Source organism: Aplidium turbinatum, chromosome 1 (assembly GCF_918807975.1).
Source record: "Aplidium turbinatum chromosome 1, kaAplTurb1.1, whole genome shotgun sequence".
NCBI lineage: Eukaryota > Metazoa > Chordata > Ascidiacea > Aplousobranchia > Polyclinidae > Aplidium > Aplidium turbinatum.
The window spans coordinates 26,068,138-26,212,316 of NC_137472.1; the positions used below are offsets into that span (position 1 = coordinate 26,068,138).

The window sequence follows — 144,179 nt, forward strand, 5'->3', positions numbered from 1 at the left end:
AATTTCATAACCTCAAAGTTGGACTGTAGCCTATAAATTTTGAGTTTGTGAAATTGTAAACGTTATCGATTTCACATTTCACCATGTTATAACATCAGGTAGGGCTACAGCAGGGCTACTCAACTAATGTTAGCAAAGGTCCATTTTGACAAGTTGAATATTTTTGCGGTCCGGTGAATATTTCATATGCAACCACGAAAAACAACCAGTAGCCTACGAGCACCGAAACACTTATCAGGTAGTATGTAGCACGACTTGGATTTTTGCCTGACACAAACAAAGAAATAAAAAAGGAAAAAATGTATTGTGTTTCTTTGTAGTGTACCGTAGCTGTGTGGATCGCACATTAGAGAAGACGTCAAAGCATTGGGGGGTCTGGGGGCGAAGCCCCCAGCTCCTTGGATAATCACAAAAAATTGCTTTTCCCTCATGAAAATCTGTTTAAAGAGACCCTAAAATGTGGCAATGAGGTTATTCTTCCAGAAGCCCGAAGTAAACCTTCAATACCCAGAAAGTCCGGATTCGGACCGCGATCCGCCAGTTGAGTAGCCCTGGTCTACAGTGAAAATTTTATCTTTGGCTATTACAAGAAATGAACTAAAAGAAATTTATATTTAGATTGTAAGTTTCTAATGATATGTATAGTAGGCCTATTGCATAGACTACAAAATATATGATTATTTTAGTTTTAAGTTATCAGCAGTTATAGTTCGTACCAATACAAATAACATGATTTAACACAGAGTAAAAATTACAGTATCAGTTTAATATCAATTTCTTACCCACAATAGACTTCAGCAGTGTTCAAATGCCACGAACTTTCTAATACGGTATAGTCGACAATCGCTATCCAGTCATAATTTGAACTTTCAACCTAAAACACACCGCTAATCAGGTCGGTAGCCTCATAGCCTAGAATAAACCTGCCCAGACAACCATAGCCTATTGTTTTACTGCACAGTATAGGCTATAGCAAGGATAACCTGTGGCACGCGAGCCAAATACGGTCCGGGAAGCTCGTAAAAATATTTGGCCCGCTGTAGGATTTGGTTTCTGGCCCGAGCCAAAAATACTCTGAAGCAAGGCCGTGTTAACCGCCCTCCGTGCCCCTCGGCCGGGGGGAAACGGCTGTTTAGGGACTCACTGATTTTGGTCTGTTAAATGTTTTTAACTGTTTAAAAGACAAAAAAGCTGCTACAAAATCTCGTTTATCAATAGCTTAAATCATGCAAGGTTGTATTTACTGATTCCTAAATCTCCGCTGGACCCCCGCTCCTGTCTATAGGGGCCCACGCATATATAGTTCGTGCAGCATTTTTCGGCTTGAAATTTCAAGTATTTAACATGTAAGTTTACTTCTCTTTTTGAAAAAAATTCTCGCTTGCTTTTCTCGCTCGACCACATTTTTTTCATCTAACCAGCAATATTGGGCATACATAATTTCAGGAAGTAAATTTCAAAAGAAGTAAAAAAAAATTATATCCCATAAAAACTCACGAAATAATCATAGGCCTAATATTACGAAGTAAAGACTACTCACTCTAATAGACTAGTTAATTAACAATTAAATTGATAAATTTCGGTGTTGATTGATTGAATCTTTTTGCTCGGACTGGAAAAGCTTTTTGCAGAGCTTGATCCCGGTAGTTTCGCATACTTGTAGAGGCTGCGAATCACTGACGCAGGCCCGGTCACCGAGATTGACAGAGTGAAGTTTCAGACTGTTGAAGTCTGGTTGCCTGGAATTATTCTATCCATTAGAAGCTGCTGTATGAAAAGCAGTCCTTAACTTGCGTTGCTCAAGTGCACAACCCGAGAGTTGAACCAGCGCCGCTTGATCTTGAAGCTTCTTCGTTCCAAAAGTCACGCGCTAACCAACTGAGCTATCGTTGTTGAGATAGATTATAAAGTGAAGCCTACTGTGAATATGCATGAGGTGAAGCAAGGTGAGGACACCTCAGATAGTCGAAGTGCTAGCCTGCTGAAAGGCTATCATGCTGGGCTATAAAAATTTTCAAGAAATAAATTATTGAAATTCTTTTGTGGTCATGATTGATGTTTTTTGAAATGGTAGGCTAACTTAAATTTTAAGCTAAACCTTCTACCTAAATTCAATTTTATTTCAATAAATTTTGTTACCCATAAAGCGACCTATTAATTACACACAAAGTACCTGTGCATTTTCATAAAAAAAAAAAACATTATTGCGCCACAAATGCCTAAAAAGTGACCAAAAAAGATTAGGGGAAGGCGGGGAAAGTTGAGCAGTTTTTTTTTAATCTATTTTTTATTCACTAACTTTTTCGAAGACTCAAGTATTGCATTTCAAAAACATGCTAATAAGCTAAGTTTTAAGACAAAAACTTGGTGGTTTTATTTATTATTTTGCACTGTATTCAAGTTTAAGTAACGATTGCATAACTTGCCTCGGATTATTTTTTCGGGGCAAGTTGTGCAGCACCATGGGGAAAGCTGTGTAGCACCATGGGGTAAGTTGAGCAACACTAGGGGCAAGTTGAGCAACATATTACGGCCAGCAAAAACACAGACAATTTAACAAATCAGCTATTTTTACATTCATTCACTATCTCCAGACTTTGAAACTATGTAAAAATGGCTAATAGGCTACAACATTTGTAAATTAACAAAGGCGGTTTACAGGAACAGTTGCACAACTTGCCCCGTCATCAATTGCACAACTTGCCCCATTCACACTTTTTTCAAAGAACAAAAAATTTCAAGAAAACTACAGTAACAAATGTACGAAAAATTTTGCCTGCGAAAATACAACTACACCTAATGTCTACTGACCCCTACTGCTAAAGTTTGACTAGTTTTACTTTGCATCCAAAAAATCAAAATTTCGTTTGCATCAGAATGTAGATCCTAAGACCTAAACACCTCATATCGTTGATTAAGCCTAACCTGCCAAAAAAACTGATAACTGCGATTCACGTGCTTCAAAGGCATTATAGGTAGGCTAACATATAATAATGGCGTTAAAGATCCATTACACTCTTTATTTCCTTTCAAACAGGGACTTGCACAACTTGCCCCGCCTTCCCCTATACTAGTAAAGATTTTCGGGGGCCAAGCCCTCACACCCATATAGTGCTTTACTTTTTCGGACAATGGGTTTTTTATTTTGCTTTGTTAAAACACTGGTCTTTTCCCAACTTTTTCCAGATCCTGCATTGTCGGCATTTTAACTTTTTGTCTAAAAAAATATTAAGGTAAGGTTGTTTACGGTTTGTAGAAATTATAAATTTGATTTTTTTCCATGCTCTGAAACATGCTCATCCAGAAAATGTTGATATTGTGACAATGTGTTGTTACATTATAAGTGGGAAACACTGCTTTATATCGTAAGCGCTGAACCGTGACTGTACTGGCATTCCTAATAATAGACATGAGCTGACAACTGTGCTTGTTAAACTTGTCATAAGAAATATCATACTAGATCATCAGATTAGTATATTACATGGCGTCGCCGCTCTAAACCTGTACAGAGATGGCACCAGCTAAGCTTGATTGGAGCTTGAAGAAAGTTTTCGTGAAGGAAGACTTGGATTTATCTGTCCACATGGGAGAAGCATTCTTGACATGGAAAAGACAGTTTGAAAATTTTATCAGAGAGGGAGGTTTTGAAGAGACAACCGTGAGTTGGGAAACTAAATGGGCTGCTTTAGAAGCCTCAGTGACATCATCTTCATTTGTTAGGATATCTGCGTTAAGATTGCAGTTATCTAATGATAAAAGAGAGAATCTGAAAGAGATCTTAAAATCATTATCTGATGTTGTTGGTATATCAGATGGAGTTTGGATTTGCAGGCATGCCTTTGAAGAGTGCAAGCAACGACCCAATCAATCATTCAAGCAATTTTATGCTGAAATTGTAAGTTTGGCTGCACCTTGCAAATTTGATTCAAAAGTCTGTGATGATGACAAACAAATTATCATTGATGAATTTTTGCTGTATAAGATAGTGTTTCATATACATAGTCCAGCTGCACAGAAAAAATTATTTGAAGCTGGTTCTGATTTAACTTTGGCAAAAGCAATCCAACTCATGGAAGCATTTGAAGCTGTCCAAAAGACTGAAGAAACATTTTCAACTGAAAGGTCAGTAAATCTTTTTCAAAAGCCATTCAAACCTACCTTATCAAAAGGCAATAAGGCTAAAGAATGTAAAAAATGTGGAGGGCATCATGGCCCTAAGTGTCCCGCTGGGGATAAAAAATGTAATTTCTGTGGCAAAATTGGCCATTTTGAACGTATGTGCTTTGCAAAGAAAAAGCAGCATAAACAATCAGGAGCTGTGGTCTCTCATATTGGTACTAAAACTGAAACTGTACGTGTTGGTGTTTACACTGCAGCAGGGGGTAGCCATGAAAAAGAATTTATGATTGACACTGGTTCTGACTGGACAGTGATCGGACCAAACAGCTTGCTGGATTTAGGCTTGACAAAAAATAGCCTAACTAAACCTACCAGAGACATGTGCAATACTGCAACTGCAACTGGAGAAACTATGTCATCCTTGGGTTTTGTTGAAGCCACATTTAAATTTGGACAGAAAGAAATTGAATCTAAATTGGTTGTGTTTGAAAGTGTCAAAACACCATTGCTTGCAATTGATGTGTCAAAATCCCTGGGTATTGTCAACATCACAACACAAGCTGATCGAAATCCGGAGCTACAAATTCAATCGAATGTTGTTGTTCCTTATGGGTTTGGTAGTGTGGTTTTAAATGATGTACCATTTGGTGTAAATACCACTGTAAATGACAGTGTTGAGCAAGCGAAACAGCAGTTGCTCTCCGAATTTAAGGACGTATTTGAAAGCCAACCACCAATGAAAGGGGAAAAGTTTAAGATTTCACTGGTAGAAGAAGCAGTTCCTTGTTGTATTACAAAAGCCAGAAGAATTCCGGTGGCATACGAAAATGCACTACAAGAGGAACTTAATGAGTTGCTAAAGGAAGGCATCATCACACCAGTGACCACCCCAACAGAATGGGTGAATCCAATTGTCATCCAGCCAAAGAAAAATCAAAATGGACAATTTAATGGGAAGGTACGTCTTTGTGTCGATTTTCGCCATTTAAATAAGTATTGTTTACGTGAACACTACACTACGCCGAGTGTGCTGGAAGTAGCACAAAGCATCAAAGTTGATCAAGCCAAAACTTTCTCCACATTCGATGCATGGAAAGGCTATCATCAAATTCAATTGGCTGAAGAAAGCAAGCCTCTTACAACCTTCATTACCCCTTTTGGTCGATATCGTTATGAAAGAGCACCTTTTGGGATAAACTCAATCAGCGAACACTACAATCGTAGAATGACTGAGGAGCTGTATGGATTGACCAACACTCACAAGGTAGTAGATGACAATGTTGTATATTCTTCGAATGACTTAATTGAGCATGTTAATCATGTCAAAAAATTTCTGCATAAATGTAGAGAAAGTGGTATTCGTCTGCATAAAGACAAATTTACTTTTGCTCAAAAGGAAGTAAAATTTGCTGGTATTGTGCTTAATGAGCATGGTTATAAGATGCAGGACAAAATTTTCAAAGCAATTTCTAATTTCAAACAACCACAATGCTTGACAGATTTGCAGTCATTTCAAGGTATGGCTAATCAACTGGCACCTTTTAATCGTGACTTAGCAAAAGCCATGCAACCTCTTCGCCCATTGTTGAAAAAATCAGATGAACCTTTCAAAATGAATGAATTTCATGTCCAAGCATTTAAAGAGGCTAAACAAATTTTGGCAAGTGAGAAAACCATTGGTTATTATAGACCAGGTGCACCATTGCAATTGTTTACTGATGCTAGCGTAAAAAATGGTCTCGGATTTTATTTAAAACAGGAGCAATCCGATAAATCCTGGAAGACCATTCAGACTGGTTCGAGAACTTTGCAACCAGCTGAAACACGATATGCTCCGATTGAACTAGAACTACAAGCCATTGTCTATGCGACAAAAAAGTGTAAAATTTTTCTGGCAGGCACAATGTTTAAAATTTTTACCGATCATCGACCGTTGGTCACTATTTGTAATAAACGTCGCCTTGATGAAGTAGACAACACCAGGATTTTGAGATGTCTGATAAAACTGATGGACTTTAACTTCGTTGTGGAGCATATACCAGGCTCACAGAATAAAGTTGCTGACAGTTTTTCCAGGCACCCTGTGTAGACCAACCTGACAAGAGTGACCAAATTGATCAAGACCTGCAACAGTTTAACATGAACACTATGAGAATTGCAAAAGCTCAAGAGGCTGAATGCTCTTTTCGCCTTGAGCGAGTTCGTGATGAAGCAAAAAATGACCTTGAATATCAGCTGTTAAAAAATCAAATTGTTCAAGGATTTCCTCAACAGAAGTTCAACCTACCCGAGAAGTTGCATCTTTACTGGAATGTTCGAAATGAACTACTGCTCAGTGACGATGACTTTATACTGAAGGGCACAAGATTGTTGATCCCGCAAAAGTTGCGTAAGTCTGTGCTTTCTGAATTGCATGCTGGCCATAGAGGTATTGAAGGCTCAAAGGCTCGAGCACGACTTGTTGTATATTGGCCTAATATTGACAATGATATTGAAAACACTTGCCGTAGTTGCAAGCAGTGTGAGAATGACCGCCCCAGTCATGCCAAGCAACCGCTGAGGCACCTTCCATCACCAAGTCAGCCTTTCGAAATTATCTCTGCTGATTGGTTTGATTTAAATGGTGACAAATTCTTAGTTATTGTTGACTGGTATTCCGGATATTTTGATGTTAAAGGGCCAGTTAAGCATCCAGATGCTAATTGTGTTATCGGTTTCCTCCGTGAATGGTTTGTCAACACAGCTGTGTGCGACTACTTTTGGAGCGATGGAGGACCACCGTTTGGCTCAGCTGAGTTGGAAGATTTCTTTTCGCGGTGGGGCGTGAAGTGGTCTCCGTCATCACCATGGTACCCACAAGGAAATTCTGTTGCTGAATCTGCTGTGAAGTGGGCTAAGGGCTTGCTTCGTAAATGCTGGAAGGGAAAAGGACAATCACTGCGAATGAATGATGAATGGGTGAAAGGCATGCTGCAATGGAAAAATACTCCACATAAATCCACCGGTTTATCTCCAGCAATCATGCTATATAATCACTCAGTGCAAGATTTGATTCCCTGCCACAAAAGTGTGTTACAAAGAAGTTGGCACGATGAAAAGCTCCGTGTCGATCGTGAGGCTGCCAAAAGAAAAGAGAGACTAGAAGACTATTACAACAAAAGTGTGAAACAATTGAAACCACTAAAAGTTGGTGATCCTGTATGTATACAGAATCATATCACTAAACGTTGGGACAGATACGGTATAATCTTGGAGTGCTATTATGATGCTCGCAGGTATCTAATCAAACTTGAATCAGGCTTGATTATCAGGCGCAATAGAATGCATTTGCGAAAAAGGTTTATTGATGTAACACTACCTGTTCAAACCAAACCTATTTCTGAAACAGTTAACTTACAGGACATAGATGAAACTGAGTACTGTCCCCCTGAGGACCGAGAACAAATGCCTGATACTCAGTTGAGAAGATCTAGCAGATCTCGTAAAATCCCTGATAAATTCAAGGATTATAAAATGTCGTAATTGTGTATTTTGTGTCCTGCGGGAAGATATAATTTTGTTACATGTGATTAGTCATTATTGGCTTAGATTGATGACTTTCCTGCAGAGTGACGTAAATATGTGTGCTGTGTATTTCATGGGTAATTCTTTCTTAAAAAGGGGGATGTGATATTGTGACAATGTGTTGTTACATTATAAGTGGGAAACACTGCTTTATATCGTAAGCGCTGAACCGTGACTGTACTGGCATTCCTAATAATAGACATGAGCTGACAACTGTGCTTGTTAAACTTGTCATAAGAAATATCATACTAGATCATCAGATTAGTATATTACAGAAAAATTGTCAAGCTTTTTAATCACAACGCTGTGATCTGTTTATGGCATTTTTGGATGATCTTCACTCTGTGGATCAAAAGACCTGGGACTAGAAGTCAAATATTTTTGAAAATTAAAAGGTAACCAGTTATTGAAATCGAAAGCGAAGACTGGCTGTGTTATCTAGTTTTCTGCCAAACAGTACACTTGCCAGCTAAACAAAACATTATAGCAAATCCACAAACCTCTAAAAATAAAAAATAAAGAAGACAGGACAGTGCACAGAGATAGATCCAAATTATCTCATGTTGCCAACATTTTCAGCACCAATTTCTCAAACAATATTCCCTAGAAGTATTACCAAACATTAAAAGTTTTGACAAGTGCCTATTTAAAAACTACTAAATTGTCAAAACGTTTTACATCTGTCAAATGAGGTGAATACCAGGGCTGTGGAGTCAGACGAAAAATATACGACTCCGACTCCTCGATTTATAACTCCATTCTGAGTAGGCCTACGACTCCACAGCCCTGGTAAAAACTGATTGATTTCTCGAACTTGGCTAGAAATCTGACAACCCTATTATAAACTGAAATGTGCTTTTTGTCAGGTAAATCATTACACATGACCAGAAAGAAAGAGAAGCATGAGCTTTAAGGAAAAAAAGTGTGGGTTACGAAAAGGTAAGCCATTACACATGACCATAAAATTAACACTGAAGAAAGAGAAACATTTGTAAAGCAAAATAGTGTGTGTTACAAAAACCAGAAATTAAAATTTCTTTTTTTGTTAATTGTATGATTACGTGTAGACTAGGTATCAGTGTTGTACGTTGACGCCGTCAATTTGACGGCGTCATTTGACGGTTATTGTAGTAGCCACAGTTATTGTAGTAGCCTACGGTAACCAGGCTGTGTCAGATATTAGGAATAAACAGATTTACTAGTGCACAGTTTTATTAAAAATATAGTTTCGGGAGAGAGTTTGCTTTCTTCTACCAAAGACAGGCAAGACACAACAATAGAACAGGGCTGAGCATTATAACAATATATTTTACATAGTTTACAAATAGTTTGACAGTCGAACGTTTTCAGCTTAACTTAAGCTGTCATCAGGCATCTGAAAATATTTATAAAAATGCAATAAATTTCAACTTCTTGAAGGTAGCCTAACTAGCTAACTGACTGTAAGCATCAAGAAATACCCAGCGATTAAAAGCAATAGTGTGAAAAACAAACAGACTGACGGAAAACAAATTACATTAGTAAAAGGCAACTACGTAGCCTAAATACAAAAGAATTTGCACCACAGGGTAGCCTATGTGATAGGCCTACGTCTAGTAAATGTTGAGGAGAATGGAGGCGCCTCCCGTAACTAATTGTTTGTTTAATTTGGGTTGTAGAGTTTGATTAACAGCGCTTCCTGGATTTTTGTGTCAAACAACCCTGTTGTATTGTTGCGTCTTGCCTGTCTTTTTATTGAAAAGCCGTAGCTGGTTTTGACCAACTTTAATGTGCATTATTTGAGCAAACACATTAAATATCATGGACTTTTGCATCTTTTTAATTAAAATGTCACATAATGTTAAATGTCAAATGTTACATGTCAAATGTTACATGTCAAATGTTACAGTTAGTCTACCACTGCCCGGAGTAGGCTATAAAGCTTAATGTATTTTTCTTCGTTTGTTTATTTAAACAAACAAAGATTTTTATTCTAGGTGTCTGTTTTGCCCCGATCGTTCAAAGCAAAATAGACATAAGGGAAGGCGGGGCAAGTTGTGCAACGGGGCAAGCTGTGCAAGTCCCCGTTTGAAAGGAAATAAAGAGCGTAATGAATCTTTATCGCCATTATTATATTCTGCCCATAATGCCTTTTAAAGCACGTGAATCGCAGTTATCAGTTTTTTGGGCAGGTTAGGCTTGATTAACAATATATAAGGTGTTTAGATCTTAGGATTTAAATTCGGATGCAAACGAAATTTCAATTTTTTGGATGCATAGTAGAACTAGTTAAACTTTAGTAGTAGGGGTCAGTAGACATAGGATGTAGTTGTATTTTCGCAGTTAACATTTTTTCGTACACTTGCTAGTTTTCTTGAAATTTTTTGTTCTTTGAAAAAAGTGTGAATGGGGCAAGTTGTGCAATTGATGACGGGGCAACATTATTTGTTTTTTATTGTACTAAAGTTGACGAATGGTTTCAGATCAGATTAGGCCTAGATATAATTTTTAACTTTCCGGAAGCTTCAACTAGGGGCTAGGATGATGGAGTGTTCACTCCCCACCCCCCCCACACACACACTTGAATTAGAGGGTGATTAATACAAAATTACATTCCCCACTAATTTGGCTTTTGACACATCGCTTGACTGAAAATCACCCTCTCCTAATTCAGAAAGTGATCCTAGGCCCCGGCTTCAACAACAACGTATTTACTTTTACCTATTTTTTTTTACAGAGAATTGAATTTTTGTGAATTTTTGAGTGCCTTAAATTTTTGTTTGATTTTGCTGAAAGTTCATGTAAACCGCCTTTGTTAATATCCTATTAGCCATTTTTACATAGTTTCAAAGTCTGGGAAAGTTTAATCAATGTAAAAATAGCTGAATTGTTACAATTGTCTGTGTTTTTGCTGGCCATAATATGTTGCTTAATTTTCCCCTAGTGTTGCTCAACTTACCCCATGGTGCTACACAACTTGCCCCATGGTGCTGCACAACTTGCCTCATTATGCTGCACAACTTGCCCCATGGTGCTGCACAACTTGCCCCATTGTGCTGCACAACTTGCCCCATTGTGCTGCACAACTTGCCCGGAAAAAATAATCCGGGGCATGTTGTGCAATCGTTACTTAAACTCGAATACAATGCAAAATAATAAATAAAACCAACCAGTTTTTGTCTTAGAACTAGGCTTATTAGCATGTTTTTGAAATGCAATACTTGAGTCTTCGAAAAAATTAGTGAAATAAAAAAAAATAGATTAATAAAAACCTACGGTACTCAACTTGCCCCGCCTTCCCCTACTGTAGTATGACCGCTTCGTCTTGTAGTTCATTTAGTTGTCAATATCAAGCGAATTTATGTGAACTTGTTAGAAGGAATATCCATACATCACAACAGTTAGGTTTAATAACAAGTAAATTTAATGTAAATTAAGCTTTCAGAAGATACAGTAAGAAGATACAAAAGTGTTATTTTAATCTGTTATTAGTTTTATTTTAATCTATTATTAATTTTTTTTTAAAACCAAGGTCTGTTTTTCCCCGCCTTTCCCAACGGAAGATTTTATGTTTTTCACTTTACAAATGCAAAATAGCAATTACAACAAATTTCGTTTTACAGTTTTAATTGTAAGATAAATGAATTTCATCTCAGGTCACCTTTGGGTAGCTGGATAACGTTGGCGTGAGTGGACTAACAGATATAGTAGGCTAATTGTGTTTACACCGTTTTCACCACAGTCCTATAAGCCTACTTTTATTTGATGAGGTAGAAATAGTATGGTTAATGATCAAATCTTGGAGAACTCTAAATTGCATTTGGACTTGCAAATGTATGAATTTGAACTCGATTTTACGAAATTCTATCTGAAAAATGACGACTCGTTATTTGAAGTCGAAAATTTCACTATTGAATGATTTTGCGTTTAAAAGTTGAACGAGTTTTCGTTTGCAACCAATTACCAGATTAACACATTATTAAGCAGAGACAAAAAACCTACACATACATTAGCCTATAGTTGTTTTTACCATGAAATCCATACACTTATAGAAATATGATCTTAAATCGGCTGTGTGGTATGCTTCTTGCTTTGTGTCTCTTCTTTCCCTTTCTTTTTCAGCTTGTCTAGAATTGTGGCAACCTACAGCATAATCAAGGACAATACATTCAAATCTAGGCTTACCCTTCTTGGAGAACTTCAACCTAAACCGTAATTTCATATTTTTAAACAAGTCTTAGTATAGCCTAGCCAACTAAGCACTTAACCCATGAGAAATTCCTAACCAACACATTTGAGGAATATTGAAGTAGGCTAAGCCATGAAGCAGCCTAGCTGATGCAATTTGATAAACTCCTATGTTGTTTTGTGGTCATGACCTGCAATAACGTTTGAATGTTAAGTAACCAAAATTTGCAAAAGCCATTCCTTTGATGCAAAAACAAAACATAAAGTTGAAGATTTCTTTAAAAATAGCATGGCTACAAACATAATTGTAGCGTTCAGTTCAAACAATAACACAGCACTTACCATCGGAGCGGGCGATCATCAGAAGCATCAGGTTCACAAGTAACATGCCTGACTGCTGCCATGTTGGGAACATTGCGAGCAACTACACGGGACGTTTTCTAAAGTTAATGGAAATTATATTCCACAATGTATTAACTTTACTTATGGCCTATGAACTATTTTGACCCTTTTTTTAAACAATAATTTGGTTTGTTAGTGTGAGAGCGTTATGCCGAAAGTAGGCTATTTAGAAACAACTTTTATGGCCTACAGCAAAATACAGAAAATTTCGTTTCGTGCCTTCAATCGCCTTGGCACTTGGCTAAAAATTTCCAACAGCAATATGTTCTTGTTTACTGAAACTGTTAATTGCAAGATATCTTTTGTAAAGCGAAGTGACAACACCAATCTTGCTTGAGGATGATTATTCGTTGGACTCGCTATAAGTGCGCAAAACAAGTGGCCTCGTTTAAAACACATTGTTAAAGAAGTCAAAAGTGTTGTTAAATGAGCTTGGCCTGGCAGTAGCGCTGTTCGACTAATTTTGTTGCTGCAGTATTTTAAGATAAATATTAGGCCAACAACATGTAACGCTGAATACTGGGTACGAAATCTGTTCTTTTCTGGCATAAGAGTCAACCTACCTAAAATTTTATTTGTGCGGCCCGCCACAGCTCTCCTTATCGCCAAAGTGGCCCGCATGCAAAAAATGTTGGTGACCCCTGGTCTAGCCTATTTGACAGGTATTTAGCTTTCTTGCATCAGTAGCCTAAGTGCCACACAAAAAAATTAACCTAGCTTGTTATCTACAATACGGAAGATCCAGCAACAGACCAACGAAAAAATAGAAATGATCTTATTCTCATATGTTTTCTAGTCTTCGTTAGGCTACTTCAATTTTTTTGCTTCTTAACACAAATCTAATGTTTCACCACGGAATGGAAGATAGGCTGCCCCATAGTTAGTTTTCAGCATTGAGGCGTCTTTGGTCATGCCTGTATCCTTGAAATAAATAAATCAACAGAAAAATAGGCTCGATAGGCATAACTGTGCATATGTCTATCGGTATGTGAATGGAATTAGGCTATCTAAAGTCCTAAAAATACGTCGTTGGAGGAGATTAACATTCAAACAATAGCCTACAGTAGTGTGAGTCGGAAATGGAAAAAACATTATCAGTCAAACTCCTCACGAGTTGAACTCAATGCTCCATGGGCCATTCCCCGATGTCATTGGACTAAAATCATAACCTTTCGTCAGTTTATGCATTATCGCAACGAATAACAATGACATCATAGCCTATGTTTACCTAACATTACTCAAAGCTGAACAGCGGGAAACGGATTTCACACAATTGGACTATCATTCCATCAAGGAATCGAAGGTCAGGAACTGAGTTAAGTCACGACGCAGTGTTTTTCAAACCTTCCCATTGTATTATCATCTCAGGATAAGTGACGCAATGGAACAGGTATTTTGAAAGGAAAAAATGACGTATTTGTAAGTGAATTAAATTACTTTTGAAAAGTTATGATGTGTAAACTTCTGTGACTTAGCCTATTAAAGTGTAGCCTACCTACCATGTTTTCATCTTCCAAAAAGACGTTTCGCAAGCAAGTAAAAAGCGAGTGGATTTTTACTTTTGAAATTTTTTTTACATCTTGGATAATTCTACTGTTGGCCTATGAAGTAAAAGTTATAGCTAAAAAATAATAGCCTACATGTATTTGTCGATCGGATTCAGCCCATGAGTATTTCGCTGTTTCTTTAACTTTTTGCAATGAGGAAGGATCCAGCTTTAACAAAATCATAAAATTGATTTACACAAGATATGATTGAAATTATACACAACCATTAATATGCTAGAAACGGACCCAACTAAAAGCTGTTGGCCCTTTTCGTGCACCATTGTTGCTGCGTCATAGAAAGAATGAGTTTTACGTTTGTATTATGAGCTATAGCTTATTGTAGACGGAGAATCGTGTGATTTTTAACAGTTGATTTCACTACAAATTTCGCAGTCGTCGTCGTCTGAGCTTCTGGGGCCGAGGGTCTATCCTTTTACCACCCCAGATTCACGATGTTCCCGGACTACACTGGAAGGCTGCTAGAGAGCAGCCAGTCTTTAGTTTCATTATCCATGACGCGCAGACCTTCCACTCCGTTAGGTGGCTTGAAGATGGTACAGTCATTGATGATGTGGTCAGCGGTCTGTTCCTCGTCACCACATTCACAGGAGGAGGAAGAAGCCATTCCCCATTGGTGCATGGTTGAGCGGAAAAGGCCGACGCCCGTACGGAGACGGTTGAGGCGCACCCATGCCTGTCTCTGTAGTGTCAGGCCGATTGGGCGTGTGTCGGCGTCGGGGATGAATGAATGGAGTCTGGTGGTGCTTGACCTCCATTCAGAATTCCATTTATGGTCCGCCCAAGTAGCCGCAGAGATGTCTTGTTCATCAGCTTCGTTGATCAGAAGCCGAGCGGCTGGCACGAATGGGTGTCTTGATTTCAGTCGGCGGGGGTGCCCGTTTGGGAAGGCAGAGATCTTGTGGTGGAGAAGATGATTAGGCTCCAGTGCCCGTCGACCGAGGGACAGAGTGGCTTCTTCGCGACGAAGCTCAGCAGGTTGGATGCCAGCGAGAATGGGGAGATTGTCCAATGGTGTGGGACGCAGGCATCCGGTCACTGTGCGCAGGGCGCTGTTTATGGCAGTGTCGATGTTGTGGCAGTGAGCACTGCGGCACCAGACAGGTGCACAGTACTCTGCTGAAGAGTAGACAAGGGCTAAGGCTGCTATTCGCAAAGTGTCAGCCCTCGCCCCCCAGCTAGAGCCTGCCAGGCGCTTCAGTAATGCAGCGCGGGATGTCAGTGTCTTGCGCAGTGACACCAAATGGTGGCGGTATGTGAGCGATCTGTCTAGTGTCACCCCAAGGTACCTTGGCTCGGGGCAGAAGGACAGAGGTTTTCCGTTGTTGTGGACATGTAGCTCACGATCAGCTTCCCGATTGTGTAGGTGGAAAGCTGCCGCCACAGTTTTGGTTTCGCTGAGTTTCAGTCGCCAGTTCTGGAGATAAGCTGAGATGGTTTGCATGTCCTGGCTTAAGGTGTCTTCTAGATTTTCCCACGACTTTGTGGAGTGGAGAATTGCCAGATCGTCCGCATAAGCGTATTTTGCGGAGACCGTGGTTGGCAGGTCGTGGGTGTAGATGTTGAAAAGAAGTGGAGCCAGGACCGATCCCTGTGGGACGCCGTTTTTCAGGCGTCTCAGTCTGCTTCGCCGTGGGTTGCCGGTGGTGAGGGTGAAGCTTCGATTCCTGACAAGTTCCATAATCATATAGACCATATGTCGGTCAGGAAGCAGGCGAAGCAGCTTGTAAGTAAGGCCGCGATGCCATACGGTATCGTAGGCAGCTGTGAGATCTAGAAAGACAGCGCCGGTCTTCTTTTTTGCCTCAAAGCAGTCCTCGATGTCTTGGGTCAACAGTGTGACCTGATCTACAGTGGATTTTCCGCGCCGAAACCCAGCTTGCTCTTTTGGAAGGAGCGGGTCGATGATTGGGTTGACGCGGGCATAGATCAGTCTTTCGAGGATCTTGAAAGGAACACAGAGGAGGGATATCGGACGATAACTCCTTGGGTCCTCTGGTGGCTTGTGAGGCTTAGGGATCGCAACTACTAAAGCTCTTCTCCAGATTTTTGGGATTGTGAGGTGGTGCAGGCAGGAAGAGAGGAATCTACGTAACCAGGACTTTAGGGCATGGCCAGCATGGAGCACAAGCTCAGGGCAGATCTTATCGGGCCCTGGAGACTTGTGTGGTTTCACTAGGCGGAGGGCGGTGGCGAATTCCTCTGGAGTGAAGTCTCCAGAGATTGTTTCTTCTGGTGGTGTTTCCACTCGCCATAGGGCAGACACTTCCTTGGCAACAAGGCGGGATGCCTTGCGGTCCTTTGTCTTGTACACCCCGTTCTGCACTAGCTGGGAAGCGATGGCATTAGCAGAAACGGGGCACTGACGAGGGGAGTTTGCTGAGCGCCCAGTGAGGTTGTTGATGATGCTCCATGCTTTGCGGCTTGAGTGTGAGAAGTCGATGGTTTGGACAGCTTCGTTCCACCGCTCAAGCTTCTTTGTGTCCAGCCGCTCAAGTAGTCTGGTGGCGGCGGTGTTTGAAGCAGCACCACTTGTGGCGGCTAGGTATGAGCGGTAGAGAGTTTCACACTCAGAGTCCCAGCATGGTTTATAGCTGGTTCGATGGCCACGTGGTATTGTGGCCTTTGCCGCAGTTATTATGGCATTGCAGAAGTCCTGGTATGCCTCGTCTGCGTTGCATGTTTCAGTCGGTGGTAACTTTGCAGCAGACTCATTGGTCAGGAGGCTGTATTGATTCCAATCGCCTTTTTTGAAGTTCCATCGCTTCACCGGTGAACTCGGGACAGGAGCCACAAGTTTTGGGGCGGTGATGAGGGACGGCCGGTGTTGGGACCGCGGGAACTTCTCAAGCACACGTATGTCTGGAAGAGAGCTGTCGACACTCGCGAAGGCCAAGTCAGGGTTTGTCCCTGTTCCCCAGCGGCCGGAGTGAAAACTGGCTGGTTCCTTTGGATTGAATAGGAGGGCAAGATGGTTTGTAGAGGCCCAGTCAGCCAGCAATTCTCCGTCGCTGCTTGTGTTGTTGTAGCCCCAGTCGATGTGCTGGCAGTTGAAGTCGCCAGCGTAGAGACTGGGGGAGGGGAACGTTGGAAGGGATGATGGCAACATTCGCGAGGGTGGGGGCTTGTAGATGTTGACGATGTTGTAGTCTGAGATACATATGCACACCCACTCAATCTCGGCATCAGTTGGAGATTGGTCGACAAACGTCCACTTCAGGCTCTCATGCACAAACGTGGCAATGCCGTGCTTCCTGCTTAAGGTAGACCCGGCTAGCGTGTAGTTGAGCTGCAGAATGGTGGGGCGTCTGAACTTGCTATCAATTGCCCCTTGCAGCTGTGCCGTCCGGGTGGAGGCTCTTTGTTGACAAATTTCGTTTCTCATCTGGTTGAAAGCAGATGGTACTCACAGGATGGGGCACGAGGAGCCATTTGTCGTCCATCCCAGTTATCATCCCGGTGGAATTTCGCAGTTATACAATGTTTGAAACAATCTGTTCATATTTCATGCGCCATTATTTAAAAAAGGCGAATGTTGGCTATCAGTTTTAGGGCGCGTTTGCACAGGTTTGATGTAGATCGAGCAGTTTAGCACAAGGGAGTCCAAAGTCTGGCCGGCGATACGTTTTTGCATGGCTAGCGCCTGTTGCTTCACACTGTGTTATTTCTGGGCCGCAGGCACACAGAAATCATACCAATTTAACTTGCACTTAAAAGAAAATTAATTACAAGACAGCATTTTCTCACAGAAAGAAAAAAATCAGCGCGAAAAGTTAGAATCATTACTCTGTCAGAATTGCGAAATCAGTTATTGTCCTGAAGAGTATAATCATGAGTAAGGGCATAGAAAAGATACAAATTTTTGAATTTTACTATAATCGTTATAACTTCTTAAATATTGACCCCACAACGATGAAATTTTGGTTCTACATTTCTTTTGTTAATTGGTAGGCCTACAACCAATAAAAAAGTAACTTTAGTAACAAAAAATCGCCCTAGTCAAGAGTAAGGGCATAGAGAAGATACAAATTTTTGAATTTTACTACAATCGTTTAGTGCATTGTTGCAATGGGTAAAATATACGTCCAGGCCAAATTTGGCGTAAAATGAGCTTATCTTTCCTACCTACTTTTAATGGCAATTTCTAGCTAATTTTGCTTATGAAGCCTGTTGTAGGCTATACACCTCGCATAGTAGGCCTATACAAAGTGTTTGTGCACTCACCGACATTTAAGCATTTGATAAAGTTTTATTCAAACATTGTGATGCTTTAGCATCATTGATTTTTATTGTTAATTGAAGCTGAAATACTTTGTGGTTTTACTTTTCTTCTGGCTTTATATCCACTTTGTGGGGTCGCCTGTGCAGAATGCAGTCTTCAACATTATTTTCCTCCTTCACTCCCACTATTTCCATATCTTCTGTCACACAATCTCTCCATCTTCTTTTCGGCCTTCCTTGCTTTCTTTTACCAACTTTCAATTTTGTCTTATTCTTCTTCAGACATAATCTTCGTCTCTCTTTACGACATAACCCAACCATTTAAGGCGTGTCTCTCTCAGCTTGGGTCAGCTCTTCAACTTGCATTCGTTCTCTGATGATTTCATTTTTTACTCGGTTCTTTTGTCAACCCCATAGACAATCGCAACATTTTCATTTCTGCCACTTGCATTTTTGATTTCAGCATTTTCGTCAGTGCTACCGCATACAACATTGCTGGTTTTACCATCGTTTTATAAAGTTTTCTCTTCAGCTATTCTGGCACCTTTCTGTCACACATGACTCCAGTCATTTTCTCCCATGGTCCGCTCCTCACCTTGCCTGGCATCTCTCTGTCACTCATTCCGTTCTCAAAAACTGTCAAATTTATTTGACTTCTGAAACTTGTTTCACCATTTTTCCTTGCAGTTGTATTTCTGTCTCATTTTCTTCGTTATTATCTTCTGTTGATCTCTGAAGCTACAGCTTCGGTAGTGATCTCTGAAGGTTGAGATATTTTCTCTTTTGCCTGCTTATTTTCATGCCTCTATCTTCCGTCGCTGCTCTCCCAGCCTCTGTTCAGCTTCTTCTCTCATCTTTGCACACAACACAACGTTGTTTGCAAACAGCATATCCCACGATGCTTCCTTTGGATGTTTCCTGTTATGCAATCCATAATAACAGAAAAGAGGAACGAGCTAAGTGTAGTTCCTTGATGCAACCCGACCGTTACCTCAAATTTTTGCCCCACACTTCACCCGCGTCCTACTTCCTTGGTACGTGTGGGTCAGACAAACGTAGCTTTCCTCCCCTTCTTTCATTCGAAGACAGTTCCAAATCTCCTGTCTTGGCAGCCGGTCATATGGTTTTTCTAGGTCAATAAACACGCAATGCAGATTTTCTTGTCCTTCTCCATCAGTTGACGCAACGCAAACATTGCATCTGTCGTGCTCCTTCCAGCAGTTCTAGGCATGAAATCAAACTACTGTTGTATAATCCTTCTGCTGCTAAGCCGCTATCTCGAGTAACGATCTCTTGCCTTATAATTTTCTATCTCTGTGCAAGCTTTATTCATGATCGAATTCCTTTCTCCACTGATTGAGTGTGGTTTGGCTACTTTGGAACGAGTAGAGGTTTTTCAAGGACGCCTTATACTTCTTCATCACTGAGGAATGTTAAAAGTAGGGGAGACTCGGGTAAGTTGGCCCAGCGAAATGTAAAATTGAATTTATGAGCTAATAACAAAACATATGTTAAAGCGAATGCTATTGAAGAGTAGAGAATTTATCACTCTAGAAGTGGACAACTGGACATATTCTTGCATCGAACCAACATTCTTAGGTATGTGATTTTTAAAGTTTTCTGAAAAAATTAAAATGGACCGACTTGCCCGCCTGTGCAGGTAATTTGGCCCACCATGGAAGGTAAGTTGGCCACGTGACCAACATGCCCATCTCTCGGTATACTAAGCCGTGGAAAAGCTCTCTTTCTCCTCAATTTTACTTTCTTTCTAATTATTGCTTTGTTTTATACAGGCATACATACATTGTATGCATTTATGTACCTGTATGGTTTATAATATAAGTTAATCTACTATTATAATGCAGTATTTTACCTCAGTAAACTTTTTTTTACATGAGTAGGCTACACCAAATAAACTTTCGAAAATAATGAAGGCCGTATCAAATGTCAAGTAGTTGAAACGGCATGCCTTTATATTCCTAATGATACTGAGAGGTAGGACCTTGTTTGCAGTACAAACCCTATTGTGAATGGGTAGATACCAATATCGGAACATTTTTTTAATGTGTCTCCGAAGAGAGGTACGTTTTAGACCGTCGCTTGAGAAGTGGTTGCATATTTTTCTTTGACTCACACCATTCCTCAACATCTTTAGCCCTCTTTATACACCTGCTGAGACACATTTCCGCGATTGGTTTTCTTAGGTCGGCAGCAGTGGCCAAGTGGTTAGCGCGTTGGGCTCGCAGTCGAGAGCCTGCACGTTCGACTCCAGCCACCCGCACTTGCTGTTGTTTCTCTGGGCAAGAAACTTTACGATAATTGCCTCTACCCAGTGATCGATTTCGAGTAATGGGTAGTACCAAATTTAAATCATAAGTAGAGTAAATAACCGGAAACAGACATTGCCGTCAGCTGCAGCGTGGGTGAGGTGTACGTCGGGAGGCGTACACCGATGCATAGCGCTAAAGCCCGCTTTCCCGCAATGCAGGATAAAGATATAACAAACAAACTTAATCTATTACTTACCATTATTCTATTATTACAATATGGGTTAGGAATAAGTTGTCGCAATTTGTGGCATAAAAACGATGTTAGGAAGTGAATTATTGATCGCTTAATGCTGATGTAAAGACGCGATTTACTTACTTTGCATACTTGGTAGCTACTTTAATCTTAAAAAAAAGGCAATCATATTAATTAGTCCATTATCATTCTATATAATACCTCATAAAGGCAAGTTGGCCATGGTGGCCAACGAACCCACCCACAAAATGGGCCAACTTCCCTGCATGGCAGCCATATTGTACAAACTAAAATTTATGTCAAACTATCGAGCTTCTAACAACGGCTTCACCGTCAAAGCGAGCCTTAATAATCACCCTAGCACTGCACTCACTAAATAATAACCTTTCTTATATAGTAAGCCAAACTCACTCGACATCTAAAAAATTTTAAAATCCAAAAAAGTTAAAAATCATAATTTTTCATGCAAAAATTGTGCTCACATGTTTATACTGCTTGCTAGAGCCTCCCAAACTGGTGATAAGGTAGTTTCAATAGCATTTTCTCGGTATGCGTATGAGATACGTCACAGTAACTATTGTACTTGAAAAGTTATTTAGAGTGGGCCAACTTACCTGAGTCTCCCCTAGCAGTGGCGTTCACAGGGGGGGTCTAGGTGGTACTTTTGGACCCGAAATATTTAAGGGGCCCGGATTTAAAAAATTCCCCGCGACTTCAAACATTATCAAGATCTTAATACCATCAGATCTAAAGGAATTGCTATCAGAGGTTAAAACAGCCATCTGATGGTAAAGTAGCCTACAGGGCCCCCTTCAGCTTTCTGGTGGTAAAATAGCCACCAAACAGTAAAATCAGAATTTAGTCTAGTGGCCTATAGTGATTTCCCTAGCCACGAATATTACCCGAAACACGAATTTCAAAATAAACAGGCTATTATTTGTTCTAACTCAAAAACTGAAATGGCACAGGTAAGAAGATTAGCCTACTATAGGGGAAGGTGGGGATGGTTCGGACACTTTTTTGAAATTTGGCCATAAAAATTTTTTTCAACTTTTTTGAAGCTTAAATTTTATATCAACTTATAGCTACAGTATGTCTTTCTTGAAAAAAGGGTGCAAAGCATAGATTTCTCAACATTTGTTTTCTTATTAATTTTCCTAAAATGCTGACATCACTGAATTGTCCGAACCTACCCCAATGAGAGGGTAGGTTCGGACAAGGTATGGGGCTATGTCGGACAAACCAAAATATGGTTGAAAATAGTCTTGAATAACATGTAGGCCTATATATATATATATTGTACCAATAATATTTACAAAGAAATCCTGCCATTGCTTCATGTTAAAGGGAACAACAAAATATCAAAAAAATTACAGAAGGTCTATAGCCTAGGCCCTAGGGGATACCCCGGACACTTAGATATTTATGTCCGCGGTATCCCCATGGTCACGTGTAGCAAACAATGGCGGATTTCTACTAGTACAAAATGGTCTGCTAGAAAACTCTTTTGCTGTAAAGAACCTGCTATCTACAACGTATATACTACACTAAAGGTTAAAAGCTTTACTGCACAAACTTTTTAATAAAAGCTTACGACGTTCACTGAAAATATTACGTCTTTGGGAAAAAAATCTAAACTTCTAAATTTGAACAACTGAAGTTCTTAAAGCATTCCCCACCGCAGCTGGCAACTTTCACCAATGGTGAAAGTTGGCGTGTAAACTGCGTGGCAATGTGAAAATTAAACCGAAAGTTGCTTGTCCGGGGTATCCCCTTGTCCGAACCATCTCCACCTTCCCCTACCTATTTCTGCACTAAAAATTAGACCAAAACCGATTTCCAGATTGCAGCAATCAGCAAATGTTTGACCTAGGCCCAAACACCTTTCCTAAATCAAATTGAAAGCTTTCTGACCGTCTGTACTAAATTTGCTGTAAATTCTCTTTTGGTGAGCCTAGAATGACCAGTGAAACATCAATGGAATCGGGAAGTAATTAATACTCTAGCGCCATGTGACAAATAAAAGTTCAAAAAAGCAACCGCTAAATGGAGATAGTAGGTTAAATGACCATGCTTAAACGACATCAATAAAAGTTTGTACACAACCATTATATTCATAACTTTATCAATGAAGGGGGCCAGAAAATAAATTGGTACCGGGCCCGAGAAATCCTGTCAACGGCCCTGAAAAGTAGAGACTCAGTTTTCACTTCGGTGTTCCAATCAATCATGTGATAGTAATTTGTTGCGTGAAAGTTTAGCTTTGGAAAAATTAATTTCCTGATTTTTTTGGAAGGCTAAAGCTTTGGTAGAGAGTTTGCTTTGTTAAACCATAGAGAAATAAAACAAAGTAACTTCAGCGGGTTTAACATGATGTATTACATACACAAATATAACACAATTAAATTAACTCAAACATTTTCGACACGTACATGTGTCCTCATCAGGAATTACATATCTGCAATATAAATAAAATGAAAATTATAAGGTAAATTTGACTTTGCATTATAACTGTATACTAACGACACTCCGGACTAAAAAGCACAAACTGAACGAGTGACACAGGAATGATTACAAGTAAATTATACTGTGGAAACAGATCACATGAGGTGTAAACTACAGGCATTTGACAAACAATTAGAACACACACAAGAGGAACGATGAGCCACAGGCGAATAATTGCCGGTTGAGAGACGGATTATTGCGTTTGATTCTTAAGGCTTCCATGATCTTAGTCTGAAATTCAGATCTGCCTCGAGAGATGATTTTAAATTGGTCGATCGAGACATTGTCAGTGCACGTTTCACAAGAGGCGATGTGCTCTTTAATTGCACTTTTGGTTGTTAAGTTTAGGTTTAAGTGCTCCCCGGTCCTTGTCAACAAATGTCTGGTTGACATACCAATGTATGTCTGGTTTGCGTCACGCAAACAACTAAACTTATACACAACATTCGAAGAAAGACCAAAGGGGTAGGCGACTTCAGTTGAAAATATTGGTGCACTTTAAACGTTTTATATACAGGATGAATGTCACATGAAAATTTCTTTTTTATAAGTTTAGCTAGGTTTTTGGCAAATCTTGTTGAATCTTTTCCTAAAAAGGGTATACTAATAAAATAACTAAAATCTACTTCTTCAGGCGTGTCTTTTGGTTCATCAGCCATGAAGGTGTTTAAAACTTTATTGAAAAAGTGGGAAGGATATCCATTCAAATAAAACATGTTTTTCAATTTCTTGATTTCTTTCTGAAACAACTGATTATCAGAACACACCAAACGAGCACGAGACAACAGACACAAAATTAAACCAGATTTCCATTTGTAAGGGCATAGAGCGTTATAATTTAAAAGCAAGCCAGTGTTGGTAGGTTTTCGCCAAATCCAGGTGTCAAAAGAATTGGGTTTAATTTCGATTTCAACATCAAGAAAAGCGATGGTATCAATAAATTTTTCAAGTACCGTAGTGTAAATTCGATATTTTTATGGTGAGAGTTTAAGAGGTGTAAACATTTTGAGCACGATTCATCATCATCAAAAATGGTAAAAATATCATCGACATAACGTAAATACAGTTTGGGATAAAAGTCACGATAGAATTCAAATATTTTGGTCTCGATGTGTGCCAAGAAGAAGTTTGCCAGTGTTGGGCCCAATTGGGAGCCCATGGTGACGCCATCTATCTGCTTAAACAAACTATTGTTGTACAAGAACATGCCTTCTGTGGCTAAATGTAATAATTTTATGAAATATTTTTTCTCAATGGGCAGTCGATTAGGTTGGTTTTTATCGAAAATATGGTCAGCAATTATAGTAAAAGGTGTGTTCTGATAATTAGTTGTTTCAGAAAGAAATCAAGAAATTGAAAAACATGTTTTATTTGAATGGATATCCTTCCCACTTTTTCAATAAAGTTTTAAACACCTTCATGGCTGATGAACCAAAAGACACGCCTGAAGAAGTAGATTTTAGTTATTTTATTAGTATACCCTTTTTAGGAAAAGATTCAACAAGATTTGCCAAAAACCTAGCTAAACTTATAAAAAAGAAATTTTCATGTGACATTCATCCTGTATATAAAACGTTTAAAGTGCACCAATATTTTCAACTGAAGTCGCCTACCCCCTTTGCTCTTTCTTCGAATGTTGTGTATAAATTTAGTTGTTTGCGTGACGCAAACCAGACATACATTGGTATGTCAACCAGACATACATTGGTATGTCAACCAGACATTTGTTGACAAGGGCCGGGGAGCACTTAAACCTAAACTTAACAACCAAAAGTGCAATTAAAGAGCACATCGCCTCTTGTGAAACGTGCACTGACAATGTCTCGATCGACCAATTTAAAATCATCTCTCGAGGCAGATCTGCATTTCAGACTAAGATCATGGAAGCCTTAAGAATCAAACGTAATAATCCGTCTCTCAACCGGCAGTTATTCGCCTGTGGCTCATCGTTCCTCTTGCGTGTGTTCTAATTGTTTGTCAAATGCCTGCAGTTTACACCTCATGTGATCTGTTTCCACAGTATAATTTACTTGTAATCATTCCTGTGTCACTCGTTCAGTTTGTGCTTTTCAGTCCGGAGTGTCGTTAGTATACAGTTATAATGCAAAGTCAAATTTACCTTATAATTTTCATTTTATTTATATTGCAGATATGTAATTCCTGATGAGGACACATGTACGTGTCGAAAACGTTTGAGTTTATTTTAATTGTGTTATATTTGTGTATGTAATACATCATGTTAAACCCGCTGAAGTTACTTTGTTTTATTTCTCTTTTTGGAAGGCATAGGCAATTACATGTTTTTTATTTCACATCTGTACCTTCCTTTACTTCATTATCTGTTATAGCAAACAATTTCATCAATGTGAGGCCTCTCACCATCCTTTTAACGTTGAGAAAACTTCCATTTTCAGTTTTTGAAAAGTAGCCTAGTGATCTTTTAGCTTTCTAATTTTATTTACAAAATCTCTGCTCATTGCTTCATCTTTATCTGAACACAGTGACAAGCAGGAGTTGATCTGGATGAGCAAAAAAAAAAACATTTCATTGCACCACCTCATTCACAATCTTCATTTCCTTGCTGTTCAGATGTTTCAACAACTGCAAGCATACAGAAATGTCGTGAAGACCATCTGTCATATACAAATGTCTCTTGATTGACATCACATTGGCTTCACCAACAAGTTAGCGATTTTCTGAAGTTGGTTAGGCCTACTTGGTCAAGCAGTGGCAAGCATAGCCTACAGTACCCTTAAAGAGGTACTAAAGGAAAAACCTGACTTGGCGATTTTCCACGTTCTTTGTGTTTAGCTTGCTACCATAAAACGATTGTCAATAAAATTTTGCCCCATTGCGGTCTGATCAGCATTCCGCGCGTACTTTTGTCAGAGCTTTCAAAACCAGAATGGGCCTGAGCAGCGAAGCGTGCGACTGTACAGTCTACGTAATAAAAGACGAGCAATCAGCTAATCACGCAACAGTTGTTACTGCCGGCGATTTAACTGTAGGCTATGTATGTATGTACATCAAAACATCAGATTTCATCGTCAAAACATCAGACAGTTTGCTCAAAACCTCAGATCTGATGTTAAAACATCAGATGTTGTAACGTAGCTTTTGTTATTGCTGTCTTTTGTGACGTATTCTCGAGCTGTGTTTGCACTTTTTGGTCATTTAAAAAAAATGAAACTTTGGGCCTTGCCAGCGCCATTAAAAACAACTTTTTTCCGGTAATTTTTTTTGAAATGTATTCTTGAATGTTCAGTTTACGCATTTCAATGCTTAATTTCCGTTTGAAAATGTTATTTAGTATGCCTTTAATATTATGTTCCCGAAAATGCTCCACCTGAACACCAGGTTCAACGGCTTGGCCACGAGATCATCAGCAACTTTCTCTACTTTTTAAATAAAAACCTATCGATGATTCCAATCAGGACCGTGTGAGCAGTGAGCACCTTCTTGCCCCCTTCCCCAAAATCCACTAGTGGGCCTTTACGTTTAGTAATGGCGTTTAAAAATAAAACAAGCGTTAAATTACGGCCGCAAACTCTTTCAATGTAGGGAAAAATTTACATTTATCATTTCAGCAAAGAGTAGGCTTAACAACACTAATAGTGCAGGCCCTCAAGGGCAAAAATGAGGATCTTTAGGCTAAACGTGTTACACGTTGGTTTTTTGCATTTTTTTGTAGTTGATGAATCTAACTTCAATTTTAGTGGGTGCCGCAACTTTTTGGGCCACGTGATCACCCCCAAATCAATTTTGAGCTCTTTTCACGGCATTTCCATGCAATTAGATACGTTTTTTTTTTATTTGGACTGACTGCCACTACAAAATACACGAAATAAAAATCACACAAAATTATGTTATTAATGACGTCATAACATTAATTTTTTTCTTATTGTAGTCGCGTGTTTGTTGTTGGTGTTACTTTTTTAGTTACAATAAGTTACCAATGCTAAAATAATTCCCTCTTCAAATATGACGTCAGCATTGCATCATGAATGACGTCATAATTTTGTTCTGTGATTTTTTTCCAGATATTTTTCGTACAGGTTAGTAGCCTATAGTAGGTAGGCAATAACCAGTATTTTATACAGGTTGATTAGTGATAGGCCTATCATGAATGAAAGTAACTACCAAAAAAACTACTCATCATCGGCGTATGAGCAGATCTTTCCAGGCTAGATTAGAGGGCAGGAAACCATCAGTCACTCAACAGTCTCGTCGTCCCTCAGACCATGCGCACCGTGTGGAGGCCGGTGGGTTTGGCAGTGGTGGATGACATGGTCTGCGGTCTGTTCAGTGGCACCACACTCGCATTCTGGTGAAGGAGCCAGGCCCCACTTGTGCAATGTGCATGTCCGAACTAAAACGGCCGACGCCAGTTCGCAGGCGGTTAAGCTTGACCCACGCAAGCCTTGTGAGGGACATCCCCGGTGGGCGGGGATCGGCGTCGGGTATAAAGTCACGTAGCGTGAAGGTGTGGTTTTGCCACTCCGAGTTCCACATGAAATGCCTCTACGAAATCGGAGTGTCTAGGGAGTTGACTTTGTTCAGCCCCCATCTTATGGAGATGCCTCAACGTGGTGTAGAGGTGAACTCAGGCTGAAAACTAGGCTCATTCCTAGCAACTCCTGGGGCTAATAGACACACGTAAAAGTCCCCAACGGCAATCTCTCTTTGGCGGAAGAGGGCAGTGTCTAACGGACAGGCATCCTGTAAGGCGGGCCTCAATAAACAGAGCACCCGGCAGCCCGTTGCAACCGGTTCCTCTGAATCTGCACGTTCCGATCTTATTGGACCTCAGTGGACATGGTGCTGGCCAAGAGTGTGTGCGTAGCCCTCGCGTAGTCACGACCTCCTTAAACAACCACACAAGCGAATGGCCTTTGTCTCAATTTGGAACAGGACCGAACAAAGCCTAATGGCGACGACGTTCCACATGTGGTTCGTCCAGTGTTCCGCCCTTAAACCAAATTTTCATGTGTTCTTAAGTAGTTGTGTGGCAGGCACAAAGGGGCGTCTTGATTTTACCGCTGCTCTGAAGCTGGTGGTTGCTTGAATGTTGCATGAATGGAGGGAATGGTCGGGGTCCAGAGCGCGGCGAGCGAGAGAAATCGTGGCTCCTTTACGACGTAGCTCAGCGGATTGGATGCCTGCTAGTATGGGTAGGTAGTCCGTCGGAGTGGGACGCAGGCATCCAGTCACAGTATGCAGTGCATCGTTGATGGCGGTATCAACGTGGTTGGTGTGAGAACTACGGCACCAGACTGGTGCGCAGTACTCAGAGGTGGAATAAACAAGGGCTAGGGTAGCTATACGAAGAGTTTTGGCATCAGCTCCTTAGCCGGAACCCGCCAATCGCCTCAAAAGTGCGACGCGTGTAGATAGTTTTTTTGCGCAGTGACTCCAAGTGTCGGCGGTACGTGAGTGACCTGTCAAGAGTTATCCCGAAATAAGTAGGTTCGGCACAGTAGGGCAGGTACTCCCCATCAATGTTGCTGTTTATCTCACGCTGTGCCTCCCGGTTGGGTGGAAGGCCGCCGACACTGTCTTTGCCTTGCTGAGCTGTAGCTTCCATTTCTGGAGATATGCTGATAGTGTTTGCATGTCTTGGCTGAGGTTCCTCTCCACTGGCTGACAATTTCCCGCTGAGTGCAGGAGTACCAGGTGGTCTGCGTAAGCATATTTCCTGGAGATGGTGGGGGGCAAGTCATAGGTGTATATGTTGAACAGGAGAGAAGCCAAGACTGAGCCCTGTGGGACGCTGTTTTTAAGTCGGCGTAGTCTGCTTCGACAACCGCTAGCCTACTGGTTGTGAGGGTAAACTTTTTGCTTCTGTCAGGAAGCAGACGGAGTAACTTGCAGGCAAGGCCGCTATGCCATACGGTATCATAGGCAGCCGTGAGATCAACAAACACGACGCCAGCCTTTTTCTTAGCCGAAAAACTGTCCTCAATGTCTTGGGTCATAAGTGTGACCTGATCTACGGTTGATCGTCCGTGTCGGAAGCCAGCTTGCTCACGGGGGAGCTGCGGATCTATTATTGGTTCGACACGGGCGTAGATGAGTCTCTCGAGGATCTTGAAAGGGATGCAAAGCAGTGAGTTTGGGGGGTAGCTCTTCGGATCTCCTGGGGGACTTCGGCTTAGAAACTGCAACCACAAGGGCTCTTCTCCAGATCCTGGGAATTCTCAGGTGACGCAAACAGCAGGAAAGGAAGTCTATTAACCAGGACTTTAAGGAGGCAGCAGAATGGAGTATCAACTCCGGGCATAGGTGGTCAGGGCCCGGGGCTTTACCTGGTTTTATGTGCTGGAGGGCGGCGGAAAATTTCTCAGGGGTGAACTCACCCGAGATGTTGTTCCCGTCTGGGGTTTACCCTCCAGAGGTCCTTCATTTCTTGTTCCCATTCTCCACGAGTTGTGAGGCGATGGAATTTGCTGAAACCGGACATTGTTGCCGAGAGGCACGTGATCTACCAGTTAGGTTGTTCAATGTACTCCATGCTATGCGGCTGGAGTGCGTAAATTTGATTGATTCAACAGCTTCTGTCCAGCAATCCTTCCTCTTTGAGTCCAGCCTTGGCAACAGGGCCGTGGCTGAGCGGTTGGTATCGTTGCCCTGGGGGGCGTGGAGGAAGTCGGAGTAGAGACTTTCGCACTCCTTATCCCAGCACGGCATGTCGTTCTTTTGTCGGCCGCGGGGATGGAGTGTTTTTCCGCTGATGTTATTGCATTACAAAAGTCCTGGTAGGCTTCTTCCACGTTGCTGTTGTGTGGGGATGGGATATACTGTGTGACTTCGTTGCTGAGGAGACTGTAGTAGCCTACTCCCAGTTAGCCATTCTGAAGTTCCATCGCTTAACAGGCTTGCTCGAGACAGGCATTGTGAGCGTTGGAGCCGTGATGAGCCAGGGTCAATGTTGGGACTGGGGGAACCTGTCTAGTACACGTCTGTCCGGTTAGCAATTATCGGGGTCATCACTTGCAAAATTGGAAAATGTAGGCCTACTGCAAGTATCTGAAAAGCATTTGCCCTAGGTTTTTTGCAATAAATTATCACCTTTATGCTCGTTGGACATCAGTTCACATTCGTGATATTGAAGCATTTGAGCAAACTGATTCCACTTTGAAGACACATTTTGCTGAAGGGAAGTTTGTGGTTACAAAATCCGGTAAGAGGTTTGCTGTAATGGCACTTGACCAGAATCATGAGCAGTGCAATGCCGTTGTTAAAGGTAAAGGAGCCTAAAGAGGTACTATAGATTTGTTTTAAAACGAAGAAGCTTTAAAACGATGACTGATTTCTCAACCAATGATTGTAGAAACGGTGACAAAATTTCATGATTGAAATTGTCTTTAGTGACAAAAAACTCCAATGGCTACATCACGAAGAAAGTAAACGTTATCATGAGAGGTTTCGTGAAGAATTAATTTGTTTGGTACAAACGTTTGAAGAGCTTGGCAACTCTTTCACCAACTCATCTGGAAAACTTTTGACAATGTGCTCAAGGCAAACCTCCAATGATGAAGGTGTGCAACAGCTTCTAAACCTTCATAACTTTGAGAAAACAAAATTTGAATTTTCCAGTTTGCTTAAAGATGAAAATTTTGGAGAACCAATAACCAAAGTATCGTTAGACTTGTTCGGCAAAACGCGAACACCAAAGAAGAACACCCAACCCATAGTCAAATATAAATCATCCCTTCTTCATAGAGTGTTTGTTTCAAGCTATGTTGGTGGCAAAGATGCTTGCTGTCCTGTTCTTCAAGCACGAAGTATCATTGTACCCTATAGCATTATCTGCGAACGGTTCTTTGAGATTTACAACAAAATCGGCTCTCCTCACAGTTTTAGAACGTTTTGGATGTCCACAATGTACTGTACCAAGTTGCAACGTCTATGTTATAGACGGTTCAGCACTCATGCAAAAAATAAACCCAGAGGTAATGTGAAAACATTTGAAGAATACATTTTTTAAATCGTTATCCCTTACGTTACTGGCAAGGCAGCAAAATACAATCGTGTTGACATTGTCTACGATGTATATCTGAAAAATAACATCAAATCTTCTGAAAGAAACAGGCGAGGATCTGGATGTTACGTGGCTGTCACAAGTAATCCTCGTCTTCCTCTCAACTGGTCTGAGTTTTTGAAAAATGACAGCAACAAAACTGCGTTATATCAACTGGTTCAACAAGCTGTGATAAGTTTAGTCGATCCAAACTTGTCTACGATTGTTGTTACATCGTTAGATACAACTCTTAGCAATCAAACATTGGACATGTCTGAGATTTCCTCGTGTGATCACGAAAGAGGAAGAAAATCGCTTATTTTTACATCTTGAATTGACAGTGCTTGACATTGCATAATCTGGTGTCGTGTAGGCCTATTCATTTGATTTGTAGATCATAATTACATTTTATTTTAAATTTTGAAGTGGCATGGCTAAAAGGGAAATTCACCCCTGGTAGTTGCTTTTCTGGTTATACCCTTGATGACGTCATTATTGCGTCATACTGTACTGGTATTATTGTTATTGCTTGCAATTTCAAAATTTTAAGCATTTGCAAAACTTATAATGATAGTAGTTGATTGCTTTTTTCGGAATAAACTTACATTTGGTTCCTGAATTTCAAGTTGTCTAGTCTTAATAATGTAATTATGACGTCATAAAAGATGCAATCATGACGAAACTACTTTTGGGAATTGTGAAATGGTTCTAGTAACCGGTACTCCAACTAACACCAACAGCAAACGACCAAAATCGGTTAAAAAAATCAAAAAATAATTGATGACGTCATAATGACGTCATCAGTCAAATTATTTTGTGTTTGTTTTGTCTCACTTATTTGTGTGTGCTTTTTAAGTAAAAATATGCAAAATCAAATATGTAATTGCACAAAAATGCCGTAAAAAGAGCTCAAACGTGATTTCTGGGGAAATCCCCGATTTGGGGGTGATCACGTGACCCAAAAAGTTGCGGCACCCACTAAAATCAAAGTTAGGTTGACCAACTGCAAAAAAACAACGTGTAACACGTTTAGCCTAAAGATTCCCCTAAGGGCCTGAACTATAAGATTTCTTATAAAAACTAGTAATTATGCCGACAATGCAGTAGCAGATCTGGAAAAAAGTTAAAGGACCAGAGTTTCAACAAAGGGAACGTTCAAATATTACGTAACGCTTTTTTTCCGAATTTTTGACCCCTCCTCCCCCATGTAACGCCAACGTAACGCTTTTTTCTATCCCCCCCCTCCCCCATGTAACGCTTTTTTACTACGAATTCAGCACAAAAAACTACCATTTCGTACTCGAAAGCGTTACGTAACGTTTTGCTTGAACCCCCTCCCCCCCCGATGTGACGCTAACATAACGCTTTGCATAAACCCCCCCCTCCCCCTCGAAGGCGTTACGTAATATTTGAACGTTCCCAAAGCAAAATTTACAAGATAAATGAACAACGCAAAACTTAATGTCCGAAAAACTGAAGTTAAATAAGGGGGTTTGTTCCCCGGAAATTTTTAACAAATATAATCTTGTTTTGGTTACTTTTTAGATATTTTTGGCGTAATGATGTATTTTTATAAGGATGCACACTTTTTGTAACCTTAGGTCGCTTTGTATGTAGCCTAAGCAAAATCATCAAATTAAAATCGGATTTGCGTAGATTTGGTTTGAAATTTAAGTTAGGCTATGATTCCAAAAACTTCAATCACGACCACATAAAAATTTTAATAAATTATTTCTTGAAAATGTAGATATGCTAGTGTGATTGTAGGTAACCTTTCAGCAGGCTATAACTTTGAAAGTTTATCTGAGGTGTCCTCAACTTCGCCTTACCTAAATGCCATGAAAATACCTATAGTATTTTCCAGTGATGTACGCGCATACAAAAAATATTGACGCCGTCAGCGTAAACGTTCGAAAAACTGTACGCCGTATGCGTCAACGTAACTTGTTAAAAGGTTGGCGGCGTTAGCGCATACACTTGTAACATGTACCATGTTTTTAACTAACAAATTTATATTTTAACATTTGACCGAAATTTATCATTATTGCAAAATGCATTTCAATGCTACAAATTCAAAACCTAACGTTCTCACAGAACATAAGTCAAGCTTCCTGTTAACAAACGCCACTCACACAGAATCTAGCTCAACACATCTGTATTTCTAATGCGACATAACTATGAAACCGGTATAGCTTTTCCCTTGATTCTTACGATAGCTATTATTAATGAAAAGGCTCTACCGGTATATTATGAAGTAAGCGGGGAATTGAAAAAGACAGGCATTCGAAATTAGACTTGCAAAGCAAACGGACTGAACTTTAGAACAAGGTTAAATTCACGACTGGGGAATGTCGCTCTTCTGACACCGGTCGCAATAAATTATATTGATTTGAGATATTTTTCAATTCCCGAATAGCAAATTTGTAACTTTGATTTAATAAAAAATGATTAATTCTATTTAACTCGTTTGCTTTTTTTGTAGGAAGTCATACCCCTAGACTAGACAGCCAGAAGCTTAAATTATCCTTTTATAAAAAATAATGCCACAATTAGATAGCCAAAACCCTGCACTAGAGGATTAGAATAAGAAGAACCCTACATTGGGGTTTCAGAGATCGTAAAAACCCTACACACTAGCGTAAACTAATTTTGTTTGCTAGGTGCCAAACATTCACACGGTATAAACCACTCGAAACAAACAACTTTTATTTTGAATTTCCACGAAGAAACACAAGCATCTGAAACTGTTTATCTGACATTTTGCTGTGTTTTGGTTCCAGTATGTCTTTGCCCATTGAAAACATTCTTTCAACTGCAGCGCTAGAAGGTATTGGCGTGTTGCAGCGAAAAAAATACATTAAAAAGTATGCGCTGACGCTATGCGCTAAAAAACCGCAAAAACTTTACGGCGTAGCCTCAAGCGCAAACTATCCAAAAAAATGTGGCCGCAAGCGTTAGCGTAAACAAAAAGTCTACGCCGCAAGCATGCGGCGTAGAATTTGCGGCGTACGTACATCTCTGGTATTTTCATGGCATATTTCACTTTATAGCCTATCTTCATTAACAATGACATTTATCAATTTCATGGTTATTTAACTAGGCTATTTGAGTGGGTATTGGGTAGTGTTTACTTCGGAATATCACATTATTTTGTTAGTCTTTTTGTGGGACACAAAAAACTTTTTACTCCCTTAATCTACTTCTGAAACTATGCATGTCTAAAATCGCTGGCTCGGTGAATAAAAGGTAGGCTACTTGAGCGAGCAAAGCGAAAAATTTTTGCAAAAATGGAAAAAAATTACATAACTTATGAAACATTACATGTAAAATTGCAATCCGAAAAACGCTACACAAACTAAATATGCGTGGGCCTAGGCAGAGATGGGTCCCCAGCCGAGGGTTTGGGAAGTAATAAAACAGCTTTACATGATTTAAGTTACAAGTTAGATTAATTATTATCGAGCTTCTGTAGCAGTTTTTTTAGCTAAGCAGTCAAACACATTAATCAGACTAAAATGATTGGGCCCCTGATCTCAATGAAGTTGAAACAGGCTGTTAAGATTTTTACGTGTAACTTAAGGTGTTTCATTTTTTCACCATTTTTGAAATTCAAAATGCCTGGGGTCCCATCTGGTGGTATTTGGGGTAAAAAGTTTACTTTACACCCTAATTTTTTCAATTATGACGTCATATTGAGGTGGTCCACGAGGTTTGAAATTTTTAGCCCTCAAAATCTCGAAATTTGGCCGTATCTTCACTCATCACAGATCGAAAAAATTAGTGTTAAAATGCGCAGAAGGGTCGGTTTCCTATACCTTATGTAGATAATATTAAGGTCTATCTGCTTCAGAAAAAAAGTTATTTCAAAAAATCTAATTTTCGGTCTATTTTCTCCTGATGAACACAGATCAGGTGATTAGGATAAAAAGTTTTACTGTATTTTTCCACTATTGGAAGCTGCTACTGCATAATAATAGCCCTTGTTCGTTTCGCAAGAGATGACCTTCATAATTGAAAAAAATGAGGGTGTAATGTAAACTTTTTACCCCAAATACCACCAGATGGGACCCCAGGCATTTTGAATTTCAAAAATGGTGAAAAAATGAAACACCCTAAATTGTAACTATATCTGATATATTGTGAAGAAAGGGGCGTTCTTCCCGGCTATCAGCACAAGGCTGAGCACTCACTAGTACAGCGAGCAGCTGCGATTCGCCAACCATAACGGTGTAGCTTCCACGCTAGCCATTCAGACCATCCAATCAACAATATGATAATTTGCCTTTATCCTACAATGGCCTATTCTATTATTAGCTATCGAATTATCAGTTGAAGTTCAGCTTCAAAAACACAATTGAATCAAACTTTAATCTTGCACAGAATTATGCGAGTTATAACCTTCAAACACGAATAACTACAATAGCTCCTCTCTATCATAAATAAATACTGTGTAGTGTACCCGTCACCCGTAGAACACTCGTCCAATTCATAACATGAAATTGCAAAACTTATGTTTAAATACAAGTGAACATCTGCCATGAATCTTTACTGGATATTTCCACACGCAAAGTGAAATACACTATCATAACACAAGATCTAAACAGAAAAATATTTTTATCGAGTTGAAACGAAGAAATCAAGCCTAAAAGTACAAGGTTCAAAAGTATGAATTGAAATCTCACACGAAATACGCCCACTTTCAAAATTCAAAGCCTTAAGTGATAAATTTAAATTGCACTATTTCAAAATGATGAAAAATCAATCCCCCACGTTTACCTACACGAAAAAATAACTAACCTGTACGCTGTTAAACATGATTATATAGCACACTGATACATCGTAATTATTTGTTGCCATTAGCCTAATCGAGTGCTTTCATCACTTCATTTTTGTTTAAATATCTCTCGACGAGAGGAATGAACTTAATGATGATGATTGAAATGACCAGTTGGGAGCATCTGATTGGATGACCAAATGGTATTTTGCTGCTCCTGGTTAATCAGATTAAATTGTTAAACACTGAGCATACGTAAGGATTTCTCTACGTTTGTGAATTGTATGTTATTGTGATGTAAGCTTGTTGTGTACTATTATTGTAGAATCTGATTGGCAAATAGTTATTCCTCTCTCGCAGAAAGACAATCAACGGAAAGGGGGGTGTCTGAGTCAAGGGCAACGTTTGAGGCAATTTGCTAGTTGCAAAGGAAAACAAAACGAGATTTTTTCTACAAAAATAAGACAACAATTTCTCTTGAGTTTGTGGAAGGAGTTTCCTTGTCAGAGAATTTTGTGTTTTTTCATTAGTTAAGTTTTATCCGATTGTGTCTATTAGCCTATATTTTACAATTAGCCTTCGGGGTGCTCAAATTTTATACACAACGCTTCTGCTATGCTTTTGTCAACTAATGGCAATGCAGCGGAATATAATGGATCTGACAAGCCTAAATCATATTGAAAATCAAAATCATATTGAAAAAACTCCTAAGGGCGTTTGTACTCGCGATAAGCATTCTCAATAAAGGGGTTAACAAGTACCAGCTGCACAGTGAGTTCTAAATCAGTTATCTTGTTGGCATATTGTGCTAGCCAAGAGTGTACTGTCTATATTCATAAAACTACTTTGTTTTCTACTTTTTACAAGTTTTATTTCAAAGCAAATAGCGCCTTGCTTCATCAGCCGCGCTCGCATATGACTTCAATGACACTCGGCTCCATCGCTATTGGCTCGACACATCTATGCACGCAACTGGATACAACTTCATCCAAAATACTATGAACTACATTTTCGTCGGATACAAACCTCCACAGGAAGAGCTGGAGGTAGTGACAGTCTACCTGCAAAGTTGGAAACATTTGATAAAATGATAATAGATACAAAACAATAGATACGAAACTTCTCATTTTGACCAGGTGACATATTTTATTTACTTAATAAGATTACCATAACAAAGGCTTTATAAAACATAGCTAAACATAAACATAAAGTTAGCACCTAAACTTTACACAACCTTCACAACACAACTGAAAAGTGGACAAAGAGAAATGTGAACAAGAGCTTCGCGAATCACGCCAGAAGCCAACACGTCGACTGTGCACAGAGCACGCTAGATCAATTAAACACAACCAATCAGAAGAGAGAATCAATAGGTTTACAACATTCTTCCAAACTTTAAAATGAAAGCAATGCAGACTAACAAAAACTTGACAATAACTAATAATACGTTAAACGATCAACGGGGCGTCGTTCACGAGTAAATCGACGTAATGTTTCTGGTGCGACAACACTTCGCCCTTTTGTTAGATCGTCCGTAACAGTTTCAGGCCGTGTATCAGTAATTGGAGCGACAGCTTCTACAGGCACAATCGGTGTATTAATCAATTCCGATGTTCCTGGAGTTTCGGTGAAGTCAGTTTGTTCGGCGACTTTACTACTAGGCCTACTGGTAGTATTTTCTTCATGGTCATCTTCATCATCTGGAGCACATACTGTGTCACAATTGGGTATGATCTCCAGTTTTTCGGAAGATCCACCATACAGTGCTAAATGCTTTGTAGCTACTGTTGAGGTTCATCTGGATATTCTACACGAGCGTAATGTGAGTTAGCTTCAATAAGTTGTACTTCATCAACTAACGGGTCGTTTTTAGACTTTCGTACATAACGTTTAAGAAGCACCGGGCCCGGAGTCGACAACCACGTAGGCATTGAATACCCACTGTAGATCTGCGAACAAAGTTAAAAAGTCTCTCATGTGGAGTGACGTTAGTAGCTGTGCATAAGAGTAATCCCATCGAATGTAGGACATCAGGAAGTACATCCTGCCAGCACTCAGTAGGTAAGCGTTTCGACTTTAAGGCTAGTTGAATACCTTTCCAAATAACGCCCTGGCAGCAGCCTTGTTCGACTAATTGTGTTGCTGCAGTATTCTAAGACTAATATTAACAACATGTAACGCTGCATACTGGGTACGAAATGCGTTCTTTTCTAGCATAAGAGTCAATCTACCTAAAATTTTATTAGTGCGGCCCGCCACAGCTCTCCTAAGTGCCAAAGTGACCCGCATGCAAAAAAGGTTGGTGACCCCTGCCTTAATGGATTTCCCCAGCCTAACAAAGTAAATATTTTTGGATAGCTTGTTTCCTCCTTTTTCCAGCAATATATGGTTTGCAAAAATAATGAAAAAGGCAATATAACGCAAGAGAACAACTGCACGCCCAGCAAGCTGATGCAAGAGAGAGGCCTCTCTCTTGCATCAGCTTGCTGGGCGTGCAGTTGTTCTCTTGCGTTATATTGCCTTTTTCATTATTTTTGCATTTAATTGATAGTGACTGTATCAATTTGATCCGTTATAGGGCAATTTTGTGTCACTTTTGTGCGAGGATGGCTTGCCTCCCCAGAATCCCTCCCTGGCGTTGTCACTCCGTTTTACTAATGTATGACTTAATTCCCTTCATAATTTAAATAATATTGTCACTACTGCTCGCAGACTAAATTTATTTGTTTCTTAGCAACCGAAAAACACTATTGTTGATTTCTTTCTAAACTTAACTGCTGCATTCTTAAACTGACCTACTGAAGATTTTACTATGCCTGTTATAAAGTTGTGCTGAAGAGAATTTATTATTCGAAATCGCGATACACAACAAGATAACTTGACATCAATTGGACTAGTCGTACATTTGTCTTGAACATATGGTTTGTTGGGGTTTGTGGGTGAACTTTTGTGTGTAGATTGTTATTTATGACAAGTACGAAAAATGCGATTCTAAGTAGAACTGCCCCCCTAATAAGATTACCATAATAAAGGCTTTATAAAACATAGCTAAACATAAACATAAAGTTAGCACCTAAACTTTACACAACACTCACTACACAACTGAAAAGTGGACAAAGAGAAATGTGAACAAGAGCTTCGCGAATCACGCCAGAATAAGGTTGCCAGATATTTTTCCTCAAAATAGTGAACATTTTGAAAGCGCGCGACCGCATCCTCAAAGTTCTCAAAGCAGTGGCGTAGCCAGGAATTGTGAAAGGGGGTGGGGTTGACGGCCGGCGGGCGAAGCCCGACGACGTCTTCGCCAAAGGCAACACCCAGTGGCGGGGGGTCTGGGGGGGCTCCCCCAGAAAAATTTGAAAAATTACTTTGAATTTGGTGCATTCTGAGAGCATTTTCAACAAAAATGTGGGTATATAAATATTCCTGTAAAATGGTGCTGTCTGGTGGCATAACAAAAGGATAAGATCATTATTTCTTGGGCATTTTTCGGTAATAGAGCTATGTCTCTATGTTTTCTTGTTGATAATTCCCAGCTGAGATATTTGAATGTTTGGTATTGGCAAAACTCGCTCTTTTAATGCAGTTTCGTTTAAAATTAGGGCATAGAGACCGAAAGCATCATTCTCAATATGTCACACGCGTGACAAAGGGGGGGGGGGGGTTGTAACCCCCAAAACACCCCCCCTTGGTTACGCCACTGCGCTCATCTGTCCATATGTTACCCATAACACTGAAAATTCTCTCAACATTGGCATTAAATACAGGGATAGACATTGTATACTGGACAGATCTTAATTCTTAACTTATTAGCCACATCATACATGATTGAGTAGCTGGCCTACACACTACACAGTCTATAAACAAACAGTTAAATGGCCAAACTTCTAGGCTGTTAGTTGCTCAGGCTAGTGGCTTTCAGTTTGTCAGCTACCTAGGCTGTAGCCTACAGTGTACACTCCACTGTTGGACTTCGTGCTGGCCAAGTCTGGCTTTGGCGAAATTACACTGGAGTAGCATATTAGGGGTTTTTCCTCAAAGCACCAGACTCATGTGCTTTTACTTTCTAAGCAGCAGAAGTGTATAGTCACTGGTTAATCCATGGCTATTGGCTAAAATATATTGACAGAATTGTAGACAAAAATTAATTGTCAAAATAGTGAACATGTTCACTATCACTATTAGCAAAATAGTTTACAGTGAACATTTTCTTAAAATAGTGATTTGTTCACTAAAATAGTGAACGTCTGGCAACCCTACGCCAGAAGCCAACACGTCGACTGTGCACAGAGCACGCAAGATCAATTAAACACAACCAATCAGAAGAGAGAATCAATAGGTTTACAACACCAGGCAAACTAACATGAAAATTGAGGAGCTGTGGACATAAACGAGAGTGAGATAGAAAAAACTTTTGGTTCGTCTGTTGCGAGAATAGCACGGCACAATTATACGCAATACTAATAAAATAACACCATAGCAATCTAGATACCAAAACAAACAGGAAGCAGCGAAAGACAATAATTATCAGTCATCGAGTTCCCTGTTCTGTGACAAAATATCAGTTCCCTGTTCTGTGACAAATGTCAAGCATCGGCACATTACGTTATTTTGCCTTTTTCTTATTTTTCCAGTTTCCATTTCGTTCCTTTGCCGTTCACTACAAGTTCGCGCCAGCAACCAAAAATAAAATTGAAAAAAAAAGTAACAAGTTTCCTGAACTTTTGACTTTGAGAGTCTTCAAAGGCATTTGATAGCTCAATTGGTTAGCGCGTCACTTCTGGAACGAAGAAGCTTCAAGATCAAGCTGCGCTGGTTCGACTCTCAGGGTGTGCGCTTGAGCAACACACGTTAAGGACTGCTCTCCATTCAACGGCATCTAATGGATGGAATAATTCCCTGGCAACAAGACTTCAACAATCGGAAACTTCACTCTGTCAATCTCGGTGACCGGGCCTGCGTCAATGATTCAAAGCCTCTACAAGTATGTGAAACTGCCAGGATTAAGCTCTGCAAGAAGCTATCCCAGTCCGAGGATAAAAGATTCAATCAATCAATCAAAGGCATTTTCAAAAACGAATTGTGATGTCACAGATATATCGAGATATGCAAGTTTGACCAGAACATTTATGACAATCCACCTGAAGCTGTTGTAACCCATACTTTCCAAAGATCTTCAATCGCACACATTCCAATAAAGTTTTCAAAGCAATTTTAATAACTTCAGTTAGTACGGAAGCCCTGGAAAACTCGACCGGTCCAAAGACGTCAACTCGCTCAGAAAATAGCTTCTGTATGTTGCTTAGTAGGCTGTTGTCCATTGTAGAGCTGACAATACATAATAAGATTTTAATTCACAACACATAGCACATGAAAGACTGTTGTTTTAAGTGTTGACACTGAAGTAGCTTGATATTCTACTGAAGGTGCTGCCAAAACATGTCATTCCTTCACTCAGTCTGTTGATGTTTGCTCTCTTTTGCCAGATCGAAGCAGTTTTTTGCCACGAAGAACACAGAGGCTCCTTGCATCGGGGTTTCACAGAAGTAGCCTACATTTTAGAAATTGATTGATAAGAACAATTGGAATCTATCAAATAGAATCTATTTGATAAGGACCTTCTGATGACCCCCTTTTAAGGTGAAGGAGGCTGTCAAGGGTTTAGAGACTAATAACTATATTTGATTTAATTCGCTCTGCTGGGATATTTTGCTCGGCATTGAGCACTTTTTGTGGTATTAATTGTTCAAATGAAATTCAATATGTTTAATCATAAAATGAAAAAAGTCCAAGGGCTTCCTGTTCACCCTGTAATAGCATTTGGACTGGAAGCCAAACGTTGCCATCCAAGATGAGGCCTGAAAAGGATTGCCATATTAGCGTTTTTGGCACGGTTGCAACACCTTAGGACTTAGGTTATACAGCAGCAGTAACCACTAACCATGCTGTTGTTGTGGTTACTGCTACAATCAGGACAAAATTAAACAATATTATGAAAAACATCATCAGGATTCGAAAAAGTTGCGTTTTCAAACCTGATGTTTTGCAAATAGCCTACTGCAAACTGATAAAACAGAGTTTTTTTACACTATTCAGAATGCTAAAAAAATTAAAAAACGCCAAAAATATGTCAAAATGTTAAGCTCAAAATATCCTGCCAATCCATTAAAAATGACAAATTTCTTAAATATCTTAAATCCGCTAGTTCGGATCATGTAACAGAAGGCTGGCTTGACTGGACCCATTGACTGACCCCATGTCAGCTTGACTGACCCCATTGTTTGTTGTTTACATTTAAACACTTCGCCGAATGCTTAATATTTTCGTACCTTTTATTGATGCAACTGTCAAAAAGTTCTTAATGTTTGTCACTTCACTTTTATAATGTATGACCTAATAACCTTCATAATTTGCATAAAAATTGTCATTATTACTGCTCGTAGACTAATTTTGCAGACTATTTGTTTCTTGGCAACCACACAACATTTTTAGTCATTTTCTAAAGTGAATTGCTGTAAATTTGACTGTATTATGCTGTTGATAAAGTTGTTCTGAAGAGGGTTCAATACCCGACATCGCGATATGCAACAGAAGAATGTCAAAGGTTTCAAAGGAAGAATTTCAAAGGTCCTGGCTTAACAGCCACTACCAATCATTTTCTTTTTCTGTTTGAATTAACATGTACTCTAAAAGGTCGTCGTTAATATTATAGTATTCACATTATTCTCAAATTTCTTAAATATGATGTTGAAACCACCAATATGGCAATCCTTTTCATGCCCCATCTTTTCAGGCTTTTCTGGATGATGACGATGATCTTGAACAGCAGGGTTTGGCTTCCAGTTCAGATGCTATCATAGCGATTGAATCCATACAGCAGAACGAAGGAGAAAACAACAGGATTGTAAGATGAGGCAAAGTGAAAGAAAAAGAAGTAAAAGTTTAAATCAAAGCCAATGAATGTATTTCAAAGCACAATTTACCTTGGTGCATAAGTTCCCCAGTGGCCCCGCTCACGCTGCCTCGAATGTGAAGTTTGTTGGTTAACCGTGCGCTTGCTGCTGTCACTGCTCCGAGCTCTTCTCACTCCTTCCTCGTACAAAGACCCAACCTGGAACGTGACAATTTTCTTACATCATATCAATGCGCAAACGCTTAATGAAGTTTAATTAATAAGGAACCGCCTAGAAACTATCAACAGTTTTCCTGAAACAGGATGAGCGTGATTTGATGAACAGATACATGTATGCAAGTAGCATAGTGACTGGTCCTACAAAACGCAACACAACTTGGCGAGCAAGTATTTTCTGCCCATATGGATCAAATCGAAAGACACTATAAAGCTCAGTTGAAATGAGATTTGGCTTAATAATGACGCGTTATAACCAGGGATGCCAGCGACAATTTCCAATAAACTTAGATCGTGTGTTCAAAAAAACCCAGATGAGGCAAAAAAACCTAGGTCCAGAAAAGATGTAGTAAAGCGGTTAAAAGTACCTGCATGTGCTTTTAACACCACTTTATATTATTACACAGAAGCCTCAGAAAGCTGTATAGAAACACGTGTATATAATTAGGCTATGCAAATATACATGCTTATGTTGGTAGTTATTATGGCATTTAACTATATACAAAAACAAATAGAAGTTCCTGTTCCAACAGGCCATTGTTCGTCCACCAAGGGGAACAGCTCACTGGCACAGCTGACATGTTCCTATGATTTTCAGCATTGCTTGGATCTATTTCTCCTACTTTTTGTGCATGATGATTAAGTGCTTCTCTGATTAAGAGACTCAAAATATTTCTATATTCTGTAGAAACCATAAAATACAACTTGTGCAGACGAAAATGCTGACAATGGAATTTCAGGTTGACACTATTTACCTTTTTAAGAACATATTGCAAAAAACGAGCATATGCTTTGTTCCACGATTAACAAGTGCATTATATATCTGTTTTGCACCATCAACCTTGTCAGTCTTACATTGAGACTGACAATACAAAACCAGTGCTTCCCACTGCTCTAATATGCTGCTGATGACCTGTTCTCGGCTGCATAGCCGAGTGGTGAGAACACTGGAACGGCAATCGAAAGGGCGCCGGTTCGACACCACTCAAGAGCATGCGGCTGTGTCTGTGGCAGGACACTTGAAGGCATGCCTGAAGGTGGACACGAAGATTGGCTTCCTTGCCTTCCCGTCCATTTAATCTAAATCTTCAACCACCGGGTGTAAGCCTGGATGCGACAAACAAACAAACCTGTTCTCGAGAAAGCCATCATGTTTGTGCTAGTTTTGGAATTTTATGTTGAGCTGTATCAGCAACTTTTTGAATGAAAGAAAAGTTACAAACCGAAAAACCTAGATTTACCCAAATTTGAAAAAAAAAAAACTTAAAACCTAGATCTAGGTGGAAAAACCTAGCGCTGGCATCCTTGGTTATAACTGGTTGATAGGGTTCAACAGCTCTCTATCCAAACCTGTTGATCACTTTGCGTTACTTCTTCCACCACTCTACGCATGACTGCGCGCACTTGGCGCGGCTCGACGCATTTTAACCAATCGCGTGCCTCTATGCTGGTCCGTATCATACGCGACACAGACACTCCACATGATTGGACGTAACTTTCCAGCAACTTTTGCGCCGTGGAACCAATTTCAGTTGTCAGCTCCGAGACCTGTATTTGAAACTGTGTGATAGAGTTAGATTGTTTGAGATAATTAAGATGTACGAGCCGATTAAGAATTGTTGCACTTAATCTAGAACTAGATGATTAATGATGAAATTACTTATAATTTTTGTCTAGAAATGATACGAAAAATACATTGACAAAAAATTAGCTACAACGGTCTCAAGCTACACCAGATTGCTCGGTTAGTTAATTGTGATTTACATGATGATTAATCCATTTCATTTATCATAGAATGTAAGGAAGTGCGAAGATAAACGCAAAATGTATCAACCATACATTTATGTGTTACACTATCAGCTACTTTCAATAATCTGTCATTGCTGAGTGAGAAATTGCTTGCTTAAGATAACTTTCACGACGACACAAACCTCTGTCACGCTGTCTTTACTTGATATAACGAACTGCTCATCAGTCAGTGTAAGAACATATGCCACCGTTGATTGCTCAAAATCTCTGCACAGCCTCGAAAGCAGCAAGAGAAGAGTGGGAGGAGATGAGGAATGAGAGGAACCGTTGCAAAAACTCAACAAAATTCTACACAAAAATTGACAAAGGGGGATATGAATCAGAGATTATTTCCTTCTTACAAATACAGATGTTTACATGAGTGGGAGTCACAGCATTATCGACTGCTTGTCAACATACATCGCTTTAAGCCAGAAAAAAGGTGGCAGTATTCTAGATTGCTTTCATGGCCTGCGAAAATAAATAGCCTGGACACCGTGTACAAGCCTTCCCAACTAAGGTTAAGGTTAATTACAGATAAAACAAAACACGACCTCGATGAAGTTTGAGCTATTTGTCACTTTACTTACAGTATTATTATTGTGGCATTCACTGTTTAGTGTTGTTACTCACCTAAGTGTTCTGACTGTGTTGATAAATTAGTTGTTCAAAAATGGCAAAGGAGACCAGTTGTAATCCCACAACGAGAATTATAACATCGCCAAATAAAATATCACACACCCAAGGCCGTGTTAATTAACCACTCCTCGGCCGTAGGGGGAGGCACGGTTGTTTAGGGGCGCCACTAATTTTAGTCTGTTCAATGTTTTTGACTGCTTAAAAAATAAAAAAGCTGCTACAGAATTTCGATAACAATCAATAGATTGAATCATACAAGGTCGCATTTACTACTTTGCAAACTTTCGGCAGGGAGCCCATCTCCGTCTAGGGCAGGGGTTCTTAACCGGGGGTAAATTTACCTCCTGAGGGTAAATTTCATCTACCGAGGGGGTAAATTTACTGAATCATAAATTAAAGCAAACTTCATTTTTTCAGTTATTAAAAAACTCGGTGCTAAGTCTGGCTTCACAACTCTGGTGAAAAAACGCGCACCGAACATCATTTCTACTCACTGTACCCTTCATCGACATGCACTTTGTCAGGGGGCTCAGGGCACGTGCTCTTAATCATCGTCTTTTCAAAGTGGTTTGTGATCAGACGGGATCAGAAACCGGGGCGGTTTAAACCGGGCAGTTTTGACCACCTATTACTGGTCAAAACCCCTTTAGTGTATGAATCAAGTTGTTTTTCAATTGAATTAAAAATATTACCCTCCATGTTTAGTAATGATGTTCAACTATATTTTGTTTTGATCAACAATAACCTAAATGCTGGATTTGGAACAAAAAATATTCAATTTCTCTGTTTATTTTTGATATTTCAATTAGTTGGTTATTTTAATTATTGAGAAAATTCAAATTCTAAAAATAAGTTTCTGATGAACCAAAAAATGCTTGGTAGAATGATGAACCATTTGCACAGCCAACTGAAGTACAAGAATTTATTCCAACAATTTTTTTATGAAAAACATTTGCCATAAAATTTGCGCAACATTTGTCCTCCCGTTGCGTAGCACATGAGGCGTAGCACATGAGACGTAGCACGACATGTAATTAAGGTAGTAGTCTTAACGCTGTTTGATGTCTTGTTTTTGGCGGCGCTGAAACAAGAGAAAAATCCAAGATAAATATAATCTTTCGTACGAATTTTACAGGCAGCCATCTGTGGCTGTCTAAAAGGTCGGTATTGGCGGCCATTAATGAAAGTTCAGGTGGCCATGGGCGCCAGCTATTTCGAGGCCTGCATATCAAAATGGTCACAACTCACAACTGCTTTTATATTTCCTAGGTAGCCCATAGCCCAGGTAGCCGAACATTCACTACATAAAAATATTTTTCTAGGTTTTGACCGGTTTAAACCTAGTTTTCACCGGTTAAAACCAGGTTTAAACCACTTAGTGGTCAAAACCAGTTTTGACCACTTAGAGATCAACCCTGCCGTTGAGTAAGCACTTTGGCGACAACAAATTTATTGGTTCATTGGCTTACTTGACAGACCTTTTTTCAAGTTTGAACCAGCTCAATATACAAATGCAAGGAGAAAGTGTTACCATTATAGATGTACATGATAAAATTCAGGGCTTTCAGACAAAATTAGATCTGTGGAGTAGAAGAGTTCAAAAAGGAATTTATGCAAATTTTCCAACATTTGATGATTGGAAAGTCAGTAGAAGTCGCAACGAGATTTCTGACCTCGAAGTCGAAATATGCCAGCACCTTGCCGCCTTAAAAAACAACTTTGACGGTTACTTCGAAGGTGAAAGTTTTAACAGTAGGCTACTGTTCTTTGGATAACTCATCCCTTCGAAGCCAAGTTAGAAAGTATTGCTGACGATGATCTTTGCAAAGATGAATTGATTGATCTTCAATGTTCAACAACGCTTTGTTCCAAATTCTTATCGTTCAATGGTGACTTTTCCAAGTTTTGGTGTGGATTAGTCGAAGAGTTTCCTACGCTGAGTAAGCGTGCATTTGAAGTTATTATACCCTTTCCAACTACTTATTTGTGTGAAGCAGGGTTCTCTTCATTGTTGACTATTAAAACAAAACATCGATCTCGCTTAGTTCCCAAAGACGACATGCGAGTAGCTCTTTCAACGACTGTTCCAAGAATCTCTAAAATTGTTCGTGGAAAGCAAACACAAAAGTCTCACTGATTGACTGTTGAAATTGCGTGTCAGTTATTAATGAAAGAAAAAAACTTCAACATTCTTGTGTGCTTTTATCATAGTTATTTAGGACATTTGAGTAGACCTTATTTTTCACAGGACCCCGTCAAGAACAATCGTGTCTTCGGCAAATAAACAGCTTGTTTTTGATATTTGCCAAGGTAAATCCAGACAAAAAAGGATGTTTTGCATTTCTTCGCATGGTTGACTGGACACGATGACATCACAAGGGGCCACCAAAACGGTGGGAGTAAATTTTACTTTTTTCATTTGGCAAGGGGTAAACGAGACAAAAAAGGTTAAGAACCCCTGGTCTAGGGGCCCACGCATATTTAGTTCGTGCAGCGTTTTTCAGTTTAGTTTTACGTGTAACATTTAATATGCATTTTTTTTCATTTTTGCAAAATTTTCTTGATCAACCCTATTTTATTTACCAAACCAGCAATTTTGCACATGCATAATTTAGAAGTAAGTTAAGGGAGTAAAATTTTTTTTGCGTCCTACAAAAAAACTGATAGAATAATGTAACATTCCAAAGTATAAACTGTTCACTCAAATAGCCTAGTTAATTAGAAGGAGAAATAAAACAGAGTAACCTTAGCGGGTTTAACATACTTTTTCTACACACAAAAATATAATAACATAATTAAAATAAACTCTTAAAACGTTTTCGACACGTACGTGTGTCCTCATCAGGAATTAAATCTGCAATATACATAAAATGAAAAAACCGAAGATAAATTTGACTTTGTAATTTGCATATTGATAAAAAAAACATTATTGCGCCAAAAATGCCTAAAAAGTGACCTAAACACAATTATATTTGTCAAATATAGAGCAGTGTACTGTTTCGTAATCATGAGAAATCAAGGCGCAACTCTGCAATCGAGGGCATGTCTTTAAGTGTCTTGACAAAGACACAGCCACTTGCTCTGGAGCGGTTTCGAACCGGCGCCCTATCGAACGTCGAACCAGCGCTCTTACCACTCGGCTATGCAGCTTAACAATAAACAAACAACAGCATTAGCTTGAAGAGTTGTACCAACAGAGACATAGCTCCTTACTCGCTGACGTGGTGTAGAAAGTATACGATGATTTCCTCCCGCACATCCTGGCAGCAAAACTCCCGTCTGGAAAAGAAAAAAGGTAAGATAAAATCAACAGCCTTGTAATGAAAATTGCTACCACGCAGATGCCCAGTAGTTGAAGAGTCGGCTATTACAGTGTTACATCTGGTTTCGATACTAGATCGAGCCGCTGTTAAACGGCTTGAAAACTGTATCGCAGCTTCGAATATTTTCAAATGTGATATTTCCGTCCCAACTCCAACCACAGGTACATAGTTAATTAGTTAACCTAGTGCACAAAACGTGCTGTTTGATTTCAAGCAGTTATACACTAGTTGTTGTGGACTCTGTGGAGTTCATAGCTGTCACTTGTAAAGCAACGCCATTAGGATAGTTTTTTCAAATCCTGTGTTTTACAGTATGTTTCGCATGCTGCTCAGATGATACTGGCCAAGGCTAAATCAGTAGGATGAATCAAACTGAATGTGCAATTGTGCATTCATAACTTTTAAAAATGCCACTCATCTGGGGTATGCTACTCTATAAAATGCTATCGCATTCCTTTTCATTGCCACTACGATGCCACGAAGTTGAAACCTACCCAAAATACGTGAGCGATGAGAAATTGACGTCGCGTACAGTGAACAACTGGATGTCAGCCAACACTGACTTAACTTGATTCAGGAGAGCAGAAGCAGTGGAGTTGACAAGGTCCAACAAATTAAAATTCCCATCAGTAGCTTTTCCTAAAAGAAAACAAACAACCACACTCTTATTTACTCACATGTAAAACATCTCGCAATGACACTGATGAAAGAAATCAATAGATGAAGTGTTGCAGTTGTTCTCTAGTAGGGTGGAGTGAATTTCACCTAATGTTTTGGATTTTGATTTAAGGTGTTGCAATGTTGTCTTTGGGCCTAAAAAACAACCCCGAACATAATTTTGGTTCTCCTACCCCTAAATTGACCCTCCTACCTGAGGTCAAAGGTCATGTGAAGTCAAAATTGCTCTCCACTTCTACTGGTGCTAGAAATCTCTATTTAATGGCTTAAAAGATTCACAAGACTCATATTTCTATCTGTTCTAAGAGAACTTTTTCTTCTATTGCTAGTAGAATTTGACAAAACAGCAAAAATATAATTTTTGTAGTATTTTTGCTTATACAACATTAGCCTATAGTTAACGAACTTCAACAGCAAAAATAGCAAATTTCAGCAATTGGTTGGATTGTTATTTGAGAATCACAAAGCTATCTACAAAGCACTGGAAAATACCGACCTGCAGAACAATTTGTCAATTATAGGCTCAGATGGAACCACAACTATGACAGGTAAACACCACTGCAGCATTGCCACATTAGAAGCGTTGCTGCAAAGACCTTCGCAATAAGTCATCTGTCTCCTGCATACCAACGAACTACGGTACCTCTCAGGCATGTCTTTAAGCACTTTGATGGAGTCTCTTCAAACTCCGACTCGTTTTCAGGCCCAATTGGCAAAGAGCTAAATGGTTTAGTGTCTGATTGGCATGTGGTTAAGTTTAAGCCATTATCTTCTATTGAATTTCCTCAATTGCCAAAAGAAGTTATGGGAAGTTTGAGTTCCGATCAATTTTATCCATACCAAATTTGTTTGGTTGTCATATCTGGAAACTTGAGAATGACTTAGCACAGTTTGAAGTAAGTGGCTTGTCATATGCAAGATGGTTGACACTTGCATGTCGCATTTTGAGATACTACACTTCCCAAACAAAGCCGAGCAAAAATTTGAGAATTCTGGTAGAATTTTGTTTAAAAGTCTACTTCCTAAGTTGATTTGATATCAAGCTTAACTCTAAAATAAATAAAGTAGCTGTCAACTATTTTCGCAGCCTGCTCAAACGAATCAACCAATCTCCCTAGAAGCAAGCAAGAGACATTGCATCAAAAACTTTGATACGTAATGGCTTCTCAGCTCACCCGGAAATCATTCTTCTTTCGATGATAGCTGACGATGATGATACAATTCGATCGCAAGCTGTCAATATTGTGCTATCGCTATGCAGAAGCAAAAATGTTGAAATGACCCCAGATGATGAAAGTGCAAAGGCGAAATCTATTGTAGAGAGGACAGTAACTGTTCGAAAATTTATCATACCGGAGATTAATATCAATGCCGAGTTCTAAACTTGATTACCCATGCCACAATCAAGCTGTAGAGCGTCAGATGAAGCTCGTAATAGAAGCTTCCATGCATGTGGCTATAGGTTCAAAAGACGGAATGGTGTGATCCGGAAAAAGATCAAATCACGGAAGTAAATGCCCTCATTCAACACCAAAAAGCAATTTTACTGCTGAATACGATTGCATAACAACCACTTGTTTTTTCGTTATAATTACCAGGGGCATAGCTGGGACCTAAATATGAGGGAGGCAATATGTTTTGTGACATTTTTGAGTGTTTAAAAGTGCAGTTGGATTTTCATTTTCAAGCAATGGGTATTCAATTCATTAGGTGCTGCTTGACTTTGAAGACCTGTCGGTGGTCCTTTCGCAGCCTTCCCATTGTTGCTGGTTAGTTCATGTTCAATTTAAATCTTGATTGTTTGTGTAATAATTATTATTGTACGTAGTGTGACTTGTTGGCAAAAAATGTATCTCTCTCTCAATAACTTTCATGCCTTTCAACTAGGGGTAGGCAGTACAGGGTGGATTTTAGGCACTAACTTTGGATTTTGCATAGGACTCTTTTTTAAACAATAATATGATATGACAACGCAAAATCAGCAAAAAATTTGAACTTTAGGCGTTTTTGGCGGTTAGCACCACAAAAAACTGAAAATTGCATCTTCGGATTGTAAATTTAACAAAAAATCACAATTTTTTGAAATAAATGGTTTTCAAATGCAAAATACTGCATGAACTTGTCATTTTTTTATGCAAATAGGCTCTGTAAAGATGGAATATTAACTCAAGTCTAATTTGGAATTTTATTAGTCAAAGAAAAGTCCAAAAAACACAAAAAAAAGAGGGAAAAAGCATAGATAAGATATTGAAGCAAAAACACCTAAAATTGAGTTTAATTTCTAAAATATGAAGTAATGGTATTTGATACTGCCTGCAATACTTGAGGAATCTTGCAGAAATACTTCTCAATACCGATTTACTCTGTACAAATCGGTTAAAGTTATCTTAGGGGTCAAAAGCCAGCAAAAACAAGCAAAAATCGGGTAATAAAACATACAAACGAAAGTTATGAAAGTGTACTCAAACTTCTCTTCAGAAATTATTCAACCGTTTTGGAAATAAAACTATGATTAAGCAATGTACTGTTATATTCCTTTCTTGGGAAACATTCCACTCACCATCAATAATGCATTCAACGATCGACTCTGGTTTTAAATTGATTATTTCAGTTTTTAGTGGATGTTTCCATTTCAAATTGGACCCTGTAGCGGACAGCCAGTAACTTAACTTATCCACTCATACCTAGCTGTAGTTCTAGTCTACAGCGACATTTCGGGCACAACAATGTGGCAGAAATGATCCGAGAACGAGGTCTGTACCTCTTTACTACATGTATGATTTTTATTGTCACCACATAACTTAAAAGATTGCAATCGTCTTCCCACAACAGAACATAATTCAAATCATAAGTCCAACCCAGGAAATCGCACACTAACGGAGCCAGAAGTAATATCACTAGTCTACTGTACCAAAATCATATTATAGTGAGCTGCGCCAAAATTATACCATACTTTGACATACTCCCTACAGTACACCAAAAGTAAAATTCTCTGTCTGTCGAATGGTAGGCCAGAACGCGATATACATAGTCGCTGAGGAATCAAGCATGTGTTGGCTAAAACGTTGAAGAGACGAAAAACTACGCATATGTGATTGAAACTGCCGGTTGCAAGAATGCTTTTAGCTTATTAACATGCAAGTTCTTGAGAAACGCAAATCCCTAATCACACTTCAGAAGTTCAGAATCCTGAGGCACAACTACAAATTACTTGAATTACTGGGTAACGTTACATATATGCAAAAGAACGACAATTTCATGACGTTAACAAACCGAAGAAAAGTTGAAAAGACCTAAGGTGAAAATCCCGAAGCAGGATTGTAAATTTTACGACGGTAACAAACCTAAGGAAAGTTGAAAAGACCTAAGGTGAAACACAGGGCGCTACAACCCTTTTTGTATTCTCGTGAGGTGATCCATTGTATATCTGCCATCGGTGTTTTGCCCCTCGTACGAAGCAATATACCATGTATCAACATTCCCTTTAGTCGTCAATGTGATATAATAGTTTCCTACTTCCATCATGTTGTCGTCTTCAGTATTTTGAATTGACATAACGCAGGATTGTGATGACAAGACCATTGCAGCATCATTTTTTGATGGCAAGGAAACATTATACTTGGTCATGTTCTGCAAGAAGAGCACACAAGGTGAGTAATCGTTCCTCGTGTGGGATAGTATTCATTTTGAACAAATCTGGCTGCTGTACGACATCGGCTTTATGGGTGTCCCGATAGAAGGATAACTCCGTTTGTACTATTTTTTCTTTTTTGTCAGGATTTGATCTGAGGATTTCATGCAACTCTTCTACCTACACTCGTTGCTGGTCCTTTCCGTCCTTTACACAATTCCAAACATTTTTGAGTGTAATTTGCTTGGTTCTTTGCTGTTTCAAATTTTTCCGAAATTTTCAATTCGAGGAATTGCTGTTGTTTACCTACCCAGTCCTTCTCCATGCCATTGAGACTCTTGACTATAGAATTTAACCCTTTAATTGGCGGTGGGATGGCACAACGGATAAGGCGTTGTCTTCCCAATTATGCAAACCTGGTTCACCTCTACCTAGGGTGTAATAAATTGGGTGGGCATAATTGCTGCAGGAAAGGCGGCCGAGAGAAAGGACCGACCATCCCACTCTCCTTAGTGCCGAAGGCTTAGTACAATGAAAACCTTATCTTCTCATACCCAACACTTGAATCAAGTCTCACACCACGTTTACCTTTTAATTACTTTGTTCTTGAAAGTGGGTGATTGAAACAATGTGACATCATTTCGGATCCCTTTTGCGGTAAACTTCTTGTTACGGAACTTCGCAACAGGTGCTCTTTTGCCAAATACAGCAAGGTGGCGTTCTGCATTAAGGTTGTGCGATGTCAAACTGACTCGTTCTTCTTTTAAAAGCAAATGCAAGTGGCACAGGGAGGGTTGTCAACCTTATCACCAAAGCCATATTCCCGGCCAGCTTGTCTCCCCAAAACATCAGCAGCATCAACATTCAACACAAACCTTCTGCAGTAGCCTATTGGTTGTGCAATATCTGCTGTAGGTTTGGTGACTTTAACATGAGATTCCATAACATAATCTTCGAGTATGTCCATCTTTCCTTTCTTAAATTCGCTGTACAGAAGAGGGAACATTTGGATGAGTTCTTCTTGCGTGTTTACCTCAACAAAATACAACTATGGTAGTGTGACTGCATGCATAAAATATTCAATATCATCCTTCATCCCCCTACGCCCCCAAAAAATTCCCTTAACGGTTCAAGAAGTCCATTAAATGCATTAACCTCGAAAACTTACCCATTTTATACCCCACAATTCTTCTATCTCTTCTAGTCTTTGCGGCTTTGCAGTAGGTCTGTCCTTTCCTGAACACTTTATCATAAAAAATTGATGGTTTTTCACCATTTTTTTTGTTTTTTGGACTTTTCTTTGACTAATAAAATTCCAAATTAGTTTTGAGTTAATATTCCATCTTCACAGAGCCTATTTGCATAAAAAAATGACAAGTTCATGCAGTATTTTGCATTTGAAAACCATTTATTTCAAAAAATTGTGATTTTTTGTTAAATTCACAATCCGAAAATGCAATTTTCAGTTTTTTGTGGTGCTAACCGCCAAAAACGCCTAAAGTTCAAATTTTTTTGCTGATTCTGCATTGTCATATCATATTATTGTTTAAAAAAGAGTCCTATGCAAGATCGGAATACCTTCATTTTTACTGCCTACCCCTATTTCAACCAATGAAATATCATCTTGAATGCATCAAAACAACAATTTCATACTTAGTTCAAACTTCAGTTGCTCAAACTTACAGATAAGAATATTTCGATGTTCAATACACTTATTCTTAAACAACAGTCCAACCAATTGCTGAAATTTACTATTTTGGCTGTTGAAGTTCGTTAACTATAATGTTGTATAAGCAAAATTACTACAAAAACAGTACTTTTGCTGTTTAGTCAAATTCTACTAGCATACTAGCAATAGAAGAAAAAGGTCTCTTAGAACAGATAGAAATATGGGTCTTCTGAATCTTTTAAGCCCTTAAACAGATTTCTAGCACCAGTAGAAGTGGAGATAGAGCAATTTTGACTTCACATGACCTTTGACCTCAGGTAGGAGAGTCAATTTAGGGGTAGGAGAACCAAAATTATGTTCGGGGTTGTTTTTTAGGCCCAAAGACAACATTACAACTCCTTCTTAAATCAAAATCCAAAACATTAGGTGAAATTCACTCCACCCTAACTCTAGTCTACATCATCCTTTTCATATCAAGATTTAATCCAAATGTTTTAGTGTGACAAGAAAATATGATAGAAAAGAGTCGTATAGTAGACTTTGAGACCTACCAGCGAGCCGTTTCGGTGCAGATATGACGTGCCTGGCGTCGGTCAAACAGTCGGTTAGAAATTCTCCCAAGGCGAGCTTGTAGTGGCTGCATCGAGCTTTGGCAACCCTCACAATGATGTCGCGACCGTGCGACATTATGTTCAGACTTGGTAAGAGGTTGGTAGTGGCTTGTAATCTAAACAACAAATTTTTAACTTTTGATGAAACGGAATGTGCTCTTGTTTCTAAGCTTTTCAGTGACTTCTCAAGCGCTGTGTAATCTGCATAAATTGCCATTTAGATATGAACGAAAGAACACCTTAGCTCAGATAAAAGTTCGGTCTTTGATCACCAACAACAGTGCCTTCAAAACGATGCGGTACATTTGCGCTTCAAAGAGGCCATTTTGATAAGTGAACGGAGTCCAAAGATCAACAACCGTGCCGAAAGGGAAGAATTACGTAACCTAATCTATTAATCAACTGATTCAATAAACTTCAGGTATGTTCTTATCGTACTACGATTTGCATATTACCTGCGATAGAACCTATCCAGTGCTCGCACAATGAGGGCATTATCACGTGACCGGTGATCAATCATAAATCGTCTTTCGACCAATGAGAAGTAAGAACATAGCAATTCTTCAACAAATCCCAATAATTTACTTCTTGCCACACGATGGATTTCATCTGAATACTTTGAAAATAATTTAGTTAAGACAGCATCACTTCCGAAACAAACAGTTTTTAGCAAAATATAAAAATGAAAGATGGTGAGTGGCAACATTCACTTTTTAAAAAATGTGCAGGAATTACATAGTAACATACCGTAGTATTTAATCTTCTTAAACTAAACGATATATTTATTAACCTTTAAAACGCTGTGTTTATATATAAATCTGCTCAGAGGATGTTGCCTAAGTAATGAATTCTCTAAACATTTTAGAAACTTGAATAAGGTTCATAGCCACAACACTCAACAGAAGAAACAATAACTGAAGATCTATCAGGACTGAACGATTACCAATGGTACCTGCGTATTAGGGTGGAGTGAAAATTTTTTTTTTTAAATCAAAAAATCAGATTAACCAAAAGTGGCGTATGGACCTAAAACCAACTTCTGAGAAGGTTTTGGGTTTGTGCCACCTACACTCAGGTGGCCCATAATTTTTAAAGGTCATCCGAGGGTCAAATTTCATGAAAATCCCATAACTTGGAAACCGGTTAAGCTAGAATGTTGGTTTTTGGCTTAAAATTTCCAGAAGGTCCATGTTTATATATGCTCTAATGCAGGGGTCGGCAAACTTTCTGTACTACTGGGCCAAATCTACAAACTTCCGGTAACGTGCGGGCCGCATAAATTTCAAACAATCGCCACATTATCCTTAAAATCATGGCGCACCAGCAACTCCTATTTCTGTGTCTATTGCACAATGAGACGTGTTTGTTGCCGTTTCATATTTATTATCAAACACGTATTAAAACGTAATGCTTTGTTTTTATTTACTTATCATTTATCAACGTGAAAGATGATGTTGTTTCTGTGTCATGGCCAAGGTGTTTAAATCAACTGGCAACTTTGTTGATGATATTTGCAATACGTCATTCAAATGACGATCTGACAGGCGAGTGCGAAGTTTATTCTTTGCGAAATTCATTTTTGAAAAAAGCTGCTCACAGCAATATGTGCTTCCAAACATGCACATTACACGTTTTGCATTGTCAACACATGAAGATAGGTGGATTTCTGGACATATTTTTTATAAAAGTTGGAAATTGGAACTGAATCGTATTTGGCCTTCAATATGTTGGATGATTGAAGTTCAATTATTTCCATTTGCATCTCATAAGAAACAGTATTGACATCTATTGAAAATGGAAGGCAAATATATCGAATCTGTTTTTTTGATTTTTCAAATTGCAAGATCGAGATTCAAAGTTAGTTTTAGTGGAAACGATAAGTGATATTTACTTATCAGGGTTGGAAGATTTACAAAGGCCAAAATTGAGAAAATGAGCAAAGTTGGAATTGATTAATTGAGTTTCCCAAAGACGTACCAGTAGCTTGTTTACGAAGGCAGTTATATGATCATACATCTGGTTAATAAATTGTTCTTTTCCTTGTAGTTGTAAGTTTAGCTTGTTCATATGAGCAGTGAAATCAGTGAGAAAGGCTAAATCTGTTAACCAATCAGGATCACTAAGTTCATCAATACCGAAACCTGCATTGTTTTGTTTCAAGAAAGTCACTATTTCGTTTCGCAAATCATAAAACCGTTGTAACATAGCACTGCGACTTAGCCATCTAACTTCGCAAAAATACACCAGCTGTTGATGCACAGCATTCATCTTTTCAAATAAACTTTTGAATTGGCTGTGGTTAAGGCCTCTTGCCAAAACAAAGTTGATTATTTTAACAACAGTAGCCTAGACATGGTTATGATATAAAATAAATTCATGCGTACATAATGTTGAAACTTTAGTTTATGCACTAAAAGTAAGATCGTTCGAGGGCCGCAAAAAGTTTGTCCGCGGGCCGCATTTGGCCCGCGGGCCGCAGTTTGCCGACCTCTGCTCTAATGCAACTTTTGTCTCTATTTTAACCACATAAGCTGATAATAATAAAAAATGACGTTTTAGTTTGAAAGATATGTAACGTGAAGAATTGAAAATGCTATATTTGAACTATTTGCACCCATAGTTATGTGTTAAGGCATAATAGGTACAAACTGACTAAGTACTGCTTAAAATACTTTCTATGTAGTTGGTACATAGGATATGTAAGCAACAATCATGGATATGTGACAAAAAAACTCAATGACAAAAATAATGTAGCAAAGACTCCTATGCAATAATGTTACAATGTTATTTGACATTAAGTTTCAAAATTTACATTTCTGGTTTCCATGAAATTTATAAGAAACTACTTACAATCAGGGTCACATTATAAAAATTATCATGTGGTGAAAAAATATTGAAAACCTCCTGAAAACATCAGGACTATCAAAGTCAGAAAAAATATGTTTCGACTCTGATCCATTGCAAATTTGGGCAAGGCTGACTCTGGTTTGGTAAAGACCCTTGCCAACCTTAAGCCACCACTGTTTGCAATCAGTGTTACAGAAACCATGACATCAACTCATTTATAATTACACGTATCCAATAACAATACACAGCCAGGGGCTCCAAGAGGTGGGGAAGTCGGGCAACTTTCCCCCTAGGATAACATTGTAGCCTAAAGGAAAAACGAGTAGCTTTTCGTTTTTTCATGTTTGAGGGGGCCCATTTTTGCCACTAAAAATGATAGTGTACCAACTTAAAAAAAACAATTTTTTGAAATAGGCAGTTTCAAGTATTTTTTGATCATAGTATATGTAACTTCAAATGTATCTCATCAAGAACAAATCATTCTCGTATTAAGGTAGGCGATGTTAAACTGCTACAAGTCGAAATTCTGCCACTGAAATTGACTAGAATGAAACCGCCAACCAATCATAAGCTACGGTTTAACTGACGTAAAAATGGCGAAAAGAAGATGATAGAAAGCAAATTAAGTGATGGATTTTTTGTCAGCTGGTTGGCTTAGGGGTTAGGGCTAGAAAGTAGTAATTTCATTGACCCGGGTTCGATTCCCACTACTGCTATAGCTCTTTTTTTTTGTAATTACCAAATAAAGTTCAAAACAAGCGTTAACTCTCTGGATGAGTGCTAGAAGGATCACAATTGGACGGTAGCCTCTTATAACATGTTCTGATTGGTTGACGGTTGCATTGTAGTCATTCGCAGTGGCAGAATTTCGACTTGTTAAAGTGGCTACCTAAAATTTGATGCTGTTAAGCCTACTGATTTTGGCATCATCAATTTTCTATTGTTTTAACTTGACAACTGGTGCTGCTGCGTTTGGCTAAGCGTGTAGCCTACTATTTTTGCTTGACCAACGGAACCTTGACTTAAAAAACTGCGTTAGCCAGGCGTAAGTCCACCCTGTTAGCTCAGTGGTTATGCGCCCGGCTCAAGATGACGCAGCGCTGGTTTGACTCTCGGGGTCATATCATTTTTGGAGTAATTGATCTACTGTAGCTTGTGTCATTTTCAAGTGTAACCAGGCCAGATAGGAAATTCAGAATAAAGCTGCCTCATTCAAGAAGCCTACTTGAGCAGTTTCAAATCCATGCTTCTCTGCATTTGTTTTTCCTTTACAATATTATGCTAGGGGGGAAAGTTGCCCGACTTTCCTCCTCTTGGAGCCCCTGGCTGTGTATTGCTATTGGATACGTGTAATTATAAATAAGTTGATGTCATGGTTTCTGTAACACTGATTGCAAACAGTGGTGGCTTAAGGTTGGCAAGGGTCTTTACCAAACCAGAGTCAGCCTTGCCCAAATTTACAATGGATCAGAGTCGAAACATATTTTTTCTGACTTTGATAGTCCTGATGTTTTCAGGTTGAAGGTTTTCAATATTTTTTTCACCACATGATAATTTTTATAGTGTGACCCTGATTGTAAGTAGTTTCTTATAAATTTCATAGAAACCAAAGATGTAAATTTTGAAACTTAATGTCAAATAACATTGTAACATTATTGCATAGGAGTCTTTGCTACATTATTTTTGTCATTGAGTTTTTTTTTGTCACATATTCATGATTGTTGCTTGCATATCCTTTGTACCAAATACTTACAAAGTATTTTAAGCAGTACTCAGTCAGTTTGTACCTATTATGCCTTAACACATAACTATAGGTGCAAATAGTTCAAATATAGCATTTTCAATTCTTCACGTTACATATCTTTCAAACTAAAACGTCATTTTTTATTATTATCAGCTTATGTAGTTAAAATAGAGACAAAAGTTGCATTAGAGCATATATAAACATGGACCTTCTGGAAATTTTAAGCCAAAAACCAACATTCTAGCTTAACCGGTTTCCAAGTTATGGGATTTTCATGAAATTTGACCTTCGGATGACCTTTAAAAATTATGGGCCACCTGAGTGTAGGTGGCACAAACCCAAAATCTTCTCAGAAGTTGGTTTTAGGTCCATACGCCACTTTTGGTTAATCTGATTTTTTGATTTGAAAAAAAAAATTTTTTTCACTCCACCCTACTGCGTATGAACACCGGCCAAAACAGTCACAACTCTTTTTCACCTAAACAACCACCTTACAGAACTGAGACTAAACATTGAAACAGAAGGAACTACACTGCCATATGAAAAACACCCCACGTATCTCTGAGTTACACTTGATAGGAGCAAAAACCATCTCCAAAACATTGTAGCTAAACTCAAAACAAGAAACTTGTTAATCAAAAAACTGGCTAAAACAAGCAGGGGTGCGTCACAAAGCGTCTTGCGCATTTCCACTCTAGCACTGTGCAATTCAGTAGCGAAATACTGTGCTCCTGTGTGAGAATGTGCACACACTGGAAAGGCCGACATTCAATTACAAGAGTCAATGCGCACAATGTCCAAAGCGCTAAAATCAACTCCAAGGCTACCCACGATGAGGAGAATTTCCCCACCACAGTGACCACATGTGAGAAACGAAATCACAGTCAAACTAAATCAAAGACTTTAAGAAGCTCGTAATACTTGGAGTAGGCCTAACTTACCATTACAAAGCACAATCCAACAAAAACACCCATCGACTAAAATCATGTCATCCCTTTTATAAGCAAACAACCAAGAAGTATGATTTAACTCATGTGGTAAATTTATAACTTATTTAACTCGAACTGTAGAGCATTGTGCTGCTTGCAAATTTACACCCAAATATTGCATCGCATTGTGCCTTCAGATTTGTGCCTTCAACTGAGTTATGAATGTGTCAATTCTAAGTTTATTAAAACCTGATTAATTTATATTCCTCTTGAGTATGTTATGGTTAGTTCAACTCATACATGGAAAGAATATTAGACAAAAAAATCGACCAAATAGTGGTGGAGGCATTATCGACAATCCAACCATAAGCGCTGACTTTTCAAAAAACCTTGGGGGGCGAGAAAGGTGATGACGTCATAACCATAACGCTATTTTGCTCAATTAAAATAGTCTTTGATTAAGCTTACTGTCTTGTTTATATTGACACCTAGGTCGCAAGCCGAATTTATTAGAACTGCTGCTTGAAACGATTAGTTTTACGCATGCAGTAGCCTACGTCTAGTAAAAATTTTGATTATGTTAGCTCATAATTGGAACAGTTGGAAAACAAGCCGATTTATTTCCTTTTCGTGGGAGTGAATAACAACAATCAAGACAGTGAAGTTATATATTACGAAATAAAACGCAAAAAAATCATGATCTCAAGCAGAGTGGAAACCCGCTAAGAGTTTTATTAGCTTCGTTTTGCTAATTACTTACCTTCAAAGCGTTAACAATGGAGAAGTGTTTTCTCTTATGTTTTTTATCTAAAGTTTTTATAGTCTTTTATCGAATCCCGTATATACTCGAGTATAGGTCGAGATGTTCACAAGTGATTTTCATCTCAAAAAGACAGGTTCAACTTATACCCGAGACAAGCTCGGCAGTTTTCAAAATGAACACATTTTTGCTGTGGCAAAATCATTGCCAACGTAGATTACGGAGTGTGCAATGGCATCGGTGGAATTAAAAGTTTTGAATACGATTATTTGCAGTGACTCAAACTTAATTTTCAAATGTAATGATTTCTATCAATTTTAAACTTTATGCACTTGTTGAGCAATATGCAAAGCTCAAAAGACAAAACAGAAAGAGCTGCTTTAAGAAATCAATTTTTTTATTTTTGCGTGTAGGATATAATCGTTCTAATTACGTAACATTCCATGATCGTGGAAATCGATGTTAAACCTTAGCGGCTGCATAAAACAATGATGTCAGGTTAGTTAGGTGACAATAGCGGTAAGAGACGTTGTTAATGCAAGCAATATCTGCGACCAAGTTAAACACCTTTTCTTTTATCGGTTTTCGATTTAATTCTCACACATCGTCAAAAAAACAATGCGTTCTGTTGAATCATAATTGATCTCACAGCGGGAAGACCTCATTGAAAATTGCGCGTCTAATTTAGCTGGTTTACTTAATATTGCAGTGAATAGTTACGTGACTATTCCAGCAGCGTAAGTTACTCCACCTTCTACTTTGAAATTTCCATACCGTATGAGAAAGCCATGCGATCAGCTGCTGTTTTGCGGGCAAGAGCAACGTAGGCTATATTTCGCTTTCGGCATTTTTTAAGTCTGTTTAAATGATCAAAATCTCTTTCGCGAAGTGTTTTATCTTTTGCCCCTCAACCATAAATTTACGGGGGGCGCCGCCCCCGGCCCCCCTGGAAGTCGGCGCGTATGAATCCAACCACTCCTAGGGGTCTCGGAATGCAACAGTAAGGAATAAATCAGTTATAATAACATTTTATCCTGTCATGCCCGAACTGCTATCACTCTTCATCAATAGGGCAATCAAACTATTCAAGTTGCAAAAAAATCCTGCAAAGTATTGAACATTTGATTTTAGACTGTTCATGGACTGAACTACCCGGTGGTTTCAACATAGTTTACCAATGCGGAAGTATATTTAAAAACTGGCTAAAAACAACGCGCTTCAAATGTGAAAACGCCAAACGATACTACTACTACTTAACAGTAAATTATACAAAAATTTTACTTACTAAATTACAAATTTAAATTTCACAAGCAGTGGCGTACGCAGGGGGGGCCATTGGGCCATGCCCCCCCTTAAAAATGTTTTAGTAGTTAACGACGTAGATTAAGGCATTTAATATGTTTTGCATTGCTCTGTCAAAGCAATTAGGCTACTGTAACAATGTTGTTTTATAGACTAAGCCAATACGAAATACATGGCCCAATCCACCTACCCCACCCCAGGTATGCCAATGTAGCATAGTGTTCTGTAAGCCTATTAATAGTGATTAGTGAGAGAGAAATGGATATAGTCTAAATCTAAACTAAAGCCATACTGGGATATCATGAAGACGTCTGGGATATCAATGGCCAGTGGCGTAGCCAAGGGGGGGAGGGTTACAACCCCACTTGGCACGCGTGTGACGTCACGATATTGAGAATGATGCTTTCGGTCTCTTTATGCTTGGGAATGATGCTTTTAGTCTAAAAAAAACTAGCCTAATTTTAAACAAAACTGCATTAAAAAAGCGAGTTTTGCCAATGCCAAATATTCAAACATCTCAGCCAGGAATTAACAACAAGAAAACATAGAGACTTAGCTTTATTTCAGAAAAACGGCCGAAGAAAACATGATCTTATCCTTTTGCTATGCCACCTGACAGCACCATTTTACAGGAATATTCATACCCACATTTTTGTTGAAAATGCTCTCAGAATGCACCAAATTCAAAGTAATTTTTCAAAATTTTCTGGGGGAGGCCCCCCAGACCCCCCGCCGCTGGGTGTCGTTTTAAGCGAAAACGCCGTCGGGCTACGCCCGCCGATCGTCAAAACCCACCCTTTCAAAATTCCTGGCTACGCTACTCTCAATGGCCTCCCCCTTGAGAAAATCCTGCGTACGCCACTGTTCACAAGATTGAATACCTAGGTGGAAAATTCTGGAGCAACGTTCCTACAAACCTTAAAATCAACTCTTTAAGATGCTTTAAAACTAAACTAAAAAACTATCTTCTAAAACATTAAAATTGGGTCTGAGGAAATTTGACTTAGTATGTATCTATATTGTTTTTCAGGGTCTGCTACAATTCGGTGAGTCCGATTCGGTGAGACCGATTCGGTGAGTTCCTAATAATTTAAAAAAAAGGCTACGAAACCCGATAATTTAAAAAAAAATTGAAAAAATCCCCTGTTAACCCATTTACGGCCGGTGTCCTTTTAAAAGGACATCATTTTGAATGCATCAGTATTGCATCATCTTATTTTGATTGAATCATTTTGGACTTGCTAGTAGTTGTTTAGGGTCTATTTTGGAAGGTGTTGATAAATATTTGCGAACAACGTACTTTTTCTGAATTTTGTGAAAGTTTGAAAATTGTTAAAAAATAAGAAGAGCTCGATGAAGTGAAGTGAGGAGGAACATGCATGTTTTATTGCCTATTGGTAATAGATATGAATTATGTTTCTTCATAGTTTGGCACTCTATAATATTGTGCTTCCTACTACACTCTAATTTGTGTAAGGTTTTGCTTCTTTTGTTTGTTTATTTTGCTTTATATTTATTGTTGCCTTTTAAAAGGACACCGGCCACATGGCCACATTTGTTTGGTTGTTTGTAACACTGTCAAAGAATATTGAACATCGTGTAAAAGCAGCACATTGTGCCTATGGAAGACTTAACCATCGTGTTTTTAACAACCATGCTATATCTATCCGCACAAAAATTATGGTCCTACGGGCAGTCGTTCTATCCACCCTTCTCTATGCTTGTGAAACCTGGACGTTATACCGCCGTGACATCAACGTCTTGAAAATTTTCAGCAGAGGAAACTGGGTCAAATGCTAGGCACTCGTTGGGGTGATTGTCTCAGCAAAGATGCGATCCTTGATCACGCTAGCTTGGTTGCCCAGTTCAGAAGCCACCATATTGCAACACTGCCGTCGCTGGACAGGGCATGTCATGAGAAGGGACAACGAGGAGGGACAACTAGAGACAGGAAACCCACCCTCAGAAGACCAAAAATGAGATACAAAGATCAGCTGAAAGTCTTCCTCAACCATGCAAACATTGATCTGGATTCATGGGAAAACCTTGCTAGTGACAGATTACTCTGGACAAAAATATCTAAGGACGGTACGGAAATTTTCGAAAAAAAAAGGATACAAAAAGCCCAAGAAAAACGAACACTAGAAAAGCTAAAACTACCACGTCCCTCCCTCCATAGCCCCCATACAATGTGACTTTTGCCCACGTCTTTTCCATCATACACTGGCCTCCAAAGCCATATATGACATCACCATCCAAAGCCAAATTCGATTTGATGACGAAACCAATGCTCGGTCACTAGCTGGAGCCGACGACTGTCAGTGGCATATCGCTATGGTTTGTGCCGCCCGCGGCGGACCACGATTTTGCACCCTTGAACGCGTGAAGTAGGGGCCAGCAAATAGAATTCAAGCCAAATCCGTTTCAAAAAATATTTTTACTACCGTATGCTTTTTCGTTTAGGTTTAAAAATATTCTGCCGTCACAAGCTTCCGACCGGGGGGGGGGAGGGGACAGCCTAATGAGGGGGGCACCCTCCCACTAGCTCCGCCGATGGTTATCGTGAATATAATATGTTCATACAATAACTTTGAAACGTCTTTCAAGAAAGATCTGACAAATTTCTACCGAAACAAACACCTTCTTATGTTAAGGTATCACGAGATTTACATTTGACTATGTGGCCGGTGTCCTTTTAAAAGGCAAACAAAAAAATGCATCAAAAAAGCAAAAATCATCAAATTTTTTTAAACTAATTCAAAAGTTATGACAATACAACTTTGTGGCTGAAATATTTCCTAAAAAGAGCAATGGGAACTTGTGGCGGCTTTTAATGGGTTAAGGGATCGGACTCACCGAATCGGACTCACCGAAACGGGCCATTCCGTGTTTTTCACTACCTTTTTAAAATTGCCACCACACCGTTGCCTGCTACTGCTTCGAACTTAGTCGCTGTCGTGTGTACATTATTTATAAAAAGTACTACGACTGAAAAAATGCAAAAATTCTGACCTCAACAATCAACATCCATGAACTGTTTTACAGTACAAACTGATGTCCGAGTCACCTCAGTGGCTCTATGAGTATTCGTAATATGTCGTCCATGCCAGGACATGACCGAAATGGCCTATTTCAGAGAATCTGATTCGGAGAAATCCCAATTAGGAAACAGCCTTTTTCAGAGAAAATCGATTCAGTGATTTCTTAAATCCAGCGACGGCTTCTGTTTATTAAGAGAATTTGTAGGGATCATTTGGGTCTTAGACGGTTTTTGTCTTTACCTTCCCATACTCATGCAAACGAGAAAGTTATTGTTTCAGCAAAGTAGATGTAAATTAGCTGATATCTTGCGGGTATAGGCTATAGCAATATCTAGTAACAAATTTAGTTGAGACATTTTCGCTGAGCCTTTATTTGATTAATCTCTATTATATATAAGCTAATTCCTTTTAATAAACAGATGCCGCTGTGAAATTTTAGAAATCTCCAAAAAAGGCTTGGGATTTCTTCGAATTAGGATTTCTCCGAATTGGATTCTCAGAATATTACTAGACCGGGATGTGACCAGCTAATTATGATGTTTATATTTTTGTAACTCACCATTAGAGGCTTGAAAGTATCTGCATCTGTAGACATGGTGTCAGTGCCTTTGATGAACAGGTTTTCGTAAGCAGCAATTGTTAAGGATAGATTGCTCAAAAAACCATTGCTACCGCGGTCTATGAACTCCAGTACATCGATCATCATGGCATTAGGATCACCTGATGAAGGCTCTGAAAAACAGCTCTCCAATAACATAATTCAATAAGAGCAAAGTGTTGGATGTAGAAATGTTGAATTTTTCCTTATGATTATGTCATATCTTCCTTGCCCTTGTTGTGATAGTGCCATGTCACGTGTCTCTTAATCACAGATTTGATTTTTTGATTTCAGGGAGCATATGTTTTGATTTCAGGAACAACTTATTGATTCGTGCACTATATGACATGAGGACTGAATGATTAAAAAGTCATACGAGACAACTTCAACAACTTCGTCATCTTAATAGAATTTAAACTTTTACAAGCGCAAAATCGACTTGGTCGGAAGATCATGGAGGAAGCCATCTTTGCAGTTGGCAGTTGCAGTTATGTTTTATTTTAAATACAATTTTTAATTGTCAAAGTTGGTTTGCATTTATTAAAGTTTTTCTAAAATGCCTTCATTTCGTGAAGATGATATAAAAAAAAATCAAAAAAGGCGGACAAAGTTGGTAGTTACTAAAATAAACTCAACAAACCATCGACTTCGCCAGGTTCTCCAGATAAATAAGATTGCATTTCCTGTAAAAAGCGTGGTTATTTACAATCACTCAAACTATCTCCACTGAACTTGCACAACAAGATATTGCATAATCATGGTTTACTTATTCTTAGTTGATTTATTATAAACTTCTTAACATATTTAATTGTTTAAGCATAATTAAATATATAGCGACCCGTTTGGCGCCAAAAGTTGCAATATAAATGAATATGATCAGACAGCCAAATAGCAATATGACCATAAGATGTTTCATATGAAAAACATTTTCGGCAGGTGCAAAAATGTAGACGACGATTGCTTGAAGAGCAACAATGGATAAAATAGCATATACAGACGAAATCGGTTAATCGAATCACGTATTTGCCAGACGTTTTGATACGATTATACGATTGATTCGTTTAACCAATTTACTAAAAAAAAAGGTTTATTGTGAATGGGCGTAATTGTTGGGAAGATGTCTGTGCTGACTAGGCTGCAACGCACATTACAACTGATGCTTCCTACAACTGTTTACAATTCTGCTTAAACTTTAAAGAGTTTACTAGTTCTGTGTTACATAACACTATGCTGCAGTATGTTCCAGCCAGCAAAACTGGTCCTTTTTACATTAATTTATCATCTGCAGACGTTGAAACAATGTAAAAAAGACCAGCTTTGCTGACTTGGCTGAGCAGGTATGATCAAAGCATTTTTCTGCAAACTGCGGCAATCGGACTTCTTTTAATCTCACCGATCTCTGTGATGTCACAACGCGAACTTTGACGTTGACGTTTTTGATTCAAGCGTGCTATTTTTAGCTTGTACCAGCTGTGTAGTTTTGAGTATGGAACGTGGCCTACGAAAATAGTGGTATGGTAAAAAAACACGGCTCACACACATTGTTTTGAAATCGCAAAGTTTTTTTTTCAAGTCTTCTGCGCTGTCTGGTAAAATAATTAATTTGCACTGTTCTTCAACTGAACGAAACTGCACAAATGAAAGTATGCACTGCATTTCACAACAGTAGGCTACTTTTTTTCAGCAATTTAAAAAAAATTCTCCAAAGTTTTCTGGTAAAAACTTTTGGACATGCTTTCCAACACTTCCCTCTTAAGCCGAAATAATTTGTCCATGTCCATTCCTTGGAAGGCCAGTCGCCGACGGATGACATGAAAAGCATTTAAACTTCTTTAGTGTGATTATTCCTTTTGTGTGCTCTTCTGTTTTAATGAAGCCCAGCTGTGCGAAAATTGTTTCTTTGTAGTGCGATGTCTAGCACATAAGATTATGGCCTGGGATTACAGACACTTGTCTTTGTTTTGATCGCATGCGTCTGTTTCACCTTTGCTTCATTTCGCCTTTGAACATTGCAGACAATAATGCAAAGCAAAAAAGAGACATTCTCTTTTCGCTAACGGGTATTAAATGAATGAAGTATGCAAACTAGAAGCAAATCCTGATGATTTTATCCGACTTATTCTTTTAAGCGGTATGCACTTAACCGATGTTTTTACTAAACATCAGATTGGATTTGGTTTGGGATTTCAGGTTTTGATTCAAATAAACAATTGATACGTTTAAGCAGTATACTATTAACCGATTTCGTCTGTATTCAGCAACGTTGGTTCTGTATATATACTGGCACGTGATACACACTACACAGTAGGGTGGTCCTTATTTGAGGGTAAATTTTTTTTTTGTAAAAGTTTCAGGTCTGACCATGCCAAAATGTTCTCATCGGCTTTAAAACACTCTGTGTAAAATATGAAAAAAATATACATATATTTAGAGGTTGCCCAGAGCCGTTGAAATTTGGAATTTATGGCGAAAAATGTGCATATATCAGATGTCAAAGAAATAGAGCACAAGTGCTTTTTACATCACTCCATGATTGTATAGCAGTCATCAGTCCATGCTATCTGTGCTAACGATGAACGGCAAGTAGCAACTTCTGGGAAATGAGTATGCCTGGCTAGTCACATCACCTGTTCTGATTCAACATTTTGAACTTTAGCTTCTCTTTATTTACTGTGAGGGGGCCAAGCTAACTGCTTGGCGAAGGACCATTAATAAATTGATGCTTTAAAGTTCTATCGTCATGGATTTTCATCAGAAGAACATCAACCATCACAGAGTAACACAAGTTTTTGTGCAGTTTAGAAATCGTACTGATAACACAGCAAATAATATATATAGTTATATACAATATACCGATATTCTATATTTCTAATACCCTTAATTTAGGGTATTATACTGTACAATGTCCATTGTCCTTAGTTAGACAGTATATTTAATATGCCAACCAAGAGCCATGGTGAGCAACCAATCATTGTTGCATTACTAAGGTCGTTTTGAGGGTTTGTGGATATTTCTTGCGGTGATCACAAACGACTTAGAGAAGGAATTGTAATTTTTCTTCATCTTTTGTCCAACATCCAGAGAAATCTTACACAAGAGCAACTCCTCTTTCAGCATGTTTGTTTGTAACAGCCAGAGACTTTACAGTTGCTTTAGCGGTTTGAAAATTACCATCTTTCTCCCACTCTGTTGCTGGATGTTGAAACAAAGAGTCTGATATGTTCAGTTTCTTGAAGAGTGACCATGTGTTACTGTTACATTGTGTTAGTTGTGAAAAATGATCATAACATTTTTCCTTCGAGGTTACCCAATACTAATGTAACCTGTTTTACCAGACCTTCTCCTGCATTGCTGGACATTGCTTGCACCATCTCATCTTTCAGATCTGTTGAAATGTCATCATCAAACAGGAAATGACCCACTAATTCTTCCGATAAATAGGCTACCACAAATGGGCGCAATCTTCTTAGCCGTCACCATTGAAATGCCTTTCATCATCATCTATGACATCTTTGATACAAGTTTTGTTTCTGTATGACTTCACAAAAAAAAAAAAAATTGTATCAAAAGATGTCATAGAAATGCCTTTATTGATGCACTTATAATCAACCAAGCTCTTCAAAACACACAGGTCACTGTTGGGAGCTTTAACAGCAAGTGGAGCAAGAATCCAGGCTTTTACGTAGATTCTTCATTTTTACAGTAGTTCATCCATTCTTACAATAGTTTTTGACTTTTTGTAACTGCATCTCGCTCAGCGGCTTCAATAAGTTCACCCATGCAAGATGACGCAACGCACTTGACGATTGATGAGATTGACGAAACTATGTTAGGCCTATGACTTATGAGCTATATGTTGGCAGTATTATGTTATCTGCTATATGTTAAGTTAAACATTGAACAACAATCCGCTGTTTCAAAAGAATTAAGTAGGAGATAGCCAACATAGCCTTATTAAAAGGTTTAAGTCATTCATATGATATTTTTTAGTTAAGAAACCACTTATCTAAAAGGTACACCTTTTTTCGACTTTTAGATACACTTGCCATTATTTTCTACTTAGCTTAACAATCTGTTTAGAAAATAAGAAAGCATTGTTAGAAATTCATTTATGAAAAATATAATGGTGTAAATTAAATATGATGAACCGAACAACATTCCGTCTATTGGGGTGGTGTATGGTGATTTTTCATTGGTCTTGGGCAACCTCTAAACATCAATATTTTTTAAAAATATTTCACACACAGTGTTTTTGTGCCTAGTAGCACATTTTAGCAGGGTCAGACATTGAACTTTCCAAAATTGAAAAATAAGGACCACCCTACTACACAGGTTACACATTTATCAAATTCACATATTTTACGTTTGTTGTTTGTACATACATTTTTTCACAGACCATAAGCAATTAAAAGAATGGTTTTGTTAAAATCTAAATATTGTATAATAGGCATATATAAACATTAAATGCAATTAAACTACAAAAAGTGCTCAATGCCAAGCAAAAAAGCCTTGCAAAGCAAATTACATCAAATTCAGTTGTTATTTTTTCATAACCTCCACAGTCTACAGTCTACACCATAGGCGCCGGGTTTTGAAAATTGCAGGGGGGCAAACTTTCTAGCCGACTGATTGCTTACATTCAAAATGCTGATGTTTGTTTGTCAGCATTGATGTTTTTTTTGCGTCTATATGCCATTGTATATCGCCAAGCTTTATAATGTAGGCTCAGGCCTCGAAATTCACGGCGAACATCGGACATGTCCGCCGTCACAGCATGTGAAGTCCGCAGAAAGTACCATCTAGATCGGTCATATTTGTCCGCCGAGAAATAACACAGGAACTAGCGATACAAATCGTCATTGCATAGCACGAATAATTGTTGCGATAATATAATTTCCAGCGCAGTCTAGCGCGCATCTAGAAAATGTGAATACTGTATCCCTTAACTTCCATTCAAGGAGGAAACTTTCGATTTTTACATTGCTTCAACGATTGATGACATTGAATCAGCGTAACAAAGGTGAATTCTTCGCTAAGAATCGATAGGAGTACAGGTACTTCTCTACCCTAATCACGCGCAATTTAGTTCAACTTTACGTCACAATGTCTGGCTTTGATCTCCGAGTAATAGTGATACGGCAAGGTTGGTTACTAAATTAGATTATACGAGTAGGCTATTACAGCAAGATGCAACAAAATTTGTTAAGTTTTGGTATTACAGTAAGAAAGAAAAGGCCCGAGAAAAATTCACTTTCGCTCACATGACACGCAAAAATACACTTAAAGAAAAAGCCTGTGAAACTTTGCACAGCAGAAAATAGTAGCGTTAATAGTGTAGAAATTTTCCGACTGGGCAGGAGTCGGAAAATTTCAGTGCCCAGAGCATTGTGACGCAATAAGCCACACGACCTCGTTCGGTGGAAGTTAATCAGTATTGTGACGTATTGACCAGCTATACACGCGCTTTGACTCTTGAAGCGCAAGTCGTTGGTCTGATGAAAGTCTTTCAGAGTGACTTTACTGAATTGTTAAAAAGCCTTCTAAAACCGTAGTTATAGTTCTGAAATGGTGACGAATTACCATCAAGATAAAGTGATTAAGCATGACGATCGACGGCTAAAACTGGTGTGTCAGCCGTGAACTTAATTTGTCCGCCGAGATAGCTGCTCAGACCGGACACGTTTGTCCGCCGTCAAAAAAAAAAACGAATTTCGAGGCCTGTAGGTTACTTCGAATTATATGCTGGTTACTTTGAACTTTAGCTCTTAATACGCTTAGATACTAAACTGAGCAAACAGCAAACCATACCTCGTTATTGATACTCCCAACGTTTTTCAATCATTGTTACTATGCTTCAACGGCACCATGCTGGCGTTTATCAGCTACCGTACTTCTGTTTTTTTTGTTATCTTAGGAGCAGCGCTCTTGTTGCAACAAGTAGATCTTTTAATTGAGATCGATCCGCAATGAAGGTCAAACTAACGCAAATCTGAACTTAGAAACATTTGATTTAGGATTTTTTTTAAAAATAATTTCGGGGGGCAGCCACCCCGAGCTAAATTCACGGGGGCGCCGCCCCCCCGCCCTCCTGGAGTCGGCGCCTATGGTCTACACTACAGCCTGTTTCACCCTTACTGGGGATCATCAGAAGGTCCTTGTTCAAATATAATCTGTTTGATTTAAATATTCTATTTGAATGAGAACTTTCTGATGATCCCAGTAAGGGTGAAGCAGGCTGTAGAGGTTATTAGAAAATAGTAACTGAATTTGATATATTTTTCAAAACAGATGTGATAAGAAGTTAATCACAGCGGCCCACAATAATTAGTTTAAATAACAACATGATACGTGCTTCTAGTGTAGATCAGGTAAACTGCCACAAAGCGTCAATGCCACAAAGCGTCACACGTAATAATTTGCATTTATCCAGACGTGTCGTTCATCAACACGACTGCCTTCATCAAGGTGCAAAATCAGATCAAAATTCTTGTTAGAAAAAATGGATAGTATAATATAAAAGCTGAGGTAAAATAAGAATATATGAAAATAGCCTGGGAATTGGAGGCTTGCCACAAGAAATTTGAGTAATTTTTACTTTATTCTTGTCGCTTTTTAACTCTGATAATGCTTTTTGTATATACATTATAATTAATTACATTTCAACAGATCACAGATAAGTTCTGTATATATATAATAAGTTTAGAGCTTTATTTATGTTTGCAAGTGCAATCAAATCACACTGCGTAAATACTAGGGTGCTACCACACAATTGTGCACAATAGAGGGAGCACTTAGTTATCAGTTTATGCACTAAGTTATAAGTTATGAGGGAGCACTTAGTTATAAGTTATGATCGTTTATGTTAACGCATAGTTCATAACATAACTTATGAAACATTAGTTTTTGTTTATCTATTAAAATCATGTGGTCTGCGATAGATAACGTAAAGGTTGAGAACCACTGATTTAGACGTTTCATGAAATATCTGCACTACACAAGAATAAAGCAGAATTTGCATCAAGTGAACTCGCGATGAGATGTCTCTGCGACAGATCGGCCACATCAGAATGATATGTACCTGTTTTCTAATTATTTACACTATTATCCACGGTTGAGAATCAACTCGCCAACAACACATCAGTAACTTACCAGCAAGTCTTCGTCCAACTTTTGTCTTGCATGCTGTAAATATTCTTCACACAACAATGCTGGGGGTTCCCCTAGCTTGAGCAATAAGCCGACACACTCGGCAAGTTGGTGGCTGCTGGACTCCTTTTCACAAAATGCAAGCCATTAAGCCAAGAAACGGTGGTGGGAATGCATCAACATCTAACTTAAGGTTTCAAAACCCAGTAGGGTTTCAAACGTATATTAGCCAATACAATATTATACATGAACAGTTCTTTATCTAGTAGCTGGAATATTGGTCAACATGGCAAAACTTACCTTGTCATGAAAAGTTTCTTTCAACTTTGCTATGATTTCATTGATGATGCTGCAACAATCTTTTTCAATGCCGCTAAAGGACTCCATGTGTTGGTAGTGCTGCAGAACTGCTTTCGTTTTCATATAGTAGGATACAGCTGCCGCATAAGATTTCATTTCTAGACACTTCTTTAATCTAGCAGGAAGCTCAAATAGAAACTGCAGTTTGGTCAAAAGGGAATGGACACCAGACAACTTGGCAATTTTCAAGCGATTAACCTGAACAAATTTATGAAATTTGCCATTAAACTGTAAGTTAAACAAGCCAAAAGAGGAATTCCAGTTTTTCAAAACGACAAAAATGTAACCTATATCAAATATAGTTAAATATATAATAGTGTTTTTTTCAGAACTTCTGATGATCCGTATAGGTGAAACAGGCTGTTAAGGATTCAGATAGTAATAACTATATATATTTGATTTAATTTGCTTTGCTTTGCTTTTTTGCTTCAAAGTATTGAGCACTTTTTGCAGTATATATAATATAGTTTTCATTGTTTCAAATATAGTTACTATATTTGATGTAATTCGCTCTGCTGAGCACTTTTTGTATTAATAGCATTCACTGTATAACCTATTTTGGCTAGGCCTATATATTTAATTTCAATAATAATTTTCGTCACAGCAGTGTGCACGATTTGTGAGATCATTCTTGAAATGGTCAACCGACCAGTCATTTTGTACATATGTGATGAAATTGCAATAGTTTTCTGGTTTAATTTCATCGCAAATATCGTCTGTTTGTTATTTGTGTCTAGTCTAGCTATTCTCTATATTGAAATAAATATGATTCTATAATTTTCATCACAATTGATGGACACTTAGCATTTTGAAAGAACGATTTAGTTGCCTGTTTCGACATTCAGAATTATATATCATGATATTCAAAGTTTCAAACCAACCAGCCATGAAAAAACATTTCTCTGGAAATAGTTAAGGCTTGGTGCCAAAATGGCCAACAAAGAGAGCATGCCAACCTTTGTCTTAACTTATTTGAGCTGTGCACTACACTGTGTCCAAGGCCAACAGCTCCAAAAATTCTAACACAGCCACACTACAAAAAGAAGTTTTTTCATCTTTCTATTTATTTATTTCTGACATAAACTGCAGTACATCTTGCCCGCACAGGATTTTACTTTTTCATGATCACATTTTATTCTTCTTTATCTCGTCACTTCCATACCCTTATGCATAGGCGTCGATTTTTTCTTAGAAGAGAGGAATTCTGGGTGGGCGAGAGTTTTCAAACAGATTTCATTGAATGTGTATGTTTGCAAATTCGCAATAGTTTTAGTCTTCGAAATTAGCATATTTTTACTTCGGCAAAAACGTTGCCGAGGCGAAACGGCAAAAGTTGAAATCGCCTCGGCAATTGCTGTGAACATTTAGCCTAATAGGAAAAGATTGTACTAAAACATGTAAAACGAGAAGCAAAAAAGATACGGTACTAGAGTAGTCTATCACGAACGCATTGTTTGATTTGTTGTGATGTAATAATACCAAAAGTAGTGATAAAACGAGCAACGTGATACGCACGCTGTTACAGTAATTTACGTTAAAAAACTCATGGGTAGGGGGAAAGTAATTTAATTTTGGGTTGATTCAACGTTTGAGTCAGCACAAATCGATTTAATTTTCCCAGCGAGTTATATTGCGTAACAACAATGCCCAATAAGAAATTTACGTTTGTTTTACATTAATTCGACATCTAGCGACGTTGAATTATTATAAAATAACGTTAATTGCTCAACCAGGTACAGGTAACATATCAAGAACTCCCTGCGAGACGATTGCCTCGATTTACGTAAGCTTATAAGCCAATATAATTTCGGCACAATTGGGACACTGCGAGCAACACAAAGTCTGTTTGATGAGGAACAAGTCAGAATCGGTATCATCAGATGCTGTATCAGCGGGACGAGATAATGGAAAGCGAGGCGCAACAAGGAGTAGATGCTTACAATAATTTGACGTCTACTGGAGTTAAATCAATGCAAATAGGGTGATACTTCTATAAAAGATTCTCCTAGCTGGGCACATGTCTAAGCGCCGGCGAAGTTGGAAGTAACCCAAATAAAACATCCAGCAATAGTAAGATTGAATCAACATCCTAGTCTAATATAGTCTAAGAAAATTAGTTTTTTCTTGTAATCTTGTGGTCCTTACAATCACCTCGGCAATTGCCGACGGTAATTTCGAAGAGTGTGGTTAGTCTTTCTCACAAAGACTGCATTTAGCGTCGCTGCAGCAATTAAGCTTTAATAGGTTGGATGTTTTCTTGCTTGCACCTTGCGATCTTATGAGTGCTGCTAAACTAAACAAACTTCTTTTATGTTTTCCTTTGCGACCTAAAAAGCGCGTGACTCGTGACCTGCTCTCTTTAAAGTGGCGCCTTCGGATTTGCCGCATTTTGATTTGTAAAAGCGATTGTTTCAGTACCATACGTCTTTAGTTTGTATCAGTTATTTTATTGTCATGTTCATTATGATATCATATTCACATTCCCTTACGCTGACCAGGAACTGAAGTTTGATTGTGACGTAACGAAAGTGAGACCATTCGGAGAAAAGATCAAACGTGGCTTTCTCTCACCAGGAATTGCTAGCTGTTGGCAGTTGCCGTAACAACAATGCAGTGAGTACCCATTTTTTCCACGCAGCGTTGTTGCGGAATTGCTTTGTTCTGTCGGATACTTAGCAAGAGACATAGCATAAAACAAGAAGTTGCGCTGCACTTGGTTGGATAATCCAGCGTTTAAGAACAACGGAAATAATTGTAACAAAAACTTCATAAGTGTCATGAAAACAGGGTGGGCGAAACATATTTTGCCCACCCTCGTTTCACGGCAGGGTGGGCGTCGCCTACCCGGCCCACCCTATTTCAACGCCTATGCCCTTATGTAGTGTCCACAATCCTTACGCACTTAGCCAGGATAGGCTGTAAGGAACATACATGCCAGATCTGCTCCAATAGTTCAGCTCACAACTTTAAAAACACAGAATGAAAAACTGCAAGAGCAAGTGATGTTGGTTCGACTCTCAGTCTTAAGGTGAGCATTTGAGCAACGCATTGTCAAGGATTGCTCTCCATTCAGAGACACCTAGTGGATGGAATAATTCACAGACAACATCACTTCAACAATCCGAAAGTTCACTCTGTCAAACACAGTGATTGTGAGCTTGCATCATTGGCTCACAGACTCTTCAAGTATGCTAACAAAAAACAGGATTAAGCTCTCCAAGAAGCTTTCTCAGTCCGAGGAAAAAATTCCATCAATCAATCAAGGCTCTCATTGTGTGGTCAAGCAATTTAGAAATTGGCTCACTCTGTCATATGATGATTTATGTGTATGCTTAATTATGCAGTCTTCAAAATTAGCGGCGGCACACGGCAATTGCCGTGGTAAATGCCGCCGCAAACGTCATAATGGCCATTATGCTACGGCAATAAAAATGCCGTCGCAAAATGAGCATTTAATTCGGACAAAAATTGTTCAAAATTTCTTCCTGTTTGATTTACTCGCAGCGGGAGTTTAATCAGCAGAGACATCGCACCAAGACCTCACCTCAGACTATTTTACTTGCTGTGAACACTCACACAGTCTTCGAAATTAGCATATTATTACTTCGCAAAAACATTGACGAGGCCAAACGGCAAAAGTTGAAATTGCCTCGGCAATTGCTGTGAACGTTTATTACGAAAAAATTGTACCAAAACGAGAAGAGAAAAAAATAATCGAATAGTCTATCACGACCGCACTGTTTGATTTGTTGTGATGTAATAATACCAAAAGTAGAAAGCGAGCAACGCGATACGCACGCTGTTATGGTGATTTACGTTAAATAAGTCATTGGGGGGGAAAAGTTAGTTAATTTTGGGTTGATTCAACGTTCGAGTCAGCACAAATCGATTTAATTTTCCCGGCGGGTTATATCGCGTAACAACAATGCCCAATAAGAAATTTACGTTTGTTTTACATTAATTCGACATCTAGCGACGTTGAATTATCATGAAATAACGTTAATTGCTCAATCAGGTACCGGTAACAAATCAATAGTTCCCTGCGAGAAGATTGCCTCGATTTACGTATACACTCACATAATTTCGGCACAATTAGGATACTGCGAGCAACACAAAGTCTGTTGGATAAGGAACTAGTCAGAATCGGAATCATCAGATGCTGTATCGGAGGATGAGGTTGTCGCGTCGTCACTGGAATACTTGAAGAAGCAAAACTGCCCGTTCATGAACGCGCGATGCCGTATGATCGGAAGCGTTTATCCAATTTTGTTCCACTTTTTATATTAGCAACGACACCGGTCAAAAATAAGCATTCGATGAAAGAATAACTTTTGCGTAACAGTTAAGCCAGTATTTGTAAGGTTGCAAACTTTTTACAGTTCACAAGAGCATTGTCAGCGCATAAAATAGCTTGCCTGATGCTCAGTCTAGGCTACCGCCGTTTAACACACAAGGAAGAAGAAGCGCATACAATTTCGTTTGATTAAAGCATACGGCAATTGCCGCCGCAATCCAAGGTTTGTTGATTTGGCGACGGCAATGTTTCTGCCGTCGTAGATGGAAGTTAATTTCGAGGGCTGATTATGTATATATATTTCTATTTTGACATCTTAGCCTACCTTTTAAGTAAAGTGTATTTGCGGCATTGAGGTGTAAACATAGACCTAACCGTTTTTATGCATCATCGGCACACATTTATTTTAGGATGAATGTCTACTGTCCAGGTATCATTTAGTCCAGTGGTTCTCAACCAGAGTGCTGTGCACGCCGCACAATGGAGTGCCATTTACAATACTTTGTGGTGCCGCAAGCTATTTCTCATACTCAATTTTTATCTGTCTTCAAATGGTTAGTTAGAATCATTGTTGCTGACATTTCCATGCCACACAATCGTTTCTGTAACATCATTTAAAGGGCAATGTTTTTGTCATATAGCCTTTAGAAAGCATATGATGTTTCGTGGTTACAAATGCATATTATGACATCCTTCTATTATTGCGGCTTTTGAGATGTAACAGCTAATGTCTGTACAAGTTGTGCAGCATGTCGTTTGTAGCTAAGCAGGTATATGCTGTGCACGCCACACGGAAAGGTGTTTGCCCATTTTGTCTGCCAAGGGAAGAACAGTACCCTATATTAATTAAGTTTTACACTGACTTCGAAATAAGTAAACTTTCCTTTTTTTTATCAAAATGTTATTTCATATTTAGCATTCAATTTCCAAGTAAAATGAAGTGTTAATACTATCCGTAATTGGGCTTCTTTCTGGGAACGACTTGACTGGGGGTGCAGTTTTCTCATATGCTAAATTGCCAGAACACCATTTTTCTGTTGTTACTATTATTATACTAATTTCTGAAGGAGTTATTATTAATTGCTTTTCCCATAGGCACGCACAGCACGCAAATTTGCTTACTTTTCTCCACACTGCTTCAGAGTTGAAAGTCAAGCAGAGAAGCTATGAATACAATACACAGATGACTGACAATAACTTAATGGGATTGAATAGCATTATTCAAAACAAAACAATACACTAACAGGCAAACTACATAATAAATTCAAATATTTTTAAAGTCTTTGGAATGAAAAGGTTAAAGTTAATTTCAACATCGTGCTGCATTTGAGGTTAAAAATCGTTAGTTTTTCACACTGTCACAGGTACCACAAACATACCTTTATGTTCTGGTTAATTAAAGAAAGCCCTTCATATCTACAAATTAATTAATTTTGTAAGACAATAATGGTTTAAAAGTGATGTTATTTTATATGGCAGCACTACATGAACATATCTATAATCACTCAGTGTCATCTTCAAGGGGATAAACGACGGTCCAGTGTCACAATTTGGGCTTGTTGGCATTGTCATATTATAGTCCACATGGACCGCATTTTCAGCCTATTAAACTTAATGCATGACTTTTTGCCAAAAACCTTTAAGTCTCCGCTCGTAATTTTGTTTAGCCAATACAAATTAAATTGCAATTACCACAAGATATTACTTTGTAAACTAAACCTGAGATTTTGCAGCCACCACACTTTTTGCCATCATTAATGACACTATTCCAAAAATAAAAATGTTAGGCCTTTCCCTATTTAACAAGCTAAACAAAACCTTATGTAAAATTTTTAAACACTCAATTAAAGTTATTCAATCAAAAATTGTACACAGATATAGATGGCATTACCGTACCTGCATTGTGGTGTTTATTTTGGTGTTAAGCCGAGTAATAGATTTCATATTTTGAGTTAACTTTGTCATTTCATCTTCCATTTGTAGAAAGTCACGCTTCATGGTTCGAATGGTATCTGTAGCACTGATGAACTTGTTGTAGTTTTCATAAACTAAAGTCTGGGGTGGGGAATCAATGAAACAAAAAACAATTCCAGTTTCATGTTGAGCTCATAAAAAAGAAGTTTTAAAGGCGAATCATTCTGTTATATATAAATAATTAGAATAGCAAACACCTTTTGCTGTTAAACATTTCATAGTATAAGATTGTATGTATAAATTATACAAATAGTCTGATCAAACGTTATAGTTTTTCATGCAACCTAAATTAGCAAAGCTAATATATATGATATGCTTATGTTTTCATACGATGATACCGCTAGGCTTTTTGGTCATTGACAGAATTTTAAGTAAAATGTCATAAAAAAATGTAGTAATTTTAGATAAAATGTAAGGAAAAAAATACCCGCTTTACAATGTTCAAATAATAGCCTTCTTTTATAGAAAAAGCAATCTCTGGTCATAATTTTCTTGATAGGTGCTGTGAAGCAGACTTAGTCAGGGACAGGAAGTATCACTGTATCATCCATAGCCAATTGGCATGGAATAATTCAAGGCTTATCAGTCTTTAATCAATAATATGAAAGCATACAAATACCAAGCTCACTTGCATGTCGCTATCCAATGTCCTAATTTGCTTTGCCATATCGTTTTCAGTATCCATTAGCTCAGCCAAGCTTTTCTCCTAGTTAAAAAAATCATAAAAAATTAGTTAAAAATAAAGTAATTTGGCATGCAAATTTGATAGGAAGCAAGAATTTGGCACATTTTGTTGTATTTTATTATTTCATGCTGTGCCATGAACGATAATATACATATGCATTATAAGCACCTTTAAACGTACTTTTATAGCGCCCTGACTGACATGACGGAGAAAATACAAGAGGGGTAAGATGGTATGGAACCAGGAGTGGGTAAACTTATTCAATGGAAGAGTCACATGGGGAAAACTACAAACAATAGAGAGCAGCAAGCAAAATCATTAGTGTCAATACAAACAAGATTAAGAAGGCAAGTTTTATATCAAGTAGACCTGGCTTAACAGAAATAAAAACACAACTGTCCCAATCAATAGGTATAGCAGGCCTCTATGCTCCTTTATTTTTAAAGCAACCAGGCATGGCATATCAGAGCTCCTTCTCGACAGCAAAATTCTCGGTACATGACATCTGGGCGAGCACAACTGGGCGAAACCCACTTGGGTGAGACCAAGTGGGTGATTTTGTATTGACTTGTTAAACTAGGGATTGGAATTTTCTAATAGTTGAGGATTGAAATACCGTATTAATTATATATTTTAAGTTTGAATAGCAGACGGCACCGCAGGATATCTGTCAATTTTATGTGAGCAAATATTTTAATTTAATAGTTCAAAACTAAATTTAAAAAACTTTTTTTTACACTACATTTCAATTTAATTTATTTTTACATTCAGTTAACTGGTTAACATTCAGTTAACTATTCAGTTAACAAAAAATGTTAACATTAACAGTTAACAGTTAACATTTCAGTAAGCATTCAGTTAACTGTTAACTTTTACATACTGGCCTTTGTCCGTAGTTACTTTTCGTAATGTCTTTTTAGATATTCTTTTTGAGTCAATAATACTTTTAAAGAAATAAAAAAGAGTCAAAAGGCATGTAAATTTCACTCTGTGTGGAGCTACATGTACTTGAGAGGTTAACTGTTATTTTTTTATTCACTTGTTGATTCATTCATATCAGTTTGTATCCTCTGGGAATCCTTCTCTTGTATCATGGGCAAATCCTATAGATGTTTGCTGGTACACCCCTTCATTTTCTTTGAATTTTAATACTTATATGTGCCGCTAGAATCTAATTTCTTGTATTTTAGATCCATCTCAGATGATTGTTTTGTCCTAGCTCAGTTGCAAATTCTTATCTTTTTTTCTAGTTTTTATTTTTAACAAATTCCTGCCATTTCTTAGCACAAATTCTTATAAAAAAAATCACACCTTCTAATATGCTGTAAAACTACGTTTCGATGAGGTCCAAAGTTAAAACTTAAATCCAGTCTCATTGTCTCACAACAATCACTCAAGTTTCAAATCATAATCTCAACCAACGCTTCAAGACAACTTTCTACTTTCACTTTACTACGCTGAAGAGATCGGAAGATCGAAACACTGGCCTTTGTCCGTAGTTACTTTTCGTAATGTCTTTTTAGACATTCTTTTTGAGTCAATAATACTTTTAAAGAAATAAAAAAGAGTCAAAAGGCATGTAAATTTCACTCTGTGTGGAGCTACATGTACTTGAGAGGTTAACTGTTATTTTTTTATTCACTTGTTGATTCATTCATATCCGTTTGTAATCCTCTGGGGATCCTTCTCTTGTATCATGGGCCAATCCTATAGATGTTTGCTGGTACACCCCTTCATTTTCTTTGTAATTTATTTTTCTCTTGTTTTTTTTTTCGGTCATTTATCGGTCATTGACCGATTTTTTAGCAAAATGTTCGAAGAAAATATAGTCAATTTGATCAAAATGTCCGAAAAAATATATAGTCAATTCGGTCAAAATGTCCGAAAAAAACATTAGAGTGTAACGTGTTTTTTTTATGGATGCAACCTAGTTCGTACCCTGAAAAGATCGACAGAAAAACTTAAAAAAAGCCGAAGTCGCTGATTGCAGTTTCCGCAAACATTTCCCTCTGAAAAGATCGAGAGAAAAAATAGCACAAAGCCGAAGTCGCTGATTGCAGTTTCCCGCAAACAAACAAAAACTCTCAGGATCATTACCGGAAATTTTAAAATGTTTGCGGAAACTCCGTTCTCAACCCTAACCCTTTTAAAATGTTTGCGGAAACTACGATCAGCGACTTCGGCAAACTCTTAGGATCATTAGGAAACTACGATCAGCGACTTCGGCAAACTCTTAGGATCATTACCGGAAATTTTAAAATGTTTGCGGAAACTGCGGAAAAACAGAAACTGCGATCAGCGACTTAGGCTTTGTTCTATTTTTTTCTATCGATTTCTTCAGTTTGTTTGTTTGCGGAAACTCCGAACAGCGACTTCGGCTTTTTTGAACTTTTTCTCTCGATCTTTTTAGGGTACGAACTGAGAGTACAAACTGTTCAGGGTACGAACTACATTGAACTTTTTTTTTATATGGTCATTCTTAATTGTTTTTATTCCTTTCCGAGTTTCCGTTGTACTGTATTTTTGTTTTGCGTTATTTTTGAACGTGTGTTAGTGTGCAATAAAAGATGTCTGCGGCCAAGTGTTGCAAGGTTGAGTTTCGCTAATGCACGTTGAAGAAACGTTTGTTTGTTCTAACTTTTCTCAGATAAAACACGACAACGTTTCTCAGCGAAACTTAATGTTGTAGCTAGTCAGGAAGTGCAATTTTTGGTTTGTATCAGTGGGTCTATGGTCATTTGGGTCTATGGTCATTTGCCCTTGCCAGTTGGTCTATGACAGAGACCATAGACCAACTGGCAAGGGCAAATGGAGTAAGATGGTATGGACATGTGATAAGGAGGGAGAAAGGAAGTTTTCTTAGAAAGGCACTAGATCTAAAGGTGGATGGGAAGAGGAAACGTGGTCGTCCAAGAAGAACGTGGAAACAACAAGTGAAGGATGAATTTGAAAAAGTCGGACTGAAGGAGGAAGATGCAAGGGACAGAGTGAAATGGAGAAAAGGAATTAAAACAATTGCTGCGAGGAAACAATCGGCCACCCCCACTAGTGGGGAACAAACCGACGATGGATTATGATGATGATCAGCTACTTGAAAAGAAATATTTTATCAGAAAAAATTAACAAAATAAATAAAAAATGACGGAATTTTTTCAAGCCATTTTGGACAAATGACCAAAAAATCTCAGCGAAAAAAAACCCCAGATTTTTCTTTTTCAGAATGCAAACGAAACGACATTGTGGAATAAAATACAAAATTCTATAAATAAACAGAAGGCGTCGTTAGATTTTCAAAAAATCTCCGAAAAGGGCTTTCTCTGAAGAAGGCTGTCTCCGAATTAGGATTTCTCCGAATCGGATTCTCCGAAGCAGGCCATTTCGTCTTTTATTTTATCTTTATTTCATTTGTTGTTGCTTAATTAAATTTAATCTAGGTTCATTGCTAACTTACGATAATAAGTTAAGGTCAAAGGTCACCTAAAACAGCCTATTTAAACTTGTTGAATATCAGGAATTTAAGTGCTCAAATAGCCTCAGGATACACAAAATACCACTAAAATTTTATAAGGGGCATGCCCCCATACCCCAGCTTGGCATCGTGCCTTCGGCACTCGCTTTTTCACGTATATATACCTCCGGTTGCAGCACCCCCTGTTATAAATACGAACTGCCACTGCCCCTCACAATAAAATTAACTACACATTGTGAAATCTGAAAGTTAGCGCAAATTCTATTTTAAAACTATTGTCAATTTAAGTGAGTTTCTCGCGTACCGGTACCACCTGGAAGATTTCCGCATACCACAGTTTGGGAACCACTGTTAGATGCTGCGTAGGGCAAATCAGCAGTTTACAGAACACATTGTGACTGACAGTCATCACATTTTAAAGTGCAACTGCACGATGACTTTGACCGCACTTTATCTGAAAGAGCATGTTTCAATCTATAAATACCAACCTCGCCGTTATATTTTAAGGCTATATTTATCTCAATAAAAATTACCAAAACCATGGTTTTTCACGCGCTTGTATTTTTGGCCACGTTCCTGCAATGGCGGATTGCATTGCGCAACACGCAGATTATGATGTCAGTTGGAGTCAGATCGAAGCGACGACAATCGGTTTTGCAAGTCTTTTAGTTGTGTTTGTCCTAGAGGAAGGAGGTTTTTTTTCGCTACTTCAATCTTGTTGCACGAGCTTTTTATGTGAAGGCAGGTAGTATAGGCTCTTTGCAATCTCGTGTTTGAAAAAAATAAGCCAGGTCTGTTGACTTATCCATGGAAATTGTTGGTTTAGGCTTAGGGACAGACCAAAGCTGTCATAGGCCCATGCGAGGTAAGGTACGGTACGTCTTAACCAATACTATGTGACATTCTTGTAAGCTTCAAGTCTTTCGTTCAAATATAGAGAAGTTCTGGGCAAGTCCAACAGAGTCCTGCTGCCATCCGCAAAAAGTATCCCAGCGACGATGGAGACTATGCTGGGTTCCGAAGACCAGTGTTAACATTTTAGTCTTTTTAAAACCAAATCTGGTTTATTTGCAACCGTTTGGTTAATTTTTTTTTTCAATTTGGTGTGTTTTCGATTTGTGTGTTGTAATGCGATTTGTCATCAGTATTGTATGTTGGTTTATTCTTTTAGTTTATTTCTGCTTCAATTTGGCTTTTTCTGGTCTTTTTTGTTTAGCTTCATGTGTCGTAATGCGATTTGTCATTATTATTGCATGTTGGTTTATTTTTTAGTTTATCTGCTTCAATTTGGTTTATTCTGTTTTTTTTAGCTTCATCTAGATTATTTTTAAAGAACCTAGATGTGAACACTGCCGAAGACAGTCCCAATGAATGCTAAAGCGTTATCGCATGATAGTCAACTGTACTATGTCCTACAATACAATACAAAATGTTTTCGATATAACCAAGTTTGGCTGTTGTAATCTACAAAACTAGCCTTCGACGATGGGTTTGCAAACCACTCCTGGCACACAGGCATGAACGACTAAATTTGCATAATGCTGGCTGAAAGATGCGTCTTCATTATGGATGGATGCCTTATAAATTTGCGCATTCACTAGCTACCAAGCCTATCTCAGCTAGTTTGGTCACCACTAAGTTTGAATCCAACTGACGTCATATCGCTAGATGGCGTTGACGAGTTTGCCACTTCCAGGTAGCGTGAAAGAGAAGCGCTAGAGAGCGTGGGAAAAGGGTCGGTTTCTCGGCCGTGGGCTTCAATAGTAAGAAAGTGAGTTTTTCAACAGGTACCGGATGTCTTGGCAATGGATTCTAGCCAATGTCAATTTGATCGTGCAGTTGCACTTTAAGACTTGAAGTCACACGGAATCAGAACTTCGCAGTGGTTGCCATTGCGTAGATAGCATTCATAATTGACGTCAACCACTTTTTGGCCATTCGTTTGTACCTAGAAGGGTTTCTCTTAAGCTTCACGATAAACTGTGACACCACAAAGCAACTAGATAAACAATATACCGTAGGTCACCACCGTTCCAAACGGCTTAACTTTCGCTACTGTCGCCCACTTGTTCTCGCCCAAGTAGGGTCGACTGATACTCGAATATATACGATATAGCTGTTCTCAATTATAGCAGAAAGGCTATCACAGGTGCCATTACTCTGTAGCAGCGGTGGATAAAATAAGTGAGAGTTTTAACGCAACTCGCAAAAAAGTAGCAGGTGTCTGCAAAATTTTGGTTCACAGGTTAAATATAATTATAACTCTGATTACAAACATATACAAAAACTCACCTGCTTTAGTTTTCTTAAATACCGCTCAGCTTGGAAATCAGGGCAATCAATGTTCAGTGGATTAAATGAACCCTTTTCTTCATTTTCATTTAATCCGTAAAACATCTTAAGCATGTCATTCTTATGAGAACGCTTTCTTTCATTCTCAGTTTCCTTGGCAACTTCATGATTTACAGACATATTAATAGAAAACTGGAGTAAATACTAAATATACTGTATCAGCTGCAAGCATTAAATTTTAGAAAACACATAAAGCAGTGGTCCACAAAGTGGGGTGCGTAAATCAATATTATGGGACCGCAATTCGCAAAGCACTTTGCTTCAAAAAAACACCACCGTCATTCTGTCAAAAATAATTTTTCCTCTTTCCGCCTAAAAAAGTATTACGTGAATAAGTGCGAGGCATAAAATGTGATCTGACCTACTTTCGATAAATCTTCAATCAAACTATATATAATTCCCACAACAATTCACTCATATTCGACATGCATCGGATTCAAGGTAAATTTCTTTTCGCCACAGTGCTCCACACCTAAATATCCTGACGCCACAGTGTGTTCGCCTATTTGACCGGCGCCTACCTGTCTGCACCTAAAAGATGAGCTTCCATTTTGTCTGCTAAGAGAAGAGCAATATAATAAGTTGGATGTTGATATATTTACACTACATAGTGTTTATAGTTTAAAAAATGTTATTTCAGGAAGAGGATATAAAGAGTAGATGGGAAGAGTATGTAACAGAATTACATGATGATGATAGAACATGTATGCCTGAAATTACCAATAATGAAGAAGAAATATTGATATCTGAAGTTGAGAAAGCCATTCAAGATCTGAAATGTAATAAAGCTGCAGGAAAGGATAACATTTATCCAGAAATGCTAAAAGCACTCAATGGCATAAGTTTAAAACGCATACACAAATTATGTAATGAAATATATATGACTGGATTTATACCTAAAGAAATGAATGAAACTGTTTTTGTCAGACTACCAAAGAAATCCAAAGCAAAGAACTGCAGTGACTTTAGAACATTAAGTTTGATCAGTCATGTAGCCTATTGAGAATTTTGTTGAGAATAATTTTATTAAGAAATCGAAAATCTATTGAGAATGAGGTTAGCATGACTCAAAGTGGATTTATAACTGGTAAAGGAACACGAGAGGGTATACTTAACTTCAGAACAATTTGTGAGAGTTACAATGCAGTAAATAAAGATGTATATTAGGGTGGCTCTTAAAATTGAGTTTTTGAATTTTGCTTGGGACACCCTTTCAAATGGTGAGGTTGTCAGAAAAAATAACTCTTGCAAATTTTTTTTTAATTTGAAGTTGATTTAGAGGTGGCCCTCCCCCCCTAAAGTTCTGTGCCCTCCCTCGAAATACCAAATCTGCATAACTCGAAAACCACTTGAGCTAGAGATACAGTTATTGTGTTAAAAGATGCAGAAAACATGGTTTTCTATCTGCTTTCTGAACATTGAATGCATCTATCTTGAGTAGAAAAGCAGTTATTTAGAAAAAACGCATTTGACCAAATCTTGATTTTACAACCTTTTTTGTGACCACGCAACCGTCTACAAAATTTCTTTTTTTTGTCTTAATTTTTGCACCTTAGAGGGAACACTGGTAACGATATTCATTTCAAAATGTAATTCTGGTCAGTATCATACTGGAAGAAGCGATATTATTGACAATATTTTACATATTGCCTTGCGTATCGTGACAGGATGTCTGCGACCTACACCATCGGACAATTTCCCTGTCCTTGCAGGCAACCAACCAGCTGAGTTTCGTCGCGAAGAAGCCATCCTGTCTCTTTCTCGCCGCACTACGAACCCCAACCACTTGCTCCACTCAAATCTCTACGAATCTGTGAGCGAGCAATCGAGCATCCTCGGCAACTGAAATCGAGACACCCATTTGTATGTGACGCACAACTCCTGATGAAAACCGCTGAAGACCAATCCATCAGCGCGGCTACCTGGGAGGACAGCAAATGGAGCTCAGAGTGAAAGAAGAACTCCTCAAGACTCTAAAGTTGTATCTCCGACACCAGCCCCCATCCAACCGGAATGGATAATTTGCCAAGGAAGGCCTGGGTGCGGCTCAACCGCCTGCGTACTGGGCTAGCCTACTGGAGTCAGACTATTCCGCTTCAACATGCACAAATGGGGGATGGCTCCATCCGCAATCTGTGAGTGTGGCAAAGAGGAACAAACCACAGACCACACCATCTGTAACTGCACCAAATGGTGTGCGTGGTCTGCTTGAACTGGATGACGAATCAATGGACGAATCAAAGGATTGCTGCTCAACACCTGCTCAAGCATCTAAACAGCATCGCCACTGCCCAAGAGTGGTAAAAGACAGAGCCCTTGACCCCTGGAGTAACAAAGAAGGTTTAAAGTTTAAACGAAGAAGAATAGACAATATTGTTCTTGTTGGAATTTGGAAACAGTTTCCTGTGTTCAGTAACAACTTGCAAAAGAAACTGAAGTTGGTACTCATCTTCAGTTAAGATTTTGTTAAAATCCTGGATTAGACTTTGAGCAACTCCTCTCTCTGCTCTGTCATTGACTACTGAAAGTCCCTTCGCCATGTGTAAAGCTTGAATAAATGCACCATCTTCAGTCCAATGAGCAGGATCCTTTGAAAGTATAATTATTGCTTCATTTTCACCCAACACCAACAGCTGAAGAAGCCATTTTGAATTAGAGGTGCAATACTGATCTAGACCCTTATTGCTAAGAAACGCATCTACTTTGATGCTTGGTCTCCTTGGTGGACGTTCTCCTGTTTCATCTAACATGGTTGCCACCATTAGCTTTTTACTTTCCACAGACAATCGAGAGTCAAACAAGGCTAGACCAACCATTTCTTCGGACAGATACCATAAATGCAGACCAAGCTTTTTGCATAAATCGCCTTCGCCATCCAACAAGTGCGATGCATAGCACCTGAAGCTTGAAAGCGAATTCCACGCTCAGGAATTTCTCCAAGGAATATGATAAAAAACGGGCATTTTAGCTATGCATGAATGCATAAAAGTTTAGGAATACTTATTTCGTTTATTGCTTTACCAGTTTTACAGGTTAGTTTATGAACTTTGTTTATTGAATAGCTTGGGCCACAATACTTGTTTAGCACTGTTTTGTGCTAGAATACCGAAAACAGGTTTTTTCTAAATAACTGCTTTTCTACTCAAGATAGACGCAATCACTGTTCAGAAAGCAGATAGGAAATCATGCTTTCTGCATCTTTTGACACAAAAACCGTATTTCTAGCTCAAGCAGTTTTTGAGATATGCAGATTTGGTATTTTGGAGGAGGGCGCAAAACTTTAGGGGGGGAGGGCCACCTCTAAATCAATTTCAAATTCAAAAATTTTTTGCAGGAGTTATTTTTTCTGACAACCTCACCTTTTAAAAGGGTGTCCCACACAAAATTCATATTTTTTTCATTTTTTGCCAAATAAGAGCCACCCTAATGTATATGCATGTTTTATTGATTATGAGAAAGCATTTGATAGAGTTAACCATGAGAAACTGATTCATTGTTTGTCCAATATTGGTATGAATGGCAAAGACTTACGTTTTATTATCAATTTGTACTGGAATCAAAAAGCATTTATTCGCATGGAAAAAGATTTGTCTAAAGGAATTGATATCAAGCGTGGAGTACGCCAAGGATGTGTACTTTCTCCATGTCTTTTTAATTTATATACAGAAATGATTTTTCGATCCATTGATGATATGAGAGGAGTAAAAGTTGGTGGCTTGAATATAACAAATTTACGCTATGCTGATGATACTGTTCTGTTGGCTGAATCACAAGAAGATCTTCAAGAAATATTGGACAATGTTAACTCAATTGGTAAAGAATTTAATATGAAAATTAACGCTAAAAAGACCAAATCAATGATAATCTCAAAATCACCAGACACTTCAGTATATACTCCAAATTATAATTGACAACGAAATTATACAAAAAGTAAAATCTTTTTCATATCTTGGTCATGTAATAACTGAAGATGGGAGGTGTGACCATGAAATTCTTAGACGGATAGAAATTGCAAGAACTAGATTTGGAAAAATGAAAAATATTTTAACCAATCAACGTTTAAATTTATCAACTTGTCTCAGGATATTAAAATGCTATATTTGGTCGACCCTAGCTATTATATAATTCCGAAACTTGGACAATGTCACAAAAAATGGAGAAACGGATCGATGCCTTCGAGCTCTGGACATACAGGCAAATGTTAATGATTTCATGGAAACAAAAGATCACTAACGAAGAAGTACTCTCCAAATTCAATTCAAGCAAAATGCTCTTACAAACAGTCAAAAGAAGAAAATTGAAGTATTTCGGACACACAATAAGGCAAAATTCATTACAAAGATCATTAATAGAAGGGAAGATAAACGGTAAAAGAAGTAAAGGCAGACCAAGAATGATTTGGACAACAAACATCACAAAATGGACAAAATTAACTTATGAATGTGCAGTACGCACAGCTCATGGTCGAGAACAATGGCGCATTGTATCCAACCCTCCATATGAGGAAGGAACAAAATGATGATGATGATGAGTGTTTATAGCCTCATGCCAGATAAGGAATTCTGCCTAATTTGAAAAAAATTAAATGCTATCGAGAACAAAAACTTGTATTTTGGAAATTTTTTTTAGTCCTAGGCAAAGATTAAAACCCTAACCTTATTCCGAACTCTAACTCTTACCTTAACCCTTCTTAACTTTAACCCTAACTCTGGCAACACCTGATTGTAACCATGGCAAAAAATGTGTAAACATAGCCACTTCCTAATAAGTTTCACACTGAATTTGAGATAAATAAACTATATATAATTGTTTTATTTTTTTATCAAGATGTTGTTTCAATTTTCAAAGTAAAGTAGCCTATATATTATACAGTCAGAGGTGGGCAGTAGCGCGCTACTTATGTAGCGGCGCTACTTTTTTGGTAAAAGTACTTTTTTGGTAACGCTACTTTTTTGGTAAAAGTAGCGATAGCGGCGCTACTTTTTAGTTGGAGTAATGGCTGCAGTAGCGGCGCTATTTTTTTTCTAAGGTAGCGGGAGAGGCGCTACTTTTTTTCAGTTGCACTTGCTACTTTTTTTTCAGTCGCACACTGTTTAATTTAAAGTGAAAAAATACTCGTTTTTTTTGGCAACACTGGCGTGATCAAGCAGCTATATAATCGGTTTGGTTGCGAAGTTTCGGTTTTTCGCAGTGGTGCCACTACTAGTTTTTTTCCACTAGATCTAGTGTTTTTGGATTGCATCTAGTGTTCTAGTGTTTTTTTAGAGATTTAGCGCTATGTTGGATTGTTGGTGCGCATAAGTTTGGACAGTGTTCAAAGTAGCCCTACCTATTTTTTGTTTGGCTGCATCAATGTGTTTGTAGTGCTTTTCATCGTGGACAGCAAGTTTTTTGTCTGGTTTCACCCAAAGATAACCAAATTTAGGATATTTAGCATAAATACTTTAGAAGATACACACAAATGACTGTGAAAAGTGTTTAAAGTAGACTAAATATTGGAACTTGTTATTTTGACATAACATGGATGCAAGTTTGTTTCTGTCTTGACTCTTTGTTGCTAGTGTAGATATTTTAGTCTAAATGTTTATCATCGACTTGGCTGAGGGTGGCTGCTTGACTCGAAGACCGTCATGGTCACTTCGCAGCTTCCCGTTGTGATTTACTTACTTCAACGATGCAGTGTACATTTGTTATTTTTCTTTGTTTTAATTGTGTTCGTTAAGCGTGCTGCATCATTTAATGATTTTGCCGTTGAAGCGTAGCCTACCTTATGGTAGGCAGGGCTGGAAAAAATGGTTAGCTTCCCGGGAATGTTTTTTAGCGAAAAAATTTCCCGCGGCTTACAATCACGATAATGGCATCACAATTACACTGTTTACAGTTTTCCGGCGAAAAGACTTACGCGAAAAATATATTACAGAGTTATAGACGGCCATCTGTAGCTTCATAGTTCCAATAAACAGTCTTGGTATCGTATTTTATTCGTAAGCAAGTAATGGCGCACTGTTTGTGCCTGGTGTGCCCCTTTGATCAGAATAAATTCGAACAACAATAGGCTTAATAAATTAGACGCCGAATGCTTACAAATTAGATCCACTGACTCACCGACCACCGTGTGAATGTCATGAAACAATACGATATCACGAGCAGACTTGGACAACTAGATAATTCTAGTTGTCTAATTCGACAAATTAGAGCAAAATGTCGGTAATTCTAATCTAATTTGGTAAAAACTTGTTTGCTTTAATTGCAGTTCTTATTCTTATCCAATCTCTAGTTTTGCTAAAAAATTTAGTTTGTCCAACAGTATTTTTGGCCAATGGACGGATACTGCACCCTTATCAACGTTATAGATAGAAAATGCAATAAAACAATCAAGATCAAACTGTCATTCCATCCCTTGAGCAGCAAAGTCGTGAAATAATCGATTAAATTCATCAATTCACTGACAGTACAATGTATATTATGACGAAAGTGGTTTTGGCACTGTAATGGTGGAATGACACTTTGATCCCAAGTTGCCACATTGGTGTTTCTATCCAAAAAAAAACGATATGTGACAACTGCGTCCAACTAATTCTAATCTAGTTTAAATTCTACTCTAATTTGTGAAATCTTGGGTAGCTCTAATTTTTAATCCTAGTCTAATTTTTAAAAGCTTAAATTACTCTAATTATAATCTAATTTCGCAAGACTACAAAAATTCTAGTTCTCCAAGTCTGATCACGAGCCGCTAGTTACGTACTTCTCAAGTTGACAATAACAACACTTCATGCTCGAGTGCGTTGATAGTATGTGCATGAATAGCATAACCCATTACGAAAAGCGATATAGGCATATAGCACAAAAAACGGCCAGACGGCTGAATGCACAACAAGTTTCGATGAGTGAGAACACAAGGCATTGCGAAAATTACTTCTGTAACCCAGAGATGTACATATACGCCGCAAATTCTATGCCGTAGACTTTTTGTTTGCGCTAACACTTACGGCCACATTTTTTGGATAGTTGTAGCTTGAGGCTACGCCGTAAAGTTTTTGCGGTTTTTAGCGCATAGCGTCAACGCATACTTTTTAATGTCTTTTTTTCGCTACAACACGCCAATACCTTCCAGCGCTGCAGTTGAAAGAATGTTTTCAATGGGCAAAGACATATTGAAATCAAAACACGGCAAAATGTCAGATGAACACTTTCAGATGCTTGTATTTCTTCGTGGAAAGTCAAAATAAAACTTGTTTGTTTTGAGTGGTTTATACCGTGTGAATGTTTGGCACCTAGCAAACAAAATGAGTTTACGCTAGTGTATGCGCTAATGCCGCCAACTTTTTTACAAGTTACATTGACGCATGCGGCATATGGTTTTTCGAACGTTTGCATTTACGCTGACGGCGTCAATATTTTTTGTGTGCGCGTACATCACTGCTGTAACCTACAAAACAACCAGTTGGCTACACAAAGAATAACAAAACGCATTAATTAATTTGACTACAAAATCAAAATTACGACGCTAAAAGAGCTGTTTTTGTAAATCAAAGAAACCGCAAGCAAGTTTTGCCCATGCGAAATTACTACAAATACATTACCGGAACATAAAAGACTTCTTGTTGTTTGGTCTATCTGCCACAGCAGACATTTCTGTACATATTTTCGAGCGAGTTAGTACTAAAATGCCATAGTTTTCCTTTGACATGTAGATTAAGAGCCTGTTTCATGATGCTATTACACTTGCTTATGTGTTTCATGATGCCATTCCAGTGAATGAGCAGCTCGTCGCTAATGTCTTTATTTATTTTTTTCATTTGTGAATGTTTTTGTATCTCCGCAAACAATTCCAATTTTTTCAATGACACTTTCCAATTCCCATGCTTTTTACGACGCTTTTAGGCGGACTACTGCAATATAACTGATATAATAGGTGGTGTGGACGTGTGTACGGACGTTCCAAGCACCCAATGTGAAGGGTAACTTAGTATTCATAGATATACTGTATGTGTAGGTCGACCGCTAAGTAGTCCGCTATTTGTGCAATTTTGCAAACAACATGTTCAGCTCTGAGGTACAAGTTGGAGGTCGTAAATACGTACAAAATACAAGAGGTTGAAGATTTGATACCCACTGCCGCGATTCTATTCATGCATAACTTATAAAAAGTTTTGTCCCTTTACAGTATATTATGTTCGATTTTTCGTCATGTTGATGAAAACAGTTCGTGCTACATGGGATGGGGCAGCGCTACTCAAGAAAAAAAAAATTATCGTTATCGAACATTATCGGCGATAATTTTATCGTTTATCGTTATCGCTTAACGTTTTTTTTGATTTATTGTTTATCCTTATCGCTTTAGGCATTTTTCGTTTATCGATTATCGTTATCGCTTTAGGCATTTTTCGTTTATCGATTATCGTTATCGCCAGTGGCGTAGCCCCCTTTTTGGCACGCATGTAACGTCACGATATTGAAAATGATACTTTCAGTCGCTATGTCTCTAAAACAAAGTTTGCCTAACATTAAACAAAACTGCATTAAAAGAGCGAGTTTTGCCAATACCAAACATTCAAATAACTCAGCCAAGAATTAGCAACAAGAAAACATAGAAACTTAGCTTTATTTCCGAAAAATGCCCAAGAAAATATGATCTTATCCTTTTGCCATGCCACCGGACAGCACCACCGAACAGTTCGGCAAACACGGTCACATCCTCTTATGACAAACGAAAATTACCCAGAGAAATTATCAAACTCCAACAAATTAAAAATACTCTAACTTTATTACTCATATTTGAAAAGACATAAAAAATTGGGCTGTAGGCTACTGAAATCAAAAATTGACCACAAAAATGCAGCAGCCTAATGATTGAGTCACTTCGGGTCAAAATTTAGTTTAAAAAAAATAACGCTTCCGGGTAGGATCGAACTCATTGCCTCTGGAACAGCAACCCGAGAACTATCGTACGCGCCACGAACCCAGTTGAATATGATCGTCGAATTTAGAACTGATATAGGGACTTTTTTCTTCTCTTCTCGCTTTTGCTTTGAAAGAGAAAAAGAAAAAAACTGCATGTATAGTGACGTCATGACCGGTCAACTAGTGTTTCAGAATCAAAGACCGGAGCCGGTCAAACAGCCACTGCCATATTATAACCATAACAGCGCCTTAGATTTTCTCATTATCTAGCCCACTGGCACAATATCCAAACGAGCAGAATTGCCAGACTATGAAAAGGTCTTACAGCGAAAATAATACAAAAAAAAGGAAAATAAGGAAAAACAAAACCAGGAAAAATAAAAGGAAAATATTAGACAAACAGGCCAAATGGATATATTTACCTGTTTCTATTGGATATATGTATATACCTAAATGGATATAGTGATTCCCCTAAACACAAATTTTTGGTAAAATAACCCGAAACACGAATTTCAAATAAAACAGGCTAATGTTTGTTTAAACTCAAAAACTGAAATGGCACAGGTAAGAAATTTGCTATCCCTATTTCTGCACTAAAAATTAGACCAAAACCGCTTTTCATATTTCAGCAATCAGCAAATATTTCACCTAGCAATCAGCAAATATTTCACTAAGAAAGATATGCTTTTCAAACCAAGAATGCGTACAAAGCTTGGTCAACGCTCAATTAAATTTCTTGGAACAAACACTTGGAACAAATTACCGGAACAGCTAAGAAAACTGCAAACAATTAGTATGTTTTCTAAAAAATTAAAACTGCACTTAATGTCTGAGTATAAGTATAACTGATAGCAGTGGCGCCGGCAGGGGGGGGGCAGGCGGGGCAGCTGCCCCCCCAATGTTTTGGGCATCATCTTTTTAATTTTTTTTTTATTAATACATATTAATATATTTTTTTTAATATTTGGATCCCAACCTCAAGTAAGTCAACTCAAGTTGCAAGGGGGGGGGGGGGGGGGGGGGGGGGTAAAAGTGCTCTCTTTAAAAAAAGTATGGAAAACCTTGATGACTAAATTGTACAGTAGATTAAAAGATTTTCTACAGAAGCAAAGATATAGACTTTTTAAAGTTTTAACTAACGTCACATTGATGTAGAAAAATAACAACCTGTTAAAATTTTGATCCCTCACACTCCCATGACTTCTTCCGCGCGCATTTTGGCATTGGTTGCTTGCAGTGATTCTTTCACTTAAACAAAACGTTTTGTTTCAGCAGTTTTGCGTTGTTCGATTCTTAAGTTGTAAAGCAGACTCAATTTCTCCAATATTTATCATTTATGTTTCTTCTTTAATCTCAGCAGAGTATAAAACTTGTAAAAGTTTTTCATCCATACGACGTCATGAATGAAATTATATCTCAAATCAGCGTAATGACGTGACATCATCTAAACATTTTACCGAATAATAAATTAACAAATTCGATCGTAAAAAGTGGTTTGGTTGTGGTAAATATTACGTTATGAAAAAAATGTGATAAGGTTGGAAGACATTACGTCATGTATTTTCAATACAAATATGAAGTTTAAAATTTATTCTTTTGTTTATAGTCGTAATCCACCTTCGAAGCGGTACTACAAAGAACAATTTTCGATAAGGGGGGCATCAAGAATAAGTCGACATGACTTTTAACCCTTAGAAGATTGGGCTCCTGAAGTCTTGCTTAGTTTGGGGGGGGGCTGTCAATTCTTCTTATGCTTTAGGAGTGATATCTCTGTTATTTTGGCATGGTTTCAAAATTTGGGATTCACTTTGTAAAATTATTCACGCTGAGCATATCCGAAAATTAAAACTATGTGAATTTTAGAACTGCTCATATACGTTGAAATGTTGAGGTCACTTATGAGTGTAGTTTGTAGCGTGAGTTTACACATTATTTTTTGGTAGAGTAGTGAAGAACGTGCATAGTAATGTTGTGATTAATTTTTTTTACATTATTTTACATACAGCCAATGCCCTTCACGCTGTGAAACAGTTAGGATTAACGAGACATGGGCCAAATTAATTAGGCTACTTTCATCCAGCTGGTGGGAAAATGTTTCACAATAGAATATGAAATATTTCAGAGGATGTGCTGAGAAATGCCTTATATCTTTCAATTTATAACCTTTATTCGCTCAAAATTTCAGTTCTATAGAGGTGAATAAAAGTTAGGAAAAGTCAAGAAATCTCGTAGTCGCAGCCTCAGTGGTTTTAGAGATACAACTGTTGATACAAAAAAGTTGAATTGACACCCCCCCCCCAACCTTCAAAGGGTTTGCATTGAGTCAACAGATCTATGCCTGGTTTACGTCAGCTCTGGGGATCAGTGAAATATAAGGTTGTCATCTTCAGTGCAACAAGACCATTGATTGATTGGTTTAGTGAGGATTCGTAGTCCCATTGCTTTCATTTTGAGTGATCATACTGATTTTCAATTTATTCCTACAAGACGTTACGTAATGAAAAAATATATAACTAAGGTTGGAAAACATTACGTCATGTCTTTTCAATTCAAAATGAAGTTTAAAATTTATTCTTTTGTTCATAGTCGTAATCCTCCTTCAAAGCGGTATTACAAAGAACAATTTTCGATAAGGGGGGCATCAAGAATATGTCGACATGACTTTTAAGGTTTACGTCAGCTCCGGAGATCAGTAAAATATAAGGTTCTCATTATCGTGATTGTAAGCCGCGGGAAATTTTTTCTCTAAAAAACAGATTCCCGGGAAGTTAAACATTTTTTCCAGCCCTGGTAGAAAACAAGAGAAATTAAATAATATGCCACTGTCTTGCATGTCTTGCACCAGTGGCGTAGCCAAGGGAAGGGGATTCGGGGGGTTTCAACCTTTCAAATTGAATTTACGGATGTTAATACATTGTTTACAAGAAAAGTTGTAGCCTATGATGTAGTTTCTCGTCAAACTGTGCAAGGATGCAAGCCATCTGCAACTGCTGAGATCGCTTGTTCGATCTAGATTAACATCTAAACACTAGCTATTCGTTATACAAAACTTGAATATATCAGAAATAGCCTAAAGTAACTTCATTGTCTCAAAGTTTTTTGTTTGACACTCATCAAGATGTATGACCTCTATGACGTTACATTTTCTAAACTTTGGGTTGACTTCAGAGCATAAAAGTTAGTGACTTACCGGAATAAGATCGTTTTTTGAATCAACCAAGGAGAAAATTGACCTAATAAAACTGTAATAATCTCTCAAAAAAAAGCAATCAATCTATGTCTCTAAAACAAAGTTTGCCTAATTTTAAACGAAACTGCATTAAAAGAGCGAGTTTTGCCAGTACCAAACATTGAAATATCTCAGTCTGGAATTAGCAACAAGAAAACATAGAGACTTAGCTTTATTTTCGAAAAATGCCGAAGAAAACATGATCTTATCCTTTTGCTATGCCACCGGACAGCACCATTTTACAGAAATATTCATACTCACAATTTTGTTGAAAATGCTCTCAGAATGCACTAAACTGAAAGTAATTTTTCAAAATTTTCTGGGGGAGGCCCCCCAGACCCCCCGCCGCTAAGTGTCGCCTTCGGCAAACACGCCATCGGGCTTCGCCCGCCGGCTGTCAACACCCCCCCTTTCAAAACTTTTGACTATGCTACTGTCTTGCACTGTCAATATTTTGCCCCCCCAATGTTGAAGGTCTGGCGGCGTCACTGACTGATAGCCTATAGTACCATCAAACTGCTTCTACTTATTCTCACCGTATCTCGCTAATTACTGTATATTTGCTTTTGTCTTACCAGTATGCTGTGTTGTATGTATATTGTATATGCCATTTTGTATTTTTGCATCATTTCTAGTAGTTCTGTTTTTTGTTGTTTTTTTTTGTTGTTTTTTTTTTGTTTTTTTGTATATTGCACTGTTAAATTTCGTATGTGTATTGTTTTTTTATGTTGTATATAATATATATCTATCAATCAAATCAATCAATATATCAATCAATCATTATTTGCGTTCAACTTCGACACCGTTCCATTTTAAATAAGCCATGACACCACCACACGGGTGTGGCAGACTCGATGACCAGTTTGGTCCTTCTGTCACTCCCATCGTCATCAGCAAACAACCTAGCTCATATTGTAATCTTGTATTGTTTTGTTTTTTCGCATGTGCTGATGATGCAAAATAAAAGAACTTCTTCTTCAATCTTCTAGGCCCAAAACTCTGTCCCTAATAAAATTGAAAACTTTCTGACCGTCTGCACTAACTTTGCTGTTACAGTAACTTCTCGACTTATGAACATTCGACTTACGAACATTCGGAGATACGAACATTTATGTTTTCTCACAAAAAATTTTCGTAAACGCATGTCTGGCGGGTTTGTTTGTGTTGGAAACAGTCCTTATTTTCTCTTTACGTATAATAATTTCCGTATCATCAAAATGGCAACATGGATATAAAAAATCCATTGTAGATTTTCGTATCGGTGATCAAACAATGGTCATTGTTGCGACGACAATCGTTCAGTAGGGGAACGTTCAAATATTACGTAACGCTTTTTTTCCGAATTTTTGACTCCCCCTCCCCCATGTAACGCCAACGTAACGCTTTTTTCAATCCCCCCCTCCCCCATGTAACGCTTTACAGTACGAATTCAGCACAAAAAACTACCATTCCGTACTCGAAAGCGTTACGTAACGTTTTGCTTGAACCGCCTCCCCCCCAATGTGACGCTAACGTAACGCTTTGCATAAACCCCCCCTCCCCCTCGAAGGCGTTACGTAATATTTAAACGTTCCCTAGGTCAGTATTCCGGCCAGTGGAGTGCACTGTCGCAATGCCAATGTCCGCCCCGATAGCTCAGTTGGTTAGCGCGTGACTTCTGGAACGAAGAAGCTTCAAGATCAAGCGGCGCTGGTTGGACTCTCGGGGCATGCGCTTGAGCAACGCACATTAAGGACTGCTCTCCATTCAGCGGCATCTAATGGATGGAATAGTTCCCCGGCAACAAGACTTCAACAATCGGAAACTTTTGAGTCATACACACAGGAACTGACAAATGAGGAACTAATGGAATTGGAAGCCATGCAAAGACATGAAGATGATGAAGAGATTGTTCCTACAAAGAAGTTTGAAACAAAGTTGATGGCCGATGGGTTTAGTTTGATTGAGAAAGCTCTCAGTGTTTTTGAGAATCAGGATCCGAATGTAGAGCGATTCTCAAGGGTAGCAGCCAGTGTCCGCGATGCCTTCAAGTGTTATCGCATCATCTACGATGAAAAGAAAGGCAGTGCAATCTTCCTTGAACCAATTCTTCAGGAAGCGTGATGACCCGCAAGAGAACGTCGAATCTGTAGAAAGTCTTCAAGAAAACGTAGAATAACTGCATTCAAACTCAACAACTAATGTGTCTTGAATAAGCTGCCTTTTTTGTCAGACGTTCCCCCCTTCTATTCCAGGCCTTAAAACTCGTGTTTTTTCCCGGCAGCCATCGTGGCCTACCGAGAGCTCCTTCTCGGCGGCCAAATCTGCGTGCTTGGAGGCCAAAATACAAATAACGATAGCACAAGTAAATAGAATTAAACTTGCAACAATGCCAAACTGATCACTTAGTGTTGAAGTCTGGGCGACGTCCTGCTATAGAATCGTTGTACCACACAACAACTGCTTTATCGGGATTGTAATCTGGTATTGCGGGACCATCGTACGACACTAAATTGTTTCAACTGCTCGCTGCTCAGTAAATTGTTTCAACTGCATATCGCTTTTCATAAAACCTGATCAAGTGATCATTTATATATACCGTTATGATGTCACCATTTAGGGTGTGAAGTCACTAACCCACAGCAGAAACATTTCTCAACTCTGAAGACAAGTGTTTTCCCCTCGGATGTCAACTAACCTATCCAGACAACAAAATCCGTCATTTTTATATTGATTTTGCGTTTGCAGTCGTTAAATCGGGTCTGCTACTATTCGGTGAGAGCCCTATTCGGTGATTTTTTGAATTTTTTTTTGAAAATTATTAGGTACCGTAGCCTAATTAAAACACCTAACCCCAAAACCCCAAACCTCCTAACCTCAAACCCCAAAACCAAAACCCCAAAACTCCCAAAACCCACAAAAACCCAAAAACCCAAACCCCCAAAAACCCCAACCCCAAAAACCCAAACCCCCCAAAAACCCAAACCCCCCAAAAACCCCCATAAACCCAAGCCCCCAAAAAACCCCAAACCACAAAAAAACCCAAAAACCCCCAACCCCTAATCCCTATAACGGCAATGGTAATTAGGCTACGGCGCGCAATAATTTAAAAAAAACTCACCGAAAAAGGCTCTCACCGAATAGGGAACTCACCGAATCGGACTCACCGAATCGGGCCATTCCGGTTAAATCAGGGTACAAATGACGAATTTTGTTGTCTGGGTGGTTCTCCCTTTTCACAACGATTCAATGTCCGACAACATTGAATCTAAATAAACACGACAATATTGCCAGCCGATGTAAATTAGCACTTCGGATTAACATTTTGCTAAAATAAATATCGGGAATTACAAACAAGACTTATAGCTGGTGATCGCAGCTGGATATTTTCCATACAATAGCAAATGTTTGCGCACAATACAACAGTGGTGATTATGACGCGCTGACCTACGGTAATTCTGCGTCACTCTTTGATACTAGATATTTTCGACAGTTAATCCACGATCAAGTCGATCATTCTATTGCAAAATTAAAAACGGTAATTAGTTAGAAGAAACTGGCGGCCAAATTGGCTGACTGAGGAGGTAGCACTGGCGGACATTCAAGCACTACTTAGCAGCCATGGTCGCAATGGCCGCCGGCTGCTTTAAGGCTTGTATTCCAACGTCGATGGACAGCTTAAATCCATAAAACAGTGTACGTAGGCTACTTTGCACACTACACTGTATACAATACATATTTATGTAAATACAATGCAATGATTTGAGACAATGTTTGCTGTGTTTTACTTTATTTCTATGCGTTTAATGTTAGAAAGAACTTAGGGTGTTGCGTATGTGATGGACGAATGTCTAGTAGACATAGGCCTAAGCAGTTCTGTAGGCTACACCAAACAACAGTACAGTTTGAACTTACGAACAATTCAAGATCCGAACGGCCGTTCGGAACGCAACTTGTTCGTAAGCTGAGGAGTTACTGTAAATCTCTTCTGGTAAACCTAGAATTGCCATTGAAACATCAATAAAATCGGAAAATAATACTCTAGCGCCATGTGGAAAATAAAAGTTTAAAACAGCAACCGCTAGATGGCGATAGTAAATATCGCGCGTTCGAGCAATTTTACCATTGCGCAAGAGCGGCCATGCTTTTATTATTTCCGTTTTGATCTGGTCATGGAAAAGGTAAGGAAGTGTAATGAAGAGTTAGCCTTTGCCTAGGATGCAGATTGCAGATATAATTCAGATATATGCATTAGAGAATGTAGAAACTTATTTAAACATGTATATTATGCAGGCTAGTTTGGGGGTGTTTAGAGCCGGAGGCAAATTTACAAATGTCAATCAATCAATGGTTTATTTGTCAGTAACAGGAACATAGCACATGTTTATTATGCAAAATGTCCCGGATCATTTAAATCCGGACATCTCCATTTTCCCAGCATGTGAAGTAAGATCTGTTGCATCCATGCTGCCTCTTAAAGACAACAAATGGCAATGCACTAACTATGATGCCATAGTACGTCTCGTGCGCACTCGTCACGCAGAGGGAGTCAAAATATTTGAAGATTTTGTTAAATCATTTTAATTCCTCTGTGTTGTTTTCGTGATTGTAATTTTTTTGGTGATTTTTTGGTGTTTAAGCATTATCTTTTTCGAAAATTTTTTTTGATATACTTTTTTGTTTGGCAAATATAACGAAAAGAAAATCAGCCACTGGATGGCGCTATGTGCCTTATGACGTGTTTGGTTGTTCACTCAGTTGGCAGCTTCATACATTAACACTGGAAGCGTTGCACAAGTCGTCATTTTTTAAGATGTCTGAAATCAAAAAAGGATTTTTGTTTTAACCAAAAAGACAGCGCCTTGACAGAGGTGACTGTGATTCGGATTCGAGACCCGACAGCAGTCGGATGGAGAATTTGAAATTGTGCCATCATGCCAACAATGATGGAAAATGAATGTTGCCAGGAGATTGACGCCGTGGTAGCCAAAACGGACATAGCCCGCCAATGCATAAACCAGGTCGGCAGCATTGAAAAGATGTGCCTGGATACAGAAGTGTTAGAAGCAATTATGGCTGCACTAAAGGATGTGGTCGGCGAAGATCTCCGAGATCCAATCTCAAACAGGTCAGTTTAGATAGTTGTAAAATATTATCCAAACTTTGCAATTTTAGAACCCACTTGGTGAACTTTGTTCTTATATATGTGTGTTACACATAGCCTATGGTAGTGTAAAAAAATCCAGAGGCCAGAATTACCGTAGCTTACCCGTACCATTGTACAATGTAGGCTACATGCACCCTTGCCTGGGTCACAAATCACAAGGTTTCCAACTTTCCATTCTTAGGGAACGTTCAAATATTACGTAACGCTTTTTTTCCGAATTTTTGACCCCCCCTCCCCCATGTAACGCCAACGTAACGCTTTTTTCATTCCCCCCCTCCCCCATGTAACGCTTTTTCACTACAAATTCAGCACAAAAAACTACCATTCCGTACTCGAAAGCGTTACGTAACGTTTAGCTTGAACCCCCTCCCCCCCGATGTGACGCAAACGTAACGCTTTGCATAAACCCCCCCCTCCCCCTTGAAGGCGTTACGTAATATTTGAACGTTCCCTTACTCTATGTTGTAAAGTTCTAGCCTAGGGCTTTTCTACATTGTGATTTACTGATAATGTTGCAATGAAAAAAAATGATGATTTTACACTTCTCGATAAATCACATTTTCTTTTACAGGTCGTACAGATATGTTGCTTATCGCATCTTCAACTTCTGGATATATGGAAAATTGGGTCGAAAGAAGCGTAAAGTAATTCCTGCCTGTGCACTGTGCAGTCCTTGCATTCCGCAACAGATTTCCTGAAGAAGATGGCCAGTACGAAGGATACAAGGAAGCCATTGATGACCACTTGCCTGATGATTTTTAATGAAAATTATCTTGCTGTTTATTGTATTCCGGTTATTAATAAAAATTCTTTTGTAAATAAAGTGTTCACCTCTCCAGAATTTTGCTTGGGACAGTATTTATATTCAAACTGTCAGTCAGATAAATGCCTGTCATCTCTCCAAAAAAATGTCAATAGAGAAATAGGAAAAATTGATGTGTGGATGAAATCCAATAAACTTTCATTAAATTATAGTAAAACTACTTATATGATCCTCTGCAAAAAAAAATGCAGCTGAAAATTTTAGTCTGTCCATCAGTGGCTGATCCATCGAAAGGAAGAAAAGTATAAACTATTTAAGTGTAACTTTGGATGAGCGATTGACATGGGATAGTCATATTATTAATCTTAGAAAGCAGCTTGCAAAGGTCTGCGGCATAGCATTTAAGCTGAGATACATTGCCCCATTAACAATATTACAAACTTTATATTATGCTTTGTTTCAATCCAAGATCCAGTACCGTACTCAATTATAAATTGGGGAAGAGCAAACTCTACATTGCTTGTTCCACTTCAAGTGTTACAAAACAAGTTCATCCGATCCTGCCTATTTTTGTCGAGGTCCACAAATACAACTGTTCTTTATCACCAATTTAACGTGCTCAGAATTAACGATAGTATTAAATTAGAGACTGCAAAATTTATGTACAAATATGTGCACAAAATTCTGCCCTGGGCCTTGGCTGGCTGCTTTATTTTTGTAAACAAAATTCACCATCATAAAACCTGTCAGAACCAAAAGAATGATTTATATTTGCCTTCTGCAACGTCAAACTCTGGTAAGAAGATGCTATGTTTTAATGGAGTGAAACTATGGAATCAAATACCAAAAGAAATACCGTACAAGAAAAGTCTTATAATGTTTTTAAATATAAAAGTTTATTAAAAAATTCATACAATGATCACTCCTAAAACATATCATCTGCTTATTTCCCCGCACAGTTTTTTTTTATGTTGCCCTGTGTTATTCCACTGTTAATGTATTATGTAAAGTGCTGGTATTGCATATGTGTTAATGTTCTTAATTGTGGGTCTATTGTTTAAATGTTTGGGTGGCAGCTGAATTTGGTGACCTTTTGGTCTTTCGCTGCCATCCTTAATGTGCGAATTATTTGTGTATTTGTATGTTTGTTTGTTTTTTTACTTTCTTTTTCGCCAACAAAACAAAAATAAACTGAACTGTTGAAAGAAATTTACACCAGTCTTGTTTGACAAGGAAATAATAGTTGAAAGATTGAAATGTCCTTCCATTCGTGATGAATTCGCTATGAAACATTATGATACATGGTTAACAAACTTTTTTTAGTCCTGGGCAAAGATCAAAATGCTAATCTTATTCCTAACTCTAACCCTTACCTTAACCCTTTCTAACTTTAATCCCAACTTTGGCAACGCCTGATTGTAAGCATGGCATTAAGCGTGGAAAAATAGCCACTTCCAATTGAGTATATGGTGAGGAAAAATGTGCAAACACTGATAAAATGTAACTTTAGTATAAACATTTTACTTATAACATTTAAAATCATAAGGCTACGGTGCATGGAATCGCCAATATTATAAGACCGTATTCATTTTTTTTGGAAAATTAAACAAAGATGATTAATACTGCTGCAACGCCGACATTGTTAGGCCTATGTGTTTCCCGGGGCTCCAGGTCCCCTGCTGCCACAGGCAAGCATATTAACCCTTCAAAGGGGGGTTTCACGACTGCCAAGTCGCTCATTGTTGCCTGGTTTCGGAGGATGTTTGAAGTTCCCTGATTGGGGTAGGATCTCTACACAAACATGTAGCGCAGTCGAGCATATGTAGGAGCAGATAAACCTCCACGAACAGCTAAATCAAACAACTGGGCATATTCCCCTGGTACACAGTCTTGGATTTTATTCTTTGCAAGCAGAGCACTTTCTTATTACACTATATAGTGTAAACATAGCCATAGCCTAATTATAAAGTGTAAAGACAGCATAACCTATTTAACCCACTTGTATAAAATTCCTGTACCGTATCCAGTCTGCTAATAGGAACGAGACAAACAACATCCTTATAACTGCCATGTACATGCTAACACTGTCTTTGCAGGTACCGTATGCCATCTTCTATATGCAACAAACCTACGGTATGTGTTTATAGTTACGGTATCTACCCTGCCAATGTTTTACTGACCTGTTTTAAAGCTTTGTTCATTTCCCTCTTTGTAATTCGATCCGAACGCCCACTCTTACTCAGAGATTTGAACCCAGGTCGATCAATTTTTGTGGCACTTCAGTAACAGTGGCTTTCACATACCTCGAAAAATCAAAGACAGAGGGGACAGCTTCAGGGATGAGCAAATGTTTAGGTGTGGTGCCCTGTAGCTCTGCCTGTAGATCACGCTGGTAATCGCTGGCCAGAAAATGGTTGCTGCACACACAGCAGTGCTTGTTGACTGGTGGGTTTTTGAGTTTCATCGCAGAGATCCATTTCTTCAGCTTCTCTTGATTATTCAGAGGTAAACGATGAAAGTGTACTCCTTTCACGTTTCTTCCATTACTACAACCGGGAGCCATACAAAAAACCATCTCAACGCGTAAAACTCAAGTATAAAATTGTTCTCTGTATAATATGTAGCCCAATTGTTTATAGTTTGTTTGTATACAAACTAGTGGTTCTGAATTATTCTGCACAACCAATTACGTCATCAAAGATTTTGACCAATCAGAATCCTTTAAATCAATATCCCTTTTATTAGATTTTTGAGCTAATGACAAACTCAAAAAAAATTTTATTGTTACAAATCGCTTTTTCTCATAAAGATCTATGAATACAAAAGCTATATATTTTCGTTGCAGTGCACCTTTAATAAATTTCTTTTTTTTCACTGTTGCGTTGTGTAATGCCAATGTCCGTCCCGATAGCTCAGGTTGATTAGCGCGTGACTTCTGGAACGAAGAAGCTTCAAGATCAAGCTGTGCTGGTTTGACTCTCGGTGTGTGCGCTTGAGCAACGCACGTTAAGGACTGCTCTCCATTCAGCGGCATCTAATGGATGGAATAATTCCCTGGCAACAAGACTTCAACAATCAGAAACTTCACTCTGTCAATCTCGGTGACCGGGTCTGCGTCATTGATTTAAAGCTTTTACAAGTATGCGAAACTGCCAGGATTAAGCTCTGCAAGAAGCTTTCCCAGTCCAAGGATAAAAATTCAATCCATCAATTGATGAGTAATGTCATCACTGCTATTGTGTTCTCAAGTCTTTAAAATGTTTGGATTGATATTTTTCACTAAATAAAAAATTAGGAAAATTGCGGATCCGCGGTAATTTATACATATTTTCAGTTCAGTTCAGTTCAGTTGTTTTTTTATTTCTGACCATCATATCAACACAATACACATCAACATAGCAAAGGTCAAGAAAAAGGTAGAAGCGACAAAACGCGAACGTTAAAACGTGCTTGTGATCGAAGTAAGTTATTGAGTTGAAAAAAATTTGGCACGGTCGCAACACCTTCAGAAAAATTTAAGATATAAAGGGAAAATTAAAAAAATAAAAAATGTTACAAAACAAATAAACATATAGCCTATAGGCTATAACTTTATTAGCCTACATAACTTTAGCTGATATATTGAAGATTTGTATGGACAGTTGCTATGAAGATCGGCCATGGTGCGTTATCAAGAGTGCTGATTTCCTACAGACCAACATCGTTTTCGGGATCCATTATTACGCCAAGGTTTGTTTTTTTTTAGGATGAAACTATGTGAAAATAATCAGTAGGTATGCAGGAGCTAACCATGTCAAATGGAAGCAAATTTATTCCAAAATAAATGTGCAATTGCAAGATTTGTTGTATCCACAAATTTCCCCAATTGCGCATTAGGGATTTATTCCCCTCAACGAAAATCCTGCTCCCAATCCACGATCTTCTTCTGTATTTCCAAAGTTAACCACTTAGCTACGGATTTTCGCTTACGTCATGGTGCCATCCCAACGGGTTTTTTTTTGCAAAACTTTTTGCCGGCGTTTCGGCTGTAATATGGGCTTGTTAACTCATTTTAAACTACTCCAAATGGCATATCTTCTTCTTCAAACCGTAAATCAGCTTCTTTTACATAGATTCAACGTATTCAGGCCTTCAATAAATGTAAAATGACTTGTTCAAAAACCCTTGTGATGAAACAAATCTTGGCCTGTGAGTCTACCTACTCAAGCATCTAAACCGCATCACCACTGTCCAAGAGTGGTAAAAGACAGAGCCCTTGACCCCTGGAGTAACAAAGAAGGTTTAAACGAAGAAGAATCGACAATATTGTTCTTGTTGGAATTTGGAAACAGTTTCCTGTGTTTAGTAACAACTTGCAAAAGAAACTGAAGTTGGTACTCATCTTCAGTTAAGATTTTGTTAAAATCCTGGATTGGACTTAGAGCAACTCCTCTCTCTGCTCTGTCATTCACTACTGAAAGTCCCTTCGCCATGTGTAAAGCTTGAATAAATGCACCATCTTCAGTCCAATGAGCAGGATCCTTTGAAAGTATAATTACTGCTTCATTTTCACCCAACAGCTGAAGAAGCCATTTTGAATTAGAGGTGCAATACTGTTCTAGACCCTTATTGCTAAGAAACGCATCTGCTTTGATGCTTGGTCTCCTTGGTGGACGTTCTCCTGTTTCATCTAACATGGTTGCCACCATTAGCTTTTTACTTTCCACAGACAATCGAGAGTCAAACAAGGCTAGTCCAACCATTTCTTCGGACAGATACCACAAATGCAGACCAAGCTTTTTGCATAAATTGCCTTCGCCATCCAACAAGTGCGATGGATAGCACCTGAAGCTTGAAAGCGGATTCCACGCTCAGGAGTTTCTCCAAGGAATATGATAAAAAACGGGCATTTTAGCTATGCATGAATGCATAAAAGTTTAGGAATAATTATTTCGTTTATTGCTTTGTCAGTTATACAGGTTAGTTTATGAACTTTGTTTGTTGAATAGCTTGGGCCACAATACTTGTTTAGCACTGTTTTGTACTAAGATACCAAAGACACGTTTTTTCTAAATAACTGCTTTTCTACTCAAGATAGACGCAATCATTGTTCAGAAAGCAGATAGGAAATCATGCTTTCTGCATCTTTTGACACAAAAACCGTATCTCTAGCTCAAGCAGTTTTTGAAATATGCAGATTTGGTATTTTGGAGAAGGGCGCAAAACTTTAGGGGGGGAGGGCCACCTCTAAAACAATTTCAAATTCAAAAATTTTTTGCAGGAGTTATTTTTTCTGACAACCTCACCTTTTAATAGGGTGTCGCACACAAAATTCAAAATTTTTTCATTTTTTACCAAATAAGAGCCACCCTACTAGATTATATTTTATATATGAGTTGTAGCGGATTTTAATAAATTGTAGCAAAAATAATTCTGAAAGTAGCCCAAAAAATAGCAAATATAAAAAGACTGTAGGCTAGGGTGGGTCGATTTCTCCATTTATCATATAAATTTGATTATAGGTGCGACTTTACCTTCTAAACATTTCCTCAAAGTTTAAAATCGTTCTGTGCACAGCAAGTTAGCAACCCATTACCCAAGACCACCCGTCATTCTGGCAGAATAGTTTTTCCGCTTTCCGCCTAAAAAAGTTATCCGTGAATAAGTGCGAGGCATAAAATGCGACCAGACATACATTCGAAATATCTTAAATAAAACTATGATCCGCAACACGTGCCACTTAAATTTTACATGCATCGGATTCAGTATTAAATTACCTTTCCAGGGATATGCACCAATAGGTGCGCATATGGAAGGAACTCCTAGCAGAACGCTTCAAAGATGGAGGATATATTTACGATAAACATTAAAATAATACGATTTTTGCATAATTGACACCTCTTCAAACATCTTGGAATAAAACTATAATCCGCAATACGTGCCACTTAAATTTTACATGCATCGGATTCAGTATTAAATTACCTTTCCAGGGATGTGCACCAATAGGTGCGCATATGGAAGGAACTCCTAGCAGAACGCTTCAAAGATGGAGGATATATTTACGATAAACATTAAAATAATACGATTTTTGCATAATTGACACCTCTTCAAACATCTTAAAATAAAACTATAATCCGCAACACGTGCCACTTAAATTTTACATGCATCGGATTCAGTATTAAATTACCTTTCCAGGGATGTGCACCAATAGGTGCGCATATGGAAGGAACTCCTAGCAGAACGCTTCAAAGATGGAGGATATATTTACGATAAACATTAAAATAATACGATTTTTGCATAGTTGACACCACTCAAACATCTTGGAATAAAACAATAATCCGCAACACGTGCCACTTAAAATTTACATGCATCGGATTTAGTATTAAATTACCTTTCCAGGGATGTGCACCAATAGGTGCGCATGGGGAAGGAACTCCTAGCAGAACGCTTCAAAGATGGAGGATATATTTACGATAAACATTAAAATAGTACGATTTTTGCATAATTGACACCACTCAAACATCTTGGAATAAAACTATAATCCGCAACACGTGCCACTTAAATTTTACATGCATCGGATTCAGTATTAAATTACCTTTCCAGGGATGTGCACCAATAGGTGCGCATATGGAAGGAACTCCTAGCAGAACGCTTCAAAGATGGAGGATATATTTACGATAAACATTAAAATAGTACGATTTTTGCATAATTGACACCTCTTCAAACATCTTGGAATAAAACTATAATCCGCAACACGTGCCACTTAAATTTTACATGCATCGGATTCAGTATTAAATTACCTTTCCAGGGATGTGCACCAATAGGTGCGCATATGGAAGGAACTCCTAGCAGAACGCTTCAAAGATGGAGGATATATTTACGATAAACATTAAAATAATACGATTTTTGCATAATTGACACCACTCAAACATCTTGGAATAAAACTATAATCCGCAACACGTGCCACTTAAATTTTGCAGAGGTGTCAATTATGCAAAAATCGTACTATTTTAATGTTTATCGTAAATATATCCTCCATCTTTGAAGCGTTCTGCTAGGAGTTCCTTCCATATGCGCACCTATTGGTGCACATCCCTGGAAAGGTAATTTAATACTGAATCCGATGCATGTAAAATTTAAGTGGCACGTGTTGCGGATTATAGTTTCATCCAAGATGTTTGAAGAGGTGTCAATTATGCAAAAATCGTATTATTTTAATGTTTATCGTAAATATATCCTCCATCTTTGAAGCGTTCTGCTAGGAGTTCCTTCCATATGCGCACCTATTGGTGCACATCCCTGGAAAGGTAATTTAATACTGAATCCGATGCATGTAAAATTTAAGTGGCACGTGTTGCGGATTATAGTTTTAATCCAAGATGTTTGAAGAGGTGTCAATTATGCAAAAATCGTATTATTTTAATGTTTATCGTAAATATATCCTCCATCTTTGAAGCGTTCTGCTAGGAGTTCCTTCCCCATGCGCACCTATTGGTGCATATCCCTGGAAAGGTAATTTACTACTGAATCCGATGCATGTAAAATTTAAGTGGCACGTGTTGCGAATTATAGTTTTATTCCAAGATGTTTGAGTGGTGTCAATTATGCAAAAATCGTATTATTTCAATGTTTATCGTAAATATATCCTCCATCTTTGAAGCGTTCTGCTAGGAGTTCCTTCCATATGCGCACCTATTGGTGCACATCCCTGGAAAGGTAATTTAATACTGAATCCGATGCATGTAAAATTTAAGTGGCACGTGTTGCGAATTATAGTTTTATTCGAAGATGTTTGAGTGGTGTCTATTATGCAAAAATCGTATTATTTTAATGTTTATCGTAAATATATCCTCCATCTTTGAAGCGTTCTGCTAGGAGTTCCTTCCATATGCGCACCTATTGGTGCACATCCCTGGAAAGGTAATTTAATACTGAATCCGATGCATGTAAAATTTAAGTGGCACGTGTTGCGGATTATAGTTTTATTCTAAGATGTTTGAGTGGTGTCAATTATGCAAAAATCGTATTATTTTAATGTTTATCGTAAATATATCCTCCATCTTTGAAGCGTTCTGCTAGGAGTTCCTTCCATATGCGCACCTATTGGTGCACATCCCTGGAAAGGTAATTTAATACTGAATCCGATGCATGTAAAATTTAAGTGGCACGTGTTGCGGATTATAGTTTTATTCCAAGATGTTTGAGTGGTGTCAATTATGCAAAAATCGTATTATTTTAATGTTTATCGTAAATATATCCTCCATCTTTGAAGCGTTCTGCTAGGAGTTCCTTCCATATGCGCACCTATTGGTGCACATCCCTGGAAAGGTAATGTACTACTGAATCCGATGCATGTAAAATTTAAGTGGCACGTGTTGCGGATTATAGTTTTATTCCAAGATGTTTGAAGAGGTGTCAATTATGCAAAAATCGTATTATTTTAATGTTTATCGTAAATATATCCTCCATCTTTGAAGCGTTCTGCTAGGAGTTCCTTCCATATGCGCACCTATTGGTGCACATCCCTGGAAAGGTAATTTAATACTGAATCCGATGCATGTAAAATTTAAGTGGCACGTGTTGCGGATCATAGTTTTATTTAAGATATTTCGAATGTATGTCTGGTCGCATTTTATGCCTCGCACTTATTCACGGATAATTTTTTAGGCGGAAAGCGGAAAAACTATTCTGCCAGAATGACGGTGGTTATCCAAGGCAATGGCATTACTTACCCCAAGCCCAATGACAGAGTTGCCAGACTAAAATTTGCAAAAAAGGCCAAACTCAACAAGAAAAAAGGCCAAATTGAGGCCAAATAGGTAGAAAAAAGGCCAAAGATAAGCCAAACTCAAACAAGATAAAATAAGCATTGTAATCAGGGTTGTCAGACTGTGAAAAGGTCTTAATGCCAAAGTAATACAAGAAAAATCTGGTGGAAAATTTTCTTAGGAGGCAATGCAAGGTCTGAAAGGAATGGTCCAACAGGAAAGAGTCTTAGTGTCGAACACAGGGGGTCGAACAGAGCTGAACACTTTTCATAAGAACGTCAAATATGAAAGCAATCAATATTAAAATGTCGTCAGCGAATAAAGCTAAATTCATGTCGTCATAATTAAATAATTCATGTTCATGTCGTCAAATTCATGTTGTCTAAATTCCTCAATCGTCGTAGGCTACTGCTTGATGTGCAGTCTGATTATAGAAAGAGCTCAACACTTTGCTCTCCTGGGCCACATCGAAACGGGTTTTTGCCTGAGGATGGGTTTCTTTTATGTCCGGTTTTCTTTCTCTATCTATCATTTATTGCTACATGTGTGCTTCTGTTTGTTTTATGGGTTTTGTGGCCGTGCTAACTAGGCTACAGACAGACAGGCTACTACATGATTTACTATTCAGGCACGTTTTAAACCTTTGAAGGTTTTGCCACCTTTTCCCGTTCATTAACGTGCTGGTAGGTGTCACGATTTCTTTCTATCTCTTACCAGGAAAAAGACTTGGAAAGGTTCAATGACGTAGTTTAATGGGTCAAACCGAAAAGCAGTCAATTAAATGTCGAATAATTCTACTAGTGAAATGATAATCTGACTTCTTGAAGAACTTTAACGAACGGCTTCTCAAATAACTCTAATTTCTGCATCAACTACCAATCCACAACTCATAGCACAACTCTCATAACCAATTCATAATAATCATCATAATTCTCAGAATAAACATTACACAAACTACACCACTATTTATAGTTGGCTGTTCAGTCCAGTAACTTCGAGAAGGTTACATCATAAAGAACCATCGTTCGGTCACGTAGCATTTAAATGTAAACAACAGAAGTCTCTAGAAGGTCACGTAGGGAAAATGATTCCAGAAAACACGTTACATAATACAGATTTCGTCATCAGAGGTTACTTCAGGTCATAACCGATAATAACATACCGCTCAAGAATTCCACAATGAAAACAACACGCTCGTTGAAGATACAAAGCAACCCATCGCGAGGCATTGCACCTTGATTGTGACATACGCCCCCCCTTAGAATATTGTTGCAAACAATATAACAACACAATCAATACAAAACACACCACAAAACAATTAATTACTCAATAATCAATTCTCGTAAGTCCATCGTTGCATGATCTACCAACGATAGCTTTTCTCAAAACTATAGTCACGTTTACTGCGAAAGTCTCCAACGTTCTCAACATCTTCAGTGCACCGGCGAGCGAGATGACCCATCTTCCTACATCGGAAACACCTCCTCTCCGGACAGTCCTTGGCGAGATGACCTTCTTTATGACAATTGTAGCAAGCCTTTTCATCAAAAGAGCAGCTCCTGGCTATGTGTCCAATCTCCCCACATCGGTAGCAGTGGTTGTCACGGCAACGTCTGTTTTCCGAATGTCCGCCGTCAGCAACGCACTCCCTGGCGAAGTGTCCGCGTCTACCGCATCTATAGCAAACTCCAAATGGTCGTCGCCTGCCTCTTCTCTTCGGTTCTTCGCGCTCGTAATATCCGCGATCGTGAGATCGTTGCTGATTATCTGCAGAACAATCTCGAGCAAAGTGACCATTCTTGCCACAAGAATAACAAGTAACTTCAGAATCTCTCGCAATAACATTTCCGATTATAAGATCAACTAAAGAGTTTTGTAAACATAACGCTTTCACAGTCCCACTACAATACGGAGTTTCGATATATATCATCGCTAACGGTCCTTGGATTGAAGTGTTATTTATTGACATCACAATTCCAGTTTTTCCCGTTAATTGACTGTCTTTAACCAAATCTCTCCTCACCATTATACCCGTAGAACCAGAATCACGTAAAACTTTTACCTTTTTGTTTCCAACTGTTCCATCCACTACTGGTAGGTAATCTTCAGGTTTTATTTCTTCGTAAGCATCTTCTTTTGTCTTCTTTCCCGTTTTCTTCTCCAACTGATCATCTTCATCCGATCTCTCATTTTCAAGCGTGGGTTTAGGAATCATTAACGCACAACCACCTCGATAAACGTCCGTGTCTTTATCTTTTCCAGACTGATTGGATAGGGAAAACGACTTGTCCTTGCATTCCTTCGCTTCGTGTCCTTTGCCTATTGCAATGATTGCACCACTTCCTCGATTCCTGATTTCTATTAGTTTTCCTCCGGCAGTTAACAGATTTATGACCTAAGCCATTACAATTAAAACAACGTACTTCTCTTGGAACAGCACCTCCTTTAAAATTATTTGTTTGCTCCTCGTCATTATCGAATGGCAACATTTCTTCGGTCGACAACTTCTCATCATGAGCAACTAAATACTGTTCCGCCACACTGGCTATTTCTTCTAAAGTCTTTGGACTTCTCTCCATTAAATAAACAGACAGATCTTTTGAACATGAATCTGTGAATTGTTCCTTAACTATAAGGTTTGCCAATCCGTCCAATGATTGATCGGCCCCCGAAAGTTCAAACCATTTTAACAAAAGTGTTGTGTGCGACGCGAACACAACAGGTACGGTAGTTAATTGCGCCGGTGACGTCACGATTTTCCTAATCCACCCGGCAGGACTGAGCACTATTAAAGCACGCCAACTTGAAGAAATCACTCGGTTTCCAATGACTGCTTCGCAGCAATGAAGTTTATACGGTTTTTCTGTCAAGAAATAACACAACATAAGACACTAGTCACAATTCAGCAAGCACAACAGTCGAACTGATAAACGTACCAAATTTGTTGACAAACAGTTCTCAATCCACTGTACGGTACACAAGTTCCACAGATTGGCCAATGACGCACTGAATAAATAAATTCGCGATGTTACCTTACACAATTGTTACGTAGGCTACCGTACCGTACAACCATAACGCTAGGCCAATAATCATTAAAAAACAAAGAAACGTGGCAATTCACTTGGCCTAGTTAAGATCGGTTTACGAGAATTAATTTCCATTAGGCTGACAAATTATTGGTCAATAATTCAGTAGTGAACTTAAATCCACAATTCACGACACAAATCAATCAATCATACAAATCAGAATAATGAACGTACCGGTAGTATGACCGGATCAGTAATGCCAAATGATGCACTTGTACGCGAAGGATTCTATAGTGATTGACTCTGCAATATTTAAGTTTGAAGTATTAGCCTAACAACAATTTACGCACATCAGAGATACGTTACGTTTGTTTACGGTAGACAGTCAACATTCAGCTACAAAAAACATTATTACATCACAAGTACGCTCACCAGTAAGTTGAACTTTGAGAGATAGCAAGGTGCAAATATGGAATTCAGCCTACACGCAAATAAGTATTACCATAGCAGTTGTCAAACTTAAGTCCTTATTCAAATAGAAGTACATAACAGAGAAGCAGCTAACAAAGCATAAACATCAATCAATCAACTTTCAGTCACAAACTACAGTAACTAACAAGTTCGGCTAGCTGGCAAACTAGCAGCAAAAACGAAAACGTCTCGAAAGTTCCATAGACAATCTCGTGGTGAGTGTTGCCATTTGCAAAGAGCGATAACATAACAATGAAGGGGAAACGACGCTAGGTGGCGAATACACAAATTAACGGGAGTAATGCGGTAAAACGAAAGGCAGGCCTTTCAAGGACCTGTTGAAAATCTAACAAAAAAGTTTCTTAAACGTTCAATAAATTGACCTGGGCTTTCGTGCCGTTCAGGCTTTGCCTCACGGAATCTTTGACGGTATCCATGCTCGGTAAAATTGTATCGCTTTAACAGAGCTAACTTCAATCTGTCGTAATTCATGGCCTCTTCTTGCGAAAGTCTTGAATATACATCAAGAGCTTGTCCCGATAACAACATGCTTAGCTGGGTAGCCCACGTCGACTTCTCTAATTTGGCTATTGTAGCATATCTTTCAAATCTTAACAAATAACTATCCAACTCATCTTTTTCTTCAACAAATGATGGCAAATCTGGACGTCTAACTTGCGCCACAATAACATCTCGAGCATTATCATTAGTAGAATTAGATCGCTCACCAATGTCCAGCTTTTGTCTTTCTAATTCAAGTTTTAACTTTTCCAATTCATATTGCGCTCTTCTTTCTTCGGCTTCTGCTTCGCGCTGTGCTCTTCTTTCTTCAGCTTCTGCTTCGTACTGCCATTGAGCACGTTTTTCTTCAGCTTCTCGTTGTGCTTGTTTTTCTTCAGCTTCGCGCTGCGCCCGCTTCTCCTCTGCTTCAGCTTCAAATTGTGCTCGCTTTTCCTCAGCTTCAAGTTCTGCTTTCCTTATTTCACGAGCAGCTCTTCTATCTTCTCTTTCGTCAGCTTCTCGCTGAGCTTTTTGGTCCATTATCTTGTGATACTCTTCTATCACAAACTGAGACTTCTCATTACCAGTCAGCCCCATTCGTTCAGCCATGCTCCCTAAGTCTTCAATCATCTCATGTTTGACAGTATCCGCCATCTTGACATTAATTTATTATTCTTTCAATAAATCTTTCGGTATTCTTCGGTATTTTCTTTTTCGGTTGTTCCCGGACGAGCCCCCAGAATGTCACGATTTCTTTCTATCTCTTACCAGGAAAAAGACTTGGAAAGGTTCAATGACGTAGTTTAATGGGTCAAACCGAAAAGCAGTCAATTAAATGTCGAATAATTCTACTAGTGAAATGATAATCTGACTTCTTGAAGAACTTTAACGAACGGCTTCTCAAATAACTCTAATTTCTGCATCAACTACCAATCCACAACTCATAGCACAACTCTCATAACCAACTCATAATAATCATCATAATTCTCAGAATAAACATTACACAAACTACACCACTATTTATAGTTGGCTGTTCAGTCCAGTAACTTCGAGAAGGTTACATCATAAAGAACCATCGTTCGGTCACGTAGCATTTAAATGTAAACAACAGACCCGCACAACAACGTGTCGTTGGTCCAACGTTAGACCATCGGAAACGTCCCGTGGGCCCTCCGTTGGTTTCCGACGTTGGCGCGTAACAAATTTGGCCAGCGGGCCACCTTGGGCGAATCGTCAGTCACAAAAATCGGTTGGTTAAACGTCGATCCCTCGGTGGCACACTGTTGGCCAACCCTTTCCCGACCATTTGCCACCTGCGACCAACCTGCGACCAAACGCTTTCGTTGGTTCGACGTGGAATCCACGACGCAATTTACAACTGTCCTCACTGTGGCGAAAAAAGGCTTGGCTAATCGTAGACCCAACGTTGATGCACTGTTGGCCAACCCTTTCCCGACCATTTGCCACCTACGATCAAACGCTTTCGTCGGTTCGACGTGGAATCCATGACGCAATTTACAACTGTCCTCACTGTGGCAAAAAAAATGCTTGGCTAATCGTAGACCCAACTTTGGTGCACTGTTGGCCAACCTGACGACCAAACGCTTTCGTTGGTTCGACGTGGGATCCACGACGCAATTTAGCCTACAACTATCCTCACTGTGGAAAAAAAGAGTTGTTTAATCGTAGAACCAAAGTTAGTGCACTGTTGGCCAACCTACGACCAAACGCTTTCGTTGGGTCGACGTGGAAGACGCAATTTACTATCATCCCCTCTGGCGAAAACGATTTGGTTACTCGTGGGCCTAGCGTTGGCCATCATTTGCTAATCTACGACCAAACGCTCACGTTTTGCTCTGACAAGGGTTAGACATTACGACCTCACCAAACCGAAAACGTTTCTTAACTTTGACCACATGGTGGCGTGTTGTTAACTCACTTTTTTCGAGTTAATCTGTGCTGAAAATGATGACCACGAAGACGTGGGATCGAGGCCTCAATTCGCAGTAAACCTTATCACTTACCATACTAGCATTCCACTCGGTACAACATTGCTAGAAAAGGCACTCATACAAGCAAAGAGTAGGACAGATGGCAGTTAAGTTTGTTTTTATTTCTAACCATCACAGCAAAAACAAAGAACATGCTAAATATAACAGCGGTCTAGAAAAGGGCATGAGGCAAATTAAATCAAATTTCCTGTCTTCCTCTTCTCAAACTTCTCAGTCCTCATCTCTTGCGTATTTCAGCCAGTCTGAAATAGCGGCATGGATATTTGAATTTGTTGCTGTGGACAAGTTATGGGTTCTTCGTACTCCATCTAAAAATAATAATGTCCAGGGTGGCAACTGACTAGTTGACCGTATGGTCGTTTCGTTGTCTCCCTATCAATAACAAAACCTAAACATTGTATGTATTATTGTTTTATGTCACTTTTGTGTTTTGTTTTTTGATAAATAAACGATTGATTGATTGATTGATTGAATGTCATTGGGATTAATTGCCAATAGCTGGTCCAAACCAATATGTCTAGTGGAAAAGGTTGGTTGCTGAAGCCACGTAACTAACTCTAACAAGCAACTTTTTCCCATAAAGCAATGAACTAGTCACACTGAAAAAGTTCTGAAAGTATCTCCCATGGATAAACTCAGAATTACATTGATTACAACAGTCTGGAAAAGAAAATGAGAATTATCCTGCTACAAATAAACTTTGAAATCATTTCTTCAAAGATTTTGCGAATTACTTCTATTACAAATACAAAATTATGATTTTTCGTCACTGTAATAAACACCTTTTTCATGCAACCTTGCATTAAATTAACTACAGAAGCTTTGTCTGTAGTTATTATTCATTAATAACTGAGAGTTTGTTGAAAAAGAAACATAAGGTAAAGGGGTAAATGCTTAAGCTGACCATGCTTGTGCTTGTAGTGAAAAAGGATTATCGAAATCTGATGTAGCCTCATCATCATCCGTCATCACCATCATCATCAGCCTATTCCTCACAAATAGAGCAAGTTTTCATCGACCTGAATATTCAAAACAATTTACTTTAAAATGTGAAAATGACCTTAATGACCTAACAAAAACTTGACCCAATAATTTAGTGTTTTTTTAGATTTTATGTTAAAATTAATTGCTTTTAATCAATTAGACCGTACCAAAATTGCGATACAAGACAGTAGTCTGAGCCACAAAACTGGCGACATAAAAATAAACAAATTATTGAGGGTGAGCTTTTTTTATCAATGTAGGAGGAAACATTTTGCTTACCAGTGTCCATTTAAACAAACTGACTTAAAATAAGTAATGGTATTGAATTGACTTTTCATTGATCTATTAAACAAGCATCTGGAACCTTTTCGTTACTTTCAGAATCCTTACAAAAAACGCACCGCGCAAGCTTGCTACAAAAAGTTGACTTCATCGAAAAAACAGGAGATAAGCTATTTAGGATTATCGAAACTAACACAAAAATCAATGCACTGCACAATACACACCCAGGTGTGTCCTAAAATCTAAATTAATGAATAATTATGTATCGGTATTGCATTATAATTAATTATAGTAGGCTACTACATTGAACTAATTGAACCATCTCATGCTTTATCAAAAATGCTAACAACAATAAAAACAGCGATATGCAGTACCTAGTATACACTCACCAATGCTTTTCCAGGCGACTAATGATAGTATTCGAGGCTGGAGCTTGTAGGCTTAAAATCTTTCGCAATTTCATTGGTTGGACCTTGCTGACATACCAAAGCACCGCAATATTATCTTTGTAATTCGTACAAGCCCTCAAGCCGTTACAACTCACTGTGAATAAATTTGAAAGCAGGGCAGCATGGGGAAAAAAATGAAAAAAGAAGAGGATGACCTAATTAACACCAATGCATGACCTAATTAACAAAGAGCTGTTTATTGCCAGCCAACAAAGCATGCTTTTGTATCAACATCTGTGAACGTTGAATCAATGAAAATCAATTTCTGCTCTGTTGTCCGGGTGAATCTAGTAGTTAAACTTAATTCAATTCAATCAAACTTTGGATTTAATTAAACCACAATTCTATTTGGGTTAAATCACTGGCGAACAAAATCAGGCATTTTACATTGATTCAACATCTTCAAACATTGGATGAATGTGAAAAAATTGGACTTTGCTTTTCAATAGAAACTTTTAGGTCGAAACGAAATACTTCGAAAATTCGAAGCAAACGAGATGAGAACAACAAGTTTTGTGGCTAAAGGAAGTAATTTGTATTGAACACTCGAAAGTCTGAATGGTTGAGAAATAGTTTTGCCCACCACAAACATTCATATGATCATTTGTAGGCTACTTTATGGAGGATATTTGCGGTTACTGTAAAAACATGATGAAATCATTTTTTTGATCCAAATTAAATTATTTTATTTTGATGTAGTTAATTCTAGTCAAACGTTAAATACGGCAGATGTAGGCTAACGAAAATCCTTATCCTCAAACAAGACAAAATTTTTGCATTTTGAGTTTTCTTGGTTGTATTTTCAACAAAATATTATTTTTATATGAATTTTTGACGACGGCTTATATTTCATTTTCAAAAATTTCCGATATCCAACCGATTTACTGACTTATAAACTATTGAAAAGCTGTAAAAACGTTTATCAAAAGATGAATTTCTTTAATCAAATTTATGCAGCATTTGGTCATGCAACATTTTAATATAGGCTATTTGTATGAGTGATTGTAACACTTTGTTTCGTGAGACTTGTGTTTTCTCTAATTGAAAACTATTTGATTCAATTGCGTAGGCTAAGCATTTTGAATTCCATGGACTTTGAGTCTGATTGCAAATAAATAAATAAAATAAAATTAAGATTTTTTGGCAAAAGGTTTGCTCACAACCGAATGCCCACGGCGACGAACGCGCCGTGGGGCCACCATTGGCTCAACGCCGCGTCAACAAACTATTTTTATATAGCGTTTTTGTTAGAATAAACCTTTGTTCACTTTAATTTCGTCAAATTGTAACATATACTGGCCAATGCTTCGAATTATTTTGTTGTGAATACGAAAAATGATATTTGTTGTAGAAAGGTTGATTCACAACCGAATGCCCACGGCGACGAACGCGCTGTGGGGCCACCATTGGCTCAACGTCGCTTCAACAAACTATTTTTTACATAGCGTTTTTGTTAGAATAAACCTTTGTTCACTTTAATTTCGTCAAATTGTAACAAATACTGGCCAATGCTTCGAATTATTTTGTTGTGAATACGAAAAATGATATTTGTCGTAGAAAGGTTGATTCACAACCGAATGCCCACGGCGACGAACGCGCTGTGGGGCCACCATTGGCTCAACGTCGCTTCAACAAACTATTTTTTACATAGCGTTTTTGTTAGAATAAACCTTTGTTCACTTTAATTTCGTCAAATTGTAGCATATACTGGCCAATGCTTCGAAATATTTTGTTGTGAATACGAAAAATGATATTTGTTGTAGAAAGGTTGATTCACAACCGAATGCCCACGGCGACGAACGCGCTGTGGGGCCCACCATTGGCTCAACGTCGCGTCAACAAACTATTTTTTACATAGCGTTTTTGTTAGAATAAACCTTTGTTCACTTTAATTTCGTCAAATTGTAGCATATACTGGCTAATGCTTCGAATTGTTTTGTTGTGAATACGAAAAATGATATTTGTTGTAGAAAGGTTGATTCACAACCGAATGCCCACGGCGACGAACGCGCTGTGGGGCCCACCATTGGCTCAACGTCGCGTCAACAAACTATTTTTTACATAGCGTTTTTGTTAGAATAAACCTTTGTTCACTTTAATTTCGTCAAATTGTAGCATATTTGTAGCAATTTTGTGAAAAAAAATTCTTCATTTCACAGAATTATAATACATACTTGCCATATCTCTTAATTCGTTTGCCAGAAACACCAAAATTGAGATTTATTCTCAAAAGGTTGGCTGACAACCGAATGCCCACGATGACGTACGTGACGTTGGTTCTTCGTTGGTTCAACGTTGTGTTAACAACTTATTTATGATATTGACGTTTGTTGAAATAAAAATTTATAAAAGCTTCAATTCACAGAATTGTAATGGGTACTTTTCATTATGTAAGATTATTTCACTCGGAATATCAAAATAAACAATCGGTGGCTGGAGATTGGTTTTCAACTGAATGCCCACGACGACAAATGCGACGTTGGCCCACCATTGTCTTAGCATTGTGTCCACAACCAAGTTTTACACAATATATATTTGGTAAAAAAAATGTTTTATGTGGTTTATATCACCAAATTATAACATGTTGTACCCTTTTTTACTGATTCTTTGTCCAGTTAAAGAAATAATGTTAGTTGGCAAATGGTTGTTTTGCGGCGAAAAGCCGACCGCGACGTTCGCGACCGTTGGCCAACGATCAGCCGACATTGTTTGCTGTGCGGGGAAGTCTCTAGAAGGTCACGTAGGGAAAATGATTCCAGAAAACACGTTACATAATACAGATTTCGTCATCAGAGGTTACTTCAGGTCATAACCGATAATAACATACCGCTCAAGAATTCCACAATGAAAACAACACGCTCGTTGAAGATACAAAGCAACCCATCGCGAGGCATTGCACCTTGATTGTGACAGTAGGCCTATATCGACTATTGTAGTTACTGTACTTAGTAGTATCTTTTTCGTCCGGGATGCGTTAATGACGAAAAATAAATGAATGAATGATGTATGTATCATTTAAGTGAACATTACTACATCATCATCATCATCATCCGTTCAGTCGTTTACGACTCTCGGTCACTCTATACGTCATCTTTCTCCACATCTCTCGATCCCACGCAGCCTCTTTCAATTCATGCACTCCCATACCACTGTAACGCTACTGAGTTGTAGTGTAACGCTGCTGAGTTGATGATATGACGCTGCTGAGTTTGAAGTAAAGCTTCTGGGTTGAGGGGTAGACGTTGCTAGTTGGATTGACTTGAAAGCAACACTAGAGTTGGGAAATCATCTTGTATTGCGTCAGTTGTTGCAGCAGCGATCAGAGCGAATTCAGAAAGCGTCACGTCTTGCCATAAGAAACGTGTTGATCGAAAAAGAAAGATTCATACCTAGTCTCTTAATTTATATGCGAAACAATATTCATCCGCGGGTTGCAAGGCGCAAAGCTAATTAAATAATAATTGAAACTTGAAAGGGCTAAACAATTGAATTATGAGAGCGTTGGACTGCACTGCAGAATAATGGCTGGTGACGAATATAAGACAGCAGTCGGTACATACGTTGGCCCCAGTCAAAACGACGTTGAAGCGTAGATAAAACGTCGTGAATGACGAATAATTAGGTTATGATGTAGTGACTGAAATTGAATGCTGGGGTGCAACTGTAATTGAAAATGCAATGATAGTAAAATTTACAAGTGTGGTGGACAAATTAAGTAGGCTACACAAGCAGGTAAGCTGCCATGGCTGTCCATGCCCCGCCTCCGAAGAGATAGGAGTTGACATCCATGGAAGCAAACCAGAAAAGTAAAAAGTACATAGGCTAAGCGGTGCGCGCGCAGGGTTGTGCGAGACATGAATGTCCGAGAGTCATACTATTAGTTCGAGCTTTTTGATGAGGGAGGACGAGACGACAGCAGTTGATTTGGAAGTTCGGTGATGTATATGATGAGCACGACAGCAGCTGATAAGCAGTTCAGTTAGTAGTCCATTGATGGATGACAAGCACGACAGCAGCTGAGTTGAGTCCGTTGATATAGGACGAATATGACAGGAAAGAGGCCAGCTTGTATAGTTGCAAGCTGTGTGACATGCAGCCATTGCATGTCGAAAGTGGCGCAAAATAGCGGCACTGGTTTGGTTGACGTCGTGGTGTGCTTCTGACGCAGAGAAGGCTTGAATGATGGACAATGCAGCAATTGCATGTCGAAGGTTGTGTCGCAAGTAGCGGCAGACATGGGGTTTACCATGTTAGAGTTGCGTCGGTGGCTGTGGATAGCCGTATTGAGGGTCATCTCCGTGGAGGCATCTCGTGTTGAGGTATATGATGAGGGACTGTTCAACTCAGTGCAAGTCGTGAAGAACATGGGGTGCTGTGGTGCCATGTTGAAGTGGTCTCATCAGTGAGCTTGTCGTGTCATCATCGTGGTGTTGTATTGAAGTTCCTTGAAGTCTCGCATCAACCTCTCGCAGCAACCGTGTTGATAGGCAGGTCTGAAACGAAATTGATACAAAGTAGCGACCGCTAAAAAGTTACACATAAGCAGTTCAGACACATTAAAAAAAGCGATACATGCGGGGATACAAGTAGTTGCAATATGGCAGTGCCATGGGCGGCAGACGCCGGCTGATGATGGGACACATAATGAAAAAAAGAATAGCGATACATGCAGGCATACAAGTTATTAACTGTTTGAAGGTTGGGGGGGGGCTGTCAATTCAACTTTTTTGCATCAACAGTTGTATCTCTAAAACCACTGAGGCTGCGACTATGAGATTTCTTGACTTTTCCTAACTTTCATTCACCTCTATTGAGCTGAAATTTTGAGCGAATAAAGGTTATAAATTGAGAGATATAAGGCATTTCTCAGCACATCCTCTGAAATATTTCATATTCTATTGTTCAAAATTTTCCCACCAGCTAGATGAAAGTGATTAATTTGGCCCATGTCTCGTTAATCCTAACTGCTTCACAGCGTGAAGGAAATTGACAGTATGCGTGGACCTTTTGTTCTCACCACGGCTTATAAGCGACGTCGATACAAGAAAAGCTTCAACTTTGATACGATGAGTTACCGTCGCTTGCGGTTGAAATTGCGTAAAATTAAACATAAAACTTGGTGCCAATGCATCTAGAGCGAGAATAGTTTTTCGCAGACAATTATGTCCTTTCAATCAAACAAAGCATAGGCTACAACGTTATTGTCTACTATAGAAGCTGCTCTGTAACATATTATGATTTTGGTTTCAAATCTTTCCGTTTGTCCGACACACTATCAAAAGCAGAAAAGGCGTCGATGTTCCCAAAGCTTCTCACATATACTTGTAAACATTTATTTCCAAGTCGACATGTAAAGATTTGAAATGCAATACGCTTCTCATTTGTGTAGGATAAACCAGAACATCACGCTTTTGTGAAAAGGACGATCGTTCCACCACGTTTATACGTGATGCAGCTTAGTTGAATCAATATATTCGAGGCTTCTTGTACCAGGTTCACTGTCACTGATAAACTAAACCGCGATGCAGTACCTCGCAAAGCAATTGTAGCGTAACATTTCCATGTGCTATAACTCGTCATAAATTGTGAAAACTTGTGTATTTACTTGTCAAGTTGTCTCATGTGAAATATAAGTTTGCATAGCAATGTCACAATGAAATCTTATCTCCGTTTACCAAACTAAAGATATGAACTTATGCGACGTCTTGCAACGTTGAATCGACGGAAAGGCGGGTAACTGCCAAACTGAACTGAGAATGCATGAAAGAAATCGTTTATTATCGAATGGACGTGACGTCAGAAAACGATGAATCGACATAGGCTAGCGGCGAGAGATATTTTAGTTAGATAATGACACGCGGCAGCGCGTTTACATTGAATAAAAATACCTTTATTTTATCCATTTCTATTTCCATTCTTCCTAGTTTCGTCTCACAATAACAAACAAATGAAGTTACGCATATTTACTAAATTATTCAATAAACAATAATGCATCATCCAGCATTATGTCAGCGCTGATTGACTAGACATATTCACGAGTTGTGTGAGAATTGTATTCGATTAATCGCATTATTTATTGTAGGTAACACCTGCAAAAATTCAAGTAATTGCAGACTCTGCCTTCATAAGTGTAGTTTAGAAGTAGCCATCTCATATTGAGCCAATCGAATCAATGTAAAATAGAACGCTTTTACTTGATAGCGCGTGTGATATATAGGTTTTATCTAACAACTACTTTCAGTTACATTGAAAGTGAATGAGTAAGCATTATGCAGTCTGTGACAAGGACTGGAAATGTATAATCAGAAAATATAATATCATAAAGTATATTCTCACCAGAAAATTCTCACTAAGGATGAAAGGGAAAGTATATCGGAGCTGTGTGCGGCCTGCAATGCTATATGGTAGCGAGACATGGATATTGAGAGAGAGTGAACTGGCAATCCTGAGAAGAACGGAAAGGTCAATGGTGAGAGCAATGTGTGGGGTGAAAACGAGAAGGGAAAAAAGGACTGAAGAATTGTTGGATATGCTAGAGATGAGAGAGACCATAGACCAACTGGCAAGGGCAAATGGAGTAAGATGGTATGGACATGTGATAAGGAGGGAGGAAGGAAGTTTTCTTAGAAAGGCACTAGATCTAAAGGTGGATGGGAAGAGGAAACGCGGTCGTCCAAGAAGAACGTGGAAACAACAAGTGAAGGATGAATTTAAAAAAGTCGGACTGAAGGAGGAAGATGCAAGGGACAGGGTGAAATGGAGAAAAGGGATTAAAACAATTGCTGCGCGGAAACAATCGGCCACCCCCACTAGTGGGGAACAAACCGACGATGGATTATGATGATGATGATGATATTGCGTTATGTACATCTAGTAATTTTTATGAACATGGTATCATTTTGCAGGCAGGCGTTTTTATAGAGATACAAACTTATTCCATAGTTTGATTTATGGCACTTATCCAACTGTTTCATAATGCGAATAGCTGTTTTAGTTCAATTTAGATAAAAATATAACTTATAACCGCAGACAGATGCAACTTTTTTCATGCTTTAGGCAATCGGCAGTACGGTGAACTATAGTGGTACATAACATAACCCATATGCGGGGTAATCGCAAGGGTCAACCCAAGTAATGGAAAGGTTCTTTTTGAATTATGGTGATGGAATTCTTGTAATGCTATTGAACTTCATCTTTTTATGAAAAACTTATATTGTTTGCATTTGCAAGAAATATCAAACTTTTGGATTTTTTTTATCACTGAACTGTCCGTTAGTAGAATGTTTCTTTATTACCTTAGTTAGGCCTATTGGTAAGTCAGGAAAGTATTTGTTGATGTGACAAATGAGGATATTGTAAGAGACCGAGTTATTTTGTAAATAGTATTTGATTTTTGGACACCATCAAAATTTTCTCACAATACACAAATGCGCATCGAGATATAGTGCTCACAGTTTGGAAAAGTTAGATTGTGATAATTACAACTTGCCTGAGTAGGCCTACAGCAAGGGACAATCAAAATAGATGAAACCGCATTCATGGTAATATAGACGTTTTGCAAACTGCTCTTTTCGTTTTCAATATAATAACAAGAATGACAGCTTATTTTCACTAAACATATAAACAAATATCAAAAATTATGAATGAACAGCGCATCTATATTTTTCGGTTTAGGTTCAACAATGCATTCTAGCCGTCAAAATGATGGAATATTTGGTAATTTTGTTGAGACATACCATTGCCCAATCGTTGAATTTACATCAGAGATAATTTTATTAGATAGATTATCAGTTTCATGCACATGGTTTCATTCAGCGTTATAATGTTGTTTTTCAAGCCACGTGGCGTTCATGGTCATAACGCAACATTGCAGAAACAGCCAATATTGATACCAGGTAGGCCTACTAATTATTACGCCGCTTTCGTCGAATCTACGTCGCTAAACGACGATATTGTGCAAACGCCTGTTGGATTTCCCTTCTACGTGTAGTTTATCATAAACGTGAAGCATTGCTCAAAAAGCTAATCTGAATCACCATAGATAACCATAGCATTCATATAGTTTCATCATCAGTAAATATGTAAAGTGCACTTCACAATTTTTAACAACGGTCTGACAATTTATTATATTGCAAAGTTTTGATTTATTCTCGATTTTTATAATTCTGTGTAACAGTTTTTTTCTAACTAGTTTCTATGGGACTAACAATTTGTTTCATTATACATTTTCTTTAGTATTTCAACGCCATTATTAAAAAAATTACGTCCTTTTCACTTTTAAATAAAACATGGCAAGGCAAGGATTCAGTGCTGAAGAAATATTGCAACATGTTTTACTGGATTCTGACGACGAAAGCCAGGTGGATGATTTGGAGGATTTATGGCACTCCGATTCAGATGAAGAAGCGGATTCTTCTCCGTCAACTTCCGCAACAGCGATTCCGATCGAGATTGACGACCAGTTACCTTCCATGGGCGATGTTCAACCGGAGTTTGCGCCATCAGGACGGATTATAACATCGAAAAGACTGGTGAACAGCATAGATTCCTATCTCGACATGAACAACTACGATGCTGTTGAGTTTTCCTGACACACTGAAGTCTTATACAACTTTTGTAGAAAAGCCAAAGAACAGACAAGAGGGCGGCGTCAGCATTACTTGGTCTAATGCGAGACCGGTGCACAATGGGAGAAGGGGCTGGGCTAACATTATATCTGGCCCGATTGGTGTTAGAGGAGAAGCCAAAGAAGCCAAGACCCCTCGGCAAGCATGGGAACTATTTTTTTCTTTAAACATTTTGAACATTATTGTTCAAGAAACAAATAGAACAATTGCCACACTCATTTCTCAATTGCCAGAGAGAATTTTAGATGACAGCAGGTACTGCTATTTTGGCCCAACCAACAACGAGGAGATGCTGGCTTTTGTTGAATTGGAGTATTTTCGGGGGCTTTTAGGACAGGCTGGTCATTCCCCGGATGTATTGTTCAATCAACTGCAAGAACATCCCGTGTTTAGTGCAACAATGAGCAAGAACCGCTTTAAATTTTTATTTTCGAACATTTCGTTCGACGACCAAAATACTAGGCCGCAACGTTGGAAGAATGACCGGTTGGCCGCATTTCGAGTCGTTTTCGAAATGTTTAACGAAAACTGCGGCAAACATGTCATTCCAGGTGACTACTTGTCGTTGGACAAAACGCTATACCCCATGAGGACACAAATTGCCTTCAAGCAATATAATTCAAACAAGCCTGCGAAATATGGCCTTCTGTTCAAGTCGGTAAACGCCAGCAGATTCCCATACACATTTGCGGCATCGGTCTATTCAGGTAAACCGAAGGAAGAGCCATTTAATTTTTACGTTCGTGGAACAGAAGAACTGGTAAAAGGAATGGTGATGAGCCTGGAACAACACGGTGACCTTCAAGGTCGGAATATTTTGTATGACCGCTTTTACACCTCCATACCACTCGCGCAGTGGTTGCTTGACAGGGGTATAACGTCAGCTGGAACCCTCAACGCTATACGTAGAAGAATACCCCTGGAAGTGAAGCAAGTGAGTGGTAGGGAGAAATCTTCGTACGAAATTTATTGGCAGACGAGTGAGGCTGATCTCAGCCTACATTCTTATGTAGTAAAAACGAAGAATTCTGGCATGCGGAATGTGTTGATGTTGACGACCATGCAACCTCTATTGGGGATTACCAAGGATGACGGCAAAAAGAAGCCAGGCTTGTATAAGCTTTACGACTTCACAAAGGGTGGCACCGATATCATCGACCAAAGGATGGGTTGGTTCATTCACGTGCAAAGTGAAGTCCCCACGGTGGACAACTACTGCGTTTGCTTATTGAGAAGGTGCCAAAGCCACAAAAAATAAACTACCAAAAAACCGTGGCCAATGTCAATGCTGTGAAAAGCCTTTATGCCCTGCACATTCCATACGAGTATGTCAAGTTTGCTTTTGCGCAGAATAAACTATTTGAATGATTGCGGTTTTATAAACTTTGGCTTCAACCACAGACTAAATAAAACGCGGAGCTCAATGAGAGATTTTCCTTTTTTCCTTTTATTAGACAGATAGCTATTTTTACGTTGATTCAACATATCAAGACGTTGAATACTTGTAAACATGTGCGGTTTTGCAATTGGATTGCTTATCAAAATCATCTATCCTTTTTTGTATAAAAAGTGGGTCATAAAACTAGTCGTAATACTCGATGTAAAATTCAGCATTTTTATATGCTGAAACAGTATTGTATTCATATTTTATAAATCCATTTTCTATTTAGAAAATATCAATATAATGCGGTTTGAGCATAGCTGAATTTTAGCACGGATACAACGACTGATTTTATGACTTTTATACAAACATGGACAGAAGAGAAGTAATCTAATTGCAAACCCGCGCATGTTTACATCGTCTTGCAATGTTGAATCCACGTTGAAATGATTGTATTAGCGTTGTATTCAATTTCTCGTATTATCGAACTGTAAATGTGCAGCCACTTGTAATTTCAATGTGCCTCATTGCATATTCTTAAATATTTCTGAATTTGTGTGTACATAACCTGACAGAACACAGGTTGCTTTACCATTGAATCAAGTTGAAAAACGTTGCTGCAAGAGCCTTGTGCCAATTGCTGCAGTCCGGTATTGCTGTAACCAAATCAAAATACTTATCAATATTTTGCTGCCAAACTGACATTTTTATCGCATAAACGCCCATTAGGCAAAAAAAAAAAGGCAGCTAATTCTTTGTAAAGTATTTCTCCAGGTTCACAATGATTTGACGCATAATAAATACTACTTTGAATAAATCTAAATATTGTTTGGATTTTAGTGTGTGGCATATGAATCTTAGAGAGCTTATTGAATCCACAAGAAAATGACCCGAGGCATTACAGATTTTCCTTTTGATGAAAAGCGTTGTTTTATTTTATTTTTTTTTATTTTGAATTTCTTTCTGACTTCTGTTTATGTAAAGCATCATCGACTTTATCGGGTAATCTTACTCCTAGTACTAGCCTTCTATGTAGCCGAGTTCACATTGAACTTACATTGAGAGACGCTGTTGCAACTACAATACATTGTATTTAAACCGCTTTTTTTGTTGCATGATCTTCCATTCGTTTCGTGGATTACATAATAGTATTTGATAAACGCCACCCTGCTTCTTCAGCTGGTCTACATTTGTTAATAAAGCGTAGGAGTTGCTGTTCTTGGAACCGAGGTCACAAGATCATAATCCAAATTGGTGTGACACGCGTTCAGAAATCTCATTACTGCATGTAATTGATGAAGCATTGTTCTTTTAGTCAAGAAGCGAGCTTTATTTTGAGCGTGGGAAAAGTTATTATTTTGCATGAAAAATATAGATTCAAATTGAGATTATGTAAAAAAAATTTAATCACAACATGGCAATGCATGTTCTTCATTACTCTACCAAAAAATAATGTGTAAACTCACGCTACAATTGCTTTAATCGCAAAATAATCCAAAAGTCATAAGTCACCTCAACATTTCAACGTCTATGAGCAGTTCTAAAATTCACATAGGTTTAATTTTCGGATATGCTCAGCGTGAATAATTTTACAAAGTGAATCCCAAAGTTTGAAGCCGTACCTTAAAAAATAACAGAGATATCACTCCTAAAGCATAAGAAGAATCGACAGCCCCCCCCCCCAAACTGAGCAAGACTCCAGGGAGCCCAACCTCGTAAGGGTTAAACCCAGTTTGACAGCTGATAAGCCAGCTGACTTCATACCTTGGGGGTGTAGCAAACCAACTAAACTTTCTCACTTTAAACAGTTCCTGTAGTCAGTTTTAATGTTCTTCAAGCTACCCGTATTAAAAAGTCATTCAACTTTTCCTGCACTACGCTGCCATGCCAGCTGCCCAGCTATAAAGCTAATGCAAATGTCAGCCAATGCAATGCAAATGCAAATGTCGTCCAACTCCATTTGGGTTTTCGCGCGTTTTTTACGCATCACGTCACAGACAATAATAGCTTCTGACTGCGCATGCGCATTGTCATCTCTCTTTAGCGATTTTTGAAGAAAGATCGTTCAGACGTTCGCCATTTTTATAGTGTACCAATTACCCGCGTTTGTCAATGCTTTAGATATGGCGTGCTGTGCATATGGATGTAGAAAACGAAGAAAATACAATTCAGATGATAAAAGGAGTAAATATTATTCCAAGATATTTACTAATCTCTCGGATCATGTGTTTGAATGCACCGTTACCAATAATCATATTTTTACACTAGTCAAAACTGTGTCCAAATGTTATTTAAAAATTAGGTTTTACCGCATTGGTAAGAAAATATGCAAGCAAATACAAGCTAAATTGGTTCGTAAAACGCTTAACAAACGTCTGTAGACGTTGAATCAGTGTAAAAATGACAGATTTTGTTGTATGGGATTGGCTGCAACAGCGCAGCTTTCACGCAAATTTGAGACAGTAACAATGGCGAATGCCTTTTTTTAATTTCTTCAATCGAGATGCCAGAAACGATGTCTAGTTGTTATAAGATGTCTATGGTTAAAGTGCTTGCCTACGAACACATGGTACGGGAAACTGTGGTCCAATTATTCAGCTCAGTGTTGTCATAATTTTTTTCAAAAATAAAATGAAAACTTCGAAAACAAAAATGAACGGAGCACGTAAAAATTGCGAGATGAAACTACAGCCCTGATCAATTTTAAGAAGGCAGAGTATATAGAGCCATAGTAGAACACTAAAAAAACTAGCTGCTGCTAACAAACTTGAAAAACTGCAGCTAAATTTGCAAATTAGTGTTTTTTTTTTCAGAATTAGTGATCCTAATAGTGATGCATGATTTAGAAAAACATTTCAAATTTTTTTTTTACTTATAGCAATAACGTAAAAAAATTGAGGGGTTACCGTAGTTCGCCCGCAAATAATGACGTTGGTCCAACGTTCTGTACAACTACACACCAACATTGGAAAGACCGACTTCCTAATTCTAAGTTTTTTTGCATTTTCATTGTCCCATTACAATTGTAAAGGGAATACCATGAAGAAAACTTAAACAATTCTTTGAAGGCATCTTCGATTAAAATATTTCAAAAGTTGGCAAAGTTGGCAAAACTACACTACCTCAGCCAACCCGAACAACCGTCAGCCAACGTTGGACCAAGGAAAAACGTTTACTGGGATGTCTACACTCGGTGGCGACAGGGACTCGACCGTCGTAGACTCGACTGAGTTTAAGCCTGATGATGTTCTTTGCGGTCGGGCAGGCCATTCTGGGGAGGGACCCAGTAACGATGAGGCTAAGTCAGTTCGAGAGGCCCGGCATCTTAGAAGGGATATTTTGACTCAAATTGGGGAACTTTCTGTAGCCCTAGGTTCTTTGAGTGATAAGCAGGAACTGTTAATTTTTAGATCTAAGTTCTCTACTTTGGAAGAGGATTTACGGCATTTCCATGCTCTTTTGATTAAAATTTTTAACTCTGCAATTTTGACAGAACTTCGTGATAGGGTAGATCCCGAATTTAACTCATTAAAAAATAACTTTGAACAAAAAGTAAGTGAGTTCTCAGATATGTTGGATGCTGACATACATCCTGAGGATAGCGCTTCAAATGTAAGCACTAGGATGTCTAGGAGTTCGTCTCGGATAGTTGCACAAATTAACCTACAGCTAAGACGAGAGGAGCTCCAGATACAAGCTGAGGCCGAAGCAAGAGCTGCTGAGGCCATGGCGAGAGCTGAGGCCATACGACCTGAGGCTGCCGTGAGAGCTGAGGCCGACGCGAGAGCTGCTGAGGCCGCACGAGCAGAGGCTGCCGCGAGAGCTGCTGAGGCTGCACGAGCAGAGGCTGCCGCGAGAGCTGAGGCCGAAGCGAGAGCTGCTGAGGCCGCCGCGAGAGCCGAAGCTAGAGCTACTGAGTTCGCACTCAAAGACGCTCAGTTAAGGGCTGAACAACGTAAAGAGGTAGTTTTAGCTGAATATTGTTCAGAGTTGGGCTCCCGGCGTAGCTCTAAGAAGGGATCTTCTAGGCATTCCAGAAGTGAACATCAATCTCGGTTAAATTTACATAACCTTTTCCAGACGCCTGTTCAATCTGTAAGTGGACCAGTACAATCCACATGTTTTCAAACTGTTTTAGGAGGTCTCGGGGCCGCAGCTAAGGATCTTCCAAAGGATCTAAAGCCAAAGCCTGCGAATTTTAGCCGAACTCTTCCCCCAGAGCGTACAGGTCACGGGTCGCCATTAGCAGTAATGCTTTGCCCTCTTTACAGTTTTCTGCGCCGCTAGGTTTTAATCGCCCAGCTACACGTAATTTGGGTGGCTGTGAGAGGCGTGTCGCGTCTACTGATTTTAATGTTTGTGAGGATCTTGATCGTGCTGTGCACGTGACTGAGACCCCTCAGCCCCTTAAGGGATATAGCTTGTCTTCTCCCGCTAAATCGAGTTCTCAACAACAGGATAGCTTTTTTGAATACCAAAATAGTAGGACGTTTTTCGATAAGGCGGCCTTGATTGGTTACGATGGTAATTATATGCCATTTATCTTCTTTAAAAATCGTGTTACGGCCTTAATGGCAGCTTCTCCCTTTAAAGGAACTCGTTTGACTTTGTTACAAGCAGCTTGTGTTAGGACAGCTGCGCAAACGATCGCTAATTTGGTTTCCGACACTCCTGGCTTGTCAGAGGAAGACAGGATAGAAATGTCGTTAGATCGCTTGTCTCAACGTTTTGGAGTTCGTGGAGGTCTTTTCGCCGAACCGGAAATTAGAAAGTATCGCTATGGTAGCAAATTGACTTCGATCTTTTCCAGTGATTTGAAAGAGTTTAAAGATGAATTGTCGCAGTGTCTGCTTTACGCGCAAGCTTATGGTCAGCGTGATAAATTGGAAGGACGTTTTGTTTTGGATTTGGCTAAGCGACTCCCGTTTGACGCTAAGCAGCGTTATCTTGACTTTTTAGGTGATCAGTATGGTGGCACTAATGAGCCTACTTTTCAGAGTTTGTTCGATTTTGTTGTACGAGAGGAAACGCGTAAGTCGACTGATTTTAGCATTATGCTAATGGGCGATTCTGGTGAGTCGCAGCATTTTAAAAAGTTTGGCAAAGGAAAATTGCCTTCATGTCCGGTTAGGCAGACGTCCGTAAAACCCCATGATGATGTGATGTCAGGGAGTTCGCAGTACTCGACTGCTGTTGGCGCACCGCGCGGTGGTGTGGCCAGACGTAGAGACATGCCGGCATGCATTTGTTGTTTGTCACGTGGTCAAGTTGAATATCATTTTTTGTCTAATTGTAAAGAATTTTTGAGCTTGACACCTAAAGATCGGAGAGATGTCATTGTGAAAGCTGGCAAATGCTTGAATTGTTTGCGCCAGCATATGGTTAGGGATTGCGTTCATGCAAATAACTGTCGTAAGTGTGGGCCTAACAACGATAGGAAACACTATTTTCTTCTGCATGATTTTTATGTGACGTCACGTGATTCTCTGGATTCGATCGGCAAAGGTGATGCTGGTGCAAGAGTTCCTGTGCGTAATGTTAAGATTGGAAATGTTAAAGCAGCCTTTAATCGCGTTACTGCTGCTCGTGTTTTAAATCCAATGACTGGCAAATCGAAGTTGGTGTATTGTCAGCATGATCCAGCATGATCCATGAGTCGGCAGCCGTGGCCGAGTGGTTAGCGCGTTGGGCTCGCAGTCGAGAGCCTGCATGTTCGACTCCAGCCACCCACACTTGCTGTTGTTTCTCTGGGCAAGAAACTTTACGATAATTGCCTCTACCCAGTGATCGATTTCGAGTAATGGGTAGCCTAGTACCAAATTTAAGTCATAAGTAGAGTAGACAACCGGAAACAGACATTGCCGTTGGCTGCAGCGTGGGTCAGGTGTACATCGGAAGGCGTACACCGATGCATAGCGCTCAAGTCCGCTTTCCCGCAATGCAGGATAAAGATAAACAAACAAACAAACAAAAAAATCCTGATTCGCAGTTGACGTTTGTTTCGAGTGATTTGGTGTGCAAACTTGGCCTTAAACCGTCGTTAAAGCGTCGTTTAAAATGGATACTCTGGCTGGTCAGAAACCTGCTTGTGCTAACCTTGTTAAACTCAACATCCAGTCGTTAGAGACGGATGAACTGTTTTGTGATATAACTTCGGTGGTTAACCCAGCTTGGGCTGACGATGTTAAAACTTTACCGCATAAACAGGATTTAAGTGGTTTCCGTAATTTTCATGACGTGAATATGTTTCATTTGAATGATTGTAGTACTGTAGATGTACTGATTGGCAACAACAACGCTTATTTGATGTGGGCCAAAGAAAAACGTGTTGGTGAAAATCGTACTGAACCGCATGCTTTACTCACTCCTCTCGGAAGGGTTGGCTTGTGGTGGTAAGTCACCCTTAGATGAAAGCGTTGCAAATGTGTGCAGAGTGCAAACGTCTTCAGAGTCGGATGTCATCTCTGGCTTTCAGCGTAAAATTGAGTCTCGTGATATGGAAATAGCAGACCTGAATAAAGTCATTCAGGATTTGACCTTGCAAAATGAAACCTGTGAATTGTCTCGCAATGACATTTTAGATAGAGAACTTGTTGAACCGAATATTGAGTTAAAAGATGGTCGATTTGAGATACCTGTACCGTTGAAGGAAGGTATTGATTTACCTAACAATTTTGTGTTGGCGTCAGATAGAGCTGCTGCTTTAAGAAAGAAGGCTTTAAAACAACCTGAACTTCGTGATTTCCTTACTGACACCATGAAAGATCTTAAATCTAATGGCTATATTGAGCGTGCTGGTGAAGCAGGAAATGTCAAGGGATTTAAATGGTATTTACCATACTTTGTGACGTCACAATTAAAAAAGCGTATTGTTTACGATGGCAAGTCTGAATTTCGAGGAACTTGTGTTAATGATGTAATGTTTTCGTGTCCTGATTTGTTAAACCCTCTGGCAGATCTCTTGGCTAGATTTCGGCTTGGTAGATTTGGTTTCGTGGCCGATATGACCAAGTACTTTTTTCACATTTTGGACTCTTCAATTCGTAAGCCCAATTTTATTGAACTGCTTACGTACACGAGCAGTGCCGTTCGGATCGTGAACGAACGCCCTTTGGTACCTTTGAGTGACGACCCTAGGAATTTTACTGTCATCACCCCTGCCTCACTTTTGACCCCATACTTAAACCCATACTGTGCTGTTGGGCAACCACATGATCGTGACCAATTAAGAAGCGATTATCGGTTCAATTTGTCACTTTCTCAGCAGTTTTGGAGTAAATGGATCGATTTTTACTTGCCAGGTCTTCAGGGCCGGGAAAAATGGCTAAAACTGGCCGAGAATTTGGAGCCTGGTCAACTTGTAGTGGTGGGTTCTCTCCAAGACATTGGTAAACGTGGAAAGTATCAACTTGGGAGGGTGCATGAGGTAGTTCCACAAGTTAGGAAAGGGAAGCCTGTGGTTCGTAGAGCCAAAGTTGTCGTCTGCAACTATGATGAGAGTACGGGGAAAATGAAAGTAGACTATGTGTTGAGGGATATTTCGTGCCTTGCCCCCGTAAAGAACACCTAAGTGTTAGGGTTTGAGCCTGGTTTTGTCTGCGGTGGCCGACACTTGTCTGAGCCCAGAACAGTCGGTTATCATCGCAACCATTGTATATAGCGTCATTTTAGCGTGTACCTATGGTACCAATTTCATGTATCGTCGTGTATTATTCTTATTGCTGTTCATTCTTTGCATGTCCTTTGTATTTGCGTATTAACTTAAACGTGAGTGACTCAAACAATTTGTGTATCATGTGTTTTTATTCATTGGCTCACCGTTCAGGTCTACTGAATCTTAGCGTATTACGTCATGGAATTTTTCCTAAAAATGAGCCAAAATTGCACCATCGTTCGTAAGACTTGTATCAAACCTGTTTAAACATGAAACATGGCATCACCACCTTTGAACACCTGTTTGAATTGCGTGACAATATGTTTCACTATTACGTCACAGTACTGCGTACATGAGTTTGAGATATTGATATCTATTCTGGTCATTCGTGAAATGGTTGCTTGAGAGTTAGTCGCACATTTAACTGGTTTGCTTAGTGCTTGTCAGCTGGACGAAATTTCCGTCTTTTATCCAAGTAATCTGTTCTGTAGTGACAAGTTTTAGTGGTGTACAGCGTTGCACCCCATTTTCGACAGCCAGGTGGCTAATTTTACAGAAATACAATTTTGAATAGACGTTTCAAAGGAGTGTTTCTTTTTCGGTCATTACATGCAGACGAACGGATTCGGGAATCTTATGTTACAATTTTCCCACGAAGAGATTATGGTTTACCGCTGTGACCACCGATATGAACCCAGCTGATGTTGGCACAAGGCCAAACTTATTACAAAGAAAGAATTTCGAGAGTTGTGGTTGAATGGTTCTAGTCTTCTCTATCAGTGTGAAGAAATTCCATTTGTAGAAAATGCCACTTCATTACCTGTCCAATGTCCATAGCCTATATCTTCGTGACGAAGAGGGGTCGCTTGACGTTGGACAGGGTGGCCTTCACAGATTGATCGAGGCCGCACCTTCTTTGTATGGTATGAAAAAGAGAATCGCTTATTTGGTTGCTTTTGTTGAATTTTTGTACTGTAAAACAAGAAAGCGTAGCTTCGTGAAGCCAAAACTGGATGCATCTTATCTTAACAGTGCTTTAGAGTTGGCCGTGAAGTTTGTTCAGAAGAGCGTGTATGGTGATGTGGTACATTTAATGACCAAACGATCGCCGGATGTCCTTGAGGAAGTGATAAAGCGGGGTAGTGTTGGCGCTTCGCAACGTGAGAAGGAACGCTTGAAAGAATTGCGTTCACTTAAAAAGTACAGACCTTGTGTAAATGACGCTGGTGTAATCCGCATTGAAGGGCGCTTAAGTAATTCTCCGGAGATCTCTCTAGAAGTCTAGAAGCAAAGCATCCGATTGTTTTGCCTTCGAAACACCCATTCACTAGGCTTGTTTTACTGTCGCATCATAATCGAAATGCGCACTGTAGAGTACAGCACACTTTGTTGTCTACGCGACAGAAGCTTTAAATCGATAATGGTAATGCCTTCGTGAAGAGGTATCTTAATGACTGTGGTGTGTGGTGTATGCGCGATTGAAAAAGCGCAGCCTATAAGGCAGCTCATGTCTGATTTACCTTTGTCACGTACAACTGCGCATAGGAAACCCTTTTTTGATTGCGGCTTAAACTATCTTGGACCTTTAACCTTTGTTGAAGGTAGGAGTCACAAAAAAGCTTGAGGACTCTTGTTCACATGTATGGCATCTCGCGCTATTCATGTTGAGCTGGTTACGTCATTGTCGCTGAGCGATTTTTTACTTGCTTGCACAAGATTTACAGATTTACGTGGGCAGGTTAATGCTATCTATTCCGATAATGGAAGCACCTTTCAGGCAGCATCTAAGAAGTTACCCGAGTTGATAAAATCAGCTGAATTTCACAACGCCCTGAGACAGGAGGAGATAAACTGGGAATTTATACCTTTGTATGCTCCGGCGCAAGGTGGCACTTGGGAGGCAATGGTAAAACAATTTAAAATTGCATTTTTTCACATTTTGGACACTTCAATACGCAAGCCCAATTTTATTGAACTGCTTACGTACACGAGCAGTGCCGTTCGGATCGTAAACGAACGCCCTTTGGTACCTTTGAGTGACGACCCTAGGAATTTTACTGTCATCACCCCTGCCTCACTTTTGACCCCATACTTAGACTCATACTGTGATATTGGGAAACCACATGATCGTGACCAACTAAGAAGGGATTATCGGTTCAATTTGTCACTTTCTCAGCAGTTTTGGAGTAAATGGATCGATTTTTACTTGCCAGGGCTTCAGGGCGGAAAAAAGCTAAAAATGGCCGAGAATTTGGAGCCTGGTCAACTTGTAGTGGCGGGTTCTCTCCAAGACATTGGTAAACGTGGAAAGTATCAACTTGGGAGGGTGCTTGAGGTAGGCTAGTTCCACAAATTAGGAAAGGGAAGCCTGTGGTTCGTAGAGCTAAAGTTACTGTCTGCAACTATGATGAGAGTACGGGGAAAGTGAAAGTAGACTACGTGTTGAGAGATATTTCGTGCCTCGCCCCCGTAAAGAACACCTAAGTGTTAGGGTTTGAGCCTGGTTTTGTCTGCGGTGGCCGACACTTGTCTGAGCCCAGAACAGTCGGTTATCATCGCAACCATTGTATATAGCGTCAATTTAGCGTGTACCTATGGTACCAATTTCATGTATCGTCGTGTATTATTCTTATTGCTGTTCATTCTTTGCATGCCCTTTATATTTGCGTATTAACTTAAACGTGAGAGATTCAAACATTTGTGTATCGTGTGTTTTTATTTATTGGCTCACAATTGTCCTTAAATTCTTTTTTAGTTATGCCATATTAGACTGTCATAACTAGGGGCGCTATGTTCCAGACAATTGTTCACCAAATCAAACGTCATATAAAACCGTTCAGGTCTACTGAATCTTAGCGTATTACGTAATGGAATATTTCTAAAAAATGAGCAGATTGCACCACCGTTTGCAAGACCTGTAAAACATTGCAGCTGCAGCATAACATTACATCATCGTTAAATCTTTAATTACGAGAACAGGTGTAAGCCAAACTTGAACAGGTGCTTGAATAGCTTATCATTGCTTATGGATTATTACGTCACAGTAGCTGCTTACGTGCGTTTGAAATATTGCAATCTATTCTCGTCATTCTTAAAATTGTTGCTTGAAAGTTGGTCGCATATTTAACTGTTTTGCTTAGTGCTTGCCAGCTGGACGAAATTTCCGTCTTTTATTTCAGTAATTTGTATTGTAGTGACAAGTTTTTAGTGGCGTACGGTGTTGCGTCGCAATTTTGACAGCCTTGGGGCTATTTTTACAGAAATACAGTTCTTGAACAGACGTTTCAGAAGAGTGTTTCTTTTCGGTCATTGCATACAGACGAACGGATCCGGGAATTTTATGTTACAATTTTCCCATGAAGAGATTATGGTTTACTGCTGTGACCAGAAGGCACTGGAGAAACTTGCGAATGACCAAGAGCAAAAGGTAGAATGTCGACAGCAGGTAAATGGACTTTGAGAAAATGGAGTTGCTCGAAATTGGAATCTTAGTGTTTTTTGGATTAGCTTACTACAGGGGTCACCAACCTTTTTTTGCATGCGGGCCACTTTGGCACTAAGGAGAGCTGTGGCGGGCCGCACTAATAAACTTTTAGGTAGGTTGACTCTTATGCTAGAAAAGAACCCATTTCCTGCCCAGTATTCAGCGTTACATGTTGTTACTATTTATGTTAGAATATTGCAGCAACAAAATTAATCGAGCAACGCTACTGCCAGGCCAAGCTCCTTTTACAACACTTTTGACTTTTTAACAATGCCTAATAAACGAGGCCACTTGTTTTGTGCACTTATAGCGAGGCGAGCGGTTTCATCAGAATATTCATCGCCAAGCAAGAGTGGTATTTTGTCACTTCGCTTCACAAATGATATCTTGCAATTAACAGTTTCAGTAAACAAGGGAATATTTGACACATCGCAATACAGGCAACAATAGTGATCTACAAACATATCAGCGAAAAATAGGCTCCAATAACAGGGAAAAACAAACCAGGCACCATGAAACAAACGCTTGTAGAAATCACCGAAAAATCGTAATTCTATCGTAATTCATGAACAGTCTTCCCTCTAAAAAGCAATGAGTTGGTTTTTCATTCTTTTTGTGAGAGTCTATAACGTGCACGGACATTTTGCCGAAAGACATTTTGCCGAAACCCATTTTGCCGAAAGATATTTTGCCGAAAGGACATTATGCCGAAGGACATTTTGCCGAATGGACAAATTGCCGAAAGGACTAATTGCCGAATGGACTAATTGCCGAAAGAACTAATTGCCTAATGGATAAATTGCCGAAGCAATTTGGAAAAAAATTATTTTAAAGTGACACAAAATCTCGTTGCTATGCAAGCAGTGCCTTTGAAATAGAATTACTTTGCTACTATTGTTTGCCTTCGTTCCATCGCTTTGAAATATGCACGATCGAGTTGTTGATGATCTTCCTCGTACTAACAATTCCATCGAAGGATGGCACCATGCTTTCGACCAACGAGTCTCCATCACACACCCCACGATACGTCGACTGACAGTAAAGTTGATAAAGGAACAATCGCACAACGAACTAATCCTGGAGCAGTTATCAACTGGCGTTCAATTGGCGCCACCAAATAAAAATATAAGGTTGTGAACGATAGACTAAAACACATTGTGGAGAATATCGATCCATATAACACTTCTGTCGGATATTTACGCGCTGTCGCACGTAATATGTGAGTAAAATCTGTTTGTGAATGATATTTATGTGTAATTAGGTTATGATAATACATAGGCCTATAATAGCCTACATTTGTATAATTTCGGCAATTTGTCCAATCGGCATTAAGTCCTTTCGGCAATTAGTCCTTTCGGCAAAATGAGTTTCGGCAAAATGTCCATTCGGCAAAATGTCTTTCGGCAAAATGTCCGGGTACCGTCTATAAAACCGTCTTTCTTTTATTACAGACAACTTTCACTTGCGATGCTTATCAGCGTGGCAAGAATTTGTTGAATGACAACATTTTGCAGTACTTGCTTCGGCAGTACATATACTAAAATTGGAACGATACAGAGAAGATTAGCATGGCCCCTGCGCAAGGATGACACGCAAAATCGTGAAGCGTTCCATATTTCTTAAAAAATATATATATATATTTTGCAGTACTAAGCTAAATATTTTCATAATACAATCAGAAAAAGTCTTT

General features: G+C 38.7%; 2 protein-coding genes, 1 long non-coding RNA gene and 1 other non-coding gene across 4 annotated transcripts; 2 read left to right on the forward strand and 2 right to left on the reverse strand.

The window, feature by feature from the left end:
- Positions 1–35,435: 35,435 nt before the first annotated feature.
- On the reverse strand, positions 35,436–86,976 carry LOC145771406 (vacuolar protein sorting-associated protein 51 homolog). The gene is made up of 16 exons (XM_082583171.1): positions 86,770–86,976; positions 80,952–81,029; positions 80,246–80,404; positions 73,996–74,253; positions 73,699–73,821; positions 67,190–67,232; positions 66,511–66,683; positions 55,784–55,944; positions 55,269–55,444; positions 49,234–49,378; positions 48,630–48,695; positions 44,921–45,086; positions 44,340–44,537; positions 42,844–42,971; positions 41,002–41,188; positions 35,436–36,921 (listed from the first exon to the last, which is right to left on the reverse strand). The coding sequence occupies exons 1-16, from the start codon at positions 86,947–86,949 to the stop codon at positions 36,760–36,762; spliced, it is 2,403 nt and encodes an 800-aa protein (XP_082439297.1). The 5' UTR covers positions 86,950–86,976; the 3' UTR covers positions 35,436–36,759.
- A 16,892-nt stretch (positions 86,977–103,868) lies between these two features.
- LOC145769093 (uncharacterized) lies at positions 103,869–104,845 on the forward strand. The gene is made up of 2 exons (XM_082580691.1): positions 103,869–104,069; positions 104,680–104,845. The coding sequence occupies exons 1-2, from the start codon at positions 103,876–103,878 to the stop codon at positions 104,804–104,806; spliced, it is 321 nt and encodes a 106-aa protein (XP_082436817.1). The 5' UTR covers positions 103,869–103,875; the 3' UTR covers positions 104,807–104,845.
- A 14,869-nt stretch (positions 104,846–119,714) lies between these two features.
- On the reverse strand, positions 119,715–121,410 carry LOC145768520 (uncharacterized). Its single transcript, XR_014288950.1, has 3 exons — positions 121,284–121,410; positions 120,533–120,647; positions 119,715–119,936 (listed from the first exon to the last, which is right to left on the reverse strand). It is a non-coding gene; the product is annotated as an uncharacterized LOC145768520 (long non-coding RNA).
- Positions 121,411–144,002: 22,592 nt separating this feature from the next.
- On the forward strand, positions 144,003–144,109 carry LOC145785203 (U6 spliceosomal RNA). The gene has a single exon (XR_014291142.1). It is a non-coding gene; the product is annotated as a U6 spliceosomal RNA (small nuclear RNA).
- Positions 144,110–144,179: the final 70 nt, after the last annotated feature.

Coding starts and splice junctions, on each gene's coding strand:
- LOC145771406 (XM_082583171.1), bottom strand. CDS start 86,949: ATGTCTGTAAATCATGAAGTTGCCAAGGAAACTGAGAATGAAAGAAAG. Junction 48,696..49,233: donor TCATCGCTCACGTATTTTGG/GTAGGTTTCAAC, acceptor TTTCTTTTCCAG/ACGGGAGTTTTGCTGCCAGG. Junction 41,189..42,843: donor TGGGGAACTTATGCACCAAG/GTAAATTGTGCT, acceptor ATGTATTGTCAG/CTCTACAATGGACAACAGCC.
- LOC145769093 (XM_082580691.1), top strand. CDS start 103,876: ATGCCAACAATGATGGAAAATGAATGTTGCCAGGAGATTGACGCCGTG. Junction 104,070..104,679: donor CGAGATCCAATCTCAAACAG/GTCAGTTTAGAT, acceptor TTTCTTTTACAG/GTCGTACAGATATGTTGCTT.